Source organism: Chelonoidis abingdonii, chromosome 13 (assembly GCF_003597395.2).
Source record: "Chelonoidis abingdonii isolate Lonesome George chromosome 13, CheloAbing_2.0, whole genome shotgun sequence".
Lineage (NCBI taxonomy): Eukaryota > Metazoa > Chordata > Testudines > Testudinidae > Chelonoidis > Chelonoidis abingdonii.
Window position 1 is genome coordinate 18179100 of NC_133781.1, and position 142655 is coordinate 18321754.

The window sequence follows — 142655 nt, forward strand, 5'->3', positions numbered from 1 at the left end:
GTTCTCTGTCAAAAGAGAAACATCACTTCTCTTCGAAGTCCTGGAGAACAGACCTTTGATTGGAGAGTTCAGTGAAGACACTACAGGCCTATGCTAGGATGACTAATTGCACCAGGGCAGCTGAAATGGCAGCGTTTTCAGTCTGTTACAACAGAGCAGAAGAACCCAGGTGAGCTACAACTGCAGAGGCTTTGCTCAAAACAAGTGCAGCTGAAACAGTGCTGGAAAAATTGTGCAGCACTGGAAGAAAGCTCTTGTGTGTGGATGCAAAATGTGGTACAAGTATGTGCAAAGGTAAAGTTCTCTGGTGTAATCAAGTGTCATGAAACACCACTGCAGTAGTGCCAAACCTAAGTATTGAAAAATAATTTGTAAGGCGCACACACACACAGAGAGACACTTTTAAAAACAACAATATATGTTGAGGGCTCTCTCTCATTTTCATTTTTCTGGTTTTTGAACCTTTATGGTATACTTGGGCAACATTTTTCAATCATACCAGCAAAAAATTTACTTTGAACTAAAGCAGAGGTTCTCAAACTGGGGATCAGGACCTCTCAGGGGGTTGCAAGGTTATTACATGGGGGTCCTGAGCTGTCAGCCTCCACCTTAAACCCTGCTTTGCCTCCAGCATTTATAATGGTGTTAAATATACAACAAAAGTGTTTTTAATTTATATGGGGGGGTCGCACTCAGAGGCTTGCTGTGTGAAAGAGGTCACCAGTGCAAAAGTTTGATAATGACTGCATTAAAGCAAGACTTGATGTAATCGCATGACTCCAGAAGCTGGGGATTTAAGAAAAATACCAAATAGTAGGGAACCTGCAATAACAGAGTGACATATGCTGGTGATGCTGCACGCTGCCAGTCCCGCAAACCACCCCTCTAAGACCTCAGTGAGGAGAAACGCTCACATTTCTATAGATAAAACCTCCAGGTCTCCGGGCTGGGGGATAAAGATGGGGGAGGGGAATACAGGCAAATTGTGGCTAATCCCCACAATGTGACACCCAGGCGGCTCCCAACCTGGCCACTCCTTCTCCAGTCCCCTAGGTCACAGGGAGCCCAGTAAGGTAGAGAGAAGTGAACACAATCAAACTGGAGCTAGTCCCCCCGCCCCTGGGGAGAGCAGCTCCCCCCACCTGGCAGCCCCAGCTCCCAGGGAGGCCAATGGGGAGCAAAAGGGAATCTCCTCTGCAGCTGCTCCCTGGCTAAGACACTGCTCAGCTGGTCATTCCGCTCCCTGCATGGTACTTACCAGCCTTCCCTGAACTCTTTCTTGTCCCTCCTCGCGCGCGCTGAGCAGCTCCTCAGGGCGCCCCGCCAGGGCCTCACACCATCTACTCCAACAGCGTTAGAGCCGCCATTTTTGTTACTGGCAAATACACCTTTTGTTTCCCCAAGGCACCAGGCGTGCGACTTCAGGCACGGCTAAAGACGCCGTCGTCTGGTTGGTCAGATCCCGCCCGGACTGCGGTATGGCGCACTGTGATAGGTGTGATGTGGAACGAGCAAGAGGATATGCATCCGCCCTTTCCTCAAGCTAGTCTGTGCTGAAGCTGTCTCGTGCTTGTAAAGCTTTGGACTGCTGCCCCGGGTTGCAACTGGAGCAGCTCGTTGAGCATCGCGTATGGGTTTGTGTGCGCTCTGGCGAACTGCAGGGCAGGGCCCCGAGCCCTCAAGACTGCCACCTGCTGAGCTCATTGCAAGGGGCAGCACTGCTGCTGCCGCCAATGTGCATGAGGTATTATAATGCCACAACACAGTGGCAAATCCACGACAATATTCCCTGGGGAGTGAACACCCCACAAACGGTTCCTCGTAGCGGGGAGCGTCTCCTGCCTCTTGCACAGCGCTGAGCATATTGTCAACCCGTAGCAAATTAAAGTAGCAAGCACCACTTTGTGGGTCTTTCGCACAGGGTCATCAAATAGTTGCATGTGGAGGGTGACACCTATAGATGTGCCTCTGCAACATCCTCATTGCTGAGTTTAGAGAGCAAAGGAGGTCCCTGCTAAGAAGACTGCAAAGGCAGATGAATCTAGAGACGAAAGAATAAAGTGAGAGAGTGGGGCACAAAGAAGAAACGAGAAAGCATTGCAGGTTTAAAAACCAGGGAAATCAAGCCTATCTAAATGGAAACCTAAAGAATTAGGATTTTTAAAAGGAAATGGACGAAGTGAGAGGCACAGAGAGAGACAGTATATTTTACTTAGCTACAGAAAGCTTTACACATCATTTTGAATTTGTGATGGGTTGGCTGTTTTTAAAACAAACACGCACACTTCCTCTCTCTCTCTCATTTTAAATGTCCTCAGCCTCCATCATCCCCTCATTTGATTCCACCTAATGTTTTTGAAAGGCTAATAGGTATGTTCTCAAGTCTGAAAATAAAATTGGGACAATCCTGCAAATACCAAAGCCAGGTTGATGTGGTGATTGATAGTATTTATTACAGTAGAATCCTGATTTACTGAATCTTAATAATTGAAGCCTTCTTTCTGAATTACACGTGTTGGCCATTAAGCAAGAAGTTTGAGACAGGAATATGGAAAATTATAAGTGGCCAAGCTTCAGTTCTGCAGAACACCTAATTTCTATAGTGTTGGAGTTAAATACCTGCAGATCTTAAGAGTTCCATAGAAGTTTAACTTCAACACACTTGAGTTTAGGTACCTGGCTGTAAATTGGAAGGCTGATGACTGAGGCTCACAAACTCCAAATTTTCTGAACCCTTAGTTACCCAAACCAATTTGGTGGAGTCCAAGCAGTTAGGAAAACAATCAGGATTCTACTGTACTTACATGGCACCATAAATGAACATGGTGCTTTAGATGCAAATAAAATGACAGATCTCTGAATATTTTACAATCTAGATTATATATAACATCAGGAAATGACAAGCAAAGGGAAGTGAAGAGGGTATAGGAGGACAAGAGCTGTAACAGTGTAAGATCATGAGATGTACTTAATGCTACATGTGCATCTTTTTAGTTCCTCTTTAGATTTTTTTAAATAAATTAAGTACATTTAAGTTGTAGATATTTTCTAAATAAAGGTCAGGTAGAAAGTAGATACTGAGCAGGGGACCAGAGTCAGGGCATTGGGGTTCTAATCCTGGCTCAGAGACTGATTCACTGTGTGATCTTGGACAGATCACTAATAGACCTTATCCCACAAACACTCCATATATGGAATTTCTATTGATGTCAATAGGAATTCTGCACTCAGAGGGGTTAATGGATTGGACTGTTAACGGCTCTATGCCTCAGTTTCCCCATATATAAATAAGTCTGATAATATCCACCCCTTGGGGCTGTTTGGAGACTGAACTGAACGTTTGTAAAGCATTTTTAAATTCGTAGATGAATGGCATTATGAAAATACAATATTATTATTATAAAGATGCTCTGAAGAGCAGGAACCCACAGGAATTAAACCCTCTTGTAATTTATGAAGAATTAAGAAATTCAAAGAAAGGACACTTCATTCCTACCTATTCCTGGGTTGGGATAGAGAAGGAAAACTGAATAGAAAATACCTAATCAAGAATCATTATCAACTGAGATTAAAAGAAAATCATGACAATTGTTTAGAGTACTTGAAAACCCACAGAACACAGACCTGTTCTGCAATGGGATACACTGATTTATTTGTGGCTTAGCTTTAAAAATATTTCCTGATTTTTATCTTGATTTTGTAAAAATATAATATTCTAGAATAGTGGCCTAAAATTTTATGGCTTATAATAGTGGTTTTGGATGATTGCTCTGGACCACTGCAATATTTATATAGGAGTATAGAACAGGATGGCTAAGCGAGTTACTATAACTTTCCAAATTAGCTGCTAAAACTATTTACAAAATGCTTTTTCTTTTGTTTTTGTTACTGACTTACTTCATGCAGTCCTGCAGCACCATTGTGGTAGGGAAAATGTGCATGTAATAAGAATTAGTGGTAATTGTTTCATTAATGCAAGCCAATATGCACAGTCTGAAAATATTGTATTCATGCTCCTAGTGCTTTTGGCGTAGGGCTATACTATCTCCTCTTTGGATGATAACATATGTGCTGATAGAGTTACAGCTCAATGTGCGGTTTGCGATAGGCGACAGTTCCAGTGGAACTATTTGACCTCTCTGCATGTGCCTTTCAGTCAGCCCCAGTCAGAATGTGCTGCTGCTGGTACTGCAGAAATGAGAATTTGAGTGGGAGCACTTTAAAGCAGGTACTGTATGCAAAATGTCCTTTCCTTTTCTCTTTTACTGTATCTGGAGCTCTGTAGCAAGGCATTGAAGAGGTTTTTAATCAAATGTTTGATTGTGTAGCATGTATAAGCAATAAGGTAAAATAATTTAAAATAACAAACTGGTAGAGAGGAATTCTTACATTTAAAAAAAATTAATTGCTCTAATTTTTTTCTATATGTTTTATGTCAGATGTTAGAAAATGACAATATTTTGAAGTTTGTATGACAATGAGAGAAATTAAATGAAAAAGTGATTGGAAAGGGGTTACTTAAAAAAATACAAGAGCTGACTAATACATCTAAAGGTGATTGTGGGCAGCACTTGGAATATTAATTTCATCTGGGCAACACTGATTATAGGGTGTTGTTTTTTTTCCCAATTATATTTAACTTAATGTATATTTATATAGAAGGTATATATACAGATTACATGCTCCATATTAGATGTGTATTCTGCTTTTTTACGGCTTTACTAAAAAAGAAGATCTGCTTTGTTTTTCTCATGAAAGGAAATTGAACTGACTATTCTGAGCTGTACTGAAAGTGACAGATGATTAAACTGGGTAAAAGGAGGAGAGCAGAGGCCTTTTTGTACTAAAGAAAGGGAGATGGCACAGTCTAGTTATACCCAATTCCCTTTTACAGGTTCTTCCAGAGTTATAAATAGATCATTTAGGGGCTAGCCAACTCTTGTTTCATTTCCCAACGTCAGCAATGGCTAATTCTTATTGTATACTCTGGGTCCTAGGTATAGCAATAGTGGCCACAGGGTTCTAATTTTTACAGCAATCATGTCCTTTCTTCTTTTTGTGACCATAGAAACATGCATAGTAAGACAGAGAATCTGCCTTTATTACATTCTTCCCAGCTCTCGCCTCATTGCAAGGCTCATGATTTTTTTTAATTATTATTTAATTTATTTATTTTCTGATTTAGAGGCCTGGCTAAGTTTTGTTTTCTGGTCTTTAAAAGTCAGAACAATCTCTGTTTATTGCAGGTGATATTTAAGCTGCTTTACAAGCGCTCCTGAAATCTGTAACTGTTAAATCTGAGGAGCATAATCTTGGCCGATTGTCTGCTCTGTCTGGTTCACAAGCACTAACATTTGTATACTACACTTGAATGGACCCATTAAAAAAAAAACAGACTGTGGTAATGACTTAGTTTACGAAACTGTTGAAATACATACATAAAGTAAGTTATGGCACTATGTCATGAAGATTTCCTAAGGGAGAGAATAGTCTAATGGTTAGAACAATGAATTAGAAGTCAGGAATTTTGGATTCTATTCAGGGCTGCCCAGAGGATTCAGGGGGCCTGGGGCAAAGCAAGTTTGGGGGCCCTTTCCATTAAAAAAAAGTTGCAATACTATAGAATACTATATTATTGTAGGGGCCCCTGTGGGGCCCCGGGGCAAATTGCACCACTTGCCCCCGCCCCCCTGGGCAGCCCTGATTCTATTGCCAGTTTGGATACTGACAGAGTAAAACATTGGGCAAGTCCCTTAACCTTTCTTTGCTTCCATTTCCCATTTGTAGAATAAGGATTATAATACTTGCAGGGACAATATCAGGTTAAATCTCAAACACACACACACATACACAAAGCAAAATGCCCTTATATGTGTTACTACTAACTTAGATTACTAAAAACTGAAAAAAATTTAAACATCTTATTTGTAGGTCATCAATTGTGCTGTTTGTTTATTACTTTGCTTTTCTTCGCATGGACAGTGGAAACAGACTAGTCACTTTCTTCTTTCTGTCTAGCTGTTTCCATTGTCTGGTTTGCTTGCATTAGCGTAATCCTGCAATGCCTAGGCTGCAGATACTGCAGGGGAATGTTTAGATCCAAACCCAAAAAGCTGTTTTAATTTAATTTTTAGAAAATCATGGTAATATATTTATTAATATTAGGTTTTGTAAAATATTTTTTGTACAAAAACTAAGTTTGGGGCCTAAATTACTCAACAGTGACCTTTTGTTAATTATTGTTTTTTAAAGTCCACAGGGCTACAGAAGGGCATTATATTGATGCTACATAACACGTGTTCTATTATAAAAACAGCATCCCCAAGTTTGCATATGGCCTCATCCTGAGAGACACTGAGAACATACCATTTACATAGATTTCAGTGGGAGATAGGAGTACTTAGTGACTCTCGGAACTAGGCTGAAAGTGTACAGGAAATATGCAATATTTTCTATGGCATGAGGGATATTTGATGAGACACCTGCAGCTCTGGACCAATTTTAAAAAGTAGATTCTCATTTAAGGACCAAATGACCCATTAATAGAAGGGCTTCAGATTGGAACATGTAGGGTGTAAGAGCTTGATTTTCATGCTGATGCTAGCTCAGGGATTGAAGTGGGAGGGAAGAGGCAAAAAGGTGATGTTCTTGCAACAAGAATCTCGGCTATCTCATTCCCAGCATTCCCTATTTGCTGTGCCTACATTCCCAGCATTCCCATATTTGCCTCACCCAGTTTATTTCTTCTTCTCCTGTAGACACAGAGGTATAAGGCACGTTCCAGCTTCTCCTATAGCTGCCAGAATAATGTTATGGCATTAAACTTTTAGCTTACTAGAAAAATCATCTGGAGTATGTTGAAGGATTATCCACACCCACTCTCTACATTCTGCACAGCAGTTTGCCTGAATAATTTTCCTGGGAAAAATACATCTTTCTTCTTCAGTTTCTTCAGAGAGTTTATTACATGCAAATACTGGTTATCAAAAACCAGTCTGTATATGATCTGGATGATTCGATATATGGAAATATTCTTCCCAAAATCAGACTGTCATTTAAAAAAAATAAAAATTGTTTTGAAATCTGGAAGCATCTTCTGAGCCAGATAAGTGGCATTTACATGTATTTTATAATTTGTATAGCACCAGGTTCATGCTGAGTGCTTTTAAGAGACTCCACTCTAGCTGACTCAAGGCCACAGTCTCTGCTTTATGGAGACTTACCCATTAAGCCATCTGGGCTACAATTTCTGTGGGTGACAGGTTCTGACTTGCGAGGAGACTGGCAGTTGCACACGAACTATACAAACATGAGATAGTCCCTGCCTTCAAGAGCTTACAATTTAAACAGACAAGACAAAGAATGGGAGGAGAAACAGATGTACAGAGTGGTGAAGTGACTTGCCCAAGGTCACCAACCAAGTCACTAGCGGAGATGAGAATAGACTCCAGCTCTCTTACTCCCAAGTCCAATGCCCTATCCAGACAGAGCAAGTTTTTCCTTAACTACTTCTCATTTTACAGTGCCAGTTTGTAGACAGCTGATCTTGCTCCAGACAGTGCTAGTGATCTCCTTTTCCATCTTACCAAGCAGCAAGAATCAGGGTTCCACATTCAACCTTCAATGACTTTTCCAGGTCAGTTTTGTGTAGTTTACAAGCCATACTAGGATTTACCTGTCTGCAGCCCTGCTATTCCACTTGCTGATCTGACAACCCCAATGGGATGTTGCTTCTTGCAACATCACCACTGCAAGATTCTACAACCATAACCTTGTTAATTTTTTGCTGATAATGCATGAGGTAGAACACACTCTAGCTTCCTCTTTCAGAGATGTATCAGTTCCGTAGGTCTAAAGGCCTATGTTTGGTAGTAGATGGAACAGACATATCTGTCCCTTAGGTCTAAAAGTCTACGTTTGGCATTAGATTAAACAGATAGGAGTAAAAGACACACAGATGGCAAATATGTGGGTTATAATTTTTTTTTTTTAAGAAGCACATTTATAGTTCTGACTACACTTCCCCTTTCATTCCAATGCTTTCCCCACCACTGTGACAGACAAAGACTCCAAGCTGCTGCCTCATTTGAGGCCGAGGCCTCTGGGCTCCAATTCAAGCTATGCCACTTTTGAGCTAGCTTCTAACACTGGCTTGGAAGTTGAATGAGTCACCATCTCTCAGCAAGATGGAGTAACAGGCCATTTTCCCACTAATTTCAAACAAAACAAAGAAAGCAAGTCTAGAATATCTTGGTAGTTAGTTTTAGCCAGTCACATTAGCATTCCAAAGAAGTATGTTTAGTATGCTCAGCAGCACTGATGTAGTGGCAAAACTCAGGAGCATGAACTGTACATCTTCTGTAGTACATTATGGAAGTACTTACTGAGGGAACAGGTATATTAAGAAAAGCCCTAGGCTAAATTCATGAATTTTACTGCAACTCTAGAGAAAGTTAACCTTTGAATGACATGTAGCATGAGTTTCAGCTTCTAGTAGTTTAGGAAAAGTTGCATCCCAGTCATCCCTACATCCAGAATCATTACATTATATAGTAGTGAACCTGGCAGTTCTGGGTCTAAAAGCATAAGCCTCTATTGCTGGAGAGAAAGGACCACTTCAAAGGCAGAAGCAGACTCAAAAACCACAATCTGTGGTCTAGGCCTACAGAGGGACAAAGCCACACTGTGTTAGGTAGGGTTACAATTTTGTCTTCTGAAATCCTGTAGTGTAGTAGTAAGCAATAGGTAGGGTCCTACCAAATTCACGGCCATAAAAAACACATCACGGACCATGAAATCTGATCTCTTGTGTGCTTTTACCCTATACTATACAGATTTCACAGGGGACACCAGCATTTCTCAGATTGGGGATCCTGACCCAAAGGGGAATTGCAGGGGGGTCGCAAGGTTATTTTAGGGGGATCATGGTATTGCCACCTTACTTCTGTGCTGCCTTCAGAGCTGGGCAGCCGGAAAGTAGTGGCTGTTGGCCAGGTGCCCAGCTCTGAAGCCAGTGCCCCACAAGCAGAAGCGCAGACATCAGAGCAGCAATACCATACCATACTTGCTTCTGCACTGCTACTGGTGGCAGCTCTGCCTTCAAAGTTAGGCTCCCAGCCAGCAATCACCGCTCTCCAGCTGCCCAACTCTGAAGACAACACTGCAGCCTGCAGCAGCGCAAAAGTAAAGGCAGTAGTACCACAACCCCCACTTACAATAACCTTGAGACACCCCCCCACCCCTTTTTGGGTCAGGACCCCCTATAATTACAACACTCTGAAATTTCAGATTTTAATAGCTGAAATAATGAAATTTACAATTTTTAAAACCCCATGTCTGTGAAATTGACAAAAATTAACAGTGAGTTTGGTAGGACCCTAGCAATAGGTCTCATATATTAACAGATTTAGGACAAACACATTGTGTCAAAAGAACAGGAATGCTATATTTATGACTTGTGTCAACAGTAACACTTTTATCAACATATCTCCTATGCTACCATTATACCTTATGTCATCAGTAACAATATTGACCTTGATCACTAACATTGTGTCAACATTCCACATAGCAATTTTAAGACTGAAATAACTGTTTATACAAAAATATGTTTCACCTTTCAACTAACATTCTTCCAATCTATTCATAGCAAAGAATTACACATTTAATTTTATACCCTTGACTGTTCTACGACATTTTTTAAAGGGATCCAAAGGAAATGTCAGACATTTAGACAATTTTTACTCAGATGGCAGTTCTTAAAATAGTCATAACTAATTGAGATTACATGTTATAACAACAAACTACCATAGACTATTCAAGCAATTCATAAACTATAATAAAATTCTGAAGACTGATCCTTCAGACACAGTCACAGATTCTCCTTTTTACTCATTAAGGTTGTGCCAGGATTTCCATTTTAACTCTATCAGCAGTCTCTTCCCCACTGTAGTTACAAGAGAATACTACACTACCTAAAGCCAGAACAAAAAACACCACTATCCATTGACTAGTGTGCATACTGTTAGCACCTACTCAGTTGATCAGTATATGATAAACAAATACCAAAGCAATTCCTTTATCAACACCACCTTCCTTACAATCCTCTGACTTCTTACTAACACTTCTTACTACAGGTTTGCCCTCTTATAAGATTCCCCCCCTCCCCCATAATGCCTTTTTGGCGCAAAGGCAAGCAGCTGCAACCATCTTACAACTGACAGCTGTTCGCTATATCTACCTCTTTTTCCAGCTAGTTAATACTTGCTATATTTTGTCCTTTTCTATAACTGATACGGCATCTTCTCACAAGATTCCCAAATTGCCACTTTGAGATCATACACGAAACCAGAGACTTTACAGTGTGCTCTAGTGCCTAATGTTGGAGACTGAGAACTAGGGCTCTTGGATTCTATTCCTGATTGTAGCACTGATTCATTATATGATCTTGGATAAGTCACTTAGGCCTGCTTCATATGTAAAATGTGGGATAATAATTACAACAATATTTGGAATACCTTCAACCTCCATAACATTCATTCCACTCACCTCTCCAGTTCAGGGTTTGAATAATTCACAATTAAAAGACTGTGTGTGATGGGGGAAGGTGTGAGTCCAACCTAGACCAGGAGGAAATTAAAGCCCTGGAAGGATAGTGTTGTTCTGAAGGGGAAGTTGTCTTTCCATTGATTTAAGGCACAAACTTTCATCTCCAAATAATCTCAGAATTTGTCTCCAACTGCTCAAACATTTAGAATTGACACATTAGCAGACTCGATCTTTGCAGAAGCACAACTGAGGAGGAAAACATCCATGATCCATTTTATGATGCATATTTTGATATGCTAACCTACTCTTTCATGTATGGATCTGTAATCTTTCCAGTATATTCACAGGGAGACCAACAGACCTATGGGTGTAAAAAGGCCAATGCTGTCCAGCCTCATTGTAAACTCAGAGTATGTGACTTTCTGAGATACATAATTATTAAAAATTATTAAAAATACAAACTAAAACATTCAATATCTATTCCAAAACTAGGGAGGGACTTGAATGAAAAACTTGCACCCAGGGCACCCTGAAATTTGGGTAAACCTAAGTCTGAATGCTGCAGCATGGACTCATCTCTAGTTAATACCATGTATGCCACACCTAGAACCCACATTCACAGACCTGGAATCCTGAAAAAAAGTCCTCTCTATTTGGTTTCTAGTTAATAACTACCTCCAAAAACTGATTGATAAGGACTTGAGGGCTGCCTCCATGCACCAGGGCCATGGGAGTAGGAGTACAGCTGTAGAAAAGCTTGTTTTTAAAAGGAGCCTTCTCATTTGACAGCAAGAGAAAAATTAACTCTTCTAAAAGGGGTTGGCTTTGTCAAGGAATCCAAGCCAGGCTTTTACCTAGGTAACTGATTCAGGATATACTGTAATTACATTTTTTAAATTACATTACAAATAAAATAAAATAAAAAATAGAAAAAGAATTCTGCCCTCTTGTGCATATGCATCATGAAGCACTCTTTAATTACATGATCACATTCTATTTTTCCATGAGACCTCTGCTTCACTAAGTGCACAAGATGGATGGTACTCACTGAAAATGTTTATTTTTGTCCTCATAATTCACTGTGTTGCCCATATCTTATTTACTGCACACCATCCACCTCTGCTGTGAATATATTATTAATGCTTTCATTGGTTTTTCTATAGTTTCTAAATGCTTCACCAACTGTAATGAATTTATCTCCACAACTCCACTGTGAGAGAAACATTACCTTCTTTTTATAGATATGGAACTGAGGCACAGAGAGATTAAGGCGAACTTTTGCAAAAGTCCTCACTAATGCTGTATGCCCCATTTGAAACAACTAGAGCCTTATTATTCAGGGTACTTAGCATTTTTGTGGTGTTTTATAATAAACATTAATTGTTCAAAACATTGTACAGACATTAACTATTAAATCTTCAGAACACTCCTGGAAGATGTGTGGATAAATATTAATCCCCTTTACAGATGGGGACACTAAGGGTGAAGTGACTTGACCACACCAGTCTCTGAATCACACCCCTGGTTTCTTCTGCTTCACCAAACACAATTCAGGCTCCTTGTCCTCAACAAGGCCCTTTACAGCTCTGATCCCCTCTACCTGCCAGCTTGCCTCTTCTCAACTTGTATCCTCCTCACACTTCTGCCAAGGACACCAGCTTTATTCATCTGTTTGTCAGCTTCTTCCATGCTGCCCCTTCCGCCTGGAAAGTGTTGCCCGCTGTAGGGCCCTTGCTTTTTTTCCCCTCCTTCAAATCTCTCCTCACAACCCATTTCTGCTGTGATGCCTGTGAGAAATCTACCAGTGGATGATGGCTGAGATGAGGGTCAGATGAGGAGAACTGGCATTTCATCTAAAATAAAAATGCAAATCCATATATCTATTAAACCTGTCTGACTGTATCCCTCTCCCCACCCTTCGTGGGGCACTTGCCTTAAGCCTGTCAGCTCCTCAGGGTAGGGACCAACTGTGTCTGTACCACGTCCAGTACAATAAAGTCCTGCCTCACTGGGAACCCTATAGCCTACTGCACTGGCACGGGCAAGGTCCTGCGCAGGCGTACTAATATCAGCAGCCTCAGGAACGCAGCAGATGTTGCGCTTGCGCACTGACACGTAAAGCGCTTGTACCACCCGCCTCAAGGCTATTAGGGCTAGACCAGCAACGCAGCGCGCATGCGGGCTTGTGGACAAATGCCCTCTCGCTGCGGGTGGCGAGCAAGGTTGCGCATGCGCCTTGGTCCTGACAGCGCTAGGCCCTGCCGGTGCTGGGGACAGTCTCGCGAGAGCTCCTGGGAGGGCCGTAGCGGAAGCTGGAGGAGCTCTCGGGCGAAGCTGGGATCGGCGGGGCCGCTCGGAGCGGAGTCCCAGCGCCACACGGTGAGTGAGACGGGGAGGCCCTGCCGGGGGGCGCCGCCACGCGGGGCTCGGACGGACAGTGGCGCCGTCTTCAGAGCCACCCCCCGGCCGTGGACTCCGGATCGGGGGCACAGGCGTTTCCCAGGGCCTCCGTCCCCCTCGACTGGTTGTGGGAGGTCAAGGCCCCGGCCCCCAGGGACCCTCTGCCGCTGCCCCGTGGCCCCCAGGGACCCTCTGCCGCTGCCCCCTGGCTTCTAGGCCCGTTGCCTCACGCACATGACCACTCTGTCACTGGTCCGCTGAAACACTCAGCGCGTTGGGAACCAGACACTTCTCTAGGAATTGACCCATTCCCAGTGCCGTGCCCGGCGGGGACAGGGGGGAGGCTGACATCATAAGGCCATGCCTCCGGGCATTTCCGCCGTGGCTCACCTCCTTAGCCCCAGAGCTGCGGGCCTTATGCCTCTGCAGCTCCTGTCATCTCTTAATTACAGCTAGAAGCTTCTCATTGGAGCAGGGGTTTAATTGAAAGCAGTAAGGTTGGTTTCAACCCAAGTAATAGATGCAAATATTGTCCTGTTGTTTTTTTTCATCTCCTGGTTCCAGGTATATTACCGGAAAGATGAACCCTACTGCCAGTTCAGTACTCTTCTGAGGGTGGAACTGGTTTGGGAGGGAAATAATTGGCCAGTCTCCCTATAGCAATATGTAGGCTTGCTGAGTATTGTAGTTTGCACTATCTTTTCTTGGGTGCATGGGCCCATTTTTGATATTCAGTTGGGACTCCATGTGATTTCAGACCAGTTCTGAGGAAAAAATGTTATGGGACAGTGGTGGGCTGGAAGGTGTGAATGTTTACCACTTCTGTCTTTGGGGTGGAGGTAGGGAGAGGTATTTCAGATTTTTCTCTCTTTTGTCCATGTGGTATTGGTGTTTTTGGTTTTTGAGTTTTTTTTGGAGGGAGGGAAGGGGTGTTGTGGTGTTTTGTCACTTCCTGGTTGAAGTCTGTGGGTGTTTGTTTTTTTTCCCCCATACATTTTAATAAGCAGGTCATATACCTTGTCTTAAGTAAATTGTTTGTGAAACTCCTAGAAGTGGAGGAAGTCACACAGAGGCTTCAATTATGCAGTAAGGTAAATAATGTAACATACTCAGCAAATAAAAGAGCGAAATATAGAGAAAGGGAGTTCATCCCCTCTTTGGGAAATGATTGAACACTTAACAGCCAGGGAGCAAAGATTGTGAGTGGGGAACATCTTAGCTTTCTCCTACAAACAAATTGCTACCTGTATATACTCATTTTTAAGCAAACCTCTTAAAAGAGGACCTGTCACAAATGGCCTCCCACCGAGGATGGCACGAAAGGCTGTGCATGCGTTGTGGCCCTGACAGCTCTAGTCCTTGCTAGTGCTGCGAGCAGTCTTGCAAGAGCTGCTGTTAGGGCTGTAACAGAAGCCAGAGGAGCTTTCAGGAGAAGCCGGGATCACTAGGGCTGCTTGGAGTGGAGCCCCACCAGCCCCCGGTGCGCAGGAGGGGAGACAGGGAGGATCACCTGTTGAGGTGATCACACCTTTGATCACCTCAATCGAAAAAGCAATATAAGAGCATATGAATGGCCATACTGGGTCAGACCAGTGGTCCGTCTAACATGATATCCTGTCTTCTGACAGTGGCCCATGCCAGGTACTTCAGAGGGAATGAAGAGAATAAGGCAGTTTATCAAGTGATCCACCCCCTGTTGTCCAGTCCCAGCTTCTAGCAGTCAGTGAAAAACAGGAAGCTTATTTAAGGCTGAAAATGTGGTGATCAGTTCTCTGACAAAGCATCTTTGGGACAACTGAAATACCAAGGAAGAGAGTTAGGGAACGATTGATAGAGGTCTATAAAATCATGACTGGTGTGGAGAAAGTAAATAAGGAAGTGTTATTTACTCCTTCTCATAACACAAGAATTGAGGATCACTAAATGAAATTAACAGGCAGCAGGCTTAAAACAAAAGAAGTATTTTTTTCACACAACACACAGTCAACCTGTGGAACTCCTTTTCAGAGGATATTGTGAAGGCCAAGACTATAACAGGATTAAAAAAAGAACTAGATAAATTCATGGAGGATAGGTCCATCAATGGCTATTAGCTAGGATGGGCAGAGATGGTGTCCCTAGCCTCTGTTTGCCATAAGCTGGGGATGGGAGATGGATCACTTAATGATTACCTGTTCTGTTCATTCCCTCTGTGCACCTGACATTGGCCGCTGTCAGAAGACAGGATACTGGACTAGACGGCTATTCGGATAAATCTCGCCCAAAGTCATGAACCCTAGGTAGCAACTAGCAATTAGAGTGGCTGCCTAGAGACCTCTTTCGTTTGAGTTCTGTCATTCAAAATAAAGGTGGTGTCACCTTGCAACAGTCAACATGTGTGTTATTTGCAGTGTAGTTGTAGCTGTGTCAGTCCCAGGGTATAGGCAAGGTGGGTGAGATATCTTCTATTGGACCAACTTCTGTTGATGAGAGAGACAAGCTTTCAAGCCATACAGAGCTATTTTTCAGGTCTGGAAAAGGTATTCCAAATGTGTCAGCTACATGCAAGATGGAACAGATTGTTTAGCATAAGAAGTTAGCACGTATTTTAAGATAGTGGTTGTGAACCAGGGGAACGCATACCCCTGATGGGTACATAGAGGTCTTCCGGGAGTACATCAGCTCATCTAGATATTTGCTTAGTTTTACAACTGTCTACATAAAAAGTACTAGTGGAGTCAGTAGAAACAGTAAACAATGACTTGTTTATACTGCTCTATATACTGTACACTGAAATGTAAGCATAATATTTATATTCCAATTGATTTATTTTAAATTATATAGTAGCAATGAGAAAGTAAGCAATTTTTCAGTAATAGTGTGCTGTGACACTTTGGTATTTTTATTTCTGTTTTTTAAGCAAGTAGTTTTTAAGTGAGGTGAAACTTGGGGGTATGCAAGACCAGTCAGATTCCGGAAACAGGTACAGTAGTCTGGAATGGTTGAGAGCCACTGCCTTAGAATAATGGTTCTCAACTTTTCAGTTCTCAGGCAAATACCTAGATGAGTTGATGTACTCCCTGGAAGACCTCTGTGTAGCCCCAGGGGTATGGATACCCTGGTTGAGAACCGCTGCCTTCGAATATGTCCTATCTACTTATGCTAAACAATATGTTCCATCTTGCATTTAGCTGTGACGCTAAGGCACCATTTCTCAAATGTGGCTACCAGGGGCTTTTCTTGTGGCCACAGCCTCCTGGACAGTGATTGGGGGCAGGGGCAGGCAAAGCAGCAGCCCCTCCCCTGGGACCGCTAGGAAGCGTTGGGCCCTGCCCCCCTTTGGAGCCACAAACACTGGAGGAACAGTCAGTCAGTGTGAGTTGCCCACCTTCCCAGGGGTGGTGGGGCTCAGACTTCTGGCTTCCGCCCTGGGATGGCAGGTGGCAAGCTCCAGCCGTGCAGCGGTGGTCTCTGGCCATGGGCTCCATCTGCGGGGCTTTCTCTGCACAGTGGCATGCTCCATCTCCTGGCTGCTAGGCTTTGGGGTCTGGCTCCAGCACCAGGCTCACCACCCCCCTCATTGCCCCTGGCCCCTGCTACCTCCCTACCCACTTCCTCATCCAAGGCTTAATTTGTCCCCCTACTTGCCAGGGCTGAGTAGGTCTGCTGTGAAAAGTGATATTTGTATGTTTGTTAATATCACTTTTCACTGCCTCCCAGCTAGTTAACAAATTTGCTTCTGTGAAAAGTGATATTAACAAACATACAAGTAACACTTTTCACAGAAGCAGACTTACTAGCTAGCAAGTCTTAAAAAAAAAAAAAAATGCAACCAAAAAAAAAGCAAAAGAAACAACAAAAAAAGACAAAAACATGCAAAGTACCTTATTTGTGTTTCTACTCTGTTTAGGTCCAGTAAAGACTAGAGATGACTGTATGTTATTTTTATTACTGAGTCTGCAAAAACCCAAACCCTTATATACATAAATTATTATGATTCTGAGGCTACAAAAAAAATTGTTGTGAGAACCCGTGTGCTAAGAGACCATAGAATTATAGAACTGAAAAGGACCTCGATAGGTCATCTAGTCCAGTCTCCTGCACTCAAGGCAGGACTAAGTATTATCTAGACCATCCCTGACAGGTGTTTGTCCAACCTGCTCTTAAAAATCACCAATTATGGAGATTCCACAACCTCCCTAGGCAATTTATTTCAGAGCTAAACTACCCCAACAGGAAGTTTTTCCTAATGTCCACTCAAAGTAGAGCGGCCTGTTAACACCTGTGTAGTTGTAGGATAAAAAGGGGGGGTTAGTGGGTTATAGATTTTTTATAAGCCATAAATCCAGTGTCTCTGTTCAGTCCATGTTTTTTAATGTCTAGCAAAGTTATGACTTTAACCTCCCTGGCTTGTCTTTTGCAAGTGTTGTGCAGGTTTCCATTGAGAATGAGGACTGATAGATCAGACACAAAGTGATCACTTTTTGAGAAGAGTTCACCCACAGGTGATAGGATATTTTTGTCTTTCCTGTGAGTTCATTCGAAAATGTAGTTATTGGCTGGTTTCACCCAGATAATTGTTGAGCATTTAGTGCACTGAATGAGATATACCACATATTGTGGTAAGCATGTATAGGATCCATGCATCTTGAAAGATTTGTGGGGGTGGAGCATGATGATCATTGTACTAGTGGGGATATGTCTGCAGCTTTTGTATCTGTTGTTCTGGCGGGGGCTGGTGCCGTTTTGAGTTCGTGTGGTTTGCCTGTGGGGAGCTTTCTTCTGATGATGAGCTTGGGGGGAGTTATTTGAAGGTCAGAAGTGAGGGTTCAGTAAAGATTTTTGTTCAGGTTGGGGTTCCCATCAATTATGGGTTGTAGTTTGATACCACATATGGGTTCTATAGTGGGGTGGTAGGTGACAACTAAGGGTGAGCAGTCAAATGGGTTTTAATTTCTGTATTGAAGCAGATTCTCTTGGGGTATTTGGGAATGGGCCAGAGACCAAGAAAAAGGTGTGCACATTTTAAGGGGCGTCAGTCCATTTGATTTGCTTTTTGATGGGTTGGTGTGTCAAAAGATCTTAGGCCAGGTGTGCACTAGAAATTTGCTGATATAGAAAATGTTGCTTGGGCATGTAATCTTGCTGTTTGTGGGGGTTTTCTAATGACACTTCTAAATGGCAAACTTTTTCTAGGGTGGCGTAGGCTAATTTGCTTTGATTCTGCCCTGCGATAGGAAAATTATTATGTCCTTGGGTGTAGGAATGTAAACAGCAGTTTAAAAGAAAGTAACTGTGTAACCATTTTATGCGGGGGGCCCTGCTGCTGAGGCACAGACACGCCAGGCGCAAGGATGCCAGCAGCAGAGTCCTGGGCTCTGGCTGGCAGCAGAGTTTAATTGTTAAGCATCAGTCTTAACGGTTTCAGTTATCAGTTAACCGGTTAAACTTTTACATCTTTACTTGGGTGTAGTCCCAACTATATATACACAGGTCACTCATGTCTGTCTTTCCTTCTATGTTTTCACAGAATGCATAGGCACTGGCTTTCTTTGGGCCTGGGGCAAGGGGCATTCAACCTCCCTGCTCTGCCCCCACCCCACCCCTTCCTGTGCAGTTCTGCCCCTTCCCCTGAGTGTGCCCTGTCCTTGCTTCTTCCCCTTCCTTCCAGTGCCTCCTGGATACTGAAATATCTGATCGCAGTGGGCAGGAGGCACTGGGGAGTAGGTGGGGATCTGGCTTCCAGTGGGTGCTAAGCACCTGATAACTTTTTTCCCCTCAAATGAACTTGCACAGAAAAGTAGTAAAAGACAAACACTATACCACCAATGGGTGAACAGTTCATAAAGCGATCACTCTCTATCTTATCTCACAGTCCTCATCCTCGAAGGAAACCTACACAACACCTTCAAAAGATGAGCCTGGGAGTGTAAATTCATAACTTTGCTAGATACTAAAAATCATGGACTGAACAGAAACACTGAATCTGTGGTTTGTTGCAACAAACACACTTAATTCTCCACAGCCTCTTTTTTCCTCAAACACCCCCCCCCCCCCCACGACTAGAGAAGTGTTAACTGGGCACTTCTCCTTGAATGGTCCCTTGAAATAGTTTATCATAAGCAATTAACATATCTTTTTGATCTTGTAGAGAGTGTACAGATAAATACCTTTCCCAGATCTGCAGAAGAGTTCAGTGTAATTCACAAGCTTGTCTCTCTCACCAACAAAAGTCAGGAGTGCTGGAACAATTTTTATAATGGGGGTGCTGAGACCATTGAACCAACCTATAAATCCTGTATGTAATGGAAACCACTTAAAGCCAGGGGGTGCAGCAGCAACCCTAGTTTTAGCACCTATGACAAAAGTTGATCCAATAGAAGATACTACCTCACCCACCTTGTCTCTCTGATGTCCTGGAGCCAACATAGCAACAGCCCTGCAGCTAGCTCATATGAGCAGAGAAGGTTCTGCTCTCTGTAAGAGTGATGCCTGAAGGGTGAAAAGGGGTGTGTGCGCGGGCTGCTCTTACGGGGGAGACTTTCACTAGCGGGATAAGAGCATCAGGGCAGGGTGCCCCCCTTCCGTGTGCTGTCTGTGTGTTTCCCCCCAGCAGCCTCCCCACAGCCTGAGGTGCAGCCGGAATATAGAGCCGCATGTCAGGGAGGGCGCTGTGGGAAGTGCCTGCCTTTGCTCTGGCTTGGTGTAGTGGGTTTTGCTGGGGGCTCAAGGGCTGGGTTAGTTCCCCGTCCTCCCCACACGTTGGAGTGGGGGAGCCTGCGCTGTGCCCTCTGCACTGCAGACATCGCTGCTGCTATTGGCCACAGCGTGTGTCACTCGGTGCTTCCTGGCTGAGCCCCGAACTGAGAAGGAAGCGGCAGAAAGAGGAAGCGGCAGCCGGGCCTGGGTCAGGGGGAGGGAGAGGCGCTGGGCGCGGCCCCTGCCATCCATCCGAGCCACAGTTCCCCTCATGCTCAGTCTCTTCCTCCTCCTCCTCCTCCAATAGGGCAGATCGTCCCTGGCTCTCCCTTGCATGTGGTAAACGGAGCCCGAGTCCCTGCAGCAGCCGGACAGAGGGAGGGCTGAGCCGGGAGCCCCCGGAGGAGGAGAGGAGGCTTCAGGGAGAGCTCCCTTCCCACCCCCCGCACTGCTGTACGCTGAGCAGCCCCAGCATGGAAGCCATCGCCAAATACGATTTCAAAGCCACTGCAGACGATGAGCTAAGCTTCAAACGGGGGGATGTCCTCAAGGTAAGTGCAGAGGAAGGGGTCAGCGATACCTCGCCTTTCCGCTCTTTTCCGGAGATAGTCGGTCCTCAGCATCTTTTGAGTCTCCACCCCTTCCCCCCATTCGCCCCCATATCCTCTCCTGTCTCTCTCTTCTCCCCCCCACCGCGACCCCCTCTGGCCCCTTTGTTTGCAAAAGACAGAGTTTACAATTGTTGTTTGTTCAGTTTATAATCAACAGCATCTTGCATCTTTTCAGACTGTTTAACCGCTGAGAGCTAGCTGTACCATAGACAGTATCAGGTAAATGTGAAGTACTGAACACATTATTAATTGAATTATTTTTTACAAGATAAACATTTAAAGTAATTGACACCAATTTAGTGTTTCTGTCCTTTGCCTCCTGCCAGAAATTTTTGCATTAAAGAATAATTAGATGATCTTTTGTCACCACACTTGTCAAATATTGATACTGAATTTTATCTTGTGTTGATAAACTTCATTGATAAATCTGCAACACAGAGTATTTAATGGAACTCTGGAGCTGTAAGTGAATGCCTGAGGTGGATTAGGTAGGTTTTGTGTGTAGATTTTTCTCAGTATACCAAAGACCTTTGAGTCCCCTCCAGCTTGGCAGCATAAAGTTATCTATTCGCTTTTTAAAAATATACTTATGCCTAAAACTGAAAAAGGATCCAGAAATAACAAATGAAGAATGTAGCCAACAAAAACAGAATGTGTTTTTTATAACAGATTATAGTGCGTGGTTTTTATAAAGATTCTAAGCTACAGTTTCTTCAAAATAACTAAAAAAAATGTCGTGTTGTATTCGCATAAGTTATTTTTTTTCTGTAGTTAATATCTCCATGTTTGTTATCAATATAAAACAAGATGGATCTTTTTTCTTCCAAGCAATTGAGCTTTTAGCAATTTGGCTTTAAAAAGTTTAAGTCCAGATTTTTCTTTCCAAAATGACCTTCAGGTAGAACGTTGATAATTAAACACACTCATTAAACCTCAATCCCACAAAGATTTAAGCAAATAAGTAACTTTGTGCATGTGAATATTCTTCATTGGGACTGTTTATCTGCATAAAGTTACAAACATGTTTAATTTTTTCTGAGCTGAGGCCTAAGAAATAGCAGCTCATTCAAGGAGTGGTGAAGAGTAGGCTCTTTTACAGGCAGACTTTAGTGTGATTCTTTTGCAAAACTGGAATTTGAATGCTTAATTGATAGACATACAAGAAATGCATGAATTGTGCAGTCACCTTAGTATTTTTATCATAAACCATGATTTCTCGAGTGTATTAGAGAAATGGACTGAAATTTAGTTTAGTGTCTTAGAAAACCAGTTTCTTACTACTTTTAGGTGGGAGGGCAGTCAATTAAATTAAATGTATGGTGGTTACAAAAAAATCCATTTTGGGGTGGTTCTCTTGCAGTTATGTAACCCAAAATGGCTTTGACTTTGCACATTCACATCTCTTACCCACAAATTGCATTAGAATTTATACACCTTAATTACATTATTTACGTGTTACTGCAATAGCTTCATCCATTGTTGCTGCAACTATGTGCTCAGAATAGTGTCAGCTTGAACCTTTTTAGATGTTCAATTTTAGACCCATTGTGGAAGTGTAACCATCAGATTTTTAAATGTTTACCCTGAGCCTAATGTTTAAATTTGCTAACCTGAGCTATATATAGTCTGTTGGTTTGTGTTTAGTATCTTACCTTGGCTTTGTGTAGTATGTTTGAAACAGCACAATTCAGGTTAAAAATTGTAGAAAAAATCTATAAGACTTGTAGAAAATGCTGACCAGGAAGGAAAACTGAAGTGCACATGTACCATACTTAAATATTTTTTTTTAGTTTGAAATGTACTTTTGGTTATTTTAATCTGGTTCAGTCTAGATGTTTGAGTTTGGTTAAGGGTATGAAAAAATGGATGACACAGAGAGAACTACCACATGTTCAAAAGGTGCTTCCTTCTGTAACAACACCATAGTGAAGAGATGAAGCAGGATATTTTTAGAGAGGTTTTTTGTCTAAACTAGAAAAATTAGTACCTATATTACATCTGCTGATATTGGTACTATACTAATGTATACAGGACTCGGGCACTCTTACTACCATCTCATGATTATTATTTTTGTCAGATTGTGGCAAAAATCTGAGCCTTACACTCTTGCTACCACATTCTGGCAATAGCCCAGCCGCATATGAGTACTAATTTTCCTAGCATAAGCAAGGCTGACATTGAGAGAGTCATTTCAACCCTCAAACTGTATCTCTAGTTCCAGCTCAGATACCTTTTTATATTATGACGTAACCTTAATGATTCTGTTACTGGAAAGGTGATATTGACTAAACTTTACGGAAGTGTTTGCCTGTAGTTTCCTGGTCTTAAGTTAATTTCTTTATACAGCACTTGAATGTAAATGTGAACATGAACGATACTCAGCATTACTGTAATAGATAATTTAGCCTTGCAGAGCTTTTGTATAGAGGTGAAAACTATTTTCATTCACAGAGAGTAAACTGAGGCTCAGATAAGTTGTCTTGCTCACGGTACACACAAACCCAGGAATAGAACCCAAGAGCCCTGGCTTCCAGTCAGTTATTCTGATGAGACCCACCTCGATGCACCACGGTGAGAGTAGTTCTGGTGTTCAGAACAAAAATTCCCAGGTGCCAGCAGCAGTGTGAGATTGTAGAAGTCACTTCACTCAGAACTGTTTGTGGCACATCTGGAGTGAGGACATTCAGAGTGACTAGTGCATCTGGCCTGTGGAAGTACTTTGTGTTAAGCACACTAAATCTGTTCGCACATCTCTCTTGATTGAGAGATCTCTAATCTCAGCCAGATCCTGGCTGAACTCCTCCTTTCCCTGTTGTCATGGCTAGTAGCGATCTATCCTGAAACCAGGTCAATCTTAAGTGCCTATAAATGAGGAGTAAGAGAGGAATAAACAGTAATACATGGTGCACATCTAATGCACTCTCAGAAGAAGGTATTTCTCATTCTTCATATGTCTCTGCTTTACAAAATTGAGGGTGTTGAGAAAAATTACATATTCTGCAAGCAAATACATACCTCTTTTCTTACATCTTTCCATGACTTGCCATAATTAGATACCTACTTTGAAACAATGGTGAACATCACCTCTCTGATGGCATGTGTGACTTAGAATGGTGTACAGAGAACTATGAAAGCTTTGTACCATGTTAAGGAATGAAGCTAAATCTAAAATATGTAATTACCACTGCTTGTACTTTCATGATGTTCTCTGTGAGGAGGGAAAGGAAAGATGCATGTTGTCTAACTTCATCTGATTTCAGCAGATAACTTTCCTGTGATGTCATGGTACCATTACTGCAGTATACCCACATATTCTGGATTTGATTGACTAGCATTTGAACTGTAGCCATTAAGCTGCTTGTTAGTAATCTTGTGGCTATGCTCCAAAAGTGAGTGAAGATAATTAACTTTTGACTTGCAACTCTGTAAAACAGCTGAGTGAAGAGGAAAAGTGCTTGGCCTTTTCCTTTGTAGGCACTTTATGATAAAAAGCTTGTATTATTTTGTAATTGTGGCAGTTCACTGGATTCTCAGTCTTTTGTCAGATGATTCTACAGCAGTGTGTGGCATTACCGTGCAGGAGATTCAAGTTGACATCTATCTCTAGACTTGCTCTTTGGGCAAATGAAGCTTGGAATTTATTCAGTCTGCCCCAGAAAAAGGAAGGGGTGCTATTTCCACACAGTGGCCATCCCATGTCCCTTATGATTTGCGTCTCAGTCATTGACCGTGGCTGTATGCAAGACCACCTTTCTGTCAACATTCTGGTTATTGCTATATGGAAAAAGGTGTTGGTAAATGGCATTCTCTGAAAAAAAGTGAAGAAAACTGGAAGGTTCATGGTCCCCCCTCCTCCCAAAATAAACAAACAAACAAAAAAAACCACAACCCCACCCTCCCCCCCAAAATAAACCCCACATTCAGATCCAAGAGGATCCCAGTTCTAAATAGACTGCTCTGGCTATTCTATGCTTTTGTGTTTGGATGCATATAGACTTATCTGCTTTCTCTTCACATGCTCTCTGGTGTCATTAGGACCAGTTACTCTCAATCTGTGCCTATATTCACTGAGTCTAAGACTTAAATTCCTGAGAAACTAATGCATTTCTGGTGGCTTCTGGTTTTGTTGGCCTGTGTGCCAGCTGGCAAGTATCCTGACCTAAAGTGTGCTGATGCTTGCTTTTGGTTTGGCGGTGGGGTGGGGAGAGGAGAAGAAATTGTCCAAAGATTCCGCTAGCCGAAGCTAGGCTCTTTTCTTCTTCTCACCCTGTTTAAAATCTACAGCTACTGCAATAATTGTATTTTATTTCAAGTGTATAAAAATATCCATAGACACCAATCCAATACTCTGTTCGTTCCATATATTAAAAACACACAAAATAATACAACAGCACTGATGGTTCTGATCCATTTCCTCTCCCAAATCCAGAAAGAACCCCCTCCCTCCCCAGGGAGAAGGGGGGAAAAAAGGCTTTATGGCATGTATGGGAGGTTAAGAAGTCTAGAGATCCTTCAGAAGATCAGTGTTCTGTTTCCTGTAGATGTCAATGTAGTTCATGGGCAGCTTATTGCAAGAATTTTAAAAGTATGGGATGTAAATACCCCCAACAGTATATGTAAGAGTCCTCTACTTTTGAGTTGCACTTTGCTGTTTTTCTTGAGTCCTCAATGGGCAATTACATTTTTCAATAACTTCTTTGTTGCACCTAAATCAACTTAACTACGGTTATTGTTTTCTCATTTCTGCAGTGTTGAGACTTGGGTTATTTTAACTGAGTTATCAAGGCTTCTTCCTGTTCTGAACAGTGATATCAGTCCATCATTTGGGCTCCACAATTACCTACTCTTCATGTGATTTCCCCCTCCCCCCGATTCATTCTCTTTCCCTTCAGACTTCAACAGGATTGAGTGTTTCCAAATAGTAGTGCTGAGACTGCATTTTCAGTTCCTGCATGAAAATCATTTTTGGACCTGACTACAGAGCAACATGTTTGTGTACAGGAGGGGTGAGATGAGCAAGGGTGGCAGGTCCTCCATCTATACTTCCTTCTCCCACACCTTCAGTGACCTCACCTGTGTTTACCTGTATGTAGTGGTGTTTGTACTGGCAAGCAGAAACAGATGGCTTGCTGGAGGGAGCTTTAAGGACAATGGTCCTATGTTTTATTTGAAATTCTTTGTTTTTGATTATTGAGAGAACTATATCCTGCCCTTGTAGGGGGGTGGACTCAGTGATCTAGTGAGCCTTTTCTCTCTCTATCTTCTGTGGTACTGTATAATTTTAGCTCACAGAAAACTGCTGTCTTAGTCAACAGAACAGGACATTAGCTGTAAGCAGTGGGATTTGGAGTGAATCAGATACAACTGATGTCTGCATTAAGTGTGTGAAAGTCCATTGTGTAGGTGTACTTGAGGTATGTTGCATGATTGTTGTGGGAGAAAATTGGGGTTTGACTTAAACACCTTAGATAGCTGCTGTTGTTGAAGTAGGGAGACCAAATAGGCCAATATTATGGTCTGATATGAGGAAGCAAAGCTGTCAGCAAGCCTCTGAATACCTGTAAAGATGTTAAACTGAGAACTGTAGTAATGGGGTGGGGGGGAGAGGAGGTTTGAGGTGGTGACATTTGAAGGAATATCTTCTGAAGAAATGCAATGTTTTTATTGTAATAGACTGGTAGGTCAATATTTTAAAGTTAGCCTGATGTCTTGTACTGCCTTGAATACTAAATAGTTATTTTTGGTATAGACTTACTCCCAAAGATTGTTACCCACATCTCCATAAGGGCACAAACTGGAAAAAGTAGTTAGCGAACATACTCTTAATTTTCTGGCCCTGTACAGGACCACTTGCATTCGTAAAGGAGATCTTTTAAACTTGAGTGAATTGACAAAAAAGTCTAATGTATACAAAAACTGGAGTATATGATCTTGTTAGGGACAGCCTCAGAAGAGGTGGCGTTATTTTATTTAATGTTGCTTCCCTCAGAAACCTTCCCAGCAAGGATGAAATTAAAGTATGGTATATTCCAGGTTGAAGGTGTAAAGCAATATTTGCCAGCATCCAGAGCAAGAGGAATAAATGCATTCCTCCTTGAAAATGGCCTCTTTGTTTCTTTATTTGGTAGCTGGCTGTGGTCTCCTTCCAGGACTGTCACTGACATTAGAACAGATTAACTTTCTTCTGTGCTGGTCTGTACCCAAAACACAGTAGATTTAAATCTGTGTAATTAAGGATGGCAGTTATCTCTCTTTGACTGGATGGTGCCAGATGAGCTACTGATGAAAACTAGTGACAGTCAGCTTTTAACTTCCTAATATGCAGAACTGTGTACACTGCTATAGTTTATTTCAGTGATAATTCCTGGACTGTAGTCTATCAGCCAAATCTAGCAGGAGCCATATGGCTATGTCTGCTGGCTTGTTCACAAGGCCCAACCTGTCCCATAGGTGTTTTGTCATCTCAATTTCTTAAATTGATCTTTTAGTACAAAAATAAGCACCCACAGAATAGCTTTTGCCTCTTTCAGTGATCCAATATGCCTTGTTCAACATGTGTCAAACTGCTACAAAGGGTGGTGTGTCTGTGATTTTATTAATTGGCCAAGTGAGGTTCTGCACTCTACACTGTGGCAATTCTCCATTTTGTTATGCAATAACCTCCTGAAAATCCAAAATTTCAAGGAATGTTCTAGGCATCAATTTCAGTGAAAACTAAAATCACCATTTGGTCGCTCATGATAAAGGGGTGAGCCAGTGACCTCACAGATGCCTGTGGAAGGAAAGCAGTCACTCTATATAGGGGTGAGGCAGTAATCTGAGGGTGAGCTTGGCTCTTTGTGCCCATATCTCTGCTCAAAACCCTCTTGATTGTAGTGAAAAACAGAAAAGCCTAATTCTCCAATTTTTCTGATTTTTCACCAAAATCAGGAGGGTTTTGAGCAGAGTGGTAGGTATAAATAGCCTATCAAAACAAGCCTTTGCAAAAGAGTCTGACTTCTGACAAGTGCTTTTCAGAGTAGCATCTTCATTATACCACCAGTGTCTGCTCATCACCGAAATGTGCATTATATCTCTAACAGTAATCATCTTTGCTCTATTTGCTCTCTGGGAGTGGAGACTTATTATAAACATTGCATCAGACTAGAAGGTGGAAGTCTAGCCCAGTGGTCAGGTTCATTTCAATGACTTAAGTTCATGTGAAATTCTTGCAGTGTTCGTTGTGTAGAGTGAAACCTTCTGTGTTTTGTGGTTTTGTTTTTTGTTTGTTTGTTTGTTTGTTTTTTAGTCAGTACTGCATGCGGGAGAGCCGCAAGATATTAGGTACTGTTGCAGCATTGGTATCAGGTCCTCTATTGGAAGTATCAAAGGAGGTGTGCTAAAAGAGAATAGAACAAGATAAGTGGGTGCTACTTGAGTGCCACCCACAATCTCACCTTCAGTATAGAGCAGTTCTGGTGTAAGGAATCCACTCCTAGTCAAAGGAAGAGCAATGGCAGCCATAACAGGTCAAACAAAGGAGGCTCTCAGGACTCCCATGTGAAATGAGCTTGGAAGAACTTGGTACAGAGAATCCCTTTCGAAGCATGAGCAGCCAACTCTTCGTTCACATACTGGTGTTTTGAATATGTTGATATAACAGCTGTGCACTGAGATCTGGACAGGACGTTTGCATATTGGCTCCACGTGTGGCATTTTTACTAACTGGCAGTTCAGCTGCTAGCCAGTAAAGACTAGTCATGGTGTGTGGCGCGCGCGTCCACACACAAACACACGCGCACACACACGTGCACACACACCCAACCCGGCAACCAAATCTATGTTTTCCCTGATAGATTTATTTTTAACTGTAAAATTAAATCTCAGGTAGTAATCCTCTCTTGTGGTGTCTAATAGGCCCAGAATTCTTGTGAATTGTCTAGGATTTGATATTAAGATACCTGACTTTATGCTCTTTACATTTTATATTCAGTTTGTTTTGTTGATTTAGCAGCACACAAGACTGGGTGATTTGCATGTCTTCTGCATTTCTTCACAGATCAACAAACTGATAGTGCATTAAATGTGGTGCACAAGTTCTTATCTACAGCTTTATTCCACAACCGTTTTTGCTCTTTAGTTTCCTCTGCTGGCTCTGCAGTAGTGGTTAACATTATTGCCGAAGTTGGGCTAACATCAGTAAGTGGTGTACACATAAGGAAGTAAATAAAGCCATGTTCATATGAAGTTTCATTATAAACTTGGGAAAGAGGGCATCAAAATGAGAGAAGAGGAACTTTTTCTTGGGGGGGCCGGGGGAAGAAGAGAGGAAAAAGGAAGTTGCACTTTCAAGATTTTCTTTATCTGGAGAATAAAGAAATAACTAGTTTCACATTTTATTTGAAATGCTACTATTCCACTCTAAAATGAGTACTGACCATCCCAATATAGTGTTCCAAGCTTCAACCTCCCTTTGTCAGACTGTATTTAAGCATTTCTGCTTCAGTCCCAGGTCTTGTTACATGTTTAATGGCTTGATCATTGCCTTGGTCTCTTTTTTGGGGGGGGGGAAGGGGGGGTAATCGATCTAAGTTAAGTGACGTCAGCTACATGAATAACGTAGCTGAAGTTGACATGCTTAGATCGACTTACTGTGGTGTCTTCACCATGGTGAGTTGACTGCTGCCGCTCCCCCGTCGACTCCGCCTGCGCCTCTCACAGCTAGACTAGATGCAATAAATTGATCCCCACTGGATCAATTGCTGCCCGCCGATTTGGCAGGTAGTGTAGACATGCCCTTACAAACTGCTGAGTTCCTTCAACTTCTGTTGAAGCAGTCTTGTCACATCTTGCAAGATCACGTCTTAAATAGGGAAGAGAGTGTGTGCTCAATAGACTGATGTTTGATGTAGCATGACCTTGTTACCCTGTTGGTGGTGGAGCTGCCTATCTAGATAAGACAATTCCAATGAATTATTTGAAAGAAACTCTCCACTGATTTTTGTATGGGACATAATCTAAATACATGGAAAGGTACAATTGACCGCTTTCAGTAGGGCGCAAGAAGTGTACTGAGTCTTCAAAACTGTATGTGATAGGAATATAAAGCCTTTAAAAAATCTTAAGTCAAGAAGCTAGCCTGTAATACTCTGATTTAGTTTGTAGATACATCTGACACTTGCATTTTAATTTCAGAGTTCATGATTTTCCTCTGCTTGGAGATGGTTTTTTCCCATTTCAAAGGTAGAACCAATCAGTTCATCTTTAGACCTACTTGGGAAGGAGGTTAAGGCGACAGCTGGAATAAGTACAAAGTTTTAGGGTCTCCCTCTCTGGCTAGAGAACAGACTATCAGCCCCTTCCTAGCAATAATTTTATAAATAATCCTGAAGTTCAGTGCTGACCTGTATAAATATAGGCAAAATACATGCTTATACCTGCTGAATTTGGTTTCCTTCTGTGTATTCAGGTCAGCACGCGCACACTGTCATTGTGAACTGCATGTTCTTATAGCAGCAGCAGCTAGAGCTCTGTGCAGAGAGCAAAAGCATTTCTTTCAGTTCAGCTGAACTATAATTATATTGTTGTTCTCTAAAATCCTTATTTTAAATACTTTGTCTCTCTAGAATATACACTTTCTTCAGTTTTCTGAACTATGTCTCGCTCTAACTTGTACCAAAACTTTACAGGGTTAAATGTGGATAAAAAGACAAGCTGCTCAGTTATGCAAAAGTTCCCCTGGGGGTTTGGGGAGAGGGGGAATACTTCATGAGCTATGTATGACCCAGCAGGTTCCACTAATCGTAGCAGCTAGGTTCATGCAGATCACTTGTGGTCTGAGCTGGTCAGCTTTTTGGTTTGCATGATCAGCACCAAATTCTAGCCATGCCACTCTAGCTGAGGTTGAGTGTGGGTTTTTTTTTGGTTTTTTGTTTGGTTTTTTTTTTCCATTATCCTTCTGTACAGTCAGATTTCAGATATATGCTTATGGGAGCTCTACTTCTTGGACATGATAAATATGAAACTGGCATTTTAACAACATCAGTCTGCTTTTCAGTTATTGCTGTTTACTTGTGGATTATGGTCTAGTTGAGTAAAACAGTTATTGATTAGAGATGCTGAAAATAGCTGTTCAGATCTGATTAACTGAGTAGTTAAATTCCAGACATATGCCTTGATACTGGAAATCAGTTCACTTATCAGAAAGGAGTTAAAATTGGTCACTGAATTGTGGAAATCCTATATATCCTCTTCCTCCCACCCTAATAGCTTCTCTGGAAAAATCTCACAAAATGACTTGCGGGATTGTCCCTTTGTTTCCATGCAGCACTGATATTGTACAGCTCTAGTCGGTTCCATCTGGTCTTAATAGTGCTGCTGGAGAAACCACTGTCTAATCATACCCTGATGGCACTCTAACAGATGGAGGGTAGAGACTGACAAGCATATATCAAAGCTATGGATAGGGAGGAAAGAGCCAGAGAAGTACAGAGAGGGAAATGGGAAGGAAGTGCTCTCGGTAATGGGGTCTGATAGCTGAAACTCGCTTTTAAGTACTCTCCCTTCCCTAATCTAACATCCAAATACTCACCTTGCAAAAAATCAAATGTGTATCAACTTTCCTTGTTTGGTCAGAGTATCTGAAAATCTCTGTGTAATTTTTATTTTGCTTAAACTTTTATTTTTTTTTTTTTATAATTTTTTTTTTTTTTTTTTTTTTTTTTAGTGCTTAGGTATAATGCCACACTGAGCTGGAAACTTTTATCTACAGAACAGGTACAGCACAGATCACCAGTCAGGCTTCCCTTTGCCCCCTTCATCTACACATACTTTGCTCTACTCAGGCCCCTACTTTAGTGGTAGTAAAACTGTATTTTGGCAGAACATGATTTAGCCAGGCATAGTGATCAGGGGTCAAATAATGTTTTAAGCTGATAATTGTTTTTAAATTCAGTGTAAATGCAGTGGCCCTCTCTTTTTGACCTGGGTTTAAACAGTCTGAAGCAATTCTAAACTGTTTTGAAAAACAGTTTTACTCCCATTCCAAAAGAAAGCCAGTATGCCTTAGCCTCGTCCTGGAGAAGACCACTTCTAGGCTTGAGGGGATAACTTACTCCCCCAGCCCATTCAGTCCTTATTCCCTACCGAGACTGCCAAGAAGGATGCAAATTGTGATTTATAATTAGGCTTGGCAGAATTCATTTGTTTTATTATAATTTCAGCAAGTATAAATATTTGTGTTAAGCTTTTTTTTTCAATTTTTTAAATTAATTTTCACAGTAGCTGGCAGTTATGGGAGACCAGGGGTCAGACAACTATTTAAGGAATGACATTGAGAATCCAAAAGCTAAGCTTTATGAATGCCACATAGTTGTCTGCAGCTCTTGCTCAGCTAATGCAGGAGCTGTCTGTCTCAGCAGAGCTGTAAATACATGCTTTATGCAGCATTCATTATATACATTATTAAGATGGGACTCTTCTCTAGCAGCATTTTTCATATTTTGCCTATCTGTACATTTCTATTATCGATAGAAATATTTTTTCATCTGTTTGCATGTGTATGGTGAAATCAACATTTAGAGATTATGAATAGGTTTGGAAGGATTTTATTTTTATGTCTTCTAGGAACTGGAGGACTGAGACTCTCAACTCTCTCCATGTAGGCCCCCACAAGAAAACAGGAAAGGTTATTAGGTTTGACCTTCCTGACCCGGACTTTATTTATACCAGAGATCTAGAAGAGAAATGCACTGTCTACCATTACTGATCCTTTGAGCCTTCCAATCTCTTCAGTTATCTTATATCCCAAATTTTGTTTGAAAAAATTTGAGCACTGCCAAGCATGCCCTCTACAAACTCACCACACTTTGTGTGCTGGAGTGGACGTTCCCTCAGAGCCCACTCTTTTCCACAATCTTTCCAGCAATTGCCTTCACTCAACCTATTACAATAAAAGTAATATTTTAAAAAAAGGAACCAGCACATACAATGTCACGCCATAACTTTACTTCCTTCTCTCCCCTTTGCCATCCTCCATTCTTGCATTGTCATGCCAAACCTCTTTTGTGTTGGGTTCATGTTTCCAATCACTGTACAGCACCATACACAACTGTGGTGCTATTTAAATTGTAAATAATAATAATAATTGTAAATTGCAAAGTTCAGGGATATTAACACTTACATGATTCAACTGGTTGTCTGTGTTGAGAGTAGTTGAACTGTCTTTCCCTCCCTCAAAGCTGAAAGGCCTTAAATGACAGAGGACACACACTTTAATCTACAGCTCCTGAAGTCTTCGGTATAATAGCTACTACTCCAGATTTTTTTCTGTCTGCTAGCACTGAAGAACTGGATTCCAATCTTTTCGCTCCTTAACATACTGTCCAGTTTTGTAGGTCACTCTAGGAACAGTTATACCTGAATGTGCAACCTGTGATGAAATGAATTTGTGCAGTTTTCATGATGAAGAGTAAAAAAGAGCTCTTCACAGTTTGTTTATAATAATTGCTGTTGCTACATTGTTTTTTATCTAATGCATTTGTAGAGGTGAGTAGCTCAGCAGTCTGAGGAGATCCATAGCCAAATATGCCACATGAAACCTAGATGGTTGAAACTTGCTAAAAACCACTCTGGGTTGTCTCACGAGTTAGGGGAATAATCTGCCTTCTGCCTAGGGCAGGCCTGCAGAACATGCGGCCCGCAGAGGCTCACTGTGCGGCCAACGGCGGGGAATCAAAGGGCTCTGGGCTCCCTGCCGCAGCGGGGAGCCCAGAGCCCTTTAAATCCCAGCTGCAGCCGTGATTCAAAAGGCTCTGAGCTCCCTGCAGTGGTGGGGAGCCCAAAGCCCTTTAAATCTCAGCCATGGCAGGGATTCAAAAGGCTCTGGGCTGCCCGCAGCGGCAGGGAGCCCAGAGCTCTTTAAATCCCGGCCGTGGCTGGGATTTAAAGGGCTCTGGGCTGCCCGGAGCCGTAGGGAGCCCAGAGCCCTTTGCATGCCTGCCGCGACTGGGATTCAAAGGGCTCTGGACTGCCCGCAGAGATTCCCGGCGGCGGCTAAGATTTAAAGGGCTCAGGGCTCCCCGCGGCTGCAGGCAGCCCAGAGCCCTTTGCCTGCCTGTCGCGGCTCCAGCGGATGGGCTGGGGCTGGGATTTAAAGGGCTCGGGCTCCTCTCAGCGGCAGGAACTCTGGGCCCTTTAAATCCTTGCCCCAGTCCTGCAAAGCTCCGGGTTCCCCCAGCTGCCGGAGCCCCGGGACCTTTAATTTGCCCCTGACAGCTCCCAGCCACCTCCTCAACTGGGAGCCCCTGTTTGATTTAAAATCAAGTATCACCTCCGCACCCCCAACCTTCCTTTTTGGCCCACAGCTGTTCTGATGGGGAGGCGCTGGGGAAGGAGAGTTTGTTTCTGCAGGGCTGGGCAGTGCTGGGGCGAGGTGTTTCCAGGGCTGGGAGGTCCTGGGGGAGGGGGGGGCGTGTTTCCGTGGGGCTGGGGGGTTTCGGCCCTCAGCTGTTTTCTTTGGAGTAATGTGGCCCTCAACGCTTTACGAGTTGTGCAGGCCTGGCCTAGGGCTTGACTCTGTTCTGTTTCATCACTGTGATTAAATGGAGATCTGAGGTGAAGAGTGCCCTTCTTCCTTTTATAGCCTTCCCAGAAGAGCTCAGCTTCCAAACAGCTGTTTGGAACTCAGCTTAATTGGATAGCCTGTATTTCCAAGGAGGTTTATGGCTGCATATTAGCAATATTGCTATAAACCACCTGGGACCAGCTGGCATTCTGTTGTCATGTCATATGGATCTCTAATGTCTCTATGGCCAGATCCCTATGTAAGTGAATTAATGGCATGAATTTGTGTTTGTTGGAATTTTGAGAGCTCAATCTTTTTGAAAATAACCCTACCACAGATCTGGAGAATGATTTGTAAAAGTAACCGTGTGACACTTGGTCTACATCTTCTATTTTGTTATGCAGGAGCTATTAATTATGAAGCCCTATCCCCAAGGCCTAGAGAGGATCACAGGGCAGGGCACTGATCTCCTGATTGGAATCTGCCAATAGGGAAGAGTTTAGTGTTGCTGAGACTTACAGTGGAAATACTGTGCTCCTATGAGGTGTTTGGGAGCTTAAAATTAGTCTGTGATCAAAAACTATACCCTTGGGTGTCAGTGACCTGCATTATGATATCCCTTCCAGGCTATTGCACTGCAGCCATAAAAAGTTCTATTCTTGTCTTTAATTTGTTCTTGACTTGGAACAGTTCAGCTAATTTGGGACACTAATTAGAAGTTGGGTTTTAGTTAGCCTTGACCTTCTTTTCTCCATAAAATTTTGTTTCCTCAACTGTCTGACAAGGTTCTGGGGCTTGTTGCTGCTCTCCTGCATTTAGTGCCTACATATCTGCATTGTTCATGTATTGGCATTCTGATTTTGCCCACACACTTCAGTGAGTTAAGGGACCGAGAAAGAAATTACTTTTCTTTTAAAAGTTTATGGTACTATCAATAACATGAGACTTAAAATAATTCATTTTTAGTTGTTGAGGTACAGTATAATTAACTACATGTATGAAACCAGAATAGACCATCAGTCTTCTCTGTCTCTTTGTGGAAAGAATGCTCTTCTTAATTTAAAAATATGCTGTGGTGTTCCATATCTTTCTATATCCATTTCTAATGGTGTGACACCTAAATACAAGCATTTTATTTTTTATCTTCCCTCAACCTCCATAACAGTGAGCTTCAATGATTGCTATTGGTTCCATCAGTTGGATGCCCTGAATGTTAATAGCCTGCTTTAATATTAACTTAATGTAATAAAATTCCATATAAACGTTTTCTTCTTTATAGAGAATTTGTTCACATCCAGTTCTATTTATTACCCTTAGAAGTGAAAGAGGAACTTTCAGAGGCATTTGCGTTAACATGTAGGTGTCACCAGTTTCAGCCCGCCTCATCTCCCCCCACATTGCATAATTCAGAAGATTCTTTACTGTAAACCTCCACCGTTGTGAGTTTTGTTTTTTGTTTTTTTAAATCAAACTTGATTCATATGTGGACATATTAGCCCTTGCTGCTTCCTGGTAAGGACAGGGACTGGGAAAACTATTCTGACACTGGAGGTAGCACCCACCTGAATGTTGCTGTATGGGCAGAGTTATTACTGTGTAATGGAATCATGTTCCTTCATGTAACAGTCCTCCAGTAGCGGTCCCACAATGCCCAGCGGTGGTCACTCTGGGCACAATTGTGAACTCTACTGCTTTGGCGTCACAGAGACTGGCAGCCATCCCTTCCCCCTCAAAATATCCTGCATATTTTTGAAATACCTTTCCCTGACAGCCCAGGTTGGCGAGCACACCTAGTGGCTGTCTTGTTGTGTGGAGCTGCCCAGCCAGCCATGCCAGCTACCTGCTGCAGACATGCTCCTGCCTGGAGTGGAGAGTCCTGGGTTTGTATGGGTACATATATGGACCAGTCATAAAAACGTGGACATCTACGAAGCGGTATGATAGGGATCAGCAGCAGTGATGCAAGAAAGTGAAGGCGCTGTGACAAGCATACTGCAAGGCCAGGTAGGCCAACCGTTGAACGGGTGCAAAGCTGAAGACCTGCCTCTTTTACAATGAGCTGCATGCCATACATGATAGAGAGCCCACCAGCACCCTGCAGACCACTGTGGATACCTCCGTGGAGCTAGAAACGCAGACCCCTACCATGAACAGTGAGGAAGAGGGGAGAGGCATGGGGCGGGTGCCTGCCATGAGCCAGGACCTCTTTGAGACTCTACCTCAGTCTAGCCAATACCACTTGGCAAGCCCAACACAAGGGAGAGGACCTCCTAGTAAGTGTGTGCATGCGTTTTCCCTTACAGTGTTTAAATGTAAAGATGGCACCAGGGTCATCCCAAGTTATCAGAGACAGGTATCTACTTTTTTCATCGTTTTACATGTACGAGAAGTAGTAGGGATACCACAAACAGAGGTAGCTATCTGCTTTTTTTGTTCCTCTATATGATTCTGTTGGGATGAGGGGAGGTTACATAGGGATACCCTTCGTATCCTCCTGAGAGATCTCAGTGAAACTCTCATGGAGATACTGTGCAGTCCTCTCCCAAGAGTTTCCACAGATGGCCACCTTATTTCTTCCTCTATGGTAGGACACTTTCCCATGCCCCTCTGCGATGAGTTTGGCTGGCACTATTGTAGTAAACAGGCTAGTGGTATATGGACCCAGGTGGCTTTGGAATGCCAGTCAGTTTTACCCTCTGTGCCTTTTGTGACCCTCAGGAGTGAGAGAGAGCAGCTAAAACCACCACCACCACCACCTCTGGAGCATAGTGCCAGTACTCTGTATTGTTGCGCTATTCTTATATCAATGGAAATAGGGACTGATTTGTTTCATGCAATTGAAAATGTTAATACCCTCCTTTCTCTCCCTCACACCCTTTGGCATGTGATACTCAGTATGACTGGGGCTGGAGAGCAGTGCTGTGCAGAGGCGCTCCGCAGCTGAAGTGCCAATAAGCCTGTCTTATTTTTTAAAAAAATAGATATAGGAATAAAGGAATGGAGTCTTGAAACTTTCAGTTTCCCCTGTAACTGTAAATACGATACAACTGTCTCTTATGTGTAGCTGCTGACATTGGGGCCTTGAGGGATACCCGTTCCACACCCACAGAACACCTGAGCCTGATGCGAAGGAGAAGGGAGCATACTAAGGAGAAATATGTTCAAGTCGATTTGTGCAAGGCACTGATGCATCAGACCACAAACAAAAGGCCGTCGTGGCCCACATGGCAGACAGCATGGAGGAGGTAGAGATGATGGGAGAAAAGCAGAGAAACCCAAGAATCCCTTCAGGAAAAGGAAAGGGAGATCCATAAGGACACAGTGGGGCTTCTCTGGCAGCAAACAGAAATGCTGCAGGTTCTTATTGACCTATAGATCCATGGACTCGCCACCCTGTGTAGTCCCTGGAGAATGCCATGGTGGCGGCTCCCTACAGCCCCTTCTCCCCCATATGATCCATGTGGCATCATGCGTCACATACCTACTGTAATCACTGCACACCGAGGAACGGTATTGACAACTACAACTTCACACACGCTGATCTACAAGAGATGGTTGGTGTATATGTAGCCAAAATGGGCTGCATTTTTGCACTGAGATGGACAGAACTGTTTGCAGCCTTTTTGCATTTAATGTTTGGTTCAGTTAATTTGTTAAAAGTTTATTGTATTTTCCTTCTTTATTTGCAAATTGGCTTGTTTACTGCTTTTGTCTATCAATAAAATATTTTTTTGAAAATAAATTAGTTCACCACACATACTGGATAGCAGTATGCAAACCACCCAGTACTTGCAAGTGTACAGAGCTCATAGGTCCAAGAAAACACCCAGTCACGTGTAAATATATACAGCAAGCACTGCATATGCATAGTTTCACTGTAAGACAGTGTAATAGTTATAAATGTACAGCAAAACAGGATAATTCATAGGTTCATTATAAGACAGTGTTATATGTATAAATGTACACCAAGCACTACGGAATTACTAACAGCCCACAAACCTTCAGGACAGGAGCACAGAAAAGACCCCACATTTCTCGGGCCCAGAAGCAGTGCTTCATCATCTGAAGCTGCTCTGTGAATGTCACCAACAACCTTGAATAGTTTTTCATGATGTCCCTTAACAATGTGTCCTCCAAAGAAATCTTTGTCCCCCATTGTTCCGATTCTTCCTGCAGCTCTGATAATACTGGAGAATTTGTGGATCCTGTATTAGCTCTGTACCATTCTCATGAACGTTGCAATGTGGGTTCCATGCTTCTGTAAGAGATGGTAGACTTTCTGAACATTGTCTTGTGGGTTTCTGAGATTTTAAAAAAAAGTGTTGGGATATGGATGTCATTGTGGGATGGAGAAAACTGCATGTTGGGAACTTGAATCCTAGTTCCTAGAGATCCGGGAATGTGTTATTTCTATCCCACTACATGTAACAAAAACTTCCCAGGTGGCATGGTGCACCGCCCTTTATATTAACACAAGCACTACTAGTGTGTACACACTCCGCTGACACAAGCAGCCAACTATGCACATACGCCAGTGATACACTTACTTTGGCAGCTGTACGCTGATGTAACTTGCGTCAACCACAGTTTGTACTGTAGACATGGCTTTATTGTTGACATAGATGCAGTATTTAAACTTGCACTGTGTTTGACCTCTGTAGGTCGACCATGTTCATCGCTGTTTGGGGCGATGGTTTTACTGCATTTCCATAACAGGACACTTACATCAGTGGGAGAGAAACTTGAGTGTAGACCTGTGCATCAATAGGTTGATGTAAAGTGGCTTATGCTGACCTAACTTCATAGTATAAACCAGGCCTAAATCTCTAGAGTGAGAGGACAGCAGCACAAGAAGCATCTCATTCCCTGAGGTCCAAGGTCCTTCCTTTCCTCCTCCCATGGCACTTTAAAATCGTTACTAGTTTCTTCCCTGGAATGTGTCTAGGCCAGTTACCTTTCATAACTTTCTTTGTTTTAAAGGGAATAATCTAAAATCTTAAGTATCCTTGTTGGACATCCAGTTTCTTTTTTATGGTTGTGCCATCTCTCCTTCTCCCCCTCCTCCTGCCTCGGTTGAAAATCCAGATCAAAGTGTATTGTTCTCTAGGCTTCAGAGAAAGGTGCATGTTTTATAGGTTGGGTACTCCTGTGTTTACTTGGAAGCTGTGGGGTTTTTGCTATTCATAGGTGGCTGTTACCTCATGTTTTCCTTATCTTTTACTCTTGTATGCACAGAAGCACGTCTGCTTAGCAGTACACGCTATTGGTTCTCCTGCAGGAATGGAATCACAGCCCACTGACGTGCTTGGAAAAGGAGTGATTTCTTATGGTTTTACATGTGTGTTCTGCTGGCTGTATAATTAGTTTATGTAGATTCGATTGATTCCCTACTTCAGAGGCCCTGTATGGTTTATAGCAAGCTAGACCTAAAATCTGCTGCAAGTTCTCAGGGTTTTCCAGCAGATTCTTGTAGGAAACTAGAAACTTCTGTCGCAGCTTCTTTTAAATTTAAAACGGAAATTTTCTTACGAAATATTAAAAATGGATACTACAGTAACCCTGTTTTGGTTTTATTCTTTACAATTTATTTATGCTGTACCCCCTACTCACAAATGACTTTAGCATATCAATCTGAATCGACAACATAACTGCATCATGGAAGCCATGTGGGGAGGAAAGCTGGAGAATATGGCAATTGGAGAAGCATGTGAGGCAGTTAGATCTGTACATACAGCTGAATTCGCACCCCAGCCCTCTGTGCATATGTTTGTTTAAGCTCTGGAGAATAGGATACAGGTAGTTACCAATATCAAACAATTAATAAACTCTGCATAGATTCCCTAAACCATAAGAAGAATAAATACATTGGTTTGATTTTTTGTTACTAATATTGCAATTTAAATTGTTCTCTTTAGGTTGAGAGTTAAGAATCCCATTGAGATGAAATGAGCAGTTCATGTCTCAGAGTTTGTGTTTCAGGCTCTCTGCAGACTCACGAAGATAACTGCTTCATCAGCCTATGCTCAGTTTGTGTTTTCAAACTTTTCTTTGAAGTCATAAGGGCTAGAAACATTTCTTATACCAAAGATTTAGATTCTGGAGCACAGATGTGTAGTAAGAGGTAGATTCTTGCAGTAGAGTTTTTAGCTGCAAAATACATAGAGATCTGGCTTCTGACCAGCATCCTTAATTGTGCCCTCTCTTGGTCTCATCCCTTGACTTTGCTGACATTTTCTAACACTTAAGAATTCTTCCTGGAGTGTGTTTGGAACTTCAGAATTGGGAGACGAAGAATTTCATTTTAGAGTCTGTATTCCTCATGCTGGGTCTTGTTCTGTTAGCAGAATGTTGCCAGTGAAAATGGCTGAATGTGCTAAGTAAAATGATGCACATGCTGTGTATCTCTTATGACACCCTCTAGCTGTGGCTTGAGATGTGTGGAAGAATGTACTGTATGTGAACCTTAATTGAACTTCAAACTGTTACTGCGTCCCCAGCATCATCTTGTAAATAAGTGTGACTAACTGGTTTGCTGCTTTGTAACTCCACCCATCTGTTAAAGCCCTGGCACAAGAATATACCAACATGACATCTGATTCCTTTAAAAATATTTCCCCACTGGAACCTTTGTTCCCAGTGTTACTCCCTCATACAGTATAACGTTGGCAGAAAAGACACTGATACTAATTTAGGTAGTGTACAGTTAACCTTCTAACTTCTTCCTGGTTGTAGTCACTTACACATTTCATAGAATATGCATCCCATGCTCCATCTGTGGAGCCAGTGTTCTATAGCTGGTTCTGAATGCACGCCCCTTGAGCTCCCCTGCAGAGACCTGTAGTCCCCTCTTGTTTTGTTAGTTGCATACAGAGATCATTAGTTACATTTGTAATCTAAGGATGAGATAAATGGATTGTCATCTTAGAACTCTAGTTCTACAAGGCCAATAATTGTAGGGGGTTCTAAACAACCCCCAGCTTTGCCTGCAGAGATTTGAGAGATCTTGTGCTGTGTCTGCATCATGCAGACGTGGCATTGGACTTAGAAGATACTTGGTGATCTATGACTTGATCTCACTTGTAAGTGTCTTCATATTTGAGTGTATGCCTTGGTGAAGTGTAAGTGCAAATAGCTGGACAGTTGCTAGGTAACACAGATAGGAACTTCACTTTAACTGTTTGTGCATATTCTGAAGAGCAATCAGAAAAAGTGGTCATTCATTTCCTTTTTCTCCCACTTGAGTCATTGCTAGACCTAAGTCAGCAAACAACTACTTTAATTGAAATATTTCTGTTTCAGGCATGTCCTATGAAAGTTACCTTACAGAATGGAAACAAAACAAGAAGTTCTGATCTGATAAGTATAACTAAGGTTCCTGATTGGCACATCCACTTTCAGTATGTCTCAAATGGATTACACACAAGCACACACTAGAACGCTGACTTCTTATGTCACACTGAGAGGGAGCTGTGTTAGTAATATGCATGAACTTGTCCTACTTCAGGAGGACTCTAGCTACCTAAAGGAAAAGTGTTTCATGGATTTTATTCCTGACCCTTGTCCACACTACATCATGTAACTCCCTTTGTAACCAGTAACTAGTCTGGAGGAGAGAAGACTGAGGTGGGACATAACTGTCTTCAGTTACATAAAAGATGGTTATAAAGAAGAGGATGATAAATTGTTTTCTTTGATTTCTAAGGCTGTTAATTCTTGTCCTGTCCTCAAATTGCAGCAAGGAAGATTTAGGTTAGACATTAGGAAAAACTTCCTAACTGTACGTGTAGTTAAGTAGTGGAACAAATTACCTAGGGAAGTTGTGGAATCTCCGTCATTTGGAGGTTTTTAAGAACAGGCTAGACAAACACCTATCAGGGATGGTCTAGATAATACTTAGTCCTGCCTTAGTGCAGGGGACTGTACTGGATACCTAATGAGGTCCCTTCCAGTGCTGCATTTCTATGATTCTATGGCTGGCTCTAAATGTGGGTTTGTTCACGCATGGCATCGTTAAGACTCTGTTGGAAATAATAGCAGCAAGCAATGAGTTGCCTCTAACTTGGTATATGACTATCTTCCTCCAGTCAGTTTAGCAAAGTGTGTGGACAGGAACTTCTGACCAAGACTGTGAAACTCCTTTGACCAGTCCTTATTCCTCCCAGCAGTCCTTGTGGGAACATCCCAAAGTGCATTGCCTCATGAGCTGTACTTACTGCTCTGCATGTCTTCCCCCACTGAGGGAGTGGGGGATAACTGCCTAGGACAGTGATCCTCAGACTGAGGCTCAGGAGCTGCAAGTGGCTCTTTGCAACACATGATATTAAAATACTGTGTGATTTTTAATTAATAAATTAACTTTAATAAAAACATCCTGAATAGTTAATATGTTAACCATTTGTAGAATACTTGGTCAGTCATTCTACTGTGAGAATAATATGTATAAAAATAGTAAGTGAAACAATTCACACTATGGTGGCCCTTTTGGGTAATGTTGATTCCTAATGTGGCACCTGAGGTGTGAGCATCACTGGCCTAGAATGCAGACACAAACATGTTGAGGCTGTGGAGTAGGTATGGACATTCAAATATGGTTATGATGATAGAAAAGCTGCTATATGGATACAAACCAAATTGTATTACTTGTGGCTATGCCTGCAATCAGTTACAAAATCATAGTTATGGCTATAGTGTGAACGGGCTCTTTGTCAGCCAAGATGGTCTTGTGACATACTGTTCAGTTGCTTGCTAAGAGCATATCTCTCTAAATTGCTAAGATGTTTTAATCTGTGGTGACAGCAATGTTCATTTACAGTCCAATCAGAAAGATTACATCTTGTGGGGCTCTTTAAATTCTATAGAACTAGTTTTAAAATGTTGATTAAAATTTATAGTGAACTACGAAGGTCACTCACATCACAAGTTGTGATTGAAAGTGGGCTGGCTATAGCTCTCTTGCTGACCTACATATTGCGTGGTTTTTCATAGAAGCAGCGGTGGTTTGTTAACTCATTGTTAAAAACTTTTTCCAGTAGTGTTGTTCAAGCATTGGTCTCATTTGTTTTAAGCCCATAAGCAATGAATGAGCTTAAGTGCTTATTTACCGCTGGTTTCTCTGAACAATTTTGTTTAGTCTTGTGCCATCCTAGTGATTATAGCTAGAGCTTTAATATAATCTTGCTTTTCTTTTCTTCTCCTTCCTTTATTATAGCATGCTCTATAACTGACAGCCAGAATATTTCATTGTGGGAGTTGTCTGGCTACCTTCAGTGATCACTCAGCTAACTTTTGTCCTGAGGTCATTCTATACGAGATTTTTGCTGAAAAAACTTTCAGCCTTTTCCATGTGGAAAAGATACGTTTGTTACATACCACTTTATTTTGCTGCCTTGAGCAAAGACCCTAAAAATGGCTCGCTCATGCAAGAAAACCAATTGATACCTGCTCTATCTGGCTGTCTTACGTCATTGCTGGCCACGGATACAAATTCACTAGTGATCACCGGTAATCTATTACTACAGATCTACTTTGTAGTGAAAATTGATAAGCAGATAATTTCTAATTTTGTAAAATCATGTCATGTCTATCTTTCTCCTATTGATTTTTTCCAATTAAAGCATCAGGAAGAGGTCTAGTAGAGCTGCAATAGAATACAATCTCTACCTATGCCCCTGGCATTCTCCAGTATTTGAAATTGCCAGTTCTGCTGCGACACAACTAACAAGAAATGCACCGTGTGGTGCTGGTGATTCCTGCTTCCACCAGCCTGTTAAGTGGTCAGAATAGGCAAGGATCTAGCAAAATACTGATTTACTCTGAAATAAACCTTGAAAAGCTGCCTATTCTAGGAAATTGGCCTCCTGTTATCTCTGATTTCATGCTTTCCATCTGTCTTGAAATGAAGAGATTAGGACTGATCCTAGCTATGTGTGCCAGGCAGATTAGGATAATCTCATTTTTCTGATCTCATTACATTTAGTCTTCTGGATTTAAAAATTCCCTCTATTTAACTCTTTCTTCAACAGCAACAAAAATGGTGTAAAATGGTAATTATGGGGCATGGTGTGCTGTTTTCTCCTGGAGCGAGCAGTTACTTCCCCTCTTCAATTCCCAAACAAACACATTTAGAGGTGAAAAACCTATTCAAATTCTAGTTATCCAGCAGGCCATGTAAGAGTGATTCACAGTTTACTCATTTGAGTTCTAAAAGATGAATTGTCACCCAAAATAGTGCAGCAAACAGCCAAGGGATGTTAAAGGGATAGATTAACATTTCAACATATTAGCACTTTTCTATAATGTTAATTTTTATGTTCAGAATATTTATATCAAATATGACCCCTTCTGAAAATCAAATCCCTGTGGAACAATATAAATTCAGATCTAAAATAAGTGATGTACCTAGAGATTTCTAGTTTGGAGAGATGCCATACTAGTTCATGGTAGACCAGAAATTTTCAGATTAGTTTTTTGGGTAGAATGGTAACTTAATTTGCCAATCCCATCCAAATCATTGAGGAAAATTCTGAGACCCTGTAGGCTTCATAGTGGGGCGGCCTGTGGTCTCGTTTCAATATGACCTGATCCATTGACTTGTCAATTCCTGACATGTTTCCTGCTGGCACTTAAGATATGTAGGTACATGTTCTGTGCTCTGGAAAAATTGGCTGAAGTTTGAGCACGCGGTCCCTATTTTTCCATTCCTGTTGCAAAAATCCATTGACGTTACTGGGAGGTTTCCTTCAGCTGACTGCGGAAGGTTAAATTATGGTGCTTGTATTTGTGACCGAAAAAAGGATTAGTGTATGCCTTGGACTAGCATGTCTTACTGTAAACACTCTCTAATGCAAACTTTGTCAGGTGGACTCAGGTTTACAAGAGGCCTTTGTCTCTAACCTGTGAAGGAAGCGCTGTTCTTCCTGGACAATCCCAGACATAAGTTATGAAACAAACTCTTTCACTTGATTGGGCCTGTGTACGTAAGGAAGGTAATATGATAAAATGAGGATTAGGTGACAGCTGCTACACTTGGTAGTTGTGGGTAGAAGTAAGAGTCTGGTTCCTTGATTACTTTAAAAGTGCATTTCACTGTAAATTATAATGGAACACATGCATGGGGCATTTGAAATTATATTGTACCATAATGCTAGACTTCCAGATCAACGAATGTTGGCCATGTCTTTTGAGGGAGTTTAAACAGTGCCTTTGTCTTTTTCATGGTAACTTATTGCAAAACAAGGGCAGCCAACGCAAGGCATATAACCTGAAATACTGTTGAATTTTAGGACAGCCCCCTCCCAACCCTGTGTCATTTAACACACAGGCTTGGTGAGAGGAAGGAGAACACGGGTTTTTTTTTTCCCTTCATTTTACCACTTTTTTTTTGCCTGATTCTTGCCTTACTTCTCATAAGCCATGCCCATGGTAGTAAAGGCAAGACTATAGTATGGTCTTGCCTAGGTTGATCCCACATCGTTATCTGCCTGGAGCACACTGGTTGTGGGACTCTTTAATTAGGATTTGTTGCCATTCATCAACGCAGCTGAGTAGTCCACCCTCACTACATTCCTGTTGCTGCTGGCCTAGGGAGCAAGAGAATAGGAATTTAATTGGGTTTTCCCCACAGCAGAACAGAGTTCTCCTGTAGTCACTGGGACAGGCCATTATTTTTATTACTTAAATTTATTTTTCTCACTGTTTAGAATAATACCTTAGAAACACAAAACTGGTGTTTATTTCTTTACCAAAGAACATTGCCTCAATTGTGCATTCACACTAGGTGGTGATGGTGGTTTTGCTTGTGACAGCTGCGTGGCAGTCAGTTGTTTTAATACAGGGGTCGGCAACCTTTCAGAAGTGCTGTGCCGAGACTTCATTTATTCACCTCTAATTTTAAGGTTTCACGTGCCAGTAATGCATTTTAACGTTTTTAGAAGGTCTCTTTCTAAAGTTCATAATATATAACTAAAGTATTTGTTGTATGTAAAGTAAAAAGGTTTTTAAAATTAAATTAAAATGCAGAGCCCCTCGAACCGGTGGCCAGGTCCCAAGCAGGGTGAATGCCACTGAAAATCAGCTTGCATGCTGCCTTCGGCATACGTGCCATAGGTTGCCTACCCCTGTTTTAATATATACTTTTTTAGATAAGTGAAGTATTTGTTTAATGAGTGGTGGGAAATTGCAAAGACTAAAGAATTGCATTATCTGGTCTAGTCTAGTGATAGCATATTTCTTCCATCTTGAGGATTCCTGGAGGGTGCAGGTGAAATGGGATGTAGCGAAGGGAAGTTTACAGGAGACACTTCTTCTCCAACAATTTTTTCTTGGGTTGGGGGGGTCTGCAAGCAGTTATAAAGGATGGCTGAGACTAACAAATTCAGGGGTTTCATTGTCTTTGGTGTTATCACAGTTCAAGGCAGCTACAGCGGTATTCTTCCCTCCATGGTCCACAAGGGCACCCACTTTTAGGCTCCTGGCTCCTCAGCTGTCACCTTTCTTGGATGGAGACACGTGTGTGTGTCTCTGCAGCCTGGAAAAGCCCCAGTAAGGGAAGTTCCCTGCCTACACTATATCCCCCAACAAACCAGATGGCCTAAAAGGCTCATGTCTGAACTTTTGCTTACTCTTTGAAAGCTATGAAATACATAATTGCCAGAAATCATGAGTTACCACACAGGTCTTTCTAAGCAAGCACATTTTTATTAAGGTGAAATGAAAGCATTAGATAAAACATACTTAAAAAAAGTCACACCCATCTCCAGCAAGGGGCTTCTGGCAGGTGTCAGTCTTTTCAACCCTTCCCTAAGGATTGAGGGGCCCCCACTCTTGGCCAAAGATTCTGTCCGTTTGCTGATTCAGAAACGAGGCTGTGATTTTAGAACTTGGATAAATAATCTGACTTTAAACTTTTTTTGTCTCTTGGTATCTGGAGAATCCAGTTTGAACTAGTATATGCAAGCTTCTCCAAGTGGCTCTCTGGAAGCTTTACAACCTGGGTGAATTTGTCTAATCACTCCCAACTCTTCTTAGTTCTGGAGGGCTGTGGTCACCCTCCCCCATGAAATTAAATACAATCCCTGGCCCACAATGGTACATAGACTTAATACAGCAAGCTCTCCCAAAGACATTTCAGGTCATTACCATATCTGTGACAGGTGTCACTAAAAATCAATGGGTCAAAGTCATGCCTTTCAAAAAGAGAAAATAATCTAAACAAGCATGATGAACGCATGCTGTAGTCAATACGAAACTGCAGAAAAGTTTTTAATCAGATGTCTTGCCTTGCTTCCAGAGGCAGGAGATGATCTGCAATCAGTCTGGATAGGGAGCTATCCCTGCAGATGATGGATTTAGTAATCCATCAAATTCTAGTAAAAGGAGGTTTGGAGGTTCATCTTACAAGAAGCAGGAAGCAAGTAATAACTGATTTGCAGAATTACTTGCTTTTAAAGCAGTCAGGACAAATTTTACAGGCAGAAGATCCACGTCATTTATTCAGAAATGTTTTTTGCATAAAACAGAGGCAGTGAGGTTTTTTTCTGCGGTATGTTAATTGTGGTTTAAAGTCTAATTCTTGTTACTCAGGGTCTCTGCTGCCAGTGTATTAGGTCAGACTGATAAAGATCTGCCCCCTTCCAGTGCTCATCTGTGTCCTGTTACTCTCCATTAGTTTTCCTGTTAATCTTGTGGCTGAATGCCCAAGCTATTCCAGTGGTCCCAAAAGTTGCAGATACAGTTGCCACTGACAGCAATAGTGAATCATGGCTTCTCCATGTCCAAAATATTAATTCTTGACTTAGGAACGTCTTACATGCCTGTTCAGTGCATGGATCTCACTCAGCAGATTTAGATTATTTAAGAAAAGGAAGAGATTGCTATTTGCCATCCTTGCCTCAATCAAAAACTGAGATGTGAGCCAGTTTTTACTTCCCTTAATTGGGAAGGGGACGAAAATGCATGGAGGTGGGCTGGGGTGGGGAGGGGAGGGTTTTAGAGAGACTCTGCAGTTCAGGGGATATAGCTGAAATTGTGATAACTGTGTTCATGGAGTGCTAAAGCTGTAAATCCTGTTTGGTGTTTACAAAAAATGGCAGTCTTCCAAGTCATTGGTCAGAATTGTTGGAGTTCTCAGCTGGGATAATTTGATTAGTGACAACACTTGGGCCAAGTGTCTCTAGGTAATGAAATATGGGCTTTTCCTTACCTTCATATGTAATCATGCGTACAGTGTGCTCTAGGGACTGACAAAAAATACACGTAATTGTATATAGTGTATATAAATGTTACCTGAAAGGATGTGGCAGTTGTCGTATGGCTATATCAAAACTCTCTTCTCTGACTGGAGTCTCACTATTCATGCACTGGTATTAATAACATCTAGTTTTTACCACTTCAACATATAGCCCTAGTTTTCTCCATCTGTGTGGGTCTGTAATGCATGATCAAGTGGATTGGCCTTATTTACTGTGCCTGCCAATGAGGAAGTGATTAGAGAAACAAACCTACCTAAGGACTTGAGGGCAGGCATGTCACTTGGATTATAAAGCCAAAAAAAAAAAAAGGCTTTATCAGTCTACCATGCATTATTATAATGAACTCAGTGGCCCTGAACTCTGCAGCTGTCCTATGTGTGAGGCCAGTGTTTTCACCATTCATGCTGTAGACGCCTTCAGTGTCTGTCTCCAGGATCAGGATTAACGCTTAGCCTAGCCTAGCTGGATGACCTGAGAAGTATCTTTTCTTCTTATCTCAGCAATTAGAGGTCATGATTTTCAGAAACATGTGACAGAACTGAATTGAACATTTTTCTGTATAGAGAGTTTGAAAAATTGCCTTGACATTTATTCACCCAAGGATAAGTCTGCCAGCCCAGAGGAACTGTATGTGGGAGCCCTGATTTAATCAGTTCCATCCCCTCCAAAGAGTAAAAAACAATTCTCTATTCTTCCCTTCCCGATCCACCAGTAAGTAAATTTGGGGCTCCCACTACTTCTTTGCATGGCTCTGTCACTGTTGCCACCCTCCTTAGACATTCAGGAAACCATCTGCTTCCTAGCTTTCTTTCATGTAGTCTGTTCTCCTCCTTTTTCTCGTTCTCTTGAAGAAAAAGCAGCAACTATGACATTCTGCTTCCCTCACAAATTATTGCTACCTCATCCACCATATTCCCTCTTTTCTATTGGAGGAACAGCAACACTTGGACCATTCTCCTGCTTCCTTTCCCCTCAGCGCAACCAGAGACTTCTCTTCCCATTCAGCTCACTGCCTGGGCAAAATCTGTGCTGTTCCTGGGAAAGCAGAACTATTAAGTTGTTTGCATAAATGGATATTTTTGGAACCTTAGATAAGGGTCCCTTGTATTTTAAGGGCTGCAGAATTGTGCTTCAGCCTCCCTGCTTTTTTTTTTTTCTTTTAAAGTTAACATGAAAAATTGAACTGAGTTTGAACTGATGGGTGTATTGAGTCTTCCTGAGTCTGCAGATCACATTGAACAAATGCTTAGAGTATCAGTATTTTTAGCCATGAATGGAAGGTCTCATCTCTTTTTGTACAAAAAGAGATCAGCCATCAAAAGGAAGGACATCTATAGCCTGTTGTATAGGTGTTACCATTGCTGAATTCTGTAACTGTGATCCCCTTCTCATTGTGATCACTGTAGCTGACACAGCTGGCAGAGTTATGGCGAAGTCCAGGGCTTGGCCACTAGATGATTCTCCATCACAAATTTATTGATCTCCTCCCTAGAAAGGTTAGGCAACTGCTCTGTGAATTTTGCCACAGAGCCTCAATTTCAAAAGTTTTATATTTTGAGAGCAACACCTGTTGATTTGCAATCATCATTGTAAGGAGGAGGTCAAATAAATATTCCTGTCCATGAGATCCAACCTCTTTATCCTTGGGCATGGATTTGTTCCTCCCTTGACATAATCTCTCATTGGTCACTGTCATGACAAGCTGTAATGAACTGGGACTGTTCTTAATGTGGTCTTTGAATGCTGAGTGGGGGGGAGTGTTGGCCTGGGAGGACGGTTTGCACAGGGGGATGGGAGACTGGCCTTGAGGGAGGATACCTGAGCATGTAACATGAGAACCCAGGAAGGGGTTAGAGGCCAGGTGACACCTTTGCCTGGGAAACTGAACAAAGGCTGGGGGAGGAGACACTGGGGAGAGGGGGGGGGGTATGGCTACACTTGGAATTTCAAAGCGCTGCCGCGGCAGCGCTGCAAAGTGTGAGTGTGGTCGGAGGGGCAGCGCTGGGAGAGAGCTCTCCCAGCGCTGCACGTAAACCACATCCTCTACGGGTATGACTACACTTACATTTTTGCAACGCTGGTAGTTACAGCTGTGGTCGTACAGCTGTGTAGGGCCAGCGCTGCAGTGTGTCCACACTGACACGACCCGCGCTGGCCAATGTGTCCAACACTTGCAGCATTTGCAGCGCTGTGTGGTGGTGCATTGTGAGCAGCTATCCCACAGAGCACCTCGTCCATTTTGGGCTGTGGTTGTGGGAAGGGACGGAAGGGTGCGGGTCATTCCGCTTCCTGTTCCAACGACCCGTGGTGCATCGCTTTCCTTTTTCAACCGTTTGATGCCATTCTGAGTCTGCCGCATGATTTCAGTAAGAAATGGAGCCTGAGCTGCTTGAGGACTTTGCTCGATGAATGTTGCCAGAACATCACGCTGGCAGTTGAGCTATTCCTTATGCTGCAAGAGGACGTGAGAGCTCAGATGATGAAATAGATTCGGCTGACGCGCTGAACGACAATTGCTTGTGGCAGTAACGGACGTGCTCAGCACCGTGGAACGCCGCCTTTGGCTTGGGAACCAGCACTGAGTGGTGGGATCACATCGTCATGCAAGTCTGGGATGAACGATCAGTGGCTGCAGAACTTTAGGATGAGAAGCCACTTTCATGTGAGTGTGTGCTGAGCTCGCCCCCAACCCTGCAGCGCAAGGACACGACAGAGAGCTGCCTGTCAGTGGAGAAGTGGGGCTATTGCAGTCTGGAAGCTGGCACTCCAGCAGTACCGATCGCAGTAACCAGTTTGGAGTGGGAAAGTCGACCGTTGGAATAGTGTGATGAGAGTTTGCAGGGCCATTAATCGCATCTGCTAAGAAGAAACGTGACCTCGGGAATGTGCAGACATTCTGGATGGCTTTGCACAAATGGGTTTCCTAACTGTGAGGGGCAATCAGATGGGAGCATATTCCTATTCTGGCACCACCCCACCTGGCTCCGAGTACGTTAATCGGAAGGGATTCTCTATGGTTCTCCAGGCGCTTGTGGATCACCGTGGGCGTTTCACTGACATTTACACGGATGCTGGAAAGGTGCATGATGCACGCATCTTTTGGAACAGTGGCATGTTCAGGAAGCTGCAGGCAGGGACTTTTTTCCCAGACAGGAAGATCACAATGGGGACGTCGAAATGCCCATGTGATTATCCTTGGAGACCCCGCTTACCCGTTAATGCCTTGGCTCAATGAACCGTATCAGGGAGCTTGACAGGAGCAAGGACCGTTCAACTACGGCTGAATGACTGTGCAGAATGACTGTGGAGTGTGGTTTGGCCGTTTAAAGGGAGATGGAGAAGTCTTACGGGAAGCTAGACGTGGGGAAAGCAGCATCCCACGATTATAACGCGTGCTGTATCCTCCATAATATATTGTGAAGGGAAGGTGAAACCTTCAGTGACGAATGGACCTCCGAGGTTCAACGCCTGGAGTGCAATTTGCACAGCCAGAGAGCGAGGCTACGAGAGAGGCCCAGCACACTGCTACAAGGATTAGGATGCCTTAAGGAGCAATTTGAGGCTGAAGCCAACAGTAATGTTGAGTGCCTTCCACAGGAGTTAATGCAGTGGTTGCAATGTTTGCAGTGCCTATTTTTCATTGTGTGACAGTATGTTACACTTTTCTGTAATAATGAAAACTGTTTTAAAGACAAGAAATCCTTTATTAAAAATACAGTACAAAAACGGGCAGGTGTGTAGTGATCGCAGGTAAAGATCAGAGGTTTGAATATGTCCTCCTTGAGTGCTGTGCAATGCCTGCTGCACTTCAGATTAATATGCTGCGTGGTGATGGGGTTGAGTGCATGGTAGGGTCGTAGTCTCAGGGCTGTTAGGTGAACGTATGATGTTGGGCAGCTGGTGGTGGTAAACCAGGATGCTGGAGAAGGGTGTTTTGAGGAAACAGTGGGGCACAATGGGTTGAGCTTTGGGATGGGGGGAGCAGGCACGGTAGTGCTCTTGCTGCATGGCTAGCATTGACTGCATGAGGTCTGTGTGGCGTTCCAGATGCTTAGCAGCCGATCTGTGCTTCTTTGGTAGCCAATTCCTTTCTCTTGGCAGCTGTTCTTTTTCCTGCTTTCACTTCTTCCCTCATTGGCGAAACTTCTTTTATATCTGTGAATACAGTTCAGTAACGCTTTCACAGCTCTCCTTGTTCTTCCTTGGCTTTTTTCTTAAGTTCTGTAGTTTTTCAGCAGTCTGCGCTGATGGAACAGTATCCAAGGTCACTTTAAAAAAAACACAGAGAGATAAACTTTTACTACGAGCCTGTATTGTTTTAAGACTATTTGCAGCAATCATTTACACATTGCGAGCATAGCACAGAGAGGCCGCAGCTGCAAGAGAAATGGTGAGTTATCCCCACACGCGTCCTCACCTGGGAAGGGGGGCTGCTTGACTCTGGGATCAATGGGTTTCTGGTGACTGTGGGGAAAGCAAAGAGCAGCTACAGGGAAATAGCACTGAACCCTACACCCACATCTGCCACAGCAGACTCCTCAAGCCATCTTGCCACGCGCTCACCTGGGAAAGGAGGGCTGCTTGACTCTGGAATCCATGGACTTTCTGTGACTTGGGAGAAGAAAGAGCACTACGGAAATAGCACTTAACAGTAGCCCCGCATTTTCCACGAATTTACCTCCCCGATATTCTCGCTGCTTCCGGGTCACCTGGGAAGACCGGGAGGGTCTTCTACAGCTATGTGGATTCCGCCTGGTCCCTACGCAGCTTGCCTGTGTGCAGCAATGGTCCCCCACCCCTCACGGCACAATGGCGCGGACGTGTTAGCCTGACTGGACAAGACCCACGGTGGGCTCCCTGTAACTTGCAGAAGCGCTTGCACACGCTCTGGCTGACAACTTTTGAAGAGATTACAGAGGCAGATTACCGCGACGTGATAGACCAAATCAATGGGCTATTCCACATCTAGGCATGCTTGCAGGCAGCCATAGCCCCTTTCCCAAACATTTCATCCTTATAATAAAAGCTTCTCTGCGGAACAGGCTCCTCTGCTGGTTCCTCACTACCAAGTCCCAGCGCTGCGACTGGCTAGCTTCTCCTGCTGGAAAATAGCTCCTGGCTGCATGACTCCTGGGAGTCTCCAGACACTCAGTCGCCTCCACTCTCGGTTCCCTCTACACCCTCCCCTCCTCCAAGGCTCTAGACTGTCCATCATGATCCTCGGATTGGCAGTGGTACATCCAGTATCGCATCCAGCTCCTTGTAAAAAATGGCAGGTCGTCGGGGGCAGCACCTGAGCGGCGGTTCCCTGATTGCTTTGCAGTAGGCACTCCGCAGCTCCTTTACCTTACCTGCACTGCACCGCGTCCCGGTCATAGCCCTGTATTGCATTGACTTTGATATCAGACCGTAGGTATCATAATTTCTACGGCTGGAGCGCAGCTGTGCCTGCACAGCTTCCTCACCCCAAACACTGATGAGATCCTGCAGCTCGGCAGTGCTCCATGCTGGGGCTCGTTTGGAGCATGGAGGCATGGTCATGATTGATTGATTGCACTCCACGCCTCGCTGAGCAAACAGGAAGGGGATTTTTAAAATTCCAAGGGCATTTAAGGGCGGGTCACCTGACCCCAGGGCAGTGGAGTGCGAAACGATGACCAGAGAGGCTGAAAAGGTATGGCTGGGATACCTCTAATACCCTGGAGGCCAATTCAGCGCTGGTGATGTGTCCACACCTGATGACCAGCGCTGGATTCACTACACCCGTAGCAGACCAGGAGTACAGCCAGCGCTGCAGACAGGGAGTTGCAGCGCTGGCTGAGCTTTGTAAGTGTGGACACCGAGTAAGTTGCAGCGCTGTAACCCCCTCACCAGCGCTGCAACTTGCAAGTGTAGCCAAGGCCTACGGGTGTAGCATGCAGCGCTGGGAGCCGCGCTCCCAGTGCTGCCGCCCTGATTACACTGATGCTTTACAGCGCTGTATCTTGCAGCGCTCAGGGGGGTGTTTTTTCACACCTCTTTTTGTTTCAATCCTGTATCAGGTAGTTTGGGTCCTTCACACCTTTGAAATAAGAAGGAAATGTAGCTCAGTCCCCATGTTCGTTTTGTGCTTTTCAGTCTTGATAGAGGACTTTTGGAGGTGTTATATTAGAGGTTTGGAGCGCTAAGGGTGAGATTTTTGAAGAAGTGGTTTGCTTTGGAGGCTAACATCCTGTTCCTCTTCACTAAAATGGAAGCCAAGTTTCATTTGTCCTCTAATCACAAGACTACTTCTGTGCATGAAATAGTGTGGTTTAGTGAACTGAGTGTGCATCCAGCAGTTGGGAACTCCAGAGTTCTAATCTTGGTTGTTCCACTTGCTGTGTGACTTTGGGCAAATCATTAACCTTTGTTTCTTCCTCTATTTTGTAAAATGGAGATATTTACCACAGATATTGAGGAATGTTGTTTGTAAAGTACTACAAATGCTAAATCCTAGGGTCATAAAAGAGGAGCAACAATAATGTGATAAATCAAAATCTTCCTAGTTTTTCAGGGCAAAATGACCGGATTCCCCAGGTTATAAATCTAGTATCACAACCCTGCCGTGACTCCTGAATCATAGTGGTTTTTTTCTTCCACAGGGTATCTGGTTTTTAGCTTTCCTAATTCAGATCTGCTTAATTTGTAGTGTGGTATAGTAATAGGGCAAGCTCTGAATTTAAATTGTCACAACAGTTAGTTTGTACTGATCACGTCCCTGTCCTCCACTATTTTTTTTCAGCTGTCCTATTTCTGACACATCATTTAGTAATGATGCTTGCGACAGAGCCAGCATGATTACTTTTGCTGAATGGTAATTGCAAAATTGAGAAGATCCCATGTTCTTGCAAAATGCCACAGAACCATTGTTAGATTTCTGCAAAGTCTCTTCCATGAACTTAAAAGGAACTGTGAAACACACTCACTGGAATGTGTTTGATAGCCCCTTTTTTTATTTTCTGGCAATGCCTTTCAACCTCCATTCCTCAGAAGTTCTGCCAAGAGCCTTGCGATTTCATTAAAGGCTGCACTGAGAAGTTATGGTCAGAGCTGTATTTGTCTAAATGTTCTAAAACCATACAACAGCAAACGTGTATTTCGTGCTCAGTAACTGTGCCCGTAAACTTAAACAGAAAGCTGGAGGCAGCTTGAACAGACGGGAAGGACAGCAGCTTTTAAGACTATGATGTAAGCAGCAGATCTGGGAATAGAACCAGAAGAACTGACTTTACCCTGACCACTAGATAACATTATTTCTCATTTTGACACGTGGTGTTGGATTGCATCAGAAGTGACTAGATTTTATTAAATGTTCAGTTAAGTGAATCTCCTCTAAATGAATAGGGTTAGTTGGTACATCACAGTCAGGCCAAGTCTAAACTACAAAGTTTTTTGTCAGTATAACTGTGTCCAGGGTATGGAAATATTTGAATTTGATTTTCTTTTAAATCATTTCTATGGCTAATAGTTTATTTTTAGGTATTGTCACTTAAATTTCAGTTATGTAAAATTTATGGGGTTTGAGCATTTTTAATTTTTTAATCAATATTAATTTTCACAATTGCAGGAAATTTACTTTCCCCCTTAGACTATTTAATTATAGGAAATGTTGAGATTCAAAAAGTTAAAGCTTTTGTAAACTGTTAAAACACAAATTGTCAACATCACTTGCCAATATACAAAGTAAATATCCTTTAAATCAGCAAATCATACCTGTTTTTACTATTCATTTGATAGTCCACTTGTAACAAGCTTAATTCAAAAGTCTAAATGACTCAAAATCCAATGTAGCATATTCTCAAGCAGCATTTTTCTTACTTTGCCTTTCTGTAAATTTTTACTGTCATCAATGGAAATATTTTGTCATTTGTGTGTACGTGGTGAAATCGATATTTGCTGACATTTATTGATAAAAATCTAATCCTTCCAAGCCTATCTATAGCTGACATAGCTATGCCAGCAAAACCCACAGTGCAGACACAGCTGTGCCAACGGAGTGCTGCTGTTGGTGTACCTAACGCAGTATTGCCAGAACCTGCGTAGTGTAGACTAACCCTTAGTCTAGTCCTCTTGAGCCTTGGTCTAGGATAGACCTGTACTTTATTCAGACTCAGTGAAACCTGTCCGTGCTCTTCAGTAAGTAGGGAAGAGATCTCTACAGGGTCTAAGAATTTATATGTATGGTTCAGTTTAATTGCTTCTTTGATAGTTTCTCTTTAGGGGGCCTCCTTAAACGGGGGTGATTTGTCTGTCAACTTAATGAAACTTAAGCACAGGGAAACGTGTTAGACAAACGGCCATCTGAGCAGGACCTGAGTAAATTAATCTACTCTGCATAACAGCAAACTGGGGAAGTGCTGCTTTCTTCAGTAGTTCCACAATTAAATGTGGATTGGGTTTGAGACTAAGGAAGGATGGTTTTTGTTTTCTGTTTCTGTAATAGCATCCTGAGCGATGTAGTTAGTTATAAAAGGCAGCTGGTCTTGAGTAAACTAGTTCGTGATCTATTGGAGGAAAACACTGTTCCCCTTCCTCTTCTTAAGAAACTGTTCTTGAGAGCAGAGCTATGGGATTTAATACACATGAGAGCCGAGCTATGGAATTAGATCTACAATAAAGATCTTTTAATACCATGTATCAGATTGAATCACTATAATGAAAGTGCAGTGTGTTTACTGCACCCTGGAACTACTGAACAGTCATTACTCCTTTGGTCCTAAAATCATAGGAACTAAAATGGCAATTTTTTATGCTTGGTAACATTATTTCAGGTCCCTGTCTTAAAGCTCATTTTTGGATTTCCTCAGTATGTTAATAGTGCTTTTGGGGGTCGTTAAGCTGGAAGGAGGCCCAACCAGAGAGAATGTATTGGCTATAACTTCTTCGAACTCCATAAAGCTATTCTTATTATGGCCTATTAGTAGTTTGACATTTTAACTTGTATTGCTAGCACTCACTCTGACTACATGTACACTAGCCTTTCCATACAATTTCTTGTTACCAGTGGTTCAGCTCTACTACAGTAGTCACAGTGAGAGGAGTAGCGTAAATGAAACTATTGCAGTCTCTCACATTTCTGTCACTGTGCGTACCCTTTAAAGGGAGTCGTAACACAACAGTAAAAATGTTGGCACTTGATCTAGGCTTACCTATGTCGATGGTAGCAACAGTGGGAAACTTCAGTGAAACGTTAGTGTAGATGAGGCCTGTGGCTAAACTTGTGGAGTGTTACTCAGTAGGTCTTTTGTACTGCTATACAACTTGATTTAGTATAGTGGCTTTTATCATGGTGTTTACAAAGCTAAATACAGTTAGAAAAAAGCCAAAGAGAATAATCAAGATGTATAGGCTGGGGAGAAAGAGAATCATCCATCTTTTCAGATGAGTTCAGAAAATAGTCCAGATTGTAGGAGCTACCGAGAAGTGTCAGTGAAGGGATAGAAGGCTGGTGCTAGAGAGGGTAGGAAGTAGTAGCAAGGTTTGGGAGGTTAGTTTGGGCAAATTCATGTAGGATTTTAAAAACAAAGGTAGTTTTGAACTAGAGTCTTGATCTCTGATTGCCTGACATGTTCCTGACTGACTCTTCCATGCTTACTGCATTTCTTATGCTACCTAATGTTAGGCACTGAGCTGTAGGTTTCTTGTCCAGCATAATTCTTACTCTGTTTTTGTCAAGAGTTTTGCAATTTAAATGATGGAATGGTACTTGCAACTTGTCTCTAATTTACGTGTTAAAAAGGGTATCCGTTACAAAGCTATCTTTCCCTCTCATCATTTCTTTGATGGTTTGGGATATTATTTTACCATATCTGTAGGCATTCTTACAGCACAGTACTGTAGTGATAGGTATGAATTGGTGTGACGGGCTCGGGGAGAGCCTTTTTCCTGTTCAGGCAGTATGAATAGAGAATAATGGGTCCTGGCATGGTTGGTTTCTGTGACTTCCACTGTTCTGTATGTTTATGGTAACTTTCAGCTTTGTTTTATATTTCGCTGCTGAGAGAAACTGCTAGTTTCCTTCTGAGGAGAGAGGAAAATATCCATGGATAACACAGTATAATCAAGAAAAGTACTTCAGAATGTACAAGACAAAACCAGTTCTCCTTCGCTCTAGTTGAAAATGTTTAAACTTCTTGACTGTTGCGGCAGTGAATGGGGTCAATATGAGAACCCTGTGTATGCCACATTGAAGTACAGGGCTACCCCTGCCCACTTTTCAGATTGATTGATTGTTGTGTGAGCCCCTCCTGTTAGCTACTTTTGCATGGGCCTGATTATTATTATTATTATTATTATTATTATTATTATTATAGTGTTTTTAAAGGGATGAGGATGGGGAAAGTATTTATATGGAGGTACAGGCAGCAGGAAATCTAGGGTGGAAAATGGCAAACCTTTGAACCCTTTTCATGTCAGCTGACATGAGTTGTTGAGATGTTAAGCTGTGCGACTTGATTGTTGACTGCGGCTTGATATGAAATATATTTACACTCATTGTTTTGCTGTTTCAAGCCTGCATTTGATGGTCTGCATTTTTCACAGCCTCTGTATTTGTCTGGATGTTGCTTTGCTAACAATAACAGATACACAGTTGTTATGCAGCTGTGTCCAAGAAGCTCAGTGCATCAGCTCCTGGTCTGTAAAATGGAGATATTTCCCTATCTTCCCCCTCACACGCACACACATGGGGTGTGGTGAGGATAAATTGTATGAGATGCAAAGAAAAGCCAAAAAATATGAAATTTAGGAAGTTGGGTATTCCTGAATCAGCCTTCTCTTCTCAACTGTTTAACTGTATTCTTTAATGTCTAACATTTAACCTGGTGTAGTTAGAATGAACTGGAGTGAAATTATGACATGGAGGGCATAAACCAAGAGAAAGCGAACTTGCTCTGTGGTTTATAGCCTGTTTGTCTTACTCGTATTAGAATGCTGGCTATTTTGATGTACAGGTTACCCTGTGGTATGGTAAGGTGCTGTTTCCTTAACATAGTGCAGAAGGATATGTCCTTTTACTGCCATTCCTAAATGCTGAGAGTATGAGAAACTTGGTGTGAAGGGTTTAGGCTACATGCCTTGGTATGTCAGTAGGATCTTCAACAGAAGGACAAGGAGGGCAGCCTTGATATATACTTAAATGGTTTTCCATTGTCAACCAGGACCTGTCTAGGCTCCTTATACAAAGCCAGCAGAAGAATAAATCTCAGGCTTTGTCTACACTACACAGCCGTGTCGCTAAAAGTCAGGTAGTGTAAACGCTGTTTGTTGGCACTTTTGCCTACTAAGTACTTCCACCCCCTATGAGCGGGGTTCTCATTGTTGACAGGAGAGCGCTGCTTTTGATAACAAGCTGTTTACACTGCTACTTGCCACAGCAAAACTTTTGTCTTGGGGTGGGGGTAGGGGGCAGGAAGAATTTTTTTAAGCACCTGTGAATGACAAAAGTTTTTTGTTGTCTTTTAAAATTAGGTTAATTGAATATGAAAGTGAATGCTATAATCAATAAATGTTTCCTGAACTATGTTAAATTTTATCCTATTTCTAAACAAATGTTGTAATGAAAATTCATAACCCTGTAATAGAAATTGACAGGGGAAGCTGGGGTTTGGGCAAGGAACTGCTGTGGAGTTTCCAGCACTGAAGAGGCTCTAACTGGATAGAAATTCTAGCTATCAGTAGCTAATGATGACTCTGGAATTTTCATGAGGTAACGTTGTTCATTGTAATGAACTTTTGTTACGTGATTTGTAACATCCAGAATCGTTTCAGGCTGGCTGCAGATTCAGGAAGTGATTGCATTCCATTAATGTTTGGAAGATTTTCTTCTCAGGCGTTTAATTTTTTAAGGAAGCTGAGATACTAAAGTAAAAATCTGCAGCTAGGGAGGATTTTGAGTAAGTTCTACACTAATGGAATTGTGGAGTACACAGGGCTGTCTTTATAGCACAAAAACAATATACTGCAAGACTGTGCATTATAATGTTCAATTTGCAGCTGCTGTCTTCTTCCCTGTCACTTTACTGACCTATCTTTTAAGAGGGGTGGTGCCACAGGAATGAGTTGTGGGAGTCAACATACAGTTCTCAAGCTATACGTAAAGCAGAAAACATTTGGTACATAAACAGCTTTGTCCTGAGCCTACTGATCAACCTTGATGTGGTTTTTCCCCCTGTTGCTGCCACATTATTTTAACAGTAGTTAACTTAATAGAATGGGCTGGCAATTTGTGGTATCTTTTTTTTTTTTTTCTTCACATTTGTGGCACCTAGCAATGAAAACATGCTCATCACCACTCTCTTCCCCTCCACCACTTTGTACATCAGTACAAGCCACCCTGATATGGCTAAAATTGCAGTTGTACTCTAATAGTCACATTTGTAGGCATCTCCACCCCCGAACCAGCATATCTGAATGTGGTTGTCAGTCTGGGAATGTTCCAGTTTTTACAGTTGCTAGTTGTAGTTCTCCCATTCACAGTTTCTGCAGGCACCTCAGAACATATAGCTTGTGTTTTGAAACCCTCAGGAAGAGGACAATGTTCAGTTTGCCAGAAAGGTTCTGTGATGGGTCCCCGTGGTGCATCCTGGAACTTCGGTACCGCTAAATCGTCTATCTTCCCAACCTGGGCTCCCTCTCACACTGTGATGCTGTGACAAGCTGCAGACCCCTCCAGGTCCTGCAGTCACATAACCATTTACAGGCAGGGACACACTCAGCTTTCGCCAGCCACTCATAAACCAACAATAGAGAGGCTCCAGCCAGCTCCCCAGGATAGGACCCTACAGCTATACCACCCTGTCCTTCTTAAAAGCCTGACCAGTGTAAGCTTATTACCCAGTCCGCTCCTCCCTCAACGTGGAGAAGATATAAGTAGGTTTTTGTGAACTGATCTATGACTTTTTCATGCACTTCACTCAAACCACACTGGTTTTAGGTGAAATATAAAACAGATTTGTTACCTACCAAAAGATAGATTTTTAAGTGATTATTAACAAGTGTACAGATCAAAGTAGATTACCTAAGAAATAAAACAAAATTGCAATCTGAGTTCTGTAAACTAGACAGGATTTGAATCAAGCGGTGTCTCACCCTGATGGTACAAACAGTCCACCAATCTTCCATATACAGGCTGGAATTCCTCCTTTCCCATCTGGGACCACCTGGCCAGTCTAGTCTTTGTTCCTGAGGTGTTTCCAGGTGTCGAGTTGTGGGGGGAGTGAGGCCAAGTGATGTCACTTCCCCCTTTTATAACTTCTGCCCTGTGGCGGGAACTTGATTGTCCCAAACAAAGCCCCCAGCGCAGTTAGTGGAAAAGTACAGGCACAAGATGGAGTCCAGTGTCAGATGAGCTAGTCACATGCCCGCTCATGCTTTGATGAGTCATACTAGGGGCCATTACCCATATTCTGGCTAGAACATCCATAGGAAAGTCCATCAGGTGGGAGTAAGCTTCTTCCATACCCCATTGTGTTCATTGATCTGTCATCAACTTGAATAGTCCATTCACAATGTGCTGGCTAGACTGGATGTATATCTTGTGTGGGAGTTACCACAGGAGCAAACACATTTGAAGTACAGGTATATAGTCAGTATTCATAAAACAAAAATGATACATGCATACAAATAGGATAATTGTATTCAGCAAACCATAACTTTTCCCTTGACCCCTCACATGACCTATTTTGTACCAGATTTGTTGTGATTATATAACAGTGGTGAATATGGGGGTGCCAGGGTGTTGCTTTGTGGTACAGAGTATCACAGGTTCCTTTCTATAATTTCTTAAATTATTGGAAATATTCACAGGGTGTAGGACTGGGAATATCTTGAATATTTTCTTCAAGCTGTTGCAGCAAAAGCTGCCTTGCTGAGCAGCCATTCAGCAATCCTCTTCTCTGTTTCCATGGGGACAGATGGGCTTTTGCTGATAAGTGATCTATTATGGAACTAGGAAAGTGACAGGTAGTATTTGAGCCACTATTACTGTAACACAGGGCTGACTACAGACTCAAGACCATCACATGACAGTATTTGTATTCAAATGTAATGGCTAAAAATATCCCTCCTTTTCCTTCCTCTTATGCACAAATGCTCCAATGTAAAAGGAACATGGTTTTAAATTTCTCATTTGACTGCTTCAGTAGCAGATTTGGCTGCAAAAGAAACTCAAATTCATGTTTAACCCATACAAAGAGCAGGAATTCTCAATGCATTTCAGTGAGGATTACAGGGTTTGGGATTCCACATTTCTGCAAGCTCCCAAAACCAGCTTCATCTAGAGCAGCAAAGCTTATGAAATTTTGTTTAACACTTTCATTTGGAGGATTTAGCTCTTTCTGTATGCCCTTCAGATTACTAGCTTGTACAGTTGGTTGAGGTTGGGAAGAACTGTTACTTTACTTTGCAGCATTCTGGTGAAATAATCTGAAAATTTTGTGGCAGCTTCAGTGAAATTTAAAAAAATTAGGGTTTTTAAAATAAATGGGATATGAAAAATAATGCTTGGGATTATGGGAGATAAGTAGGTTTGTCAGGCATTTCTCCTAAAATTTTCAGCAGCAGAATAGGTAACTGATGCTTTAATTGTTACCATTTGGTTTCAAAGTTCCCCCCACTGAGATTGGGCCTGTTCCTACTCCTCAGAGCTGTGTTTCAAGCTGTCTGCAGTCTCAGAGCCAACAAACACTCTTTTAGTTTACTCTCAGTTGTATTCATGGACATGAATACTAAAAGTGTGGGGGTTTTTAGATAAAAGCTGAAATTTTGCAGCCTGCTGCTGTAGTAAGGGGCAGATTCCATGGCTGCAGAATTGTGGGATAAATTGGGCCTTGCTAAAAGAGCTGTTAATCTGTTGAACTAATTATGTGGCTTCTGGCTCTCTTTGACAGTTCCATTGCCATCTACTAAATCATTTTTAAATATTCCTTTATTTAACTCCTGCTTTGTGTTTTTCATTCCATCTCATGGCCTTTGGAGTCATAATCATTACATAGAGGATCAACAGATCTCCCATCCTTTTGAAGTCAAAGACCAGTTTCCTTTGATTGCTATCACTAATGCATCCCTTAGCAATGCCTCCATCCTGCATTTGGCTCTGGTCCAAATGTTAATGAGTACCCACAGGCATATAGAGTTTGGATCTCCATAGTTAAGCATGTCTCTAGAGCCAAGATCAAGCTCATTCAATCATGTATGTTTGAGTATTAGAATTTCAAATAATTTTTAATGCATCCTTACATTTTGGGAAGTATTTCTTAATACTGAGCTATGATCTACCTATAAGTCTTCACTTTTATTCTAGAGGAGAGAAGAGGAGTCAGTTATGTTCCCTCAGCTACACATGATAAAACTTCAAAAAGGTTTGATCTGTGTCATAGATTCTATGGTAAAAAAAAAAAGGAAACAGCACAGTCCCAAAAAGTAAATATTCAGTCATGACATTCAGCATGTGCAGAACACTATCAAATACACCAATATAATCAAATGCAAACATGCTGCAAGTCAGCCTGCTGATGACTGCTAAGATATATAGCAACTGGAGCCTAACAAAGTAGTAGCTGCACAAAAGGTAATCAAAAGAAAGATCCTTTTTAAAATTAAATTGTCTGAATGCACTTCCATTATATTTTTTATTTTTCTTGCGTCTGCAGGTACAACCGTTTCTGTGATACTCTGGAGAGGACAGACCCTCCATGGCTGCTCGATTCCTATCTAAATGAGTAGTTTGGTCTGGGTTGTAGTTGTTGGCATTAAGAAAGAAATGGCTGTTAGAGGGTCATCCATTATTATTAGAAAACTGTTACTCATTTGCTAAAATTGATAATAGTTGTTCAGGTTTTACTGTTATCTACTTTACTAGAGCCCAGTTCAATCCAGAGTGGGGTTTCCTTCTTATCCAGATCTAGCTATTGGAGTGGTGTAGGTTATGATATTAAAATGCCACACAGTCATCAGCTACAGGGGCCTTGCTGAGGCATGTGTTAATAGCTTTACTTTGTGTAATTCTGCTTCGCCCTCTTTCCTCCCACCCCTCTACCAAAAAAAAAAAGGTGATTAGAGGACCAAAACTTCAGAAGTGGAAATAATTGCTAGTGAAAACAGGTTTTTCCTGAGAGGATTTCTCCATTATAGAGATGGCTGTAAATCAACAGAGATCTAACCTGTGAACTGTTTCAGAGTGGTAGCCGTGTTAGTCTGTATCCGCAAAAAGAATGAGGAGTACTTGTGGCACCTTAGATCCTAACAAATGTATTTAAGCATGAGTTCTCAGCCCACGAAAGCTTACGCTTAAATAGGTTTTAGCCCACAAAAGCTTATGCTTAAATAAATTTGTTAGTCTCTAAGGTGCCACAAGTACTCCTGTTCTTCTTTCTTGTGAAGTGTGTAACTGCTTTGTGGGTGCAGCAGTAGATTTTTCACACACCTTTCACACATTTAGAGCCTAATAGTAGCATGTCCTGTTCCTCGCTTTGCCTTTCCCTATCTTCATCTACCAAGGCAGCCTGCTGGTCCCATGGTGCTTTTGTTATAAAGGGCCAAAGCCATCTCTGAATTTTTAATCTTCTAGGTTGACAGCTTTTTGTTAGTTACTTCATCCAGGAGAAAAACTCGAGAGTTAACTTGGGAGGGAATGAATAAGGTTGTGGGATATTGGCCAAAAAGCATACCTTTCCAACAAAAATAAAGATGTCCCTTGTACTCTACCATCCTTCATTAATCCAGCTTCATCCCTTATGACTTTCTGGTCTTGTACTCATTTTCAAGTGTTGGCATAGTCAGAAAAGTGCATATTAAAAAATGGATACCTTCATGTTCCTACATCCACTGATAATGACTCACTTTATTGATGTACGCCTTGTCCACACTAAGGAACTTTACCAAAAAAATTCACTACTGCAGCTCCCTGTTCATCTGGGTTTAATTAATGGTAAAAACACCTGAAGCTGCCAGTCTTGTTTACACTTGGGCTCCCAACAGTGCTACCATTAGGGATTTTTAAAAAAAAAATCCCTATTATAAACACTACTTAAAACCCTGTGGCTCCAGTACAACCACAGGAGAGAGACTATCATCAGAATTGCCAAGTAAGTTCTGAATGAATAATTATCGGTGGTAAAAGGAAGAATACAGCTTGTTTCTCAGATCTCAGGTTGAATTTGCAATGGTGGCAATTAACAAAATACTCCTTGGATTTATAAACTGAACTTGATCTAGAGAAGTTGCTGAGGGTAAATATGGAACATACAGACTGTGGCTCTGGCTATACTAGAGAGCATACAGCGGTGCAGCTACACCGATGCAGCTGAGCCTCTGTAAGCTGTCTAGTGTAGCTGCTGTAAACCGATGAGAGAGTTCTCCCATTGAGTTAATACATCCCCAACGAGCAGGGGCAGCTATGTCAGTGAGAAAAGCTCTCCCGCTGACATAGCACAGTCCGCTTCGGCGCTTAAATCAGCATAAGTTATGTCACGGAGAGGTGACTGATTCACACCCCAAGTGACATAACTTATGTCTACTTAAGCTGTAGTGTAGCCATAGTCTGACTTTCCTACTAAACCACCCAACTTCAACACTGACGTTTCAGATGATTTCAAGTTATTTTTTTTCCCTTCACCCTGCCTGCCATAGCTTTCAAAGTGCATGCGGTGCATTGGAGGAGAATAGCAGATATATTTCTCGAAATGTGTATCATAAGAGCACCCTGGCTTCCTAAGCACAATTCTGTCTTCTGCTATATAGTGAAGTAAGGTAAATGGTTTCATTGTTTGTTTCCTGCAGGTTTTGAATGAAGAATGCGATCAGAACTGGTACAAGGCAGAACTAAATGGGAAGGATGGCTTCATTCCCAAGAACTACATAGAAATGAAACCACATCCGTAAGTGGAGCATCACTGATCCCCTTCCCCCACTCTGCCTTGTTTTCATTTGCCCTTGAAGTAATAGGGAGGGCTGCTGAGCACATTGTAATGAGTGTAGGACCTTAGTCACTGGCACAGTCCTGTGGACTTCGTAAGGTATACAGGGGTTACTACTAGCTGCTGCACCCAGAACAACCCTATTATGATGAATCTTAATTGCACAGCTCCTATGGTTTGCAGTACTGGGACTTTCTCCTGCAGACCTCTTGAGGAGCAAGGGGAAAGGGTGTCCTGCTGGAATCCAACTAAATAAATTGTCTGGAAATTTCATGATGTTAAATCTGGGAGCCAGAAGAGCTTCAGAGTTAGTGTAGCTCCTTATGTTTTGTTCTATATTTTTTGTTAAAAATAGGAGACTATTTAAAACAACCCTATAATAAGAGACTGTAAAAATTGTATGGTTAAGCACTGCAAAAATCAGAAATGCCATGTGTTTGACCTTAACTCTGCCCTATGTGTTTGATACTTCGCAACATAGATTTTAACAGAGTAAGAGTGAGAATTGCTGGCATATCACTTAAATAAAGCTACTTTTGTAGGTAAACCTTTGATATGAAATGTCCATGCTAAATGTACCAGTGTAGTTACTTGGTTCCCACTTCCAGCGAAGCCCGCCTTGAGTAGCCTCTCAACACATATCCTTCCTCAAATACTGAAGAACAAGAACATGGTAACAGTACTATTCCATGACTCTGGCTGGCCTCCTGATTATTTCTTTTCAGACACTTTTGCATCTTCTCTTGTTCTCGGGTTATACTGAAATTTTAGCTCGTTGAAGTGCTTGACAAGAAAGCAGTAGCTCTGTGCAGTGCAATTCTGAAGAGTAAAGAATCTTCTGGACTGTCCAATAAAAGCTGTCACTGGGGTTTCTATCAGTAACTGTAACGCTGCAGTTCACAAACACTGTTGGTGCTGCTTTCGTCAATAGTTGGCTTCAATATTTAAATAATGAAGAAGAAATTGCAGTTAAATACAGAACAAGAATTTTTTCTGTGGGGCCTGCCTTCCAAACAGAAAGATGAAGATTCTCCCAGGCAGTGCGCTAAGAATGTGGTGAGGAACATCGTATTAGTGGTAGATTAATCTGAGTAGGAAACATGACAAGGTCAGTCAAGACCTGTGAAGGGTCTCTCAAACTGTTTAAAGCCTCGTCTACACTGGGGGAATTCTGTAGAAATTTTCATTGTTAATGATTGTTCAGCTTTGCTGCTGTCAGTAGTGTTGGGAGCCCTAATGTAGCTGGTCTACTAGTGGTTTTAAACACTATCGATTATATTTCCTCTGACCGAGTTTAGATGAATATTTAAATTGCTTACAGAATCAGTGCCCCAGGGGCTCCCATCATTGCTTATGTGTGGAGCTAAACAAGTATTAGCAATCCTGGAAAACTTTTCCATAATTTCCCTAGTGTAGTGCAGATTTAACTGTGGTACAGGGCTGCAAGTGTAAATAGATTAGCAGCATAGGTGCTGGAATTAAGGGTGCTGGAGTTGCTGCCGCCACCCTGGCTTGAAGTGGATTCCTTTATATACAGGATTTATAGTTTGGTTCAATGGCTCTCATCACCCCCACTATAAAAATTGTTCCAGCACCCCTAATTAGCAGTTTACATAAAAAGCAAGTTGCAGGCAACTGAACAGGGACTTGAAAAGTGCTAGGTTCTTTTGTAGGACCAGCATCTCAAAGGGCATGTTGTGAGTGAGCAGTATGGAGACTACTTCAGTCAAGAGGGGTTGGAAACTAAGGAGATATCTATAGAACCTGGAATAATTTTCAGTATAAGACCTGTCATGGGTCTTTAAATCCTACAGTCCAGTAGCTAGCCTTCAAATATAATGTGATGTTTTTCCCAGATCACACGGTGCAAAACTTCCAATTTGCTTCACAATTATTAACAATTGAAGTCTGAAAGAAAAGAATTAGTCCTCCAGTTGCAAAATTCAGAAACCCTTTTAAAACAAAGAGTTAATCTGTAATTCACGCCAATTGATACAATAGAGAGAGGTGAGATATTCAGTGAAGAGTAGCAGGAAGCTCTGGTAGGGAGACTTCCTGCTAAGCTCAGCTCTGCATTTCATAGGCAAGGCTTGCTTTTTGGGATTGCTTTCATGGTGTGGTTTGTGTTAGATTTTTGGCCTATACGTCTTAAGCGCTTGTGCATGCATGCTGGGTTGTTCACACAGATCTTTTTGGAATATCTCTTCACAAACACTGACTTTTATGTGTGGAGGAAACACAGCCAAGCTAAATGATTGCAATGAGTGAAGCCAGAAGAACCGCCAAATTGCTGCTTTCACAACCAAGAAACTAGTCTGTATGCCTGGTGAACTTTGGTATTTTACCTATCAGTGCATCCACCTCCAGTCTTGCAACATCAGCAGTAAAATCTGGATTTGTTTTTGCAGTCTTGACTGGACAACTTCACCCAGCATAACATTTGTCTCCAACTAGCTTTGTAATTACAGATCTAACCATTCAGAATGAAATAGTGGAAACCATTGGAATAGTGTGGATGCTTTCTTTGGTTTAAAATGTTTGGCTGTTCTGAGGATTTCGCTAGTTTTTGATCCAACCTACGGAAAAGATTTGTGTGCAATATTCCATAAACCCAGAAAACATATGGTGCCTTGGATGTGTGCTCCTAGCAGTCTGATATGTTTCCTTAAACACAAATTTCCTCTTTTTTTTCCTTTTTTATATGTGAAGAATGCCTGAAAAGTTTGTTTTTTTTTTTCTGATTGTTTGTTTTTATATTAAAAATTCAGATCTTCTCTATCCTGAGAACTCTATGGATGACCTAGAGAGCTAGTAGAATTATGACCTCACAAGAGACACAGCTGAGCCATTGCAAAGAGGATTTTTAATAATTTTCCTCCCCTATTTAACTTAAATGCCTGGGAAATTATTAGAAAATGTCTGTGCTGAGGATTCAAAATTGTTCCTCTTCAATAATCGGAGATATTTCTTAATGTACGTTTGAAATCTCTAATGAGCCAGCAAAACCAAGGAAAACTAATCTTGATATTTTTGATTCAAAACAGCAAAAAAACCCAAACCAAAACAAAACAAAAAAACTCTGCCTGGAAAAATCTTTCAGGTGTCCTTTTATGAACCACAGAGGTGCAAAAAAAAAGCACAAAAAACTTTTTTTTTTTTTTTTTTTTTTACCTTTTGCAGGTCAACTTTTACATGGTGATAAAATGTCAGTCCTATCTGAGTAATTGAGAATTAGACAGAACAAAGCAATCAAATAACAGCAAAAATCCTAAGCAGAAACTATGGAAAGAATTCTCAAATTCTTAATATAAAACTTGCAAAGTGCAGTATTAGGATAAAGTAAAATGTAATGCTTATTCATCTTTACTGTGAGCAAAACGCAAGAATGTGGGAAACAGAACCCCCTATCAATATCTTGACACAGTGAATTCTAAAGGAGTCCCAGATAACGGTTTCTCACATCTGATTTTGAAAAAAAAAAAAAAAAACCCAATACACTGATGTGATGGTGATAGGAGCTCCCTTTGCTGGCTCTGTGGCAACAAAGTGCTGATTTCAATGAGGTTATTGCAAAAACAAGGAAGTATTCAGTTCTGGTAGCTCCTTTGCTATTGGATACAGGGTGGGGGTGAGAATTTGCTTGTCCTTTCTGTTTGGGGGGGGGAAAAGGTGTAACATATACACAAAACTTAGAATAAAGTAATATATGTGTAGTTGAGGAGTGATGTCTGGGATTTGTAATAGAGGATGTTTCCTCCAATCTGAAAACTCTCCATAAATGGAACTACTTGGAGCGAAGTTAATATTTTCTTCACAAGATTTCAGTGGTGGAAACAATTTTCAGACACGCTGCCTATAGCAAAAATATCCCTGTAAACATATCTGGTGTCCTTTACATCAATGATGTCATTTATATACTGTGCATTGTATCAGACAGACACCATAGGCAGATGGTGAGAGGAGCTGGGGTTGCCAGTTATAGAAGAATCTGCTCATGGTGTGGTGAAGTCCCTTTCTCTAGATCATGCCTGATCCTGGAGAGCAGAAACTATTGTTCTATCTCTGAGGATTTCACAAAAAAAATCCACTAAATAAAGGCCAGTGTTACAGATCTCTGTGTCCTCCCTGCAAAAGGAGCCCTCGGTGTGGTAATGGAAAGGAAGTTATTTGGAATGAAGTCCTTGCTGTTTAGCCATGAAATGGGGCCCCAACAGGAATGCCCCGCATGCTCATGGATTGTGGCAATGAGTGTCTCTTGACCCAGTTTGAGATAACTTATCACTCAGCATTTTAGCCATTCTGTCTCTAACTGAAGATAGCTCTGGTTTTCCCAACACAGCATGTGCCCAACATCCCAAACCCAGTTTATTTTTGCTATTCTTGGACTGGAGTCTGGGTTGGAAACCTGTGATCGATGAGCTGTGGGAAGCACCTAACAGACTAGGGCTGTGATTTAATTTCACTCTGGAACAGGAACAGCCAGCTACTGACTGAATGTAGTCACTTTGTTCACTGCAGGTCTGTATGAATTATTCATAATCACCTGATCCAGAACAGGCTGGAAATTGTTCTTTGTCACAAAATGCATTTTCCATTTGTGCAGTAGTGGTGCGGAGTCCCTATTAAGGCATGAAAAGCTCCTGATTCAACTATTCACAGCTATAATGTCAAGTGTAGCCTTTGAAGAAACCTGTGGGTGAAGTCTGCATTTCAGTGTATTTAATAGCGGAAGAAATCTTGTTGCTTTCCCTTAAGTGCTGCTAAAGCGACAGTTGTTGTTCCTTCCTGTTAAAAATCATAAGATTTCTTTGCTTAATCTAGTATAATCTATTGTGACCCAAAACCCCCTTAATGCCAACTGGCAAGGGAGTTACAGGAATACACTGATTCTGGTGTGTATGTTCTGGTTCACCAAAGAATGTCATGTGGGGTCTTAAATGACAGCCAGACTAACACTGATCATTAATAGCGGCGTGAAATGTATGTACAGATACTCAGGATATAGATACTAAAAATATGTTAAAGTCTGTATCAAGGCAGAGGTGAAAAACAGGCCTTCCTTCAGACAGGAGGTAAGAAATGTATCTCTTTGGAATCTAAATTAAGCATTGTAAACCAACGCAATGGATGTCCATTGATATACAATGTGAGATGTTAGTGAAGAGATGTGAAGTCAACAGGAAAGCAGCACACAGGAAAAGCAAGCCAAGGGTGGTTGTCCTCTTTGAGTACAGACAGTGAACTTGGGTGGGTGGGTATATGTCAGAAATGAAGAAGACACCTCATCCTGAACATAGAAAGGAGATGGGCAGTGCATTGCCATTCATGAAAACAGGATCTCAGATAGCCTTGATTGAAAACACTGCTAAAGAGTTTGGGTGAGAGAGATTCCTTTTGGCAGTAAGGTAACCTGGAAGTTTTACGTGTAACCATTTGTTTCCAATATTCTTATTCACTGTCTCCTGAGTCTCTAGGCTTCAATGATAAACTTATTTTTGTTTTCACATAAATATATCTCAGTGCGGTGGCTTTAAGCTAACTGTTGGTCTTGAGCTGAATCTTAAACTGGTGTACATACTGTTCCTTTGGAAACAGGAAGCCTGGTAGTTCTGTGAGTAACCAGTGTCGGGATGGCTATCACAGGGGAATGCTTCAAAGGGACTTGAGGTCTGGGGTACATCTATTGTTAACCTGCAAGGTAAAGGAAGGGCTGGCATTGCCCAGAAGAGTGTGCTTGAGGGGCTGACAGGCTGGTGGTGTTTGAGCTGATAGCAACCTAAGCACACGCATGACGAGTGACAAGGTGACTCATCTGTCCTTGGAACCCCAAGACATCTGTCTTCCAAATTGTCTGCTTTGCAAGTCAGTACAGAGGCACTGCATTTTTCCTTAGCAAACTCAAGTAATAAGGGCGTGTATAATTACTTTCCATTGACTATCTTCAGTTGCCAGTAGTGAAACAAATGCAGCTGTACATGAACAAAGTTCCATAATGATGGGCCACGTACATGCAGATTTCTTGGTAGTCATGGTTAAACTGTGTATGTGCAACATGGGGAAGTAGAGCTTTGTATCTTCTGCTTCAGAAACACAGGCCTCTACACCTGGAGTTGTAGAGGAAGATTTCTATTAGCATTTGGCTGGTCCAAAAAGGGGAGCTGTTCAGTCTATTGTTTTTGTTTGGTTTTTGTTAAAGTTATGGGACCTGATTACCAAAATACTCTCCGGAACCATTCAATACCCTTTAGATTTATCCACGCAACTGGACAGATTCAACATCATCCAGGTGGGGCACTGTGCTACATATTTTCCTACAGTAGTTTCTCCTTCTGCTCTTATTGTAAATTCTGCAATTTCAGTGATTTCATTTACAGACATACCAAGTCATCCCAGTATAGTAGAAAAAGGCTAGCACAAAGCCCCTCCTGGTGGAATCATGGTGGCCGTTGCTCTCAAGATGAGGAGCCATGGTACTTGTGCTGGTAAAGATTCTGTAGAGCAGTATCAGGGTGCAGTTCAATCCATTACCATTCTTTTGAAATCACTTCACAGCTATGTACATGTCCAATCCTGATTTTTCCATGGGGAGGAGATTGACTTTAATTCTCATCTTTCTTCTTCCACAGATGGTTTTTTGGGAAGATCCCCCGTGCAAAGGCTGAGGAGATGTTAGGCAAACAGAGACACGATGGTGCCTTTCTCATCAGGGAGAGTGAGAGTGCTCCTGGGGACTTCTCTCTCTCAGTCAAGTGAGTAATGCTCTGTAGCATCCAGTGTGCTAATTAGGACACCCCTTGTGTGATAGAAGTACAAATGATTATTCCTGTTTTTCACCTCTGACGCTATTTCCCACATGTGTAGTGGCAGTTCTTCTCTTCCAGTGACATGCACCTGTGCTATCTTTTGTAACAATAAATATGGGTGCTCTATACTACTAAGAGTTACCTTGCTGAGATGATGGTAACAAGATATTGTCCTGTTCTTTGTGAAACTATGTACTGGTTCAGTGGTGAGAACAGGGGAATGGGACACCATGACTCAGTGGATTCTGAAGAATGATGATGATCACGTACAGTTTTTCCCTCTTCCTGCTCTTCTCATTTACTATTCTGAGGCTCTAATACTTTCCACCTTCTGCTTTTGCTATCTGGCTGGTTGAGAGAGACTTTCAAATATGCAGTTTTTCATAACTCTGTGGGAGGCACATATTTTGGGAATATCCTTGTTCTCTAGCATAGAGATGTGGAGTTGTAAAAATGGAGCGTGCTTCCCATTTCTTATCAGTAGAGTCCATGTTGGCACAGACCTGATGATTTCATTTTGGAAATGTAGCTGGGTTGCAAGGAGCTATTACTTAATATTTTTATTACAGTAGTATCTAGAGATGCTTATTTAAATCGCTTTTTAACAGTAGCTCCTATGTCAGTCTCATGTATTCCCTCACAAGCTGTGAGAGCCCCAAGAGGCTGCTGTGAAATAGAATAGAAATGTTACAAGCTTTAACAGTATGGGGTGAGTACTTAAAAACTTAAATGAACAAACTCTCTTGTCCATTAGCAGTTGACGCCCTTCTTCCCCTCCACTTACAGTTGCACGCCCTTTGCCTGGCAGAGCTGAGCAAGATATCCTTCGGAACCTAAGCATCATATTTTGATTATCCAGCTGAGATTGCTACAGAATAGTTTTCCATGCCCATCAAGCACAGTACCTCAGCAGTGCTTCCAGCCCTTCCCTTCTGTGATTAAATTCTGGACCTCATATATGGCAGCATAGAATTCTGCCATCATGCTGGCTTGTTTTAGCAGTGCATTTATATTCTGTCTTTGGTACAATAATCAGATACGCTGGAATACACACAAGGCTGTATGAATGACCAGAAACAAGATGTAAATAGAACTTGTATTCCAGGAAGGTTATTCTTTACAAAAACTAACATTGATTCTAAATGCTGGGAGACCACAGATCATCTCTGCCTGCCTAGTAGCTCAGTGATAGCTCACCTACTGATTGATTTATCTCTCTCTCTCTCTCTCTCTCTCTCTAATATCTATCTATCTAATATATATCTCAATCAATCAATGTGTGCGTGTTTTGGGATTTTTCTGCTGATTAGCTCTTCTGAAAGGGCTTACTAAAACCTTATCTGCAGGATCTGAAGTGAAAAGAAACTGACTGAGAAAGGAAGACTTGAAGCATTAGCCATGAAATACTTGCTGCAGATTTGACATTTGCTCATAGCAACAGTAGACTGTACATCTCCAGGTACTGAAAGACTGTAAACACCAAATGAGAACTGCTGCTTGCATTTTTCATTTCTTGAACTATAAAAGGAAAATGTTGTAGTTCTGTCTACATGTACCTCTCTATTGGTAGCCTTTTGATCTCCTCTTCCTTCAGAAGAAAATTTATTGAAAGCAAGAGACAGAGGTTTTTATTAAATATGCAACTAGACAGAAGTTTTGATACCAAAAGATGTAGTTAAAGTTGAGTTAAGGATGCTGCTGTGTAAGTCTATAGAAGTGTTTGGGTTGTGTTTTTTGTTTTTTCTTGTTGCACTAACTGGTTTTGTGTGGGGAGATTTTAACTGAGCACTTGTTCTGAAGTTTGCATTTGGGATTTTGAAGTCCATCACCTGGAAGGGATGGGAAACAGAAGGTGCTGTTGTGCAGCAGCAACCTTAACTCCCTCTTAACAAAGTATTTTATAAGTATGTTTCTTTTGTTTTTAAACCTGTGAGAACCTCCAGCCAGCCTGGCTCATTCACATCTTTATCAACAGAATGGGTTTACTCTCTCATGGCTGGGATATCAAGCCTTAGTAGACAATTTTAGACATTCTTTGAGTCTTGGGGAGTTCAACTCAGGTGCTTCAGAAACAGCCAGCACCAGAAAAAGCCTGCCCACGTGGCAGTTCTCAAGTCATCTCTTTACTTTGACAAAATGCCTAATCACTACTGAATAAAAAAGGAAGTTACACCATGTGCAACATGGACCAATGGGCTTTACAACCCAAACATCCCACGGGATCTCCCCAGGAGTACAGGTGACTGTGATGTACATATGTATGATGCACATAAATATATAATGTGCATGCACATGGAATGCCATCATTGGTGGGGAGCTGTATCTTGGGAACTTCTTGACCAAATTTGCACCACGCTTCTTGCTGGATTTTAGAGAGATTTGAAAATTTGGTTTTAAAGCAAAACCCTGTTGCAACCTTAAGTATGGAGTATCTAGTCACTCCATGGTATTCCTTTAACAGGTCCTGTCTTCTGTAGCTTCTTTTTCGCCCTTCTCTGTGAGTGCATACAATGGTAATACCTTCTGCAGTCTTAGCTGTGCTGATAAAAAAGAGACCATTATCAGCTATTCATCTGGAATCATTTGGAAGAACCAATTTTTCATTCTTGTCCCTAGCAGTAAAACCTAAATCTTCTGCTGCCTTAATGTTCAGCTCTTTCACTCCTGCCTGTAATATGTGTAGGGGATGTTCTTGAAAGGATAAAGTGACACTTTATTTCTCTAAATGTGGGTTCAATCTTGGGTCATATTGTTAGTGGAATGATTCTGGTTCCAAGATGACATTCTTCCAGCCCCATACACTTTCTAAGATGACTATCTTTGTTCAAGTGGGATAGCAGCCATAGCTATAGGTCAGGACTGAGTGCCTTGGCATAGTTATATGGAAGGAGTCTGCATTCCCCCTACCACTCTATTTGCCTGTCCAGACAGTATTTTCATTCCTTCTTTCATGAACGCTATTGTCACAAGCTTTGTTTTTATAGTTTTTATACTTTCAAAACACACCCCAGACACTGATCATCTCTGTGATCCCTTCTTCCCTGTGCAGGGTCTGAGGAAGTGCAAAAGCTATTTTCCACTAATCCTTAGCCTGCACAGATGACAGTGAGTTAGTGTATCTCCAAAATCATTTGAGACCTAGATTCACAGCGATTAAGAAAGGAGACATTTTTATGCTATTTATGCTTGGAATTGTCTTCCTAGATTTAATCGGTTTCCATTCACGTTCTTCTAGGAAGAGAGACTCAGTATGACTGATGCATACAATCTGTCTTCTCTCCCTCTTCCACATCCCAGGTTCGGAAATGATGTGCAGCACTTCAAGGTGCTCCGAGATGGGGCTGGCAAGTATTTCCTCTGGGTGGTGAAGTTCAATTCTCTGAACGAGCTGGTAGATTATCACAGATCCACTTCTGTCTCCAGGAACCAGCAGATATTCCTTCGGGACATTGAGCAGGTGCCACAGGTAAGATGGTGGGAGAGAGGAGCATTGCCACTATAACCAAAATGGAGAGCTCTCGGTCAGCAGCCCAAAGGATTGCTTGAATTTTCAGTAGGAAGATGTGGGGAGAGAGAAGTTAACCCTTTAACTTTCCCTCTCTGATGTAGAATTATCTGGTTCTACAGTTCTGAGTCCTGGATTCTGCAGACTAATTATACTGAAAAATAGATGCAGCCCATGTGCCTTCTTTTGGATGGGCTTTTGTACCACTATAAAAAAACTTGTAAATCCCCTTCTGTTCTGGCAAAGGATGTCCCTATGACTTTTTGATCCTCCAATTCGCATCTTTAATAATAATTTGGGATTATGCCTATCCTTCAATACATAAAGCACCATAGTGAGGCTGTCTGTTTGTTCCCACCAGTAGACATGGTTGTAATCATATGTTACGTTCCCTTCCCCCAGCTACTTTCAAGGGGATTTTGATTTCTGTTTGAATTAATTTTTAACCAGCAGGGCCCTCAGCAGTAGACTGCATACCATCAATATCTTAATGGACATTCCTCTTCAGATGCACACTGTAGAGAATGATTAAGGATATTGGCATATGGAACTTCTCTCCTCTAGGTTGCTGGTTTGACTCTAGTCCAAACTGGTAGTGACCAAAGTTATGGTCTAATGGAAGTTATTGGTTTTAGTTCAGCTCCCAGACACACCAAAATACCATCACAGTTGGCAATTGGTGTCTGATGGGCTCTGCAGGAAGACCATCTCACCATTAGATGTGGCTCCTCCAGTCCAGGCTTGAGACATGCTGGAAAGGCCGAGTGGAGGAAACTTAAGGTATGTCTAAACTAGAGCATGAAGGCATAAATTCCAGCTCAAGGCAATATACCCACACTAGTTCTGATTACCTAGTGTGCTAAAAATGGAAATGAAGCTGCAGTGGCACAAGCAGCAGGAGGGGCTTGCTGCCCCAAATATGATCCTATCTCAGCCCAGAAGTATGGCCTTGGGACAGCTAGCCCCTCTCACAGCTCGTCCTACCTTGGGTACACATCTATTTTTAGCATGCTAGCGCAATCAGAGCTAGTGTGGGTATGTCTCCTCAAGCTGGCATTTACACCTTCCAGCCCTAGTGCAGACTTACCCGTATGCTGCTCTGTCCATGCTTTACCTAATCTATAGATAACCAGGACATCAAGGCTATTGGACCGGTATTAAATTAACCATATCAAAAGAGACATAGCTGTAAAAAACAGAAAACATGAAAATAAAAGTACTTCCTAGTACCATTAAACTCATTTTTTAAATTAAGCTTTAGTTTTCATAAACACAGTATACAGATTTGCAGAAAACAGATTGGATAAAGTCTGTCCAGAAAAACTTCACTCAACGTGAATGAATGGTGGTTAGAAAACTTGTTGTGATTTATGTGGGAAGCAAACTGAGGAAGAATAAGAGTAATGAAGCTGTTAGGACACAGAAAGGAAATGGAGAAGGACAAGGATACAGATGAGAAGGGAATATCTAGTGGAGACAGTAACATATACAGTATGGGCCTCTGATAAGACATGGTCACAAAGGGGTGTCTTGCAGTGAAAATGCCCAAGAGACTCCACCTTGTAGAGTTTTACTGTAACTCATTCATTTAATTAATGTGACCATTTTCAAAGGTCCTGTGTATTCTAAACGTATCCTTCTGAGCATCTTGTCACAGATGATGAAAGAGGCAATTTGCAGAGAAATGAAACAGCCCAAATATTTACTATGTTGCAGAGCTAGAATGCAGCCTATGGGAGATTTGTATGCTGTGAATGACTCTCTCTCTTGGTTTTTTCCCCATGCAGCAACCCACATACGTTCAGGCCCTTTTCGATTTCGACCCCCAGGAGGAAGGTGAACTCGGCTTCCGCCGTGGAGACTTTATCCAGGTCCTCGACAATTCTGATCCCAACTGGTGGAAAGGAGCCTGTCATGGACAGACGGGCATGTTTCCACGCAACTACGTGACCCCAGTGAACCGGAACATCTAGAGATAAATATTAGAGATTATTTAAAGAAACCAGAGAAACAGTAAATACACATACAGAGTCTAACTACAGCCGGTGATCTAAAATCACAAGATGGTAAAACCTGAATCACTTCTTACCACAAAGTGATCTTCCTTCACTCAGTATGGAACTTTGGGGGTGGGAGGGAGAGTTCAACTTACATGCCAAAATTTACCTTTAAATTAAAAAAAGTAACAGATTTCCTCACCTGCTCCTGGGTTGTCCCTTTCATTCACTATTCCTTTTCCCCCCTCCTTTGTCCATCAGTGCATGAAGTTTTAATGCCATATAAAGTCCTAGCCATGCTGATAAAGGAAAAGGGAGAAACTCTGCTGGTATTTTCTCTCTATGCAAACAGTCTTCATTTGACATGGAGGGACTTGAGAGAAGAACCAAATCTACTGTCCTGCCTTTAAAAAAACAAAACTGCTTTTTGCCTTCAGCATTCAGCTCTTTTTGGTTGGGAAAAGATGGTGTTTTCTTTATTTTTCCTTCTCCTTAGCCACTCTCCCCTCTGAGGCTCAGCAGCTTCATAGCAGAGTGAAGGAGACAAGCTTTTTTTCACAAGTCACAGAGCTGCTCTGAGAAACTCCAAACTACAATCAGTCTGTTCTCTTTTATTTTGGTGACAGCTTTTTTTCTTAAAGATGTACAGTTGAGCACAGTCTGTAATTTTTTTCCATAGTGCCTTTGCCCGTATTTCCTTTTTTTATTATTTTTAACTTAAAAGGACAGTCCAGAGGTTTTTTCTTCATACGTGTAAATATTTTTAGGAGGGAGAAGTGGTAGTTTTATCAATGAATATAAAAAGACATCTACAAAAAAGATGGAGCTTTAATATTTGTATTACCATGTGACTTTCTCTATTCCAAGGAAAAATACAAGGCATCTACAGTGTTGTAAGTGGCAGCACAGACTGCTCAGAGGTGGGGAGATGCAGCCAGGAGCCTCAGGAAAAGGGAGAGAAGGATTGCCTCATTAGGACTGTTCAATAGAATCATAGAAATGTAGGATTGGAAAGGACCTAAATAGGTCTTCTAGTCCAGTCCCCTGCACTGAGCCAGGACTAAGTATTATGGGAAATGGGCAAACATATTTGGGGGTGAAGGTGGGCGATGTTCTATCAAAGTACCATGGTGGGAGAGAATAGTGCTGAGGTGTCTGACGAAATGTACATTCCTCTTAACAGGAAACTTTATATTACAGGGAAACCTCAAGAAATAGTACTTGAGTACACTTCAAGGTATTAGTGAATGTCCATACGTACACATGTAATCGAGAGTCTGGCTCCCTTTAGGCTGGGGTAGGGAATATTTGCAATCATGTCTTGTTCCTGAAAAGGGGGGGTAGCATCACTGTTCTCCACTTTCTCCCTACCCCATCCTCCTCATGCCAGTGTTACACAATTTAAGAAGTTGATTCTTACTTTTCACTCCCGTTTCACAGCAGGCTGTGTGACTGCATTCCCCTTCCCCTCACCACAGTGGCATTTGTTAATGCCATTAGCTCCTCTGCCAGAGCAGTTTGACATTGATTTGGTCAAAAAGGAGATAAATCAAACTGCAGAGCTTTGTGCCAATCTTCAGTTATATTGTTTCCTCTTGGTAGCCCTGTGGCTGAACCCTTCACCCCAATGATGAACCCCAAAACTGCAACAGAGATCTCCTGCCCAAGCGGAGATGTTCCTGTATTGGCGGGTGCCTTTTTTGTACTAAGTGTTACAAATGTTTTATTCCTGAGATGGACTCTGCCTTACACTTCATTTCTCCAGCAGATGAAAGAGAGAGCTACCCTGTAGAGTATTACTTTCTCTCCCTGTCCTTGCTAGCTGTCATTCACTTTGTCTTCTTTCTAAAAATGATTGGAAAAGGAATCTATGGCATTCTACACCTGGACCATTTGATTGTTTCCTTATTTTGAAATTGGTGTATATCATACAGCCTTGCAGACATACGTCTTGTGTGTACATATATTAAAAAAAAAAATCAGTGTTTAAATAAAAAGGCCTATGTACTTAATCCTTTAACTCTGCAGCAGCATTTGGTAGATAGTAATTAACTGTGAATAATAAATATACAATGAATTCTTCACTTTAGCATCTGTCTGTTATTTCCATTAACTGAGCAAAACATCAGCCAGGCAAACTAATTTATAATATGTAACTCAATGGGAAGGAGGAGAGAAGTTAGTCCTTCATCCTACCAAGATAGATAAATTGACAACTGCATAGGTTAGCACGCATGGCCTTCTGGGTTCAGATAAAAATCCAGTCTGCTGCTTGCAGACATTAGAGACCGTTGTCCATTATCTGAACAGTAGGTGGAGCCTGGATGTTTCCTTGTTCAAAACTTTGTATTGATCTCCACAAATGGGCATGAAATTGCTGACACATAGTAAGGAACCAGTTGTGGAAAATGCTTTGGTGTATCCGATCTGACTTCTGACTGATCATCTCCCAAGTAGTTTATTGCTGCTTTTTTACTGAAGGACAGAGTGTGGGGGGATGCTGGAATCTGACTTGTGAGAATAGCAACTGTATTTCCAACTGACAAATGAGTGATTATTTTTTTTCCTGCTCGATTTGCACCTTGGCCTTTATGGATTACATCCAATTGTATGAGTTGGTTCCAAGCACTTTCAAATGGTACCAGAATGGCTTGCCTGGATCATCATCATAAGCTGTATCAATGCAATGGTGGAAATGGTCCTTGAAAATCTGTCTGGATCAATATCAATTGTATGACTTCTCTCCAGTCCTTTGCTCTGTGTAGATTATGTTCACAAACTCCATAGTGGGATTTAAAGCATAATAATTGAAAGGCTGACTGACATAAGCTCCTTTGAATTGTCAAAGAAAATTCTTAATTTGGTTAGGAATTCTTTCACCACATCTGTTCTGGAGCCCGCTGTCTCTGGCAATATCTAAATTATCCAGTGAGAGTTTTTCATTGTTTTTCCTGAGTTGTGCCAAGTCAGTATCCCAACCAAACACAATCATTTGCCTTGTGGGTTTGAGTTGGACATCATTTATAATGTTGAACTGGGACACCTTCACGTTCTCAGTGGTCTTTATCTTCTGTTAAAGTTTAGAAAAATTCCTTATGGCTTGTAAAACTCATTTGTTGCCATTTTGTATGGTTATGTAATATTAATGATGGTGCTTGATTCTTGTTTTTGGCCAGAATCCCTTCTGAGTAAGTCATGTACCTCTTTAAGGTTCTCTCTCCCACATGCACATACAACGACCACCATGGGTGCACACATATACCCCCTTTTCCTGACAATGCAAATGTCAAAATTAAGATTAAAGGTCTCCTTCCCCTTTCTTCTCTTTCACCCCCTCTCCTGGAGGGAAAAAAAAAAGCTGCTTAAAAAATCTCTGCATGCCTGACTGTCATCCTACCTGATGCTAGCAAAGCAAAAGCTGTATGGCCAAAATTTCAAGACCTGGCAGTCAGCCAGCTTATATATAAAAAGCCCTTTAACTATCCATTGACTATCTACTGCCACCACAGCAACCAAGCAACTGCTTCGGCTGCTGATGCTATATGTAAGGATTGTTTGAACAGGAGTTGTAGGCACAGAACAAAGTTATGTGATGGGACATATGTTAAAAATGCAGCTAATGCCTGTAAAGTTTAGCAATATAGTTTACACTTTTTGACTCCTTGGAGAAATGATCAGCTTCCACATAAAACCACGATGATCTTAATTCTGCATTTTTATTTTTTTTTTTAAAACTCCACATCTCAGGACTCAGAGTGAAATATTGAAATCAGACTTTATTTTAACACAAGTTTAAAAAACAAAAAAAACCCTTATCAATTGGCCATGTTAGAAGGTGAGTGAATGATGTGAGTATTTGCTGCCAACCCAGCATGACTAATCAATGACTTGCCACTGTGAGTGGTACAGTACATAATGTTAAAGGTGCAGTTCTTAGTGACACTCAGGCTTTGTACATACTACCATGAGAGGAGTGAGGAGCTGTGTGCAGAATTAAGAGCCAGAAACTCTTATTTTAATACCAGCTCTGCTATGGATTCCTAAATGGCCCTGTGAGGGTCATTTTAATCTGCTTCCATTTCTCCATCTGTGAATTGGGAATAACCCATTTTCAAGGGTTGAAGACTATTTAAAGGACGATCTGCACAGTGAATACATTTGCTTTATCACTCTAACCATTAATTTATAAAACTTAAACCACAAGCTCATGGAAAACCAGCTGGGCGGAAGGAGTTAGGGGGTGGGTCAGAGAATCCTGTCTTTTAATGAAATGGTGTTGCTCTGTCAGGTGCTGGTGGGCAAGTCCAGGTGCGGCGGCTCTAGGGATTTTGTCGCCCCAACCATGGCAGGCAGGCTGCCTGTTGGAGATCTGAAGCCGCGGGACCAGCGGACCCTCCGCAGGCACACCGTGGAAGGCAGCCTGCTTGTTGCCCTCAGGGCACTGGCAGAGCGCCTCCCGTGGCTTGCTGCCCCAAGCAAGTGTTTGGCGTGCTGGGGCCTGGAGCCACCCCTGGGCCAGTGCTCTATTCTATGCTCTGCTTGGTTGGAGTGGCTCTCCTGGACTGATTAGTGTTGGGTAATAAAATACCATTGGGAGAAAAGGTAGAAAGAAAGTAATCATAGAGCTAGACTATATGCTTCTGTACTCTAACATCCACATAATAATATGGGAATTGTTTACACAGTTGGTCTGTGCCTTCCATAAGAGCTTACTATGTCTTGCCTGTCTGCACAGTGGCTAGCAGATGGTAGGTGTGCTGGAAAAAAAAAAGGGGGGGGCACACAATCCTTGTGAATCTTGGGTTTGAACACAAACCCACCACAAAACAAATGTAGTCCCCCATTCTTCTACAACCCATCGACCTGGGACTACACTCAGTTGAGCACTTCAATCCTCTATAGCAAATGCCTAGCCCCTTCTAAGCTAGGTGTGATAATTGCCTCTGGAAAGGGTGACCGTATAGCAATTGTGAAAAAATGGGGCATGGTGGGGTAATAGGTGCCTATATAAGAAAAAGTCTATAAAAACAGGACGTCTGGTCACCTTACCTCTGGAAGTCCCTAGCACCTGTTCTGAAAGGGAGGCTGGCTGGCTCCGGGTCTCTAAAGAGGCAGAGGACCCTGTTACACTGTCCCTCTCCTTTTTATTCTCTGTTGCAAAGACCAAGATGAGTGTGGGACCTTTTCCTCCTATCACCCCAAATGCTTTCCTCTGACAGCTTGGGAGGAGGGGGTGGAGCAGCACCTCTCCCCGCCCCGCGTGACGCTGCGGTCTGGCGTGACTACATCTCCCAGCAAGCCTCGGGCCTGCGGTGATCCTGAGCATGCGCGGTCTGTTCTCTGTCCTCCCCGAGCAGGACAGGCAGCTGGCTGGGTTGGCTAGGCCCGGCTTGGGCCGATGTCAGCGGCCGGACAGCGGGTCTGAGCAGTGCCGCGAGGAGGGTGAGCGTCGTCGTGGTGAATGTCTCCTCTGGCGGGGGAAGATGCTGCGGGGCAGAGGCCTGAGCGGAAATTTCTGAGGTGCGGTGACTCAGGGCAGCCTCGGCCCCGGTGCGTCCCCGTCCACACCAGCAACCGGCCCCCTCGGCGCGTCCCCGCGACCGGCCGTTGGGCTCCCGGCGCGTCCCCGTCCATACCAGCGACTGGCCGTTGAGCTCCCGGCGCGTCCCCGTCCACACCTGCGACCGGCCCCCTCGGCTCGTGCTCGCGACCGGCCGTTGGGCTCCCGGCGCGTCTCACCCAGACTAGCGACCGTCCCTCTGCCCCTAGCCTGGGCCTGTCCAACGTAGTAACTGTCCCTTCTGCAAGTCTCAACCAGCAACCCTCACTTCTGCCCCCATCCACCCAAGCCCCAGACCTGCAACCACCCCGTGTAGTAGGGCTGGTGCCAGCATGTCTCTTCCAAGGGTTATCATCCCCTTTCCATGCCAAGGGGTGTTATTGTTGCCTTTGTTAGGCTGGCTGAAGACCTTTTTATTTAGTTTTGTTATTGTTCCTGTTTAAATAGACCACGTGTTCTAGTGGTGGGAGCAGTTTTAGGAGTTGGGGGTTCCTTTTTGGGATCAAAAATATTCAAAGGCCTGAGGCTAGCTTGTCTTGTGATAGTGACCTCTTTGCTCCTCTGCAAGAGGTCAAAAGTAGACCTGTCACTGAAAATGCCTCATTCTCTTCTGTCTTTGGACTGTAGTGTTCCTGGAGGTTGATGCAGGTGGAGGCTGCCCGTGGACCAGGCAGTGATGGTCGGTTATGACCCCAAGTCTGAAGTGAAGTCCATCTCAGCTGTGGAGGTGGCTGTGGCAGGATCAGCATCTGGGTTTGTCACTCGGGCTCTAATAAGCCCTATGGATGTCATCAAGATTCGCTTTCAGGTACCTTTCCCAACAGCCCCTATGGCACACCTGGAAGAGGAACATACAGAGAATAAAAAGAAGCAACACTTTTTTTCTTTTAACCTTTTATAGTATTTAAATAAGTCATTGCCAGTGTCACAGATACCCCCAGAAGCTATTACATAGCTGATTAAACCTGTGTGTGTGAGGGAGTTAAATACAGATTATACAAGGTAGACAGGTGTATTTCTCTTTGGGGACCGTTTCTACTTTCTCTTAACAAATTAGTGTATTTTTACTGCTCTGAATTATTTTCTTGTACATAGCTCTTATGTTTTTCTTGTTCTTCCTTCTTTTTTTTCCTTCCTATCTACCTGTCCTAATTTAGTTTTATTAACATTTTTGCTGAATATCATAGTTCTTTAGCGTTGCACATACTTCTTCTTCTGCTTCCAACTCTTAAGGACCAGTAGTATTGGTATCTGAGCCAGTTGTAGCTGCCAAGAGGGCACACAAGAAGTGGGGTCTGAGTTAATGTAGGCCACCGAATGTTTCAAAGATCAGGTTCAGGACCTTGAAGCAGATCACAGAGTAAGGTAATTTATTTGTTCTTTTTCAGCTTCAGATTGAAGAACTCTCCCCCAGAAACCCACTGGCTAAATATTATGGCATCTTGCAAACCGCACACCGGATCTTTCATGAGGAAGGGTTGACAGCATTCTGGAAGGGGCATGTGCCTGCTCAGCTCCTCTCAGTCAGCTATGGAGCTGTCCAGGTAAGCTGTCAGGAAATCATCCAGGGCTAGCTTTGTTCTGAAGTTTTTTGTTCCTGTAGTGGCTTTGTCAGCAGCCTCATCCTGTCATAGCTGCCTGCCACTTACCCAGCTGTCTGTAGGGCTAGTCCATTTGTAGGGTACTTTGTACGTCAAAGGGGAGACTCTGATAGTGTGATTAGGTGATGGTAGAGCAGCGGACCAAGAGGACAGATGTGGACTCTAGTCTCAGATGAGTTACTTACATGCTGTGAATCCTTGGGTGTGTCACTTATCTTTCTGGTTCACTTACCACCTTTGTTCATTGAAGATGATAGTGTTAATAATAGCAGCAAAGAGTCCTGTGGCACCTTATAGACTAACAGACGTATTGGACCATGAGCTTTCATGGGTGAATACCCACTTTGTGTTAATAATACTGATTCATAGGTTGTTGTGAAGCTTAATTCATTAATGTTTCTAAAACCTTTTGAGACCATCTATTGAAAGGTAATGTATAAGAGCCAAATATATATTATTTAATAAATTTGTGGAGAGGAGAGAGAATTAAAATGGGATCTTCCTAGGAGGCCTTTTTGTTTTAAATCCCAGACTATATTCTCCTAAAGGGAGAACTGAAGATTCTGAATGCCAAGAGTATTCCCCAATTTGATGGCTGCATCCTTGGAACATACCCTCCAGGAAGTTACAAATGATGGATTTATTTATTTTTGTTAGAATGTGGTAGAACCAGGAGGGTTGTGGGTGATAAGAGTTTTCTCTGTGACATATGTTTCTGTTTCTCTGTAAGTTTGTGACCTTTGAGTGCCTGACGGAATTGGTGCACAATGCCACACCATACAACACCCGCAACTTCGTTGTGCACTTTGTGTGTGGCGGCCTGGCTGCTTGCACTGCCACCATGACAGTTCAACCTCTTGACACACTGCGTACCCGCTTTGCTGCTCAGGGCGAGCCTAAGGTATGAGTTAGGGGAGAAGAATTTTAGCTTTATTATACTTGATGATAGCCATGTTTCATTCAGATTAGTGTGGTGGAGGGAAACTGCACAACTTCCAGCAGGTGATCTGGGAAGACTGGAGCCCTTAATGGGTGGTAATGTCATTAATGCCAAGTTATGCTTTGGTCCGTTGGCACATGTGCTTTGTCCTGGCTGAGAGAAGGAGAAACCTCTCTTTTTGGTGTGGCTAATTTGGCTCTCATTTGATACTCAGCCACACAAGGGAGTTATTCCTCTGCCTTTCTTGAGGGGACATGTCTCGAACAAAGAGTCATAGAAATGTAGGGCTGGAAAGAACCTTGAGAGGTCACCTAGTTCAGCCCTCTGAATTGACACAGAACCAAGTATGCCTAGACCATCCCTACCAGCTGTTTGTATAACCTGTTAAAAACCGTCTGCGATGGGGATTCCACAACCTCCCTTTAGGAGCCTATTTTGGTTCTTAGTTATCTATATAGTTAGAAATTTTTTCCTAATATCTAATCTAAATCTCCCTTATTGCAGATTAAGCCCATTACTTCTTGTTCTACCGTCAGTCTAGGTGGAGAACAATCTATCACCATCCTCTTTACAACAACCCTTAAGATATTTGATGACTGTTACCAGGTTCCCCCTCAGTCTTTTTTTCTCAAGACTAAATATCTTCAGGGTTTTTTTTTTTTTTAACCTTTCCTCACAGGTCAGGTTTCTAAATCTTACATCATTTTTATAGTGCACCTCTGGACTCTCCAGTTTGTCCTCCTCTTTCTTAAAGTGTGGTGGCCAGAACTGGACACGGTGGCCAGCTGAGGCCTCACCAGTGCCAAGTACAATGGGATAATTACTTCGCTTGTCTTACATATATCACTGCTGTTAGTACACCCCAAAATGATGATATCCTTTTTTCACAACTGCATCACACTGTTGGCTTATAAATATGCAAAGTGTACGAAGAGTCATGTGCAGGTTCTTACAGGTATGAAGTTTTTAAAGCAGTCCTCTATTAATCCAGTTGTATATCCTTGTTTATACAAGGATCTGACTCCCTCAACCAAGTTCTTCTGTCTCCCCTCAGTTATTACTGGAGACACTTAATTTTGAATCAGAGCCATTTTCTTACTCAGTTTCTGCTTGACTTGTAATGGAATCGCAATCCATTCCCATGTATTCAGTGTCAGGGCTTCACTGCAGGAGTGAATGGTGAAACTAGGCTGTGAGGATGAAAACACACTGCTGATACAAATACAAGTGCTGGTGAGCTTAAGCCATTGTGAAAATTACCAAAAATATGAGAAGTAGCTAGATTTCTTAATACAATAAGTCTTTGAGTAATGTGTTTTCCAGCTACGAGTCAAAGAAGACTGGACAAGAAATGTTCTCAGCTTCTTGAGTAAAGAGCTGTGACTGGCATATTTGACATCACTCTTGTAAATTAAGAATCTTTGAAGGACACTCAATCTGTGAATTCAGCCGTGTTTTGCACAGTTACCCAGAGCTTTCCCCCTGCCTCATAATAGCTGTCCTGATCTGCCAGCCTCCCCTTACTGTCACTTTTTGAAGCTATTCATATCAAGGTGTTCTCAGTCATAGGGACCCATCTCTGGGGCTTGCTTCCCACCAGAGCCAAGGTTCAGGCAACTTCAGGATACAATGTCCAGCCATGCCTTTCAGTGGGATACTGCTGTCAAGCAGAACTGAGGGTTTGTTGGTTTCAGTTAGTCTCATGTGGAAGAGACCATGTTTATTCTGTCAGGTTGTTTTAATTATTATCAGGATTTCAAAGACTCAGCAATGAGCGTTCATGTCATGATACATGAAATGGTTTTGTTAATCTGTTTGTGCTAAAAATCAACCTGTTATGTTGGGAGATGGGAATCCCCATCTGTATCCAGAATGTAACTGATTTCTGAATAGCTGATTGTAAGTGTATCTAACAGGAGAACTTTACTATTCCTTGTTGTTTAGGTTTACCGAAATCTTCGTCATGCTGTGGCGACCATGTACCAAACAGAAGGGCCTCTGACCTTCTACAGGGGTTTGACCCCCACTATCATTGCTATCTTTCCATATGCTGGTCTCCAGTTCTCCTTTTACAATCTCCTGCAACAATTGTATAAATGGGTGATGCCACCCGAAGGAATGAATGCAGGTGGGTGCTTGGGACTGAGAAATACTCAGTCCTGGAGGAAGAAGAAGGGTGGCCCAGTGGTTAGGGCACTAGTCTAGAACTTGAATCTGAGTTCAGTTTCTTCCCCTGTGACAGATTTACTGTGTGACCCTGGGCCAGTCACTTAATTTCTCTATGCCTAATTTCCCCACCTGTAAAATGTCTAAATACCTTACCTTATAGCAGTGTTGTGAAGATAAATACATTAAGACTGTGAGGCACTCAGATATTGTGGTAATGAGGCCCATAGAAGTACCATTGGCAGGAAGATGAACTCTTCAGTATATTATTTCTCAAATTGGGTCATGTTGCTTGTGCAGTAGAAAGATTTTGCTGAGACAGCCTTTATTTCTTTCAATTTCAGTAATATTATGGGGATAGGACTGTCAGTTGAGTACAGGATCTCTGAACAGCTGTATGTTCTAAAGTTGCTTCCCCTCTTCAGCTTGTACAAGAGGATTCATCTGGTGCAGGTTAACGCTCCCAAGTTGTTCTAATATTGATCTCCTGCTCTTTGGCTATTCTGAGTTTTTAAGAGAATTTCATGAAAAGTGGCACCTTGACAGCCCTGGAGATGGGAGCTCCATCCATTAAAGCACATACAGCATGGGTAGCCTCACTGCAAGTTACTGCTCCATCAGAGTGTTCTCAAGTAGAGAGATTACCTCCTATGTGTGAGAGCAGCTCATCCTCAATGTTCATTCAATGTTAGACAGCAGATTGTGATGGTAGTTTTGTGCTGTGGACACCTGCTAATTAGGACCTGAACTAAGACTACCAAACTCCTTTCCCATTGGCCTCTGTACAGCCACCAGATGGTACCAATTTATGATCTCTACTAACCTGTTCTGATTTGAACTCTCAACTGGAAGCACAAGGTTCCATACCCTATTACCAATCTCCAGTATTTTTTTTCCTAGCAGTGTGAAAGCTTGCATGGTTATTGATGATAAACCCTTCTGTTATTGTTTCTTTTGTGTATTGCCATTTGACAGAGCTTCACAATAGATCAGTCTTTAAATTAAGACTGGATATCTTTCTAAAAAATATGCCCTCACTCAAAGAAGTTGTGGACTTGATGCATAAATTCTTGGGTGAGGTTCTATGGCCTGTTTTATGCAGTAGGTGAGACCAGATGATCATAATGGTCCTTCCTGGCCTTACAGTCTCTGAATAAATGGTTCTGATTTACTTTCCATTATGCGTTTGTAAATCAGAACTCCATTCTAATCCTCCATTTCTTCCGTACACTCTTCTTTCCACTTCTCTACTTTTCAGGTAATGTTAAAAACCTCGTGTGTGGCAGCTGTGCCGGAGTTATCAGCAAAACTCTTACTTACCCTTTCGACCTGTTTAAAAAGCGGTTGCAGGTGGGAGGCTTTGAGCAGGCCCGGGCAGCCTTTGGGCAGGTGAGTGATGTTTTAATCAACTGGTTTTCATATGTTTAAATGTAGACCAAGAAATAAAACATTACCCAGAAAACTCAGCTTTCTGATTTTGAACAGCGTTCTGTTTAGTTCCTCTCGGGGCCTACCAAAGAAGGCATTGTTGGTTGACTTGTTCACAATATACTATATATGAGAGAATCTTCTTAATAGGCAGTCATTTGTGGTAGACCAGTCATCCCAGATAAGCAGCTACCCTGATTAGGAGATTATTTTTCCTTCTAGAAACAAAACTTTCTGAAAAGACCTGAAATTAAATAAAATAATGAGTAAAAATAACCATGAATTTTTAAAAATCACCTGTCTTAAACTGGTGTTGAAGTTCTGAACTCTGATATTTTATCACCCAGTTAAACTCCTTAACCAAATGCTGAATTTTTGCTAGTACTGTTCTAAACAATTAGCAGTTACTGCAGTTCACTCACTAGTGGAATAAATTGCCTTTCAGGAAGATGACCCAACTGAGGGATGTATACTATGTCTGTATATAGAGATCTAGGCTGAGAGACTCAAAGGGGCCTAGGGGACTGACAGTAGTCATGGCCATGTAATAAATTGCATTTATCTTGTACTGTTGACTGAGGGTCAGATTTTTAAAGGTATTTAGGTGCCTAACTCACATTGATATCAATGGGAATTAGGTGCCCAAATACCTTTTAAAAATCTGACTCACTTGCACTGTGCTCTTGGAGAGGGGTTGAATGAAAGTTTGGAGGAGTTTGGATTTATTTTATTTTTCTATTTGCTGATGGATATTTGTATGTCAAGATGAGATGAGCAGTTCTTGCTACTGTATTGTGTATTTTAGTTTGTGGAATAGGCACTCAGAATTCATGATGGGTACCTAAAGAGACTTGTATAAATCTAAACAAATTAAATACATCTAGCATTTCTTACCACCTTGAAATAGACACTTATTTTAAAAATTGTATTAGAGAAATATTTCCTTTCTCCCCCAAATATGAAAATGTCCCTTCCAGTTTATATTGGCCTGACATGCAAATTGGGTAGTATCCAGTCTTTGAAGCAATGACATGTATAGTCTGAGAGGGAAGGATGTAAATACTAGGGAGGGAGAGGAGTTATTTAAGTTAAGCACCAATGCTGACACAAGAACAAATGGATATCAAGTGACTATCAATGACTCTAGGCTTTAAAGTAGATGAAGGTTGCTCACCATCAGAGGAGTGAGGTTCTGAATAGCCTTCCATGGGGAGCAGTGGGGGCAAAAAACCTTACTGGCTTCAAGACTGAGCTTGAGAATTTATGGTGGGGATGGTATGATGAGACCGCCTACAATGGCATGTAGCCGATCTGCAACTGCCAGTAGAAAATATTCCTGATGGTTGGTGATGGAACCCTAGATATGGAGGACTCTGAGTTACTACAGAGGACTCTTTCCCAGGTGTCTGGCTGTTGTCTTGCTAAAATGCTCAGAGTACAACTGGTGACCATATTTGGGGTTGCGAAGGAATTTTTCTCCATGTTAGGTTGACAGAGACCCTGCGGGGGAGGGTTGCCTTCCTCTGCAGCATGGGGCAGGGATCATTTGCAGGTTTAAACTAGTGTAAATGGTGGATTCTCTGCACCTTGAAGTCTTTAAATCATGTTTTGAGGACATCAGTAACTCAGCCAGAGGTTAGGGGTCTATTAAGGAGTGGGTGGGTAAAGTTTTTTGTCGCTTGCAATGTGCAGGAGATCAGACTTGGATGATTATGATGGTCCCTTCTGGCCTAAAAGTGTATGAGTCTATATGGAAAATAATACCTACACATTCTGAAGCAGTTGCTCTACAAACTCTGTAGCATGAACATTGCATGAGGTGTGGTATAAAGGATTTCCTGTCATTCAGTTGGCGTGTAAGCTGTTGCTGACAATGGTAAATGTAATTTGTAGCTGTAGTGCCTGCATCTACAAATCAGTGTGCACTCAGATTGATTCTCTGATGCTGCCAGTCAGTCATAGTGAATATCCATAGAATCTCCATTGTATGTATCTAGAATACATTTTTGATACAGCCTTTGGGTTTCTTTCAAGTCCTCTGAGTCCCTTTCCTGGATGTGTGGAATATGATACAGAGGTTTCTGAGAGAATCCTGCCCAGGTGAGCTGGGCTTGTGCTGTTGCACTCTTTACTCTCTCAACTCTTCTCCCCCAGGTGCGGACGTACAAGGGTTTAATGGACTGTGCTGGGCAGATTGTGCGAGAGGAGGGGCCTGTTGGACTATTTAAGGGTCTCTCCCCCAGCTTGCTGAAGGCTGCTCTCTCTACTGGCTTCACCTTCTTCTGGTATGAATTCTTCTGCAACCTGCTATATGCCCTGAAGGACACTGGCAGCACTAAGGGGCAGGAAGGCTGAAGAGGCAGGACTCATCAGCTGCAATTACACTGTGGAGGAGTAAGACTAGTGGCTTCATTGTCACATGGAGAGGGATGGGGAATGGCTCCTCCCTGCCAGGGCTCTGAAAACACGTGTCCACTAGCTTTGGAGGAAAGATCTGTTTGGAACAAAACCAAAGAAGCAAGTGACTGCAGCTTCAGTTGAGGACACTAAGCCCTGGGGTACACTGAGCATCTTCTGTCATATCGCCTATAGTATCGGAATTCATTTTGGGAGAAGGGGTTTTATAAAAACCTAATTCTACTACCCATCTGGCAACATGCTCTGAAGAGGCATCTGATCAAATGTGTGAAATCCTTCAAGCACAGGGACCCTCTGGCTTAGCTAGTGCCACTCAGCTAGTGTCAAATGATGTCACATCTGCAAAGCTTCAGCCCTCTGCTTAGGGCATGTCCATTTGCTGCATATTCTCATCTCCTTGTTGTACAGGTAACCCCTTCCTTATTCTGCGTAGACACCTGTCTTCTCTTTGCCATTAACATTTACCAGCTCCACATCCTCAGCCACTTTAAACGTAGCATCATCTAGCAACGTTTATGCTAACACCGATTTGCTTTCTCACTACAAGTGGCAGCCTTACTTTTGTTTGACAAGTGTCCCTTCTTCTGCCTGTGAGTTCTGCTGTGGGCCTCTTAGGGTTCTACTTTGCTAGTGTAATGCTCTTACAAACAGGTCTGCAGCTCTAATGCTGTTTGCTCTCAGGAAGGTCTCTCAATGCACAAAACCCATTTTTGCTTCGCACTGACATGTTGGGGCTCTGCTTTGCTATTAGATTGTCATGATTAAACAGATGCTATAAAGATTTTTTTTTTTTTAAACCTACCTTAAAATAATGAAGACAGTCCTGTGGAAACTAGTGACTCTTTAATCATCATAGAGCCAAGGAATTGCTGAGCACCTGGTGTAGTTGGGAAATTAATTCTCTGAATCTCTTGTGGGGGCTTGAGAGAGACCTGAGAACTGCCAGATAAACTGAGAGAAATGACATGGTTGCTCTGTGGAGGGCATTGGAGCAGATCTTCCTCCCTGGAAATACTTCCAAACCCTCTCTATTGTGGATTAAATGATCTTCTAAACCTGTCATAGTCCCTTATCTGGACTGAAGGGCAAAGCAGCTTGAGGAGTTTGGAATTGTTTGTGTATAGTTTGTTTTTAATTTTTTCTGAAGTAGCCTGGTGAGCCTCCATGTGCACTGGGAAGGAATGACTGGGCAAAGAGCCTCCACCCTAATCTTGGTTTGTTGCACACTGGGCTGTTGATCATACATGTGATGGGTCTTTATATGATCATTTAGCTGGTGGGAAAGGGATTTAGTGGCTTCTGTAGTACAATGAAAAGACAAACCATGATAGTCATTTCACCTCCCACCCTCGATGTCTGTGTCTTTAAAGGATTTCTAATTTGCCCATCACTAGTCTCTAAACATGAGTCACATCATAAGGAGGGGAAGTGGATAAAAACAAGAGCATTGATTTCCCCTTAGGTAAAGGGGAGAGATACGGGTTTAGTACACAGGATTAGCAAGATGGGTCTTATTTTGCTACTGTTGAGTTTTGCAGGATCTGTATATTGGGGTTATATTTCCTAGAATCAGATAAATTAAGAGATTGAAAAGATCCATTAGGTCACGTTGTTCCTCCCACTTGCAAGTGCAGGGTTGTTTTTGACTGTATACCTGACTTGAGTCCAATTTCCCATGATTCAGTCAATAGGACTTGCGCTACTTCCCTCGTGAGACTGTGCCACAGTCTAACTGGTGGTGATTGTTAGAATTTTATTCTAATGTAATCCTATCAGTGAGGATTTGCTTTGCCTGAAATTCACCCTACAAGCTGCTCGGCAATTGCATTTGTTTTTATCCTAGTACCTTTTATCATCTGGGTAAAGCAGAACACTTTACTAAGCGAGGTGCAACATACTAATAATACAGTAGCCATTATGGAATCCACAACAGTTGCCACCTAGCCTTGGCCATTGGATCCTCTATGTGCAAATACTGCAACAAATACTTTCCAATAGCACTGATTACCTTACTCATGTACAGTAACATTCATCTCTCGGGATGTTTGCACAGAGCCGTATTGAGTTCTAGGATTGGTTACTGAAGTGGGTTATTTTCCCTTTTGATTTTTAAGCCTCCATTGTTATGCAGAGCCTTAATCCTCTGCAGCATTTTTAGCGATCATCTGAATGGATTTTTTGTGAATTCAGTAGACTTAAGACTTCCTGACCAGCTGTGTTTTTTCACTATATATGTTTAATGTGTGCCTGTCTCTAAAGAGAGGAAAGAAAACATTAAATATTTATTATCCTCCTGTCTGGCTTTTCCTTTCATCTCTTTGCAAACACTCAAACCATGAACATGATGGGGTGATGCAATTAGATCATATTGGACAAACACTCTCTAACAAGGGCCTGATCTTGCTCCTGTTGACTGCAGTGCGATCAAGGCTCATGAATTATACTGCAGATGCAACTTAATTGGCCTCTCAGAGTTGCTAAGACAACTCCCACCTTTTCATGCTTTTTATATGTGTATATATATATCTCCTCAATATAGGTTTCATTCTGTGCGTCCAAAGAAGTGGGCTGTAGCCCACGAAAGCTTATGCTCGAATAAATTTGTTGGTCTCTTAAGGTGCCACAAGTACTCCTGTTCTTTTTGCGGATATAGACTAACACGGCTGCTACTCTGAAACCTGTCATATTTGTTATTGGAATTCCAAAGTTCCTGGGCTTGGTCACTAGAGGGCACCATTGCCCCAACGGCAAAGCAGGAGATGGCTTCAGTGCTTACATATCCATTATTGCACATTAACTAGTGATTGTCCAAATGGATTTCCACAAGCTTGGTCATTCCACTGTGTGAGTATTAAAGCAGGAGATGTTTGACCTACTTCGCCAATCTGTGGTAGACAAATTCAGACTTAGTTTACATGTATCCATAACAGTGTTGCAGAATGTTATAAAAAGCTGCTCATTCTTCATTCACTAAAGCTGCTTTCTAGCTTCAAGAGTATGCTTCCTCTACTTTGTATAAATATGCTAATGCTAAGGAGTAATAACCAGCACTCATCGCACATTAAGCACACGGTAACTTTGGAGCATAAAGTGTGTTCTATAGCACCTGCTCTTTTGAGATGTTGTTAAAGTGAGTTGGCATATTTCCTCCTGTGTGGTGGTTTGGTTTTGTTTTTTGTGTTTTTTTAGCGCTCACACATTTCCCCCCTTCTTAAATTCTTCAAATGTTTTTTCCTACCTTGGGAGTACAACCTTAGGGTCAAGACCCGAGCAGTTCTGCTCCAACATACTCATCAGATTGCCTATATTAGAGAAGGAGGGAAAAATAGAAGAGTAAGTAGATTTCAGTTTCAAGCTTCTGAAGTTTAAACTGTGAAGAAAAATATGAAAGCAAGAATAAGAGGTTCAGCTCTTTGCTTATGAGCAAACCCCAGACTTCCAAGTTAACAGAGGAGAATGTGAAGCCGTGGACTACTACTGTACAAAAGGAATAACCTGAAAAGAGGAAAAGTGTAACCATCAGCTTCAAGCACATGAACTGATCTGAAAGTTACCACCTTGTGGTGTCTGCTTGGAGGCACATGAGGCGTGTTGGATATAGGCATGCCCCATTCCCAGTGAGTGGTTTTTCATGTTTCATTAATTACCATAACCACTAGTGAAAATCGTGCACCCCCTCTCCCTGTGCTGGTAGTGCCAACAGAGGCCAAAGGGTGAATGGACCACGGAGTGGGAAGGACTCACATGCCTAGAAAGTAAATCCCTACAGGGCAGGAGTGGGGCACTTTTGCAGGACAGTGTGGGGAATCTGCATTGCTGCTTCTTTTGCTGTGGTGTACCTGTCCTGTGTTCAAACAGAGGGCTGCAGCCTTTTCTCTAGGGCTGTTAACACAGAAAAGTCAAAAGATTTTATGGTCAAAACCTAGTATTAAAATACAGCTCCGGAGGAAGAGCGCTTCTGACTGAGAGACAACAGTCTGAGTCAGAGGAAAACGGGCACACTCTGACCCCCACCCCTACATCCCCAAGTCGTAGGATGATGAAAAAGGGCGGGGGAGCAAGAGGATGCAACGAAAGATGGATAGGTGAATGCAGAAGGTTCCGTAAATCCTGGTTCTTCCAGGCGGTGGCGCTGCTGTTTCAGCACTCCTAAGTCCCTCCTCCCCTTGGCTCTGGCTGCAAGGAAATGACCTAAGAGGAAACCCGCAGGTTTGCAATGGAAAGAATCCGTCTGGTGGCAATCACTGACCCCAAAGAAGCTGACAAGTAAGAGCAGCAGCTGGGATTTTCCGCCTGATCCTGCCCGCTGGGGTCTCGCAGGGCGCTTTCCTGGTGGAGGGGCGACTGCATGAAGGATGCCCATCTTGCATTTGCATTCCATGCTTGAGCTCCTGCCTTTCCTGCTTCTGCTGCTGCTGTTCTTGGCGCTAGGTTTTCTCGTGATCTATCTGCAAAAACCCGAACCTGAAAGCAAGAAGAATTAGGGGTAGGGGCGGTTCTTCTCTATGCAAATAAGGCACCAAAGATGCGAACGCTGGAGTCCTGAAAAAAAAGCTCTCGGGGAGAGTGAAGAGAAAAGCCGGAGCAGGTTGGTGACATTTGCAAAGCTGTCTGGGCTGGGCTGCTCTGATTAGTTTCAGAAACAAACTTTTGCCTCTTCGGTGGAGCAGCAATTATTTTTTAAGCCGGGACGTTTCTCTGCGTACTTTCTCGACTGCAGTCCTGATTTTTAAAGCAAACCAAACATGTAATTACTTGGTCCCGTTCTAGGCTTTTTCAGTAAATTTTTTGTGTATTATTTTTTCCTAATCCAGGAAAATAGTTTATAATTTAATGGTGGCCATAAGTTGAGGCAATTTTTCTGGAGTTTTTGAGGCCTAAAATCATTTTCCTCTTAACCAACTAACCTAGATAGATAAAGTCCTAAAAACAGGTGATAGGGCAGGCACTTCCATAATTGTTTTATGCTTGAAATTTACATTGGTATCCTGATCTTCCCCCCTCCTGCTGACAAACAATGGGGAAGTGTTCCCCTGCTGTAAATTAATATTTAGGTGGCTGTTAGGTACCATGGTGATGGGGTTCCTTCTTAAAACATAAATGGATAGTGAGGCATGCCCCTAAAATTGTGCTGTAAAGTATATCAACCGACCCACATCAAGTTCTGGGTGTTTAACTCCCCCTCTCATGATGGACCTTCAACCCCACCCGCACTGTCACCAGACACACCCACAAACATTATAGATAACCTAGTCCTGGCAAGGGGGAAATCGTGACCCCCAGGTCTATCTTAGGTATTCATGGTTCTCGTTACCAAAGTATCTAAACACCTCACAATTTTAATGTTTTTATCCTCAACACTATGAAGCAGGACAGTGCTATTATCCACATTTTACAGATGGGGAACTGAGGCACAGAGAGACTGTGACTTGCCTGAAGTAGTAGAGAATGGAATTGAACCCAGGGTTTCCCATGTCCCAGGCTAGTATCCAAACCACTGGGACTGTCCTTCCTCTCTTTTGTAGTGGTTTTAGTTGGAAGCAGAGATCTTAATGTTAGGAGAGCCCTGTTATACTGCCCTACTGTTTTTCCTGCCCACCTGTCAGGAGATGAGCCCCAAGATGTCAGGAGGGTATTAATAGTCACCTGAGCGAGGGAACTTCAATCCTGTTGCTCACTTTTACAGTTTGTATGGAGCCTTTACTGAGCTCTAATGGGAGGCTGGTATTGGACTGATAGGATATAGTTGGGAGTAGTGGAGGTGGGGCTCCCACAGCAGTGTTATAAAATATGTCAAAGAACCAGCAGCAAACTGAGTTGCCCAGGACAGTTTCAAATGTACAAAGTCCTGTGTTTTATCCTGCTCCTCCCCAGAAGCCATGTAATGACTCTTCTGTGGTGGGTAAAGGATCTTCAGGGACAGATGAAACATGTTACTGGTGCGATCACTTATCTTATTAAGTTGAGTTATTTTCTCCTGGGCTTCTGAGGATCTCTGATCCAGGGCTGGGAAGCTCAGTGTTTGGGTGTGGAAGGTAGGCAGGGGTAATTCCTGGAGCTCATCCCCCCCCCCACCACCCAACCTCCTTGTGGCAGCATTAAACTTATGAAGGTGCATTGTGCAGAGTGATGTGCTTCTAGCTATGGCAGCATCCCACATGCTGGGGATGGTAAGTGCCTTCACTCTGCACTCAGCTGGCAGCTCATCCCCATTTGGAGGGGTGAGACCCTCCTATTCCCCAGGAACGTGAGCAGGCTCAGATGAGGCTGAGTGCTTGCACAGTTAGTAAGAGTGCCAGGCCTTCTCTTCTGCCAACCCACTTGACTTCTGGGTGCTATCATCATATCCTCTGAAACGCTCTCATCCTCTCTTTTCTGGAGAATGAGCAGCAACCGTGCTACAGCCCAGATGTCTGTGGTGGGAAACAGAGGGAGAGAGGACCAAGAGGAGAACCATGACTGAGTCTTTAGAAGATTTAATAAAAGAAGGGAAGTCTCAAGGTGTGGCCTGAAATTCCTGAGAGGCTAATGGGAGTGTTTGGTTGTCAATCAGTAGAAACTCTATTCTTTATATCCACAATGTATGTGTCTGCCCCAGCCCCTGTATTCTGTTCCTGCCCATCTGCATTGTGCAAGGAACTAGTCATGCTGTGTAGGTGACCACTACTGAACTGGCTGCCAAATGCTGAAGTTAACAAGCGGGAGGGCTACTGGCAGGAGGTGGCACATACTTGAATGCAATCATAGATTTTAAGGCCAGAGGGGACCATTATGATCATGTAGTCCAGTGGGTCTCAAACTTTTTTACTGGCGACCCCTTTCACATGCCAAGCCTCTGAGTGTGACCCCCACAATAAATTAACACATTTTTTATTTTTAACACCATTATAAATGCTGGAGGCAAGCAGGGTTTGGGGTGGAGGTTGGCAGCTCACGACCCCCCGCATGTAATGACCTTGTGACCCCTGAGGGGTCCCAACCCCCAGTTTGAGAACCCCTGATCTAGTCTGACCCCCTGTATAGCAGAGGCCAGAGCCCCTCACCCACTGACTCCTGCATAGAGCCCATATGTCAGAGGTTTTCATGCTGTGGGGCATGCCCCCCTAGGGAGGCACAGAGGAATGTTTGGGGGTGTGAGTGGTGACACCAAGTGGCTCAGGCTTTAGCTGTGGGTGATGGGGCTTGGGGAGAAAGCACCACCTTCACCCCCTGACTCATCTTAGTGGGCCTCCCAGCCTGTGAGTCAGTGTCAACACCTTGGTGCCCAGCAATGGCTCTGCCCCAAGATACCATCGCATGCATCTTCCCCTGCCCTGAAAATCTGAGGGGGCAGGTCCAGGTATTGGGGAGTGCAACCAAAAATTGTAACTCAAAGAGGGGGCTCAGCTCAAAAAGTTTTACAACCGCTGCCCTAGATTGTGGCAGAGCTGGGCGATCTTGTTTTTAGAAAGATGCCCGATCTTGATTTAAAGACTTGGGTGTTGCATTCCCTGCTTCTCTTTGTTCTGTGATCTTCATTGCACTGAGAGTCATTGATGCTGCGGTGTCCCTTGCAACAGAGAAGTGATGGGACTCAGGAGTAGTGAACACAAATGGGATTTATTATGCTGAGCATTCATGTCTGGTTTTCACAGGGACTTTTCTCCGTAAACATCCCACCAGTGCTAGCCACAGTAGGATCGTTCGATAGACATAGCACTGGCATTTTTACTATTTGGCCATCCACATTTGCTGTGAGCAGGGCTAGTTGATGCAGTGGTTAAAAAGGCCAGGAGCCATGTGCTCTCTACACTAAGGCGACTACTGATGGGGAGCTGTACCTGTGTTAGCAATGGTGTGATGCTTCAGGGGAAAAAGGCTAGGGAGAACTAGATCCTGTAGCCTCGTATCGCTCTAGCTTGCAGACTAAGGTGGAAGTGCTACACAGTGTTACCTTGCAGGGTGTGTCAAAAAATGCCAGCCCAGACTCGGCAATCAAAAAGTGGACTACAACTACTGCTTATCCTGCCAATGATTCATGAAGCTCTGCCTGAGGCAGTGGAATGACATCACATCCTCATTAGGAAAGAGAAGTTTAATCGAAAATGCACACAGAGCTCTGTGTGAGTCATCATCATTGTTGAATCTCGACATCTATGTCTGCTCTCTCTCAGAGATGGCTGCCAAGCTTGGCAAAGTATTCTACATTTTCCAATTCTTCTTTTTCAGTGTAGATCTTCCTTGTTGGGTCTGATGATTGACCGGGGACTGGCTGGTGGAGAACTTTTGTTTTGCTGATGTGCGGAGTTAGTCCTAGGCTTTTGTGAGCTTCACAGAAGCAGTTAAGGGCTGTTTGTAATCCTCTTTTGAGGGTGCACCTACAGCACAACCATGTGTGTACTGAAGTTCAGTTATTGTTGATGATATTACTTTAGTTCTGGCATGGAGATGATTGAACTGAGAATACGCACAGAGCTCTGAGTAAGTAGGTGGTATAAGACTCAGGGGAGTTTACCTGAAGAGACACCTTGTGGACAGGGAGCAAGAGATTGTAACTTGTGTGAATTTCCAGGAAATGTTTGCTAATTAAACATTGCTGTAAAACCAAAAGGAACCTACCATCTCCTTATAAATGCATTAGGGGATGTAAACTATATCTAAACCCAAGTCTCTAGGCAAGCAATATATTCAACTACAGGAGTGTGTTCTGCTGTTCAGAACATAGTCAGGCACAGAGTTGTGAGAGAGCTAGAAGGTCTCTACTGTGTTTTGAAAACAGGAAACTTGCAATGACTGGGTCTGATTCTGTGCTGTGCTTCGGGTGCAGCCAAGCAGGGAGCAAAGGTGGCTTTACCCCACCTTTGCACTGCCCAGATTCTGGGCAGCTCTAGGAACCAAAATTGCCCTTGTGTAAGTTAGAGTATTTACGGGTTGCTCTAACATACAGCAGCATGTTGCGGGTTGCAGGGCTATACCCTCTTACTTCTGGCAACTCTCTCTTATGGGGGGGCTGCCCAGATGAGGGGCAAGGGCCCAGCTAGGTGTTCAGCTTGACCTACCTAAGCAGTATGTGCAATCCTCTAATTTTATAGATCTGACTGCTCCAAGCCAGGTAACATGCTGTGTGGTGCATTAGAAAAGATTGCATCTTGGACATCTTATGGGAAGCAGGGAGAGAGTAGGTGGCAGCCGCAGGTTTACAGAAGGGTGTGGTCCCCCCGCCTCCCAGAGCAGTGCCAAAGGAAGTATTGCAGGTATTATATGATTACAGCAACTTAGATATGTGCTTTGTCCCTCTAAGGACAATGGCCTTCATCTGACTAATCCCTGATAGCTGCTTCCTAGGCTGTTTGCACAGTGACTGTGGAATTCTGATGAGCTGGCAAAACCCATTGAATGCTCCACTTGGACTTTTGCCCTCCCAGTGTTTGTGACACAGGCCACTGCAGCCCTGCAGCAAACATTTGATGCCGCACCGACCAGTGGCTGGTCTCATATTAGGTAAGACTGGATGCGTATGTGAAATGACAACTCCCCCAAAATAACTAAGCAGAGGAAAACCCAGGAGTTTCTAAGATCATTTTGTACAAGGGAGAATAATGCAAACTCTAAAGGAGACTAGAGACTTAATAATGTTATTGGCTGCAGAATTTGCTCGCTATCTCTGTTTGCCACTTCGAGCAAGATTCATCTCTGGCGCAGCCCCTCTGAAGTCAATGAGTTTGGAATGGCACTGTGTGAAAGCAGCTCTGCTATGAACTGACGGTGCAGGGGGGAGGTGGATTGAATGATCATCCATATGTTTTGAATCTTCCCTATGTCTTTGAGCAAAATCAGCTGAATTGTAGGTTCAAAGCCACATGCAAGCAAATGAATCAGCAGACCCATGCCGTGCTCTTGTGTGCATTTCCTTGTGACAGGCTCAGGCTGTTTCTTCCTTTAAAATACGTGTTTTTTTTGCCTCTGGATGGGCTGTTTGTTTCTGAAGCTGCAGATCAACAGTTTAAATGGGTTATTATATCAGAAAATATATGGGCTACCAAAGAGAGCCAACTGGCCAAAGACCCCTTGTTAAAGTGGGGCAGAGGGCAGGGATTATAAAAAAATAATAATGATGGTTTCGCAGGATTAGGGTTTGGAGTTTGGAAAAATCTTACAACCCCAAAATAACTGAGTGCTCTTTACATTAGTGACTTGGTTAAACCATACAGTGCTCCAGCATTTCCCCAAATGGCAACACAAACACCTACACTTATCCTCACCCATCTCCCTGCTTAACTAAGACGTGTTTGATCTCCTCCCCAGGGTTTGCCACTAACAGCCACTTCCCTAACTGCACTGTCGCAGCAGGCCAGACATGGGAGACACGGGCAAAGAAGAGTATAAAATACAGTCGTTCGACACCGAGACGCAGCAGTTACTGAAAACTGCTCTCAAAGGTCAGCAAGCACCTGTTTTTCAAGGACCCCTGGCATGACTTCTGTGCCCAGGCTGGCTGGCAGATCATGCCTGAGGAACCAGATTCCATTTTGTCTTGTTAACACAGATGGCTCCGAATAGGAGAGCTGTATCAGAAATGCTACTAGCCTGCTGCTTGGCCCTCAAAATCTTTTCCCCAGCATGGGTGAGCTAGTGCTGGGAAACACAATCTCTACTCCCTGCCACCTTCTCCCTGAGATTTAAGGCACAGTTGTCTGAGTTCAATTCCAGATTCTGGAAGGGCATGTCCTCTAGTGGTTATAATCTTTCTGCTCCTGTGCCGTCAAACGGTCTCTGTTCCAATCCACTGGCCAACCCTCTATCTATTCTCCCCCAATCCCAGATTCTTCTGTCCCACTCTGCTACTATCCGCCCATCCCCCTACTCGTATCCCAGCCTCTGATCCTGCCCGGTCCCCCCCATCTGCTATCTGTCTCCCCCATGCTCCCAGTAACCCTAGCTACTTCCTCATCCCCCTCAGCAAATAATCAACATTCTGCACTCTCACTCCTCCTCCTGCCCCACTTCTCTTTGCTCCTATCCAACCCCCTACCTTGCCTTCTGCCGCTTCACCTTTGTGGCTATATATTCTCCCATCCTCCTCCCCTGCCCTCTGTACTTCTCTCAGCCTCTGACAACAGCTCCCCCTCTGCTTCTCCCCACCTCTTGCCCCTGCAATCTCCCTTCTCCCCCCTCCCCATTCCTTGCGCCTTTGCATTGCAGTCAGGGAGCTTCCTCCTTCTTCTGGGCCCACCAGCAGGGGGAGCATTAAGAGCATAAGGGAGCGTGTCTCCCTGCTCTCAGTTCTTGTGGACTGCTGCCACAGTGGCCTCTGACAGCCAGGAGAAGCAGTTGCAAGGAGAGTCCTGACCAGCCCCTGCAGACCTAGGTTGATGCATGCTCAGTACATCCAGAATTGGCAGAGAATTTCTCCACCAGTCTCTAACAAGTTTCTAATAAGTATGGAATCATAGAACTGTAGGACATGGAGGACCTCAAGTGGTCATCTAGTGCAGCCCCTTGCGCTCAGGCTGGACCAAGTAAATCTAGACCATCCCCAACAGGTGTTTGTCCAGCCTGTTCTTAAAAACCTCCAATGATAGGGATTCCACATCCACCCTTAGAAGCCTATTGCAGTACTTAACTATCCTTATAGTTAGAAAGTAATTCCTAATAGCTAACCTAAATCTCCTTTGCTGCAGATTAAGCCCATTACTTCTTGTCCTGTCTTCACTGGAGATGGAGAACAATTGATCCCTGTTCTCTTTGTAGCAGCCCTTTACATATTTGAAGACTATTAGCTGGTCTTCCATTAGTTGTCTTTTCTCAACACTAAACACCCCTAGTTTTTTTTAACCTTTCATCAGACGCTGGGTTTTCTAAACCTTCTGCCATTTTTGTAGCTGTCCTCTGGACTTTCTCCATTCATCCACATCTTTCTTAAAGTGTGGAAACCAGATCTGGACACAGCACTCCAGCTAAGGCCTCACCAGTGCCGAGTAGAGCAAGACAGTTACTTCCCATGTCTTACCTATGATACCATTGTTAATACAGCCCAGATTATTAGCCTTTTTTGCAGATGCATAACATTGTTGACTCTCATTCAATTCGTGATACACTATAACCCCCAGGTCCTTTTCTGCAGTATTCTTGCCTAGCCAGTTATTCCCCGTGTTGTAGTTGTGCATTTGATTTTTCCTTCGTAAGTGTGTAACTTTGTCCTTGTCTTTAGTGAATTTCATCTTGTTGATTTCAGAACCAATTCTCTAATTTTTCAAGATTGTTCTGAATTCTAATCCTGTCTTCTGAAGTTCTAGCACCCCACCCATTTTGGTATTATCCACAAATGTAACTTATAAGTATACTCTCCACTCCATTATCCAAGTCATTACATTAAAATATTGAATAGTATTGGACCCTGGACTGACCCCTGCAGTATTACATCCTGCAGCCTAGTTTTTTAAACCTTTCCTCAGAGGTTGGGTTTTCTAAACAGAAGCAGGAATAAAGGGCAAATGTCCTGATTCTTGTACCCTTCCTCTGGTCACTCCTCAGCCTGTTACCAGCATTCTCCTCTCATCAGGGGCTTAACAGACACTGCCACACACTTAACAGACACTGCCATATTCATTTGTCTTTTTTCAGCAATTTTTTCACTTTCTGGAAGTTTTGTCTCCTAGAGAAAAGCCCAGGGTAGGAGGGGTTGGGCTTGGAGGCCTCACAGGGAAAAGTCAGCCCTGCTTCTCAGCTATAGCATCTGTATTCAAAGCAAAATGAAAATTTGCCCATTCAGCTCAAATTTAAACTAGCCCCCTACTCTCACTCTTATCCTCTTCCCCTTCCCTTGTGATGACTGTCTCTGCCAAAAATGGCTAAGTACCCTCTGAAGGTGCCATCCCTGATGCAGTCTGTAGGGGGGCTACAGCAGCTGAGATAGCTGCCTCTGGTCCCTGCCAGCCTGGAAGTGAGCCTGAGTTCTTGCAGCATGGTAGCACAACACACTGCCATGTGCACCTAGCTGCTTTCCTGATGTTATGAAGCACGAGCAGGAAGGGTGTGAAGTGAGGAATCTGTGCAGTGTTGGGAAGTGAGTGAGCGGCGCTGATGATATCATCTCTTTCCCTGCAGACCCCAGCAGTGTGGATCTGGAGAAAGTGGCTAATATCATCGTGGACCAGTCCCTCAAAGACTGTGTGTTCAGTAAGGAGGCTGGGCGTATTTGCTACACCATCATCCAGGTGAGATGATGTCAGCATGCTGACAGCAAATCCTTAGTGAGACACAGCCTGCCCTTCCGGATCACAGCTAGTGCTAGTGGGTATCTTGGTGTCTCAGCTGGGCTTGCCTCAGTCCTACAGCATTTACAGAGAACTTTTAATCTGCAAAGCACTTTATTAGCACTACTGAGCCTTCCAATGCCACCCTCTAGAGGAGTATAATCCCCTTTTCAAAGAAAGGGGAAATTCAGGCACACAGAAGAAAAGACTTGCAAAAGGTCATGCAGGGAATACAAGCTACACCTCCTTTCTCCCAGTCCTGCATTCTTACCACCAGACCAGCTCCTCTCTGTCTTTGTAAATGTTTTAACAGAGGCTACAGTATTTCCACTGCTTGCCCCATCTGCCAGAGATATGCAGAAATCCAAACCTGCCCCCATGTGTGTGAGTACAGTTTCTCAGGCTCAACTGGAAGAGGGTCCCTAGTCTTGGGGCAGTGGCTTTCATGGCTGAGGAACTTATCCAGCATATTGAAATGGTTTCTTCCCATAAGATCATGAGTGAAGCTGGCCTGTGGAATTCTGCATGCTGGAAGGAGATTCTCTAGCTCCAGCAAAGCAGTGAAATAGAGGAAGAGAATGGGAAGGGATGTGCAGGCCATGACAGTAGCCTCAACTTCACGTGCAGTTAGACTCCCACCAATCATCTTTCTCTGTGCAACAATAGGAGTCTGATAATGAATGATATGTAAAGACCCTAGTCATGTGGATACCCACATTGTTGTCCTCCCCTTTCCTCGCTGTTCTGGGGTCCTAGGCAGAGAGCAAGCAGGTGGGCCAGAGCATTTTTCGACGGAGTCTGCTTAACCGACTGCAGCAGGAGTATAAGGACCGGGAGGAGCTGCGAGCCCGCTCGCCCCAGGCATGGATCTGTTACGTCACCTTCATCTGCAACATCTTTGACTACCTGAGGGTAAGGTGCCTATGTAGAGGACATCCCTATCTGCTCCCTCATGCCTAAAGAGTATCTGAACCAAACCCCTTCTGAGTTAGGGGCAGGAGTTTGGAATCTGGAGCGAATTCTGAATTTTATGGCTAAACCCAAAAAACCTTGGTTCTGAACCCTTTACTCTGTGTGTGGGTTGGGGATCTGCATTCAAACATTACAGTTCAGGCTCTTTGCTAATTGTTATGTTCCTCTCTGCATATTGAAGGCCATTGCGTGCTGTTCCCCTTATTAATAAAGTAGGGGATGAGGGAAGAGTTGTCGGTATGTAGAGCTGAGCAAATAATTCTTAAACAAACCTTGAACAAATGTAGCGTCCCTCACAGCTCCTGGAACTGGTGTACACACCTTTATTGGTCATTTCGCGCACACTTTTTGGAGTTCTTTGCTCCCACTGATCTCAAGTGTACTAAATTCAAGTCCCATTGCTTAATTGCGATTGGTTGGGGAAATTGGATGGTATTATTTCCTGTTCGGTGACTGGATGAGTGCTAAAGTCCTCCAAGCATGCATACTGAAATTAGCTTTCTGGGAGCTTTGTGCTCGTAGAACTCATGAGCTCAGATGCTGGCAGGCAGTGAAAGGACTGTGAACAGAGTTGAAATGTAGGGGGAAAGCATGGGTATAGCTAATTATTTTAAAATATAATCAAATATTTCTGGAAAATTCAGATTTTTGCATCACTTTCCCATCTCTTTTGGTACCGTTGCCCCATGCAAAGATCCCTGGTCCTCTAAGGGAGACATTTCTATATGGTCTTTTAGGCAAACCCTGCCAGCAGGACCCTGAGCCAGAGTGACACCATAACTCGTTTCCAGAAGAGCAATTCCCCTCCCATTTGAGAACAGTGAGGGAACAATTCTTTAAAAATAAACCGCTGCCTCCTCTGCCCATGAGCTGATATGTGCATCTGGCCCATTAACAGGTAAACAACATGCCCATGATGGCACTGGTGAACCCAGTTTATGAATGCCTGTTCCGACTGGCACAACCTGATAGCCTGAAGAAGGAGGAGGAGGTGAGCACTGGTGAGATGCTAACATGCAGGGAGAGTTTGTACAGGCAAGTGACTGACAAAAATACTGTCCTGTAAGGCTGCTGAGAATGGTTTGAACCAATGTCTGGACCAAAAGGAAGGCACAGAGCTGAACAGAACTTATTTTCCCTCGTACCTATTGTAAGTGGGGTGGGGACAGGGAACAAGGGAGGCTTGTAAGGTGGGAAGTTCCCTGCAGCCCCCAATGGAGGAATTATGGAGGTGATGGTGCATCCATTATTATGTTGCAACCACAGTTCCATTCTTCCCCCATTCCAAACGTTTTTAGTTCACGCTCCATATCTGACCGTGGCTGATGTAGGTGCGCAGTGTCAGAGCCTCTGAATGCCAAAGGCACTGAAACAACCAAAGGACTGTTATAAAGTTCATAAGTCATTGGACATGAATTTTGCTTTTGCTTTGCTGTTCTCCGTGGCATCCTACCATAACATACCCTTCAAGCACTCAGCGCTACCAGCCTCCTGCTCATAGCGCAGGTGCCGCTGTTCCTTGTTAGTTTACGTGAAAGCAACCAGCATATGGTCAAAAGAATCCAACTCACCCTGGAAACAGAGCATGGTTCAGACAGTTCTGTTCAGGTGCTTATACTGCACCCACTGAAGGAGCTTTGTGGACATGTTGATCCAGCTTTTGCCACCTGCAGGGAGCCTCAACATGAATTGATGCAGGTCTAATGGTGTGAATTGCTGCATGTTTCTTCAGCAATTTCATGTGTGAAGCTGGGAGATCTCATGGACACCCCTCCTTCCCAGAGAGGCCCCCTCCAAGCAGCTGTCAACATCCAGGTTCCTAGTCACTACGAAAGATTGATAGAAATAGTAGAAATACAGGGGAGCAGGGTGGGGAGAACCAGCCTGTATTAATTTGGCGGTGATGGGGCACTATAGGCCCCCACACCATCTTAAGGTGGCTTTTTCCCTTTCCTCTTTTAAGGTGGACTGCCTGGTGCTGCAGTTGCACCGCATTGGTGAACAGCTGGAGAAGATGAACTCCCAGCCAATGGATGAGCTCTTCTCCCTTCTCCGAGATGGTTTTCTCCTGGAGGAGGGGCTCAGCTCACTCTCTCAGCTCCTGTTGCTGGAGATCATAGAGTTCCGCGCTGCAGACTGGAAGATGACAGATGCAGCTCAAAAATACTACTACAGTGAAGTCACAGATTAAACCTTCCACAGCCAGAACTAACTCACTCAGCGGCTCAAAGTTTCACCCTGGCACTTTCAGGAGCAAATGTCACACAAATATGTTTCAGATATTTAAGTTAACATTTTCTAATGCTTTTTCTAAATAGGATTTATATTGTTTACTCCCAATAGACCCTTTGTACCGTGGCTTTGATGGACTGCAACGGGGGACAGTTTGATTTGGGGACAAGGGCAGTTTTAACCTAGCCAGAGCTTCCATTCTCTTTATCTATGACTTAGGTTAATTAATGCCTCTCAAACTGTTGATTAACTGTATCCACAGCTTCCAGCTCACACCAGCATTTTACAGTAGCAGTCAGGAAAGCACAGCCAATGGTTTATACTGAGATCAGCTCTTATGTGCCAACTCAGTCACCCACCAACAGAGTTGAGACAGGTGAAAGGAAAAGCTTTCGCAGCTTATTTGGAAAACTGCCCTCTGCTGCTTACTGCCACATGGAATCCATGCCCATAATACACAAACCAAGCTTTAAAAACAGTCCTCCAGGATGAGTCTCATCTTGCTCCCTGTGAAATCAATGGGAGCACGACTGAGCCCTTTACATGGGGCAATCAATTGTTATTTCTCCCAACCCTGCCCTCTGGCAGGCTGGGTGCCTATGGACAGCAGAAGTAACACCTGCTTCTGGAGGAAGGAGACGCCAGCCAGTGTACATCATAGCAGCAATTTCCTTGAGCACATGTAGCTAGAAACTGTTTTTATGAGTTTTATATAGTAACCACTATGGAATTTTTTCCAAAAAAACAATTTAATAAACTTCAATATTGTACATTTCTGTTAACAAAAGGGACAGACAAAGGGGAAATAAATGTTCTATTGAGGTTTTTTCTAATAAAAGTTTTCCACTAATGAACACCATGTTTTCTCTCTCCACAGAGCTCTTGCTTTGTAACATTTCTAGGGTGTTGGGTAGCTATAAACAGGACACGAAGATCTCCTCCGTAAGATTGCCATGTGTTAGTTTTCCTCTGCTACAGGGTGGCAGAGTTGCTTGTGAGCATGGAATTAGATTTTTAAATCAAAACAGAGGCTAAGGTTTGGGGTACTGAATTCGTCCCCATCCTCCTCCTCAAACTATCAGTCTTTCCTTTGCAGTGAGCAAAAGTGTTCTGTGTTTTCCAGCAAAGCACAACAGGGACAGAAGTGCTAGCAGCTCTTTTACAGGACAAGAGAAGGATTTCAACTCTGTCTAGCTGAGCGTAGGTGGGATGGCATCTCCTAGAGAATAACCCTTCCTTTAACTGACCCCCTAGAGGACTGAGAAATACCACTCCTCTGGTAGAGTGATGGGCATTAGTACAAAACCCTAAGGCAGTCAGCCAGCACTAGGATGTGGTGACAGTCAGACTGAGGATGATAGACAAGTTTCATTTTTATTTTCTCATTAACATCCAGATCACATGTGCTTGGTCAAACAATGATTCTGCTAACAGACAGTATTGCAACAATCTAAAATTCAAACTAGGCACTTCTCTGCTTCTGGTATTGATACACACAAAGAACATTCACAATGCAGAATACGTTCCAGCTTGCTCACTCTTGGCTTGGATCTAACGAGCGAAAACTTGTTTATAATGTTAGTAGACTGACTTGAAGACATCCCCTCCCCTGCCCTCAGAAAGCAGGTAGGTGGAAGAAAGGATATTTTATAGTGTTGCTCAGAAAAACATCTAAGGGAATGAAGCTTTTGTGGATGCATTTTTCGTCTTGATTTTTCTCTGCTTAAGGACCCAGCCTAGAAGCAGTTAACAGAAACTGGCAGGCAACCTCCCCTATACATCATCTCTGCAGAAAGTAAACAGAGGCTGCTTCTTCACAGGTCTGGGCTCCATAAATATAAGAGTGTGAGGAAATGTTCTTGTTGTCATAAGACAAGGTCTCTCTTGCTCTCAGGGGGTCCCCTACCACCAGCGATAATGGGCATACGCTCGGTTAGCCTCAGCCATCTTGTGCATGTCATGCTTTCTCTTGATCACAGGGCCCTCATTGTTGAAGGCCTGCAGCAGTTCCTGGGATAGTTTTTCATGCATGAATGTCCGATGATGCTTATGTTCCCTGCACTCAGTAATTAACCACTTCATGGCGAGGAAGCGTTTCCGATTGTCCTTCAGAGGACTTGGGACCTAGCAGACATTCAAGCAGTAGCACAGTTAAAATGCCTTACCCCACAATAGGACCATATGCTGAAATAACTTTTTTCAATTGTTTAACACTCCCAGGTGATTAAAAAGTGATTAATTTCTTCCCACCCTCTCAGCATCAACTCTAGCCAAGCATGAGTGAGTTTAGCATCAGTGAAACATTCCACTCCAGCAACAGCAAACTGCCTCTATCAATTCACAGATCAGGCACAGCAGTGCAAAATTTCCCATGTTGGCAGCCTCAGACCTGCCCAAGAGCAGTAGCCACCTGTTGGGACTAGAGGGATGTTCCATTTGGTTCTTGGCCTCTTTGCAGAGACTGCCACTTACAGACTGGTTTTTGTGATGTAGACTCTTGTCTATGGGAACTTGACCAAGCTATTTCCCGCAAGTCTCTGTTCAACCAGCAGAGGGCAGTAATTTATTGGCTGCATAGGAGGTTGGTGAAGCACTCCATATTTCATTTAACAATCCCATGAGTTCTCTAGGTGCGTTTACCTAATTAGGAGAGCTGAGGAGACAGCCTTTGTCAAGGCTTTAAATAAAACAAGGTATCTATATGAACCTTTTCTATGTGCTAACCTGCGTTCTACAGGGGCTAAACCGCTCTGCTGGTTCTACACAGGCAGCATGGTCTAGCCGATAAGACATCAGATTGAGATTTCAGAGCCCGGTGGGGTTTCTTGGCTCTGCTTTGATATGTTGTGTCACCTTGGACAAGTCACTTCACTTCCCTGTACCTGTTTCCCCTCCCACACTTTATCCATTCAGATTACAAGCGACTTAGGGCAGGAACTCTCTCTCTCAGCACTTACAGACCCCAGCCAAGATCAGAGGCCCATTCTGCCATTATAATACAGATAATAAATGGTACTTCCAACAGAAATGCAAGCAAGTTTTTGGAGGGGTGGGAAGGACTCTAGTAGTTTTGCCCTCATCCAATTCTTTCTAGCCTAGCCTGGCCTTCAGGTCCCTCTTCTGTTTACCTGGTAGGTTTTGCCTCCTTTTTGGATGTTGCAGAGCCCAATGATGGGCTGGCAGTTTTTCAGTGCCTGATGGAAGATGATGTAAGGGTTGCACTCAATGCTCTCCCTCTCCTCCTCAGAGGCTTGATGGTATTTCTCAATCTGGTTCCTCTTAATGGCTTCTAGGGTCTAAATACAAACACAAGGAAACATGCTCATGCTCCTCAGTTTACAATTGGCTTCCCTACAGGATTTACTCCACTCCAGAGTAAAGTTAGAATCAGGACAATTTCAGACACACCCTGAGAAATCTGGGCCATGGAGGATTCCACCCTACTACACCTTAACTAGGCCAGTAGGGGATGCTCTTGAGCAACTACAGGTTTTACTCAGTCCTCACCTCCTTACCCCAGATTTCCACACACAGACACATTCCTCTGCTGGAGTCCAGTCCTCACTGGTTTTCCCTCTTACAGCCCATTGGTGGGTGTGAAGTGTAGCAGTGATCACCAACAAATGGAGGGAAGCAGAGAGGAGAAAGCAATACTGACCCCACTCTCACCTTACAACTGCCTATTAGATTTTCCCAAGATGCACTTCTACCTGCTCAGCGTATCAGTTACACCAGTTTACATTACATAGCATACTAGTTGTGCTGCATTCACCACTTTTCTGGTCAACTTATACCCATCATCCAACACATACTAATCGTGCAACACTCACTGTCCTTTACAGCAGTGGTCTCCAAACTTTTTTGATCGCACATCCCATCAGTAAAAAATTTGAGTGCGCAACCCTGCCGTGCCAGCTCTACCATTTTTTTTTCTTTTGCAAAAAAAGCTGCCTCCTGCTGCACACCCCCCAGGATCCTCTTGCGCACCCCACTTTGGAGACTACTATCTTAGGATACAGTCTGTGAGTGGGTCACACTCTGGGTTGTTCAGTAGAACAGGATCCTGCCTCCTTTCAGAGCAGGTGTCTGATGGAGCAAACAGGACCCCAGCAGCAGTTCTGAGCTGGGGAGATTCACCCATTGCTGGGGCACAAATTCACCCATTGCTGGGCCTGTCTCAGGGGAGGGAGGGGCTCAGAGGTTTGTAACACAGTTACATTTGCAGATGAACAATAACTTCCTCATCCCCCATATCAGTCTCATTTCTCACCCCTCCCTTCCCTGACAATCCAGCTCCAGGGACAAAACGGGGAACCCCTCTGAAGCCCGTCCATGCCCCGCCCCAGCCACTCTTCCCCCTGGGCCCGCCCATGGCCCCCCCAAGCTACTCTCCCCCCTGCCTGAACCCCCAGCTGCGGCCCCGGGAACAGACCCTGGGCAGAGCCCAGGCAGCGAATTGATGCTGGGGCCGCAGCTCCAGTCCCTCTGCCAAGCACTTCCCAGCCAGGGAGCAGCTGCCTGGGGCAGGGAGATCTGAGGCTGCAGGGCCACTTGTGCAGACTCACTTTCCTGCCCGGCCCTGGCCCTTTCCCCGAGTCCCCCCCATCACCTGCAGGCTCCAGTTTGGGGGCTGGTGCGGGCAGAGACGAGGGTTAATGCCAGTCTCTCCCACACAGACCCCGCCGGGGAGCAGCAGCGGCTCAGCCCAGGCTCCCGGCTCACAATGGAGAAGGCGGTAGCGTCTGACCCGGGAAGGTAAACAGAGCCAGAGCATGGGCAGGCTCTGACTGTAACACAAACCAGACGCCGAGCAATTCACTGCTAGGCTCCTAGGGAAGGAGGATGCTCAGTCAAGGTTCCTTCCAGCCCTACTCGTGTGATTTGTCTGAACCGCCCCCGGGTGCTGGGCCGGGCTGCCCCAGGCAGGGGCAGGGGCTGCAGTGCAATGGGTCTAGCGCTAGGACCCAGAAGAGAGCTGGGAACGGAAGTGAACTGCACTCGCTACAGTAACGCTTGGTTACTCCCGCCCCAAATGCGGAAGCAAAAAAAACCAAAAAAGAACAAAAAAAAAAACACGCCACTCAGACTTTTGCCCGAACTGAAAGCAAAAAAAAAAAAAAAAAGTGCTCCCCCTGCCACACACACCCCCAAGGATCCTCTTGCACACCCAACTTTGGAGACCACTGCTTTACAGCAGCAGTAGATGCCACTTAAATCAAGAATCCTGAAGCCCATTAAGTTGGGGCAGGTCTGTACTGAAGAAATTAGAAGTCTTCTGGACTTCAGCTCCACATCAACTAATGCCCAAAGGGAGGCAGCCTGGTTCAGCGAACAGTCAGGGATGCCCTGAGAGGCAGGAGATCTAGTTCCGATTCCTGGCTTTGCCACTGTTGTCTGGTCTGATTTTGGGCAAGTCACTAGACTTTTCTGTATCACAGCAACCACCTGTAAAATCTGGATAATGATACCCCCCTTCTTTGTGAAGAGATTAAAGATCTTCAGATAAAGAGTGTGAAGTATTAACATTATAGAAACGAAGTATCCACCTCTTATTAGTGTTGCCCAACACTTCTCATAAAACCACTATTTTCAGTTGCTTATAACTCAGACAAATTTCAACTCTTTGGGCTGACATTCTCCATGCTGGGTGTCTGCCTCAGCATGAATTTTTTTAGGAAAATTTTAGCCAGAACAGTTCCGAAAATGAAGCCAGGGAAAAAATATTTTGTACATGTTAAAAAATTCTTGCAACCTTTTCTTTAAGCTCGAGTGCCCCCTTGCTTTGGAACAGGGACTTCAAATTTGGAAGGTGGGTGGTCTTTGTGTCAGGGATGTACGTTTTGGTATCCCTGTGAAAATTCACCCAAATGTGGCCAATTTATAAACCACTGAAGAAAACTGCAGTTTGCACATGCTCAGTAGATACTAGGTAGAGCTTAGCAGCTATATTCCATCTGCACTAGGCATGCTCCATTCCAAGGCTGAGTAAGACTTTCACTGCAATTGCAGCTCTGTGCTTCTGTGGTCTCTGCCAGTGCTGGGCATCGGAACTGAAAGCAGGGAGCCTGCCTCTCCTTTATTCTCAATGACCCTCCTACTTGGCCCAGGCAGCATGGAGAAAGCTACCCGATTTGATTGCAGACGGGATAAGCTCTGCACAGGCAGCCTTACTTCTGGCATTTCATAACTTCTGAGTGATTCCCTTGGCAAGCTTAATAAGGTTATTTTAATGCAGTTTTTTGGCATGTAATATTTAAACACGAGAGAGTCCAGTCCCCTCACCTGTGTAACGATGGATCTGGCCAGCACTTTGTTTCCTCCCTTCATCATCATGTTGGTGAATTTACTGCAAGCACAAAACCAAACAGGATATAACTGGAACTTTGGTTCCATCACCAGAGGTCCCTAATTGTGTTGTTCCTGTGGTTAAATCCTATCCCTGCTAGATTTTGGGTGGCTGTGCTCATTTTTAACCACTATTATTCAATGGATCTTCCTCATGGGAAGATATTAATCCAAATAAAGGGATTATGCCAGGGATCGGCAATCTTTGGCATGCAGCCTAAGAGAGTAAGCACCCTGGCGGGCTGGTTTGTTTACCTGCCGTGTCCGCAGGTTCGGACGATCACAGCTCCCATTGGCCGCGGTTTGCCACTCCAGGCCCATGGGAAGCAGCAGACAGCACATATTTCAGCCCACAAAGCTTCCCGCAGCCCCCACTGGCCTGGAGCGGCAAACCATGGCCAGTGGTAGCGGCGATTGGCCGAACCTGCGGACATGACAGGTAAACAAACTGGCCTGGGCCACCAGGGTGCTTTACCTTGGTGGGCCGTGGGCCAAAGGTTGCCGATCCCTGGATTACACAAAGTAACAGGAAGGTAACAGGCAGCCCGGTAAACAAAGGCTGATGCGGTGGGGCACTGCATTGGCTTTACTTCTCAGCAGTAATGGGCTCAGAAGCAGAACCCTCAATTACTCCATCCATTACATTGTTTCATAATAAAAGCTATTTACTTAAATTTAAACAGCAAATCCCTATCCAGGTAGAGAGAGCTCACTAACAAACCTGAATCCAACTCATCTGCCGCCCTCATTCTGGAGAGGGGAAGAGAGAATTCTGTGGACATGATCCTGTTAGGAGCTGACCTCTAGCCGTCCACCAGGGTTGTGGCTGTTCAGCCCTTCTGAGCAACGAACTCAGTCCTGCTCCCATTGAAGTCAATGGCAAAACTCCCAGTGACTTCAGTGGGAGCAGGATAAACTGTCCTTGATCCTTGGGAGACATCTAGTGTTTTAACAAAGGAGACTGTGCTTTCTGACCTGATTGTAGGGTCACTGAACACAGAGCTGGTGACATTAGAAGCTGTAGCTTTTATGGGCTGGAGGGTCTTGAGCTCCTGTTGTGTTTTCTCCTCCTCAGACAGCCCCTCCAGGGGTGTGCGGTACACCTCCTTGTTCACTTCTGGTTCGAGGTAACTGGGGCCATATCGGCTCCATCTCACCTGGGTTAACCTGCAAAGAGTAAGATGGGATGGCATTGCTGTATACAGCATTCCTCAGTCTGGCTCACCAAGTCCATCTCCAGTGTTACGGAACAAGTCTCAGAACAGACAGGGATGCAGATAGGAGTAAGGGGGTCCAGGCTGGGGCCCTGGGACAGGAAAGGGCATGAGACCAGGAGCAGAGCTGGGTGGCACTTCCTTCCTGTCCCCCATGGGGGCTGGCCTAGGGCCCAGACACGCCCTCACCTCATTCCTCTGCACACCCCCACCCCCCAAGAGGAATGCATCCCACAGTTTAGGGACCTCTGATATACAGGGTTTAGTTTGGTTCATAGAATATCAGAGTTGGAAGGGGGTCACCTAGTCCAACCCCCTGCTCAAAGCAGGATCCCCAGATAGATTTTTGCCCCAGATCCCTAAATGGCCCCCTCAAGGATTGAACTCACAACCCTGGGTTTAGCAGGCCAAAGCTCAAACCACTGAGCTATTCCCCCTCCCCCAATGACAAAGCACCCCCACTACACAAATTGTTCCAGCGCCCCTGAAAGTCCCATTCTCCTCCCCTGGTCCAGGGCACGGGGGGCCCAGTCGCGCTGCTCCTTCTCCCCCCGGCAGCAGGGCCGAAGCTCGGGGAGGGGGAGAGGGAGAGCGGCCTGTCCCCTCCCTGAGAACAGGGCCCAGGCGGGGGGGGGGGCGGTCCCTGATAACCTGCCCCAGCAGCAGCGTCTGACTCTACCCGAGCGCCCCCAGCCGCTCCGCGCCGCCCTCGCCCAGTCTCCGCCGCGGGGCTGCTCCTTACCCGGGCAGCCAGGCCCGCGCGGGAGGGGCCAGCCGACGGCCCAGCGCCGCAAGCCGCCCCGCCATGGGAGCCGCCATCTTGCATCCGCGCTCCAGGACCCCGTCAGGCTGCCCGGCCGCAGCCTGCGTTGCTACCGCCTGCCCGCCTGGTTGCGACTTGCGTGTGCAGAGCAGGCCGGTGCGCGCCTGCCTGCTGAGTAGGGGCCGGCTGCTGTCCTGTTGCAGCAGGACATTGTTTTCCCCTCGCTGTCAGTCCCTTTCCGCCATGTGTACTGCAGTGCAGTGAAATGTGGGCCTCATTCTCCTCTCACAGCAGTTTTACTCCAATGCAACTCCATTAACTTTGGTGGAGTGCAGGCTGATTCACACCAGTGTGCAATCAGTCAGGCATGCTGACTCTGTTTTTTCCTCTTTGCAGCTTTCAAATACTGATATCTGATGTCAGGCAGCGGTCTGGCAGCAGTTCTCAAACTGTGGGTCACAACCCCAAAGTGGGTCAGGACCCCTAGGGTGATCAGATGTCCCTATTTTATAGGGACAGTGCCAATTTTTGGGTCTTTTTTTTATATAAGCTCCTATTACCTCCCCCACCCCCGTCCTGATTTTTCACACTTGCTGTTTGGTCACCCTACCATTTTAATGGGGCGGCCAGCAGGGCCAGCATTCGACTTGCTGGTACCCAGGGCTGAACCCTGAGTTCCACCCCCACCCAGGATGGCAGGGCTTCAGCTGCAGCTCCCTCTTCCCCCCCACCAGGGTAGAGGATCTCTGTCCCCTGACCGGGGTCATGTAGTTACTTTGTTGTCAGAAAGGGGAAGCAGAGCAATGAAGTTTGAGAACCCTAGGCTAAGCACTGACACTGCAGTGTTCTCTGTGGGCCCTGACCCCTGTATAGTGCTCCCTGAAGACACACTGGAGCACTCAGGATATCTCAGCACCAGCTCTGCACATTAAGGCACAAAGGGTAACATTTTAAAAAATACCAAAGTGAAGTAGGAGCTTAAATCTCATTTTCAAAAACAATTCAGGAGCCTAAGTGCAATGAGTCACTTGGGCTTTGTGAAGATGTCACCCAAAGTGCCAGTATCTGGGCTTTTAGTCCTGTGTGATGTCTTGGGAGGATGAAGTGTAAGCCTGTCTTATGATCACTGTTTACATTACTGTCATTGTACCACGCCACAGTTTAGGTTTCAACTCCAAAATATGCATTTTCCATGTGCATGGAGTTTCCATCTACTGGATTTTGAGCCAAAATTGGGTAACAACTCAGGTTCTGGTCCTGCAACTGGAGCCATACAGGTGCAGAGTCCATGATGCGGATCTACCTGCCAGGAAGGGGCCTCAGTTTGCTAGTTAAGGCTGACAAAATAAATAAAACCAAGCCAGATAAGGGGTTCCAGGCTCCATTTCAGACATCCCTGAGTACTGTCCCGTTATGCTAGTGTTGTGGATAAGAGAACCCAGGTGAAACTAGACCTTGGGGCCGGCTCCCCTTGCCGAAAGCTCTGCCATCCAGTTCAGGGGTCAGCTCCACTGCAAGGGGGCACACACAGTGCCATGGCAAAACCACTGCCACACTTTTGGGCCTATTGTAGAAGGAGCTCCTGGGTACTGTGAGTAAATCGGGACCGTCCCGGCTCAGCCTGGGGCGCTGTGCGCACACAGTGACCCGGGATGTCTGAGCCCCAGGCCCGCTAGGGCGAGGAGTTGGGGCAGGGGGGCTTTTACCAGCCATTTGTTCTGGGGGGTGAGGATACCCCCAGCCTGCGGCGGGAGGCTCATGAACCCCACTGTCAACAGCCCCAGCACTGGGGGGGAGGCGGCACAGCGGGGAGGGGTCCAGTCCCCCGCCCTGCAGTCTCCTCTCCACCACAGACCTGCCGCCCCTCCCCCGGCCCGGCCCGGCCCGGCCCCACAGGGCTCGGCTCTCGCGCGGCTGGGGCGGAGTCTCGGGCCGGCCGGCAACATGGCGGAGGCGGAAGGGGAGAGTCTGGAGTCCTGGCTCAGTGAGTGACCCTCCCGTCCCCCTCCTCTCCATGGGCCCGCCCGTCCCCCGTCCGCGGCCCCCAGCCCCTGTCCCCTCCCCACCCCCCTGTGCTTCCCGTCTGCCGCCCTCAGGTGCCCGTGTCCCCTGGTCCATGTCCCCCCCCGTCTGCTGTCCTCCGCCCCTCCCTGCCACTGTGCCCCCCTCTGCTGCTCTCTGAGCCCAGGTCCCCTCTCTGCCCCATCAGTGCCCCCGTCTGCCTCCCTCCATCTCATCAATACCCCTTCATCCTGTGTCTCCCTGTCTGCCACCCACTGCCCCAGCCACGCCCCTGTCTCCCCCGTCCATGTCCCCCGTCCTATCCACACCTGTATCCCCTGTCCATGTCCCCCGTCCTATCCACATCCCTGTGTCCCCCTTTCCGTGTCCCGTCCATCCACATCCCGTGTCCCCTTTCCGTGTGCCCCCGTCCTACTCCACACCCCTTGTTTCCCTCGCCATGTCCCGCCGTCCTACTCCACATCCCTGTTTCCACTTTTCCGGGTCCCCCGTCCTGTCCACGCCCGCTGTGTTCCCTTTCGTGTCCCCCGTCCTATCCACATCCCTGTGTCCCCCGTCATTAGTCCCCCGTCCTATCACGCCCTGTCTCCCCCCGCCAGTGTCCCCCATTCCTATCCAGCGCCCCTGTATCGCCCTTCCATTCCCCCGTACACTCCACATCCCTGTGTTCCCCTTTCCGTGTCCGTCCCATCCTATCCCGCCTGTCCCCCCTGTCCATGTCCCCGTCCTGTCACATCCTGTGTCCCCTTTCCGTGTCCCGTCCTATCACTCCCTGTGTTCCCCCGTCCAGTGCTCCCCCGTCCTATCCACGCCTGTCTCCGCCGCTGTCCATGTCCCTCGTCCTATCCACGCCCTGTGTCCCCGTCCATGTCCCCGTGCTATCCACCCTGTCTCCCCCTGTCCATGTGCCCCGTCCTATCCACGCCTGTGTCCCCGTCACATGTCCCCTGTCCTATCCACGCCTGTCTACCCCTGTCCATGTCCCTGTCCTATCCACGCCCTCGTGTCCCCCGTCATGTCCCTGTCCTATCCACGCCTGTCTCCCCCTGTCCATGTCCCCCTCCTATCTACACCCTGTGTCCCCCGTCCTATCTACACCCCTGTGTCCCCCGGTTCCGTGTCCGTCCTACCACAGCCTGTGTCCCCTGTCCATGTCCCTGTCCCATCGAACCCCGTGTCCCCTGTCCAGGTCCCCTGTCCTATCCACCGCCCTCGTTGTCCGGTCCATGTCCCCCGTCTATCATGCCTGCTCCCCTGCCATGTCCCCTGTCTATCCATACCCCTGTGTCCCATCCTTATCCCAGCCTGTGTCCCTGTCCATCCCCGTCTATCCACAGCCCTGTTCCCCCCATCCGTGTCCCCGGTCCTATCCACGCCCCTGTGTCCGTCCATGTCCCGTCCTATCCATGCCTGTCCTCCCCTGTCATGTCCCGCCGTCCTATCCCCGCCTGGTCCCCCGCCTATCCACACCCCTGTGCCTGTTCCGTGCTCCCCTGATCCAGAGAGTGGTCCCCCGTTCCGTGTCCCCGCCCTATCCAGCCCTGTGTCCCTCTGTCCCATGTCCCCCGTCCTATCACGCCCTGTGTTCCCCTGTCCATGTCCCCCGTCCTATCCACGAGCCCTGTGTCCCCTGTCCATGCCCGTCCTAATCCATGCACTGTCTCCCCCTGTCCATGTCCCGGTCCTATCCACACCCCTGTGTCCCCCGTCCATGTGTCCCCGTCCTTCCTACACCTGTGTCTCTCACGTCCTAGCTACACACCCTGTGTTCCCCGCCGTGTCCCCGTCCTATCCACAGCCCTGTGTCCCTGTCCAATGTCCCCTGTCCTATCCACTCCTGTTCCCTGTCCATGTCCCCCATCCTATCCATGCCTGCTCCCACCTGTCCATGTCCCCGTCTATCCACACCTGTGTCCCCCGTCCTATCCACAGCCCTGTGTCCCCCGTCCGTGTCCCCCGTCCTATCCACAGCCCTGTGTCCCCCGTCCGTGTCCCCCGTCCTATCCACACCCCTGTGTCCCCTGTCCATGTCCCCCATCCTATCTACACCCCTGTGTCCCCCTGTCCGTGTCCCCCATCCTATCCATGCTCCTGTGTCCCCCTGTCCGTGTCCCCCGTCCTATCCACGCCTCTGTGTCCCCTGTCCGTGTCCCCCGTCCTATCCACGCCTGTGTCCCCGCGTCCATGTCCCCCGTCCTATCCACGCCTGTGTCCCCCCGTCCGTGTCCTTCGTCCTATCCACGCCTGTGTCCCCTGTCCGTGTCCCCCGTCCTATCCACACCCCTGTGTCCCGCTATCCATGTTCCCCATCCTATCCACGCCCCTGTGTCCCCTGTCCATGTCCTCCATCCTATCCATGCCCCTGTGTCCCCCTGTCCATGTCCCCCATTCATGTCCTCCGTCCAATCCATGCTCCTGTTGCCCCCATATCCATGTTTCCCTGCTTCTCTGCTCATGTCTCCCCCTCTGCCTAATGCTCCTAAGCCCACTCCATGCCCTCCCACTCCCTATCCAGTTCCCTCTCCCCTTCTGTGTCCCTGCCCCTGCCACCAACTTTTTGTCATCTCCACCAGCTTTCATGAAAAAAAACAACAACCCACCTCTTGGCAGCATGATGGGCTATACAGGTGTTTTCTGTGTGTGTAGATGGACAGAGCCTTCTGACCTCTCACAGAGGGGAATTATTATTTATGCAGTTATTTTCATGCTAGCTGTTTTATAAATAATGTACCAAGCACCTGCCTGGAATAGGGCTTTCCATGCATTTGGGGTTTTATCCCATGTGTCTGTTTGTCCGTACTGCCCATTTCTGAGTCCCTGTCAAGTTACCTAATAGCCTGATGCTGCCTTTTCCCTCTTCCTGCCCCAACCCAGAGTCATGCACAGTCTTTTCTCATTGCTTTTAAATCAAAAGTCTCTGATCATTTCTGAGTATGTACTTGACCTGTCTTTTGCCTGTCCCCTCTTCTCCCAGTGCTTGCCAACTAACTATTCTACCTACTCGCCCCACTCAGTTTCGGCTTGTTCTCTCTCTCACTGCCTTGCTTTCTTCCCCATTCTCTGTCTGCCTCCCTGTCACTCACTCGTGTCCCTTTCCTGCCACTGACTTCCAGTCGCTCCTTTGCTCAACTCTGCAGTCCATCCCTGTCGGTGAAGGGGATTACCTGCTTATGGGGTAATACCAAGGAGGAGATTACTCTGTAGACTGACTCTCTGCCAGAGCTGGGGAAGGGGAGACGGGTTGTTATGTATTCACACTGGAGGAATGACTCTCCCCTCAAAAATATCCTCTCCAATAACTTGTCCAACTGAGTGTGTTCAATGTGCTCATTATGACTGTCTGAGTGAAGCAGAAATCCAGAGCTGCAATTGCAGCGGCCACAACAGCAGATCTGGCCTGTTATTTGGTGATTCATTTGTGAACCAGGGAGATTCTTTACTCATTCCCCACCTCCTCCAAACTATCAGTTCTTTGTCTATAAAAGGTCAGTATTCCCTTCTTCTCTAAATTTTCCTGTGGTTTGGATTCTCATTTGCAAAGTATATTGTACTAGGTGGTCACACACTTTGTAGCTTTTGTAGGCTGAGCTCCTTGCATTCCTCCATTCCCTTCCACAGGTTCCCTGTGTGCTGTTTTCCCACTCCCCTCTATTTCAGGGATTCTCAGCAATCTCCTCTTGCCAGGGGCTCTGTGTGTGCTCCCATGCTCCCCCATTCTTCCTATGCCAGAGATCCCCATGCTCCCTTTGCCACCCATGACTGAGGCTCCCTTCTTCTCCAATGCCAGAAGCTCTGTGTCCCCTCTCATTGCCCCCTCAGCCACATGCCAGGAGCTCTGTCTGTCCCACCTCCTCCCAGACCATTGTTCCCCAGGGGTTCTGTGGGCCCTCCAATTTCCATGGTCTTTATGTCCCCTTCCGCCATTCTGCCCTCCCATACTAAATGCTCCATGTGCTCCCCCTACTCATCCATGTGAGGAGCTCTGTGCGTTCCTTTATACCGCCCTTTTGCACACCGTTATTATTGCTGTCTGGGAGGGAACAGGAAGTCATTCAGGGTGTCAACATGTTAAACTCTATTGGGAGGATGGACAGAGATGAGATGGGAGAGAGAGTTTTGCTGGAAAGTGTTAATTGGTGTCATCAACTAGTTCTTGGCTCTATAGACAATTACAGAGGTGGTTGAAGCAGCTGGGTCTCTTGACTAGCCAGAATGTGCCTACCATTTCCTCCTTCCAGTTTTCTGATTTTCACCTGAAACAATAGGATTCCTCCCACTGATGCCTAGAAATTCCCTGAAATTTTGGAATAGATCAGGTGCACCATTTAAAGTTATTGCAATAGATAGATGACAGAGAAATGCCACCAAGTTGAATATAAGACCTTGCTTCACTTTGTCAATTACAATGTCCTATTTGTCTTAGTCCACACCTGTAGGAATTTCTCCATTAAATCAGTCATACCTTATACGTGGTGTTGTAGCCATGTTGGTCCCAGGATATCAGAGAAAAAAGGTGGGTGAGGTAATATCTTTTATTGGACCAGCTTCTGTTAGTGAAAGAGACAAGCTTTCAAGCTACCACCTCACCCACCATCTTTCTCTGATATGTGATACAGCCATGTTACACCAGGGGAACCCCTGCCTTATTCTGAGCTATCATTTCACAGTAGGAGTTAAGGCTTCAGATGAAATAAATAGAGTTTGTCTTTTAAGAAGATGTTATAACAAGAACTGTTACAAGCTTCAATAGTTGGAATCATATTTTTAAGGGCAAGTCACTCTATTCACTGAATCCTGGAAGTTTAAGGGAGAAAAAGTCTTGGTTAGTCCATCTCCCAGCGGTTGCTGAACAGTTCCCAATTGTACTTTATTCTGTCCAGTCTGGCTGTTTTATTGTCCCGTGTTTGTACAGCATTTAGCACAGTAAGGTCCTGCTCCGTGACCGAGACTCATAGGTGCTGTTGCAATACAAATAAATAACAATAATGGTAATAATTTGTTTTTAAATGTTCCAAGGTCTGGGGCTTCCACCATTTCCCTTAGGGAGACTACACCACAAGCTACTAGATCTTATTGCCTCGATTTTTCCCTTTCTTTATTTCATCCCACTTCTTTATTTATTTGTGTTACAGTGAGCTTAAAAGCCCCAACCAGGGTCCAGTACTGTACAAATGGAGAACAGAACATAGTCGCAACCCTATAGAGTTTACAGTCTAAAATCTATTACTCCTAGTTGTATTGCCATATATTAGCTTAAATAATTCCTCTTCCACCATGGTGTTAACACTATTCAAATAGGTGTAGAATGTTATCATCTGTCTTAGTTGTTTTTAGCTATTCATCTTTCCTTGTAAATCATTTCTTCCTGCTTGCTGATCATTTTGGCTGATCTTGTGAGCTCCTCACAATGTGTCAGTATCTTCCTAGCAATGTATTAATTGTAGCTAGTTACATACTCAGAAACACCCAGTCTCTCTTTTTTTCTCTCTCCAAAGAGAACTGATTAATGTCATATATGAAAATATGTCTAATATGAAGGAAATTTTAGGTTGAATAGCAGGAAAAGCTTCCAACAGTTTAAATTTTCAGTCTGTGAAAGCTGAGGGAGTGGATGTCCTATGGCTTGGTCACTTACAACTAGATAGAGCATATCACTAACTTCGGTGAGCCTGATTGGGGGCTAAGGGGAGGGCACATTTTTCGTGGGACATAAGTGGGCTTGAAATAATCTGTTTTTTTATCAGTAAATGTCTATTTCACCTCACATGCACAAACTGACAAAAATATTTCCATGGATGGTAATTAAAATGTACTGAGAGGCAAAGTAAGAAAAACACTGCTTGAGAACTGAATAGTTTGATTTAAGGATATTTACTTTGTATATTTTGACATGTAATATTAAAAATTTGCATTTTAATAGTTCTAAAGCTTTACCTTTATGAATGGCAGTGTCTACTGTCTTTTAATTATTATTGCCTGATGACCCATATTGTCTGACCCTCCCCATAATTTCCCGTAGATGTGAACATTTAAATACATAAAAATAGAAAAGCTTAAAAATAAACATCAATATTATCTGTCTAAATTGTCAACAAAAATGAAAATGGAATATGCCAAGCCTAGATATAAGATTTGAATTTTGCTTCCTAATTAAAAAAAAAAAAGTGTACAGTGACTCATGCTGGTCTGATTATAGAATCCTCCCATTGTAGAGGAGCACAGATCATTTGTTTTCCATTGGCCGTTGAAGAAATGTGTGTGGGCTAGTGGGGGAGTCTGGGTGTCTTTGCCAAATAACACTCTGTCCTTCAGGGAAGTGGAGTTTTGGGAGGAAAAGGTCACAATGGAGATATACAGGAGAGGTACCTGTTGCCTTGTGGCTGTTCTGTTGGATAAAGGTGAGGGAAATGAGTGCCATTGTATAACTCTTCATTACTTCATGGTAATTGTGTGATACGGGAGTGGGAAACTTGGCTAGGAAGCTGAATTGCACTGTTTTTCTGATAACTTTCTATCAAAAAAAGGAGTGTTGTGTCAGATGCTAAGCTCGAAGATGTACCCATTGTGTCCTCACTGAAGGAAGGGGCAAAATCCATACAGCAGTATGGACCAACCTCCCACATCAAGGAAAGGACAGAACATGACTTGTGTTACCAGGAATTTTCTGAGTCAATGGCACTTGCCCTTCAACTGAGCGGCAGAGCCATTCTGTGTTCAGGTGGGCGTCACAGCCTTCAGTCCTCACACTGCAGCAGGAGATGTGCTTCAATATGTGATGGCCCAGCATCTTTATCCTCTCTCCCTTCCTACTTTTGGCTGCTGGGATGACAGCGCTCTTCCTCTCCCTGCATGCGGTTCCTCCTCCAGCCTTCGCTGAAATGGGAAGGGGAGGTTAATAAATGAATCTCAGTTGCTCCTATACAGCTGGATCCTTTTGCTTAACACTCCCTGCTCAGTCTGATGCTCACATACAAGGTAGCTTATTTATATAATTACCTCCATGATATGCTAGACACTGTCCACACATGTAGTAAATGTATAGTGTACTGCCCCAAAGAGCTCATAATCTAAGAAGAGGGAGGGGGAAGAGAGATAAAACCTACTATATTTGTGTGTGTGTAAATACTATCAACTATTTCCGTATTATCATCAGTTAGCATTCTGCTTATTCTACCTGGGATGCAGAGAGAGTGAGAACACCAGACATGTAGCTGCTAGGAGCTGAAGATCCCAATTCAAGCCTTCAATCTGGTAATGGGCATCTAGAATGTTGGCTTGTAAGTTTTCCTTCTTTCAACAGAGAAGTAGAACAGTGAAAATATGAACAATTCATTAGACAACTAAAGTTCTCTGTTCCCCAGGGTTCCAAAGCATTGTTATATAAATGAAGTAGGCACCCTTGGTTTACAGCTGAGTGTCACCTCATCAGTGTTTCAGGATTTAGAACAGCAAAGGAATGTTGAGTGGCTTTGACACTCAGGTCAGGTATGAGACAACATTATTATACCATCAGATGTGACCCAAATGTTTCAGTCTCTAAAAGCCAAGGGACTAGATGGTAATGTGTTATAAAGTCCATTCCTTTAGGTGCTGGTTCAGATCTACCGAGGGCTGTTCAGAGGCTATGTGTAATCAGTTGATAAGTTTTAGTTTGTGTCCTAGTAGACCAAGTGTTCACATGAAACCTGCTTCCACAACAGGTGCTAACTGGACTCTTGTTTGGCAGTATTAACAGAGAGACCAAGGACTGAGAACACTGAGGGTATGGCTACACTTGAAATTTCAAAGCGCTGCTGCAGCAGCACTGCAGGAGCACTGTCGCAGCAGTGCTTTGAAGTGTGAGTGTGGTCGGAGCGCCAGCGCTGAGAGAGAACTCTCCCAGCGCTGCACGTAAACCACATCCTCTACGGCTGTAGCTTGCAGCGCTGGGAGCCGCACTCCCAGTGCTGCGGCACTGATTACACTGAGGCTTTGCAGCGCTGTATCTTGCAGCGCTCAGGGGGGTGTTTTTTCACACCCCTGACCGCGGAAGTTGCAGCTCTGTAAAGTGTCAGTGTACCCATACCCTGAGGAGTAAATCTCTCCTCCTAGAGGTGATCCTTCCAGATCACAGTTGAGGCACATTAATGAGGCAAAGTGGAGAAGCTTGTTCTGCTGCTGCCTGCACTTTACCTGCTCTATAAATGGAGAACTTCACTCTCCAGGCCAGGACAGAATTTCTGATAGAGCATGTTGACATAGGATATCATACAGGTATTACATTGATATTTATAGGGGGTGATTTCCTTATGTGGAATGTAATCTCCCCCTAATGACGTCTCTCTTCTTGTTGGAATTGACTATCATGAGAGTTCTGAATATAAAACAACAAGACTTGTCAGGTGACTCCAGGCCTAAACTGAGAATATTCAACCCTCTGAGATTCCAAGATATGTTGGGAGAAGTCATTCAAGCTAAAAAGCAGAGCAGCTTTAAAATTAGTGACTACCGTGGAAATGTCGTTTATGTTTAATTGCCCAGACCAGATCTCCCTCCTCATGTCAGAATGTGCTGCCGCCCAAATGTCTGTTGGTTGAAAGGAATTAGTTGTTTTTTTTTGTAATAATAGAACATCCCATTGTATATTTCTTAAGTCTGCATTGTGCAAAGAGCAGCACAAGCTGGTGGAATTAGCAATGGAAGGGTGCTTTGGCACACAGCCATACAGAATGCTGATTTGCTTGCATGAAGATAGCAAGCTGTCTTGTAAGCCCGGTTTTTCATGCTGCTGTCATGGTGTTTAGAAATCAAGGGCATGGTAATAAGATTTTAGTGTTTTTAACAAATATGTGGCACTGCAGCAACTGCATTTTAACTAAAGTTATTCTTGAGTTTAAAAACACAGCTTGGTAGCTTAATTTAAAGACCAAGGGAAGCAACTTTGTGGTATGTGCCCTTTTGCTCGCCCAGTGTCCCACAGAAGCCACTGGGGCTCAACCTGGGCACAGCTATCCACATATGTGAAGCATCTCACAAGACTGGGGCCTGTGAAATTATGGGAGCGTATTTCTTGGGAAAGCAAAGCCAAGCAAACACTGTAGGAGTAAAACAGCAAGAGAGTTCGGATGCACTTTAAAACAGAAGTTTCAGTGCAGTAGTTTTGACAGTTGTTGTATTTATGCCAGTGGACTGGTGGAAGGATGTGTTTTAAATTAATGCTGATATTTAATGACAGTTTGTAGCGTAGTGTGCACTTGAACTTATTCTTTTATATTTGCATTTAAGACTACAGTACATGCACGTTTACCTACTTTCACTATGGTTTGATTTGCTGTATTTCAGCTGGATTTGTAACATTTTTTTTTCCTTGATATTGCTTCCTGCTGTTGATAACTTAGTCATTGGGGGAAGGAGAGAGTCTGGATTGGTAATGCAAAACTGCAGCATGTTGTTGCTGCCCCTGCAACAAACAAATTTCCACTTTAGTACATCATGCCTCAGTTGGGTCTGCTGTAAAATTAGGTTGAAGCGGGAGCCTCTGCCTCTGAAAACCCATTGCTGTATCTGAGTTGACCTATCTGGAGCAGATAAATTCTTAACAAAAATACGTCTCAAAAGCTTCAGTATTCTGCAGTCTGCTTCTTTGTGAGCTAGGTAGTATCCCAAAGTAAGCTTTTGGCAAACTGGATTGTGAATCTCATTTCCAGTAAGAAATGTAAAGGCATCTAATAAATTCTGTGGTGTTCCAAGAACAAGGCATCAAAGCAGGGAGGGATAGCTCAGTGGTTTGAGCATTGGCCTGCTAAACCCAGGGTTGTGAGTCCAGTCCTTGAGGGTACCACTTAGGGGTATGGGGCAAAAATCTATCTGGGGATTGGTCCTGCTTTGAGTAGGGGGTTGGACTAGATGACCTCCTGAGGTCCTTTCCAACCCTGATATTCTGTGATTCTAGGTAAAGGATCTGTGCACTGTGTTAAAGCCCAGATCCTGCAATTTGTACACATGCAAAACTCCCAGTGACTGCAGAGGGAGATTTGCATACAACAGGACTGAAGGCACTGACCCTAAGTAGTTAAATATTATAAATGGACAAAGGGAAGAGAGATCAACATTGCAAGCCTGCCTAGCTGGGGTAAGACTGAGAGGTTGTTCTCTTCTGTTCAGTAACTAGAAAATAGTGAATCTGTAAGTACTTGAGCTTCATTGCCTGGATCTGCAAAGAACTGTGTTAGGTGTTTTGCTAATTTTGGAGTGGCCTGATTTGACTTTGACATTCCTTCCTGACTAAGCACCCACAAATATATGGGAATGGAAATTGTGAACTCATTTCTCAGTTTTGATGAGCGGCAATTGACACTTCTCTCTCGGAAATGCCAATTAATCTGCTTCTTGTTGTGTTTTGATAATGTGTGTTCTCTATTTTTATTTTTTTTTACTAAAGATAGAGCCACCAACCCGTCTAACAGGCAAGAAGACTGGGAGTACATCATTGGGTTCTGTGACCAGATCAACAAAGAACTTGAAGGGTGTGTGTCCAAGTCCGTCAGACTTAGTATTGTATTTTAACATTCTCAATTGAAACAAAATTTTATGTCCTGATGTTGATGTTTTATATTTGTAAAGTATGCTGATATTACAAGGAAAACATGAACATAAAGGAAGCAGGGTAATGTGGAAGCATATAGCAAGCTCTTCCTCTTTTCTTTCAAAAGTAACATGATCTGAGCGCAGGACTGGGTGCCAGGAAAACATGAGTTCTAAACCTTCCTCTGACACTGACTACTTCTCTGGCCTTGGGAATCTTTCCTAACCTCTCTGCCTCAATTTCTCAGTCTGTAAAATGGGGATAATAATCCTTATCATTTATTTTCATAGACTATTTCATAGAATCTGGAAGGGACCTCAAGAGTTGTTCTAGACCAGTCCCCTGCCCTGAAAGCAAGACCAAATATTTATCTAGACCCTTCCTGACAGGTGTCTGTCTAACCTGCTCTTAACCTCTAATGATAGAGAGTCCATGTAAGCATGCAGATTCACCCCTGCAGCGCCTCCTGCTGGTCTCTCAGGGAATTAGCTCGATTTCCAGCCTGGAGTGCCCTCTGCAGGCCAATGATCCACTACCGCTTGGCCTCCCGTGTCCCTCCCTGGACTCCAGTGCCCTGTTAGCTGGGATGCTGCCCCCTGTCAGTAACCCCTTTCTCTCAGGGTCTCCCCTCCCCAGGAAACTGCCACCCACTATCCCCACCTCGCCACAGTATAAGGCTACTACCAGTCATCATCTAGCCCCCACGCAGGGCAGGAGCGGGTAACCACCCCACTACAGTCCGCAACCTCCCAAGGCAATTTATTCCAATGTTTAACTACCATGATAGTTAGGAAGTTTTTCCTAATGTCCAACCTACACCTCCCTTGCTGCAATTTGTATATATTGAGTGAGCTCCATTCTGACTAAACCATTCACAAGGTGATATAAGGCTTTACATCTTTAAAAAACTTTATAAACAATAACTAATGAACCCTTATGAGTCATGGCACTCCTGCAAAGTAGGGAAGAATTATTCTGCCGCAGACAAAGCAAAATGAGGCACAGCGAAGGTTCAAGGCCACACCGTGAAACGTTCAGTGAAGCAGGGTTAGATCTCAGGAATTCCAGGTTACCAGTCCTGTGCACAGCCCATATGCACTAGACCACATTCCCTTTTTAAATGTGTAAACGCCCCAGTTTACGTAGATGCTGTGAAGATTATTTTTTTAAAGTGCTTTGAAGATGTCAAACTATAGAAGGGCAAAGTTACATTTCCTTTTAATTTTGTGATACCCTACTTATCTAATCAGAAGATTTTGTGAAAGTCTAGAAAGTCCTAAAATCCCTGTGTCTGTTTTATTTATAATGTGGCACCTTGGTTTGTTTCAGTCCACAGATAGCTGTGAGACTACTGGCTCATAAAATCCAGTCACCTCAGGAATGGGAGGCAGTCCAGGCCTTGACAGTAGGTAGTCCTTTCCTCCTCTCTCAAAGCCCAGAGCCCAGCTGGGCTCTTCAGTGTGGAATTTAAGGGGGGGTGATCCCTATTGTTCAGTAGGGTTATCTAGTACCATCATTCCCATGCTCAGTGAAACTGACATGATCAACTCCTTAATTCTTCTTCTCTGCAGGGGGATGAAGACTGAGAAAGAAGGATACTTGACTCATGTAACTGAAGCATGGAGTTAGTTTACTAATTGCACTGGAGCCAGAAAATCTCAGTTTCACTCTAGATCCTTTTGTTTGTTACTTTCAGGGAGGTTTTTTCCCCCACCGCTGCCACTTTCCAAGAGATGGCCCCTCAGCGTGCTCTGTCAAGATTGGGGAAGCTGCCTCAAAGAAGTGGGGTTCAAGCCTTGTGTCTTTGGGCAGAAGTTCCTCTATCTCAATGAAATGTGACCCTTACCTGTCACCTGTTCTAGTTGGGGCCTCCCTTAGAGGAAAGCAGCTGTGTTATTTCTCTGGGTTTGGGGTGTGTTGATTTCACCACCTGTTTCTGTTGCTTGAACACAGGTGCTGGAAGCTTGTATGAAGAACTGTGGGAGAAGATTTCATAATGAAGTAGGGAAGTTTCGGTTTTTAAACGAGTTAATAAAAGTTGTGTCTCCAAAGGTCAGTCTTTAAGCTATTTTCTATACCTCTGTGTAACAGTCTGACCTTTCTAAAACCATAAGTAGCTCCCAAAGCATGCAGCACAGTATCTGGCTCACTGTGTGAGTTAGTCTGTAGCTTTTGTTTGCTGGGTGTTTTGCACTCTGATTACTAGTTCTCTCAGCAAGCAGCAGTTGTTTTCCCATTGCTTGTGCAATACTTAGCATTGCTCGTTTCCTTAATGTGGTGCAAGGACTTTTAGACTTTGTGTTACTTATTTTGTTTGAACATGATCATCAGCAGGAGGAATTGTGAGTCAGTGGTTAGAGCAAGGGACTAGGAGTTGGGGCTCCTGGATTTGGTTCCTGGGTCTGCTACTGACTTGCTGTGTTGTCTTAGTCAAGTCGATTAATCTCTCTGTGCATCAGTGTGGCAGGTGGATAATACTTATGTACCTTATAGGGATGTTATGGGGCTTGATTCATGTTTGGAAAACATTTTGAGATTCTTTGGTGAAAGATGATGTCAGTGCAAAGTATTATCATCACCACCATTTTCTTAAGACAAAAGCAACTGGACACCAACAGGAGGTTTGATCCTTCTTCCATTGAAGTCACTGGCAAAGCACCTACTGATTTCACTGGGAACAGGATTGGGCCCAGAGCATCCCATTTAGCCGTGGTATAACTCCAAACTGAATTAGGCTCATGTTGTCTCAGGCAGATGGAGATAAGATGATGTTTTATCATGAAACACAATGTAAACGTTACTTTAAAGAGGTGAGGGAAGTTTTGTCTTGGTGAACTGCATCTTGTATCAGTGTAGTTAATGATGAGTGGTCCTCGCCATCTGTGTTAGGAAACTGTATCCCAGATCAACACAGACAGGATGTATAGGATATTCATACTCCCATCTAATGTGAGAACAGACTTTAATGAGCACCAATGAATTCCTATATTGAGTGTTGATTTATTTATTATTTTTTTTTTTTTACAAAGAAAAGAGAGAGACAGATTGACATGTTTTCCTTTTCGCCACCCCTCCCAGTACCTGGGGGACAGAGTCTCAGAGAAAGTGAAAACCAAAGTTATTGAGTTGCTGTACAGCTGGACAGTGGCACTGCCAGAGGAATCCAAAATCAAAGATGCCTACTACATGCTGAAGAGACAAGGTGGGAAGCAGCTTCTCTTTCGTGCATTCTTGTACCCTACATGTTTAAGCAGGAATGTCACAAAGAGGGGACACTTAAGAAGGCAGCCTCTATCTGGGGGCAGGACTTGTTCAATCAGATGGTAGAAAATGCCTTGTCCACATGACAATTTTACACTGGTTTAACTTAAATTGGTTTTTAAGCTGATTTAGTTAGTGCAAACCCCTGTGTAGACACTTTTATTTTAGTTTGAGTGACTTATCTTGATTTAGCTTAAGATGATTCCTTATCAATTTAAACTAAATAAGCCTGATTTAAACCAAAACAAGAGCATCCGCACAGCTTCATGCACCAGCATAACTAAGTTGCTTAAAAATTGCACTTTAAACTGGTGCAACTTTTTCACATAGGCAAGGCCTAAAGTGCTCAGAAGAGATGCTCATAGCTTCAGCACAAAGAGTCTGCCTTCAGAAGCCTCTATGAGTACAATGCAAAGTTAAGGATTCTGTGGTGGGGCCTGGCCATGAAACTTGATCCTTTCTCCAACTATTGGCTAGGAGTCTGTGGATACCACATTCTGCATTATTGTTCTATGCTTGTCTGCTCTGTCTCCCTTATGCTGAAAATATACATGGTTTTGAGTTTTCACAAAGCAGGATTACATTATATTGGGGTTCCAAGGCAATGTGAAAGGAGAAAGACCCAGAGTGGAGAACTATTGATTATACGTCTCGGGTACAGAAACTGTAAGGATGTGGCAAACTAACCCTTGGAGTATTTGCCTTTTCCCTAAGGAAAACATCCCTCAGTTCACCAGATAACATGCACAGGGATTTTGCTGCTGTGTTAATCCTCACTGAAATATCCTTCCATCCCAGTGTTCACAGAGTTGGGCTGCATGTTCCCTCTGAACCCAGTATGCAAGCAGCAGCGCTGCACCCTCTCTGTGCTGCCTGTATGCAGATAGTAGCACTGTCCTGAGTGACTGCAGGTACAAACCTACTTTGTTTTCTCTTCTCTCAGGTGTTGTTATATGTGACCCTGTAATTCCAGTGGATAGAACCCTGATCCCCTCTCCACCACCTCGCCCCAAAAACCCTGTGTTTGATGATGAGGAGAAATCCAAGGTAAAGTGAAGGCTGCAATCTTAATCCCACCAACAAAACAAAACTTTAAGTAAAAGGAAGTGCTCTGACTCAGCTCTAATCTGCTGGTATGTGGGCCTGATTTCACTCGGAGTGTGGGTTTGATTCTTACCACCTAGAGACTTAGAGTTGAAATTCCGAGTGAGAGACCATCTCAGTGTTGTCACTATCTGGCCATTTCTAGTTAAGTCGCTCTCCAACTGCTGTAATGGAGGAGAGGAAAAGCTTTTCACCTTTCTGCACCAGGAGGAACTCTTTTTAGTATCAGAAAGTCTCCAAGATCCCAATGTGCTTGTACTGTATGTAAATGAAAATCTGGCAATTTAACAAAAAACAAAATATCAAATCCATGAATGACTCCTATGGAAGTTACTGTTGCTGAAAAAGCAAAGTAAGCTGCTTTGACCCAAGTCTGCTTTTTCTGAACTGTCCACTTCCCTTTCTTCAGTGGAGCAATCATTGGATACATGATCTTTCTGTCTCCCTTTAATAAGAGACTACTTTTTCCTAAAAAGTTCTCTTCTCTTCTTACAGCTTTTAGCCAAACTGTTAAAAAGCAAAAACCCAGATGACTTACAAGAGGCAAACAAACTTATTAAATCAATGGTAAAAGAGGTAAGAAAAAACAATAGAATTATTTAAGAAACTCCTGTAGGAATTATCATTATCAGGAGCTTGCTTTGTCATTTGTAAACTTTTTAACACTAGCTGGTACGTAGCTTTAGTGACTCGTGAATGGCAGAATCACTAGATTTGTTCTTTCACTCTCCATTAGTATTGCACTAGTTCAGCTATTTAAACCGGCCTGCTCATCTGTGCTTGAAGCTTTAGGGACTGAATGACTCAAAGGAATTTGCAAAGAGGTCTAGAACCTTTCACCTTTACGGTTGCCAGTTCACATCCAGTTGGTAGTAACTGAAATATCATCCAGTGGCTGTTGGGTGGGCTGTGTGAAATGAATTTGTTGGTGTCTCACTGTGGGTCCCAGTTAACAGGTGTCTGCATCACAGAACCTCTGTAGTTGGTTCCCTAGTTGGAAGATATAGCAGAAAAGGCAAGGATCAAATGGACCATGGGGAATGAACTACCTTCTCACCCCTCAAGGGGGCACTCTGCATCAGGGATTGGTGAGGGAGAAGCTTGAAGTGCTGCAGTCTTTTTGGATCTGATCTGTGGATATAGAGGACTGTCTCCAGGGTTGTCAATCTGGCACTTATCGCAAGTTGTCTACATGCACATATATATCCCACCCTACCTATTAATGAAATTGTGATGTCTCCATCCACTCCAGTATCCAGTTGTCTTGGGGTTCAAGTGACCCAATATTGTTCTGGCAAAGAGAAATACAGTTTCTAATTTGGAGAGAATACAAGTCACTGGAATCTCTTTTCTATATAAATTAGCCCTGCCCCCATGCAACTCTAGGCATCACATTGGAGGGGGTTCCCTTATCTTTGGTGGAGAGCATGGATGCCTAATTAGAATGGGTTAAAAATATTCTGACAGAATGTTTTTGGAATGGAAAATGCCAGTTTGTTGAAAGTGAATCCTTTTGCGGAAACATGTTTATTTCAACAAAATTTCATTCAGGGAGAAAATAGAACGGCGCATTCCAATATTCCAATTCTAACTCTTCAGAACAGAATGGTTTGATTTTCTATTTTGAAATGCCTTGTGTTTAATTCTGAAAAATTTTATATTGTGTAATATAACATTTTAAAAAGTCAAAATTAGAACAAAACATTTCAGTTTTATTGAACAAAACATTTCAGTTCACCCAAAACAATTTTGCTTTTAAATTTCTTTCACAAGAAGTTTTGAACGTTTTTGGTTTTATTCTGTGTCAGAATGGAAGGGTTTTTTGAAATTGCAGAATTTCCAACAAAATAGAAAATCTAGTTCCTGCCCAGTTCTATTTCAAAAACGCACCAGCATTTCATCTGATGCGACCCACAGCTGAGCTCCTGCTGTTGAGATCTTATGGGAAGACTCACTCTTCTCTTTTTGTTTTGAAGGATGAGGCTCGGATCCAGAAGGTGACAAAACGCATGCACACTCTAGAGGAAGTGAATAACAACGTGAAGCTGCTGAATGAGATGCTGGTTCACTACAGCAAAGAGGACTCGTCAGAGGCTGATAAGGAGCTCATGAAGGTGAGTACAAGCTCATTCCTCTGCATAGGAGTCCTTCAGCATTTCCTTCTTCCAGACTTTATGGAGCTTTACCTTTGCAAAAAGTTGCAAATACGCAGAACAAAGCGATCAATGATATAAAGAGCAGTGATCAGAGCTGAGAGCAATCTATGGGAATGATCAGCTGGAGGTGATAATACTATGCACATAGTACTTTTCAGCTGACGACTTGTAAAGAAGCAGGCACTATCTCTATTTACAGGTGGTGAAAGTGAGCACACCAGGAATGCATGACTTACTGAGATCACACAGTGTGTCAGTGGCAGAATCAGGAAGCCACATTTTCTGATTCCCTGAGCCACTGGCCATGCTGCTTGTGGTGGAAATAGTCATCTCCCAAAGCACCATATTCAAATAAACTTAAAATCTTTGATCCAAACAACAAAGGTTTCCTTCCCTTCAGGGGAAAAGCTTGTAAACACTGTATTTAATGGAGAGAGCACCAAGAAAATTATAACCAAAAGGGACGATAAAGATTGGTTTAATTTCTATAATAGACACAGATTTTTAATCTACCAGGGGTTCTCCGTGACTGTACACATACATTTCACTCTATAATATAAAAAAAGATACATGAGCACATGAGGTGATGACAAAAAATACCCACAACTAATTCAGAAACTTTCCCTTCCTTGAACTCATCTCCACCAGAGTGGAGGTAGTGGGCTGTGTGCTCATGGACCACTCCCTGGACTGAAGACCGGAATTTTGGTTATGGCACTGGACTGGCACTAAGGAGATCTGAATTCAGTTCCCAGCTCTCACTTTGAGCAAGTCATGTGGTTTTCTTGTACCCAGTTCCCCATCTGTAAAATGGTAATGACAATACTTCTGTTCTCCCAGTTAGATCAGAGGCTCTTTGGGGCAGGGAGTTTACAGCACCTAGCACAATGGGACCCCCATCCTCATTTGGGGTCGTAAGGAGCTACTGTAGCAGAGATGATGATAAAAATAGTCCAGCATATAGAGTACAAAGAGAATTAAGCATAAATGGCGATAGCATGGAGGACTGATGGTATCAGTGGCAGGCTGTGACATTTGTAGTAAGACATGCAACAACTCACTTGCATGCCTAACGTGGTTCAAAACGGTGTCCTCCATGCAGCATGACCTTCCAAGTACAGCAAGATTTACAAAATGGCATCCCCCTTTGGTGCTGGACAGAATAGTCCTGCAGGCCGCTGGCTGGACAATGCACAGCCAGTTGGGCATGTAGTGCGTGCCTTGTGTACATAGCATACTACTGGCTGATATTCATCTTTATTATACTGAGAATGTAGATCGGACTTGTTCTCCTTATGCTGATAAAAATGTGAATAGCTCCCTGTAGAGCTGGGAAAGGGGAATTTGGACACCCAGTTGGACCAGCACTCGCATCAAGAAAAGACTCTGGGTCTCCCTTCACACTGGGACTTCCATGCAGATGAATCATTTCATGCTGACTCCAAGAGCAGGGTTTGTTGCTGTTGATGGCTTTTGGCTGATAAGACCCTTTCTCCTGATCTCTCTTCCCAGGAGCTCTACGAAAGGTGTGAAACCAAAAGACGGACGTTATTCAAACTGGCCAGTGAAACAGAGGATAACGACAGCAGTTTGGGTAAAACAACCATCTCCCCTTTTTGGTGGGGAGGGTATGTGGGAGAGGGATAGCTCATAGGTGGGAGAGGGATAGCTCAGTGGTTTGAGCATTGGCCTGCTAAACAACTGAGGAGAGTTGGCAGTTTTTCAAAGGGACACTATTAAGGGCCCAAAAGCAAGCTATTCCAATGGGTATGAAAGATAGGAAATGTGGCAAAAGACCACCTTTGCTTAACCACAAGATCTTGCATGACCTACAAAATAAAAAGGAGTCATATAATAAATGGAAACTAGGTCAGATTACAAAGGATGAATATAGGCAAATAACACCAGAATGCAGGGGCCCTAAGATTAGAAAGGCAAAGGCACAAAATGAGCTCAAACTAGCTATGGGAATAAAGGGAAACAAGAAGACTTTTTATCAATACATTAGAAGCAAGAGGAAGACCAAGGACAGGGTAGGCCCACTGCTCAGTGAGGAGGGAGAAACAGTAACAGGAAACTTGGAAATGGCAGAGATGCTTAATGACTTCTTTGTTTCGGTCTTCACTGAGAAGTCTGAAAGGATGTCTAACATAGTGAATGCTTATGGGAAGGGGGTAGGTTTAGAAGATAAAATAAAAAAAGAGCAAGTTAAAAATCACTTAGAAAAGTTAGATGCCTGCAAGTCACCAGGGCCTGATGAAATGCATCCTAGAATACTCAAGGAGTTAATAGAGGAGGTATCTGAGCCTCTAGCTATTATCTTTGGAAAGTCATGGGAGAAGGGAGAGATTCCAGAAGACTGGAAAAGGGCAAATATAGTGCCCATCTATAAAAAGGGAAATAAAAACAACCCAGGAAACTACAGACCAGTTAGTTTAACTTCTGTGCCAGGGAAGATAATGGAGCAAGTAATTAAAGAAATCATCTGCAAACACTTGGAAGGTGGTAAGGTGATAGGGAATAGCCAGCATGGATTTGTAAAGAACAAATCGTGTCAAACCAATCTGATAGCTTTCTTTGATAGGATAACGAGTCTTGTGGATAAGGGAGAAGCGGTGGATGTGGTATACCTAGACTTTAGTAAGGCATTTGATACGGTCTCGCATGATATCCTTATCGATAAACTAGGCAAATACAATTTAGATGGGGCTACTATAAGGTGGGTGCATAACTGGCTGGATAACCGTACTCAGAGAGTAGTTATTAATGGCTCCCAATCCTGCTGGAAAGGTATAACAAGTGGGGTTCCGCAGGGGTCTGTTTTGGGACCGGCTCTGTTCAATATCTTCATCAACGACTTAGATGTTGGCATAGAAAGTACGCTTATTAAGTTTGCGGACGATACCAAACTGGGAGGGATTGCAACTGCTTTGGAGGACAGGGTCAAAATTCAAAATGATCTGGACAAATTGGAGAAATGGTCTGAGGTAAACCGGATGAAGTTCAATAAAGACAAATGCAAAGTGCTCCACTTAGGAAGGAACAATCAGTTTCACACATACAGAATGGGAAGAGACTGTCTAGGAAGGAGTATGGCAGAAAGAGATCTAGGGGTCATAGTGGACCACAAGCTAAATATGAGTCAACAGTGTGATACTGTTGCAAAAAAAGCAAACGTGATTCTGGGATGCATTAACAGGTGTGTTGTAAACAAGACACGAGAAGTCATTCTTCCGCTCTACTCTGCGCTGGTTAGGCCTCAACTGGAGTATTGTGTCCAGTTCTGGGCACCGCATTTCAAGAAAGATGTGGAGAAATTGGAGAGGGTCCAGAGAAGAGCAACAAGAATGATTAAAGGTCTTGAGAACATGACCTATGAAGGAAGGCTGAAAGAATTGGGTTTATTTAGTTTGGAAAAGAGAAGACTGAGAGGGGACATGATAGCAGTTTTCAGGTATCTAAAAGGGTGTCATCAGGAGGAGGAAGAAAACTTGTTCACCTTAGCCTCTAATGATAGAACAAGAAGCAATGGGCTTAAACTGCAGCAAGGGAGATTTAGGTTGAACATTAGGAAAAAGTTCCTAACGGTCAGGGTAGTTAAACACTGGAATAAATTGCCTAGGGAGTTTGTGGAATCTCCATATCTGGAGATACTTAAAAGTAGGTTAGATAAATGTCTATCAGGGATGGTCGAGACAGTATTTGGTCCTGCCATGAGGGCAGGGGACTGGACTTAATGACCTCTCGAGATCCCTTCCAGTCCTAGAGTCTGTGAATCTATGAATCTATGAATCTAAACCCAGGGTTGTGAGTTCAGTCCTTAAGGGGGCCACTTAGGGATCTAGGGCAAAAATCAGTACTGGGTCCTGCTAGTAAAGGCAGGAGGCTGGACTTGATGACCTTTCGAGGTTCCTTCCAGTTCTAGGAGATGGGTATATCTCCAATTACTATATTATTATTAAGAAGGGGATTGCAGCCAGATTGGTGTGGCCAGTAGCTGGGCAGGAATACAGCAAGAGGCCTATTAATGTTATGTTACTTCTTTCTGTGCCTCCATGGATATGTGTGGCCTCTAACAGGCAGATAAAAACCCAAGGCCCTTAAAGCTTATGATCTAAATTAGAGCAGGGCCTTGGCAGTAAGAATTGATTGGGAGGGAGGCTATGTGGGAAACGATCTCAGTGAACACAAGGTAGGGGCATACAGCACTTAGAAGAGGGGAGATGTCTCTATGGGAGCTAATCACTGAGTTGAGAATGGGGCCCCGTTGTGTGAGGCGCTGAACAGACAGCCCCTGCCCTGAAGAGCTTACAGTCTAAATAATGGGTTGTTGTTGATTATGATGATTGAGCATCCAAAGTAGTAGAGCGAGCCAAATGACTGAAATCTCTACTGGAGTTTTTGCCTCTCTTCCACATCTAGGGGATATTCTTCAGGCCAGTGACAATTTATCCCGGGTAATAAATTCCTATAAAAAAATAATTGAGGGTCAAGTGATCAATGGTGAAGTGGATATCCCGACACTGTCTGCAACAGAAGGTGAGTAGCCATCTGTTCTGTTCAGTTTTGAATCCTGTCATTTTGAATTTCCTCTTGTGAAGGATGTCCAAATAATTGCAGTAATGGAGAGTATTTTCAGCTGTTTGGGCTAAAATCTGCCCAGGTAGGAATGACAAATCAGCTTCCAAACAGCAGGCATTGATGGCCACACAGATGAGTTTGTAATTCTGGCCACCAGTGACAATGCTTTGACTTGGAAGGCTCTGCCATTTCCACAGCTGGCTTTTTAATAATGAAACCTTATGACCTGTGACGTTCTGACTAAGCAGACCTGCATCTGAGCTGAGCTTTCCTATCTGGATTACTAACAGCTGATGTGGAATGCAACATTTTAGTTAGATTATTCAACCGTCCTGGTCCCACCTGAACGGTTAAATACCAGCAGGGAAGAAGTTAACATACATTTATTGTTTATCTTGTTCTCTGTGCTTAGATAATGTTCCCAACCTTACATTTAAGGGATTGGAGTAGGGGTTCACGAGTCAAGGGATGTGGGTTCTGTTTCTAGTTCTGCCAGCAGCTCTGTGTGAATTTAGACCAGTCCCTTAGCAGCCACTATCTGCCTAAGTTTCCCCATCTGGAAAACGGGACTAACAATACCCACTTCTCTGGGGTGTCATGAGGCATAATTATTGTTTGGAAAACACTTCAAGATTCTTTGATAAAAAATATGAGGGAAATGACCATTGTACAGAATGGTGTCCCTTGTCATAGGGAAGAGCCAGGATTTGGTTGTGATGAACGTGAAGGGGCTCTGGACACAGTTCTCTTTGGCTCGCTAGTAACGCCTTGATTGACTCCAGCCTGTGCTGCCTATTGTCACCACACTGGGTCTCCCAAGTTCTAGCCAGAGCTATGCAGGCATGGAAAGGATTGCCAACTACACTGCACATAGTACATGCAGTGGAGAGAGCAGTGCCTGGATTGGGCTCCTCTTTTTATACAGAAGTTTCCTAACTATACAGTGTCCAGTTCAATAGCAGTTTAACAGCAAATACTCCAGTGGAAAGCATCTAGGTTTCCTCTCTTCTGAGGAGTCAGAAATTCTGATTAAAAGAGAAACACCCCCTACCCAAAGCATCATCTGTGATAACTTGGCCCTGGATATTGTCTTCACATTGTTCAGAGCCTTTGCTCCAGCTGACTGCAGTCCCTCTTATAGCTTTTCTCCCCATCTCTGCAGGAAGCGATTCCACCAGTAATCTCAGCGCGCTCATTGACCTCGTTGGCGTGGACATCTCCAGTACCCCGCCACCGCCAATGCCACCTGAAACACTAACGCCAGCACCAGCGCTAGTGCCGACACAAGCTTCATCAGAAATCCCCATCCTCCCACCTCCTCCCCAAAAGTTTGGTCATTCACGGAGCCGGTCCTCCAGCCAAGTAGAAGCTCCTCTGACTCATCAGAGCAGCACAGCCAATTCCCTTTTCTTGCTGGATGAGGAGCTGCTGTGTTTAGGTAAGAGGCTGGTGTGGCTAGGGTGTGTTCTGGGGAAAGGGTTTTATCTGGAGCTTGGTTCTAGAGCTAGGCAGCAGAGAACAGTATATTAGTACTAGCCATAGATTGCCAATTCTGTGGTTTATTATTCTGGTTTGTTTTGGATGTCATCCAGTGGACACCTAAGAAGCTCCCTCCACTGAGTGGCCCAGCGAATGGGAATTTGGCAGTAGGCTAGAGTTAAAACCTCTGGAGGTTCCTGCTGAAATCAGGGGTAGGTCACAAATGCAGTGAGTTTGCCGTAATCCCAGTCTAAGCCCTCCGGATGCTTGTCCACATCAGAAAATCATCACCACACTTCGTGACAAGTTTCAGGACTGAAACAGCAGTGAGTGCTGTGGTTAGGAGA

At 43.7% G+C, this 142655-nt stretch overlaps 6 protein-coding genes across 14 annotated transcripts in view; 4 read left to right on the forward strand and 2 right to left on the reverse strand.

Moving 5' to 3' along the window:
* TMEM94 (transmembrane protein 94) overlaps window positions 1–1452 on the reverse strand; it is a 111465-nt gene extending 110013 nt beyond the window's left edge. Inside the window, exon 1 of one of the 4 annotated variants that reach the window (XM_075071798.1) lies at window positions 1259–1452. The gene's annotated coding sequence lies outside the window, so the exon portion shown is untranslated. The remainder of the gene's footprint in view (window positions 1–1258) is intronic. The other 3 variants (XM_075071797.1, XM_032792932.2, XM_032792930.2) reach the window with 3 other exon arrangements.
* Window positions 1453–12775: 11323 nt separating this feature from the next.
* Window positions 12776–80351, forward strand: GRB2 (growth factor receptor bound protein 2). Its single transcript, XM_032792938.2, has 6 exons — window positions 12776–12924; window positions 19931–20174; window positions 65826–65923; window positions 72589–72711; window positions 76063–76231; window positions 78058–80351. Exons 2-6 carry the CDS (start codon window positions 20097–20099, stop codon window positions 78241–78243), a joined length of 654 nt encoding a protein of 217 aa, XP_032648829.1. The 5' UTR covers window positions 12776–12924; window positions 19931–20096; the 3' UTR covers window positions 78244–80351.
* A 3201-nt stretch (window positions 80352–83552) lies between these two features.
* On the forward strand, window positions 83553–94674 carry SLC25A19 (solute carrier family 25 member 19). Of its 3 annotated transcripts, none has more exons than XM_075071799.1 (7): window positions 83553–83730; window positions 84455–84635; window positions 85216–85371; window positions 86159–86329; window positions 88313–88496; window positions 89793–89923; window positions 92117–94674. In XM_075071799.1, the coding sequence occupies exons 2-7, from the start codon at window positions 84504–84506 to the stop codon at window positions 92315–92317; spliced, it is 975 nt and encodes a 324-aa protein (XP_074927900.1). In that variant the 5' UTR covers window positions 83553–83730; window positions 84455–84503; the 3' UTR covers window positions 92318–94674. The 3 variants fall into 3 exon arrangements, with proteins under 3 accessions (XP_074927900.1, XP_032648830.1, XP_032648831.1); XM_032792939.2 differs by having other exon boundaries at window positions 83570–83787; XM_032792940.2 differs by having other exon boundaries at window positions 83570–83709.
* A 1887-nt stretch (window positions 94675–96561) lies between these two features.
* MIF4GD (MIF4G domain containing) lies at window positions 96562–109673 on the forward strand. Of its 2 annotated transcripts, none has more exons than XM_032792944.1 (6): window positions 96562–96646; window positions 102665–102798; window positions 105467–105576; window positions 106372–106527; window positions 107486–107578; window positions 108551–109673. In XM_032792944.1, exons 2-6 carry the CDS (start codon window positions 102717–102719, stop codon window positions 108776–108778), a joined length of 669 nt encoding a protein of 222 aa, XP_032648835.1. In that variant the 5' UTR covers window positions 96562–96646; window positions 102665–102716; the 3' UTR covers window positions 108779–109673. The 2 variants fall into 2 exon arrangements, with proteins under 2 accessions (XP_032648835.1, XP_032648834.1); XM_032792943.2 differs by lacking the exon at window positions 96562–96646 and adding an exon at window positions 96833–96968.
* A 499-nt stretch (window positions 109674–110172) lies between these two features.
* On the reverse strand, window positions 110173–117220 carry MRPS7 (mitochondrial ribosomal protein S7). 2 transcript variants are annotated; one of them, XM_032792941.2, is made up of 5 exons: window positions 117121–117220; window positions 116140–116331; window positions 115102–115165; window positions 111948–112115; window positions 110173–110943 (listed from the first exon to the last, which is right to left on the reverse strand). In XM_032792941.2, exons 1-5 carry the CDS (start codon window positions 117195–117197, stop codon window positions 110722–110724), a joined length of 723 nt encoding a protein of 240 aa, XP_032648832.1. In that variant the 5' UTR covers window positions 117198–117220; the 3' UTR covers window positions 110173–110721. The 2 variants fall into 2 exon arrangements, with proteins under 2 accessions (XP_032648832.1, XP_074927901.1); XM_075071800.1 differs by having other exon boundaries at window positions 117086–117219.
* Window positions 117221–119062: 1842 nt separating this feature from the next.
* Window positions 119063–142655, forward strand: part of GGA3 (golgi associated, gamma adaptin ear containing, ARF binding protein 3) — a 36536-nt gene continuing 12943 nt past the window's right edge. The window contains exons 1-11 of one of the 2 annotated variants that reach the window (XM_032792945.2): window positions 119063–119125; window positions 129584–129668; window positions 131057–131132; window positions 131681–131779; window positions 132806–132929; window positions 133932–134035; window positions 134588–134668; window positions 136069–136206; window positions 137761–137842; window positions 140671–140787; window positions 141992–142267. In XM_032792945.2, the coding sequence (XP_032648836.1) occupies window positions 119086–119125; window positions 129584–129668; window positions 131057–131132; window positions 131681–131779; window positions 132806–132929; window positions 133932–134035; window positions 134588–134668; window positions 136069–136206; window positions 137761–137842; window positions 140671–140787; window positions 141992–142267 (1222 nt within the window). In that variant the 5' untranslated portion in view covers window positions 119063–119085. The remainder of the gene's footprint in view (window positions 119126–129583; window positions 129669–131056; window positions 131133–131680; window positions 131780–132805; window positions 132930–133931; window positions 134036–134587; window positions 134669–136068; window positions 136207–137760; window positions 137843–140670; window positions 140788–141991; window positions 142268–142655) is intronic. The other variant, XM_032792946.2, reaches the window with a different exon arrangement.

Coding starts and splice junctions, on each gene's coding strand:
- GRB2 (XM_032792938.2), top strand. CDS start 20,097: ATGGAAGCCATCGCCAAATACGATTTCAAAGCCACTGCAGACGATGAG. Junction 20,175..65,825: donor AACGGGGGGATGTCCTCAAG/GTAAGTGCAGAG, acceptor TGTTTCCTGCAG/GTTTTGAATGAAGAATGCGA. Junction 76,232..78,057: donor ACATTGAGCAGGTGCCACAG/GTAAGATGGTGG, acceptor TTCCCCATGCAG/CAACCCACATACGTTCAGGC.
- SLC25A19 (XM_075071799.1), top strand. CDS start 84,504: ATGGTCGGTTATGACCCCAAGTCTGAAGTGAAGTCCATCTCAGCTGTG. Junction 85,372..86,158: donor TCAGCTATGGAGCTGTCCAG/GTAAGCTGTCAG, acceptor TTTCTCTGTAAG/TTTGTGACCTTTGAGTGCCT. Junction 88,497..89,792: donor ACCCGAAGGAATGAATGCAG/GTGGGTGCTTGG, acceptor TCTACTTTTCAG/GTAATGTTAAAAACCTCGTG.
- MIF4GD (XM_032792944.1), top strand. CDS start 102,717: ATGGGAGACACGGGCAAAGAAGAGTATAAAATACAGTCGTTCGACACC. Junction 102,799..105,466: donor ACTGAAAACTGCTCTCAAAG/GTCAGCAAGCAC, acceptor CTTTCCCTGCAG/ACCCCAGCAGTGTGGATCTG. Junction 107,579..108,550: donor GCCTGAAGAAGGAGGAGGAG/GTGAGCACTGGT, acceptor TCCTCTTTTAAG/GTGGACTGCCTGGTGCTGCA.
- MRPS7 (XM_075071800.1), bottom strand. CDS start 117,204: ATGCAAGATGGCGGCTCCCATGGCGGGGCGGCTTGCGGCGCTGGGCCG. Junction 112,116..115,101: donor CCAGATCCATCGTTACACAG/GTGAGGGGACTG, acceptor GTTTGTATTTAG/ACCCTAGAAGCCATTAAGAG. Junction 110,944..111,947: donor AAGGAGGCAAAACCTACCAG/GTAAACAGAAGA, acceptor AATGTCTGCTAG/GTCCCAAGTCCTCTGAAGGA.